Source organism: Monodelphis domestica, chromosome 2 (assembly GCF_027887165.1).
Source record: "Monodelphis domestica isolate mMonDom1 chromosome 2, mMonDom1.pri, whole genome shotgun sequence".
In the NCBI taxonomy this organism is placed as follows: Eukaryota; Metazoa; Chordata; class Mammalia; order Didelphimorphia; family Didelphidae; genus Monodelphis; species Monodelphis domestica.
The window spans coordinates 482,784,318-482,906,213 of record NC_077228.1 but is presented as its reverse complement, the minus strand read 5'-3'; the positions used below and the strand labels follow the sequence as shown (position 1 = coordinate 482,906,213).

The 121,896-nt window shown below is 39.2% G+C and overlaps 1 protein-coding gene, 2 long non-coding RNA genes and 1 other non-coding gene across 6 annotated transcripts in view; 3 read left to right on the top strand and 1 right to left on the bottom strand.

Annotated features, from left to right (window-relative positions):
* Positions 1–1,019: 1,019 nt before the first annotated feature.
* On the bottom strand, positions 1,020–75,303 carry CTTNBP2NL (CTTNBP2 N-terminal like). 3 transcript variants are annotated; one of them, XM_056819210.1, is made up of 5 exons: positions 75,156–75,303; positions 45,569–45,676; positions 14,176–14,406; positions 7,044–7,151; positions 1,020–5,426 (listed from the first exon to the last, which is right to left on the bottom strand). In XM_056819210.1, the coding sequence occupies exons 2-5, from the start codon at positions 45,665–45,667 to the stop codon at positions 4,041–4,043; spliced, it is 1,824 nt and encodes a 607-aa protein (XP_056675188.1). In that variant the 5' UTR covers positions 45,668–45,676; positions 75,156–75,303; the 3' UTR covers positions 1,020–4,040. The 3 variants fall into 3 exon arrangements, with proteins under 3 accessions (XP_056675188.1, XP_007485208.1, XP_001372953.1); XM_007485146.2 differs by having other exon boundaries at positions 75,027–75,176; XM_001372916.3 differs by having other exon boundaries at positions 75,087–75,167.
* On the top strand, positions 55,578–61,869 carry LOC130457510 (uncharacterized). Its single transcript, XR_008916773.1, has 2 exons — positions 55,578–55,708; positions 61,355–61,869. It is a non-coding gene; the product is annotated as an uncharacterized LOC130457510 (long non-coding RNA).
* Positions 75,304–110,538: 35,235 nt separating the features above from the next.
* On the top strand, positions 110,539–110,644 carry LOC130457687 (U6 spliceosomal RNA). Its single transcript, XR_008916979.1, has one exon. It is a non-coding gene; the product is annotated as a U6 spliceosomal RNA (small nuclear RNA).
* A 9,269-nt stretch (positions 110,645–119,913) lies between these two features.
* The window catches only part of LOC130457509 (uncharacterized), a 7,485-nt gene continuing 5,502 nt past the window's right edge, over positions 119,914–121,896 (top strand). The window contains exon 1 of the long non-coding RNA XR_008916772.1: positions 119,914–121,896. This exon is cut by the window's right edge and continues 1,239 nt beyond it. This is a non-coding gene — a long non-coding RNA (uncharacterized LOC130457509).

The following is a 121,896-nucleotide window of genomic DNA, read 5'->3' as shown; positions in this document are numbered from 1 at the left end:
CTAGGTTCAAAGAGGATATTCATCACATGTAGCTCTGTCACCAGAGAATCATTTTTTGTCTTAGTGGCCGTTGCAATTCATGAAATAAGCTTAGGCTCGAAGAGACTGGGATACGCCTTGGTGATGAAAATGGTCATATTCTCAATTCATGGATCCTTCCAGAATTGGAGAAGCACGTGATGTGTTTTCCACACTGGTTGGTCCTGACAACAGCACTCTCTGGGAACAGCTATGTTAGGGGTATACCTTGATTTAAAACAAAACAAACTCTCACCTTCTGTCTTAGAATAAATACTGCGCATCCATTCTGAGGCAGAATAGTAAGGGTTAGACAATGGGAGGGGTGTTAAGTGGCTTCCCCAGGGATACACAGTGAGGAAACATTTGAACCCAGGACTTCCTGTCTCTAGGCCTGGCTTTCGATCCACTGAATCTCTGAGCTGCCCCCTATTACCTTGACTTCTAATGACAGGTGTCTGGGTTAGGAGACAGCAACTTATTGAGCAAGAGAAGGTCAAAGCTAAGAGATTTGTGACTCTTGGGATGTGTTTAGGAGACTCGTAGGTCTATACTTTAAGAAGTCAATAATTAAGGATCTATAACTTTGTGCAATTTTTTGTACAAAATTGTATGATTTTGTGCAAAAATGGGCATTCCTTGCATTGATGGAGCCTATAACTGGTTTATGACTTAGCAGAGAACCCTGGGTCATCTGAAGCTCAGAGAGGTTGGATTATTTGTCCATAGTCATGAAGCTGGTATCATTAAGCGATGGATTTGAACCCAGGCCTTCTAGACTCCAAATCTTAATACTCTACTGTGCCATGTGGCCTTTACACACATGTTCATTAAAAAAAAAAAGTTCTATGCATGAATTGCTGATGAGAACAGGTGGATAATACACTCACAAATTCTGCTTGTTAGTTTTATGGCAATTAAATTAAAAATTGCTCCCATGGAACAACGTTCATTATCCACTACTGACTCATCTTTATGAAAACAGGATCATGTTTACAAGCCAGGGTTTCAAAAGACACTTGAAGTTGTTTAATTTGAAAGGATTAAGTATTCCAGGCACTCTTTACAAAAGTACATTTGAGGAGGGAGGGGAAGGGGGAAGAGACATGGGAACTGGGAAGGCCGGAGTATCAGGAACGCAAACTATGGCTGCAAATTGCATAATGATCCTCTGGGTTACCCAGCTCCAAGCTCTGGAAGGTGTGGGGCATCGGTGTCAGCCCTGCATACGTGCCATGTCCTGGAGGCCAGATGTGCCCCTCCTAGGGCCCTAGGATCCTAGACGTGGAAGGGGACTTGGAGGTTCTCTGCTTCAAGGCCCTCGTTGGTCTGAGAAGCCAGACAGCAGGATGGAAGAGCCACTGGACTTGGATTCGAGGGCTTTGAGGGATGGTTCTGCTAATACCCGGTCGTGAGGCTTTGTCTCTGGGGCTGTTTCCGCATCCGCAAAATGTTGATTTTTAAAGGCTTCTTCCAGATCTAATAGAATAAGGTTGCTGATTAAGCAATGCGTGACCATTCCAACTTCTCTTGGCATCAGAGTGAGTGTGTACGTGAATGCACACGGATGCACACACACCTCCGCTACAGTATTTTTTAAGCTAGAAGTGAAGGCTCTCTCTCGATTTCTTCTCTTTCCCTCCTGCCCTCCCCTTTGCCCCAAATAAAATACACCTTGTTGCACAACATTTTTCATTTAGTACAAGATAAGTTTTCTTGGCAATATGATTTTACATGTTTTAATGTTGTCTCTGCCATAAAAAAGGATGAATTCCCCATGAAACATTTGGCTTTACATGTGTTAATGAACAATGGATGCTACTGTTAAGTGTCTGGACCTCATAACCAGTGACAAAGCTTTGCAACAACTTGATTATAATAACCAACATGTGAATCATACTTTTTTTTTTTTACTTATCAACACACGATCTACAGCAAAACTTAAATACTAGACCTATAAAACCTAACTGGATTAGTTGGATCCATTGCAATATTTGTGCTTATTTGTCTCAGAAGATAGGCTACTTGCAAAAATACACATTTTCTTTTGCATTTCCCCACCCCATTTTACACTGTAGAAGAAATACATTATTCAGTGCATTTCCTAAGAAATAAACTTCATTATAGTATATATCTCTCTCTATATCTATGCCATAAAGTAAGAAAGAGCACAATGCAAACTTTAAGATTACCATTTAAAGAGAGGTAATAAACATAGAAGAGCTGCAGGCCCCCTCTCTAGTTGAGTCATATATTGTAGCCATTGGGAACGGGGGGTCAAGGATAAGGATGAAATTCAGTGCACAGTTCTGGTTTGGAACAATTTAAGGACCCCCATTTATCCTGGGACATTGCTGTTTCTCACCTGGTGACATATAGACCACCCCCCGATCAAACCATGAGCCCTGGGAATCAGTCTACCATTTATATTCTACTTGGTGTCTTGCTTTCCCCGTGAACTGATGCCAGAAAGGAGGGAACAGATTTAAAATTGCATGCAGGGACTCAAATTCACACACGTGAAAGACTTGTTAAATAGAGAATGGTGTCCCCAGAGAGGCGTGGGACTCCCATTCTCTGAAGCCATTTATGGAGGGCAAAAACATTCATCTGTCTGGGCTGGGTTTGGAGCAGTCCTGACTGCAGGGACGGATCGATCCTGCATTTTTGGGAGGCTTTGGCCGCCTTGACACGTTTACGCCAAGTTGAGAAATCGTCGGTTTTCCCTCTCCCGTGAAATGTTTGCACCGCGTATCTGTATCTCCTATAGACCGTCCAGGAAGGGGACAGAAACCTGACTCAGCGCCGAGTTGCGACATCTTCTGGGAACATTCCCCAGGATGAGAAGGGATTTGGACTGAGCTTTTGCCCGCCGCCCTGCGGGGACCATTCCTCCCGTTGCGCAGGTGGCGAGAGCAAGCTGGCTGCTTTGGTAGGTAATCTTAATGTGCATTTCTACTTTTTCTTTACGCAATACTGGAAACTCGGAGAATATAGTCACACTAAATTTATATTCTATATGCACGTGGTAGGTGTGTATGGTAACATGTACATGGAAGTGTTATCTATAGCGATGTAGGCAAATGTTAATTTGGTTCCCAAGTGACAGCCACCACGCACCGGCACACTGGTCAGCACGGGTGGCCGTTCGGTAAACCCTCTGTAATTTGGACTTAAAACATTACAAAATGAGTAACTTTTAAGTTATTGCTTTTTGATTACATAGTAAATAAGATCCCTTCATTCTGTCACAAGACATTTACACAGAATGTTTAACAATTTCCCTTTTCAAGTAATAGTCAGATTTTGGACTCAGCAGTTCTACACACGACAGTAGATGCTCGAAGAACCATTCTGGGGGGCCGGGCGGGGGAAGGGAGTGACCCTTCACAATCTCATTTCATCCAAGAATCGCCGCAGGGAGTTAGAAGAGGAGCACCTGGGCGGCAGCTGCGCAGGAGGCTGGGCGGGGGCTGGTTCCTCCTTCGAACGCAGCGGCCTTGTTTCGGAACAGTCTTGTGTATTAAAAACGCTCTACAAGGATTAAAAGTGGAGTAGATTTGGAACATTCTGGAGTCACGGAAGGTCTCGTTTTCTGCCCGGAGATGACCCCTTTCGTGTGTTTTAGTCCTATGGCGGGCAGTCTTATTTCAGGCACTTTTTATACACGTTCATCTGGAATAAAAATCTGCACGAATGGTTTCTGCATAATTTAAAGTGAATGTTTCCCGTCCCAGAATAGAGAGCATGTTGCCACCTGGTCCGTAAATAGCGCTTCTCCATCACGACACGATGGCGATTGTTCAGCCTGGAGACATCTCTGAGGTGCCTTTTCCAGCTTCGGTACAAAGATTGGAGACACAAAAGCCAAACTACTCAGTTTCTACTTAAAAAAATATAAAAAAGGTGAAAACACACTAGCATGTATCATAAAGGACATTTCCACCACTATGAAAATAAATAAGAGGACCCGAGCGGAGGTCTGCGTCTGAGCTCTGGAATGTCGGCCGGGGCCGCCCACACTAGCTGCTGGTGGGCAGGAGGATCTCAATCTCTTTGCCGTTGGCCACCACGGCGTTGGCGGAGCAGCTGCCGGGCAGGTCTTCCGCGGTGCTCAGGGAGGCTGCCTGGGAAGGGGTTTTGGTCAGGGGAGCGGTGGGGGATGGCGCCGGGGTGAGGCCCGGCTTTTTGGGGGGGATGGGTGGGGGGTTCCCCCTCTCGGCTCGGGGGATGGTGGGCGATTTGATCCCGGGAGAGAGGGGGCTCAGAGGGCTGGAGACCTTCCCGGGGGTGGGCGAGTGGCCGCTGTCGCCCCGCGGGCTGCCGCTGGTGGCCAGATTGCGATAGTCTGTGCCGAAGGGGGAGCTGTTGGGAGAGACGGGCTTGATGGGCCCTTGCTGGCTGGTGAACCTGGACAGCACCTGAGTGACCGTGTTGCGGGCCAGCTGCTTGGCAGCAGAGTTGTCCACGAGGGTGGGGGACAGGTCCCTGGAGGGGGGGCTCTGCAGGCCGCCGCTCTGTTGCTCCTGATCCGCCTGGACCTGGAATTTGTGCCGAGCCGCGTGAAACCGCTGGTTGATCCCCACTTGGTAGGACGACTGGTAGCCGGGGCTGCCGGCCGCCGGCCCCATCAAGCGCTTGGTCAGGACGGGCGAGGAGCACGGAGAGGAGGTCAGAGAGGAGGCAGCGGTGCCGCCGGGAGAGGGGGAGCTCTGAGAGGCGAGGGCCGCGGGGGGCTCGGGTCCCACGGGAGACCCCCCATTCTCCAGCACACTCTCTCGCGGGGGCACCGGGCTCTCTGCGCCCCCGCTCGGGAACACCTCCCCATCACAGTGGCCGTTGGCTTTGGCATAGGGGTGTGCGGGTGGGGACGGGGCCCCCGCGGTCGCCGCCTTGGCCGCCTTTTCCCCGGGACTCTCCGTCTGGCAGGACGTGGAGGCCAGCTGGGGGGGGTCGGTGGTGGTGCTCCGGGACACGGCCTCGCCGGCGCCACCGCCGCCTTGCTGAGAGGCCTCCAGGTCCCTCAAGGTCCTCCTCAGCGCCTCCATCTCCTCCTTGAGGGTTCGGGTGCGATTCTCCTCGCGCTTCAGCTTGGCCCGCAGCTGCTCCCTCTCGATGTCAAACTCGGACAGCTGCTTCTCCACCTGGGCCTCGGTGTGCAGGCCGCGCTTCCTCTCGGCCGCCAGCTCCTCCTCCAGCCGGCTGGCGCGGCTCCTCTCCTTCTCCAGCCGCAGGCTGAGCTCCCCGGCCTTCTGGCCCTCCTCGGCCGCCTTGCTGCTCGCCTTCTTGCACTCCATCACCAGCATGGACGAGAGCTGCTTGTGGCGCGAGCGCTCCTCCTCCAGCTGGCTGGACAGCTTCTTCTGCTCCTTCTCGAACTTCTTCACTTGGGACTTCTCAAACTCCAGCTGGAAAAACAAGAGCAGATGCCGTCCTCATTAGGGCAGGAAGGGCAGCGCGCTGACTTAGAGGTGCACAGAGCGGGCGTGACCCTTCTTTTCTCTCTAGACCCTCCCCTTCCCTCTTAGAACCAGTCCTCTATAATGGTTCCGAGGTCAAGGGACTTGCCCAGGGCCACACAGCGAGGCAGCGTCTGAGCCGCTTAGCAGCCCCCCAGGACAGCTTTCCAAATAGCTGATTTAAATACACGTCGCAGGAATTGTTAATGGAATGTAATTGAATGTTTCCTGATGATTCGGCAGGCATTTCTGGGTTCTGCATAAAGGTCACCATCAGGGGATTCAATTATCATTGTACTATCAATCTGTGACTCTACAGAGATCCCCGCTCAAAGCAGGGTATCCCCAAAGTGGAGTTTTAAGACCGAATCCACTAAGACACGTGGACTGCCCTGAAGAATAGTGACGGCACAGATCATACAGCTTAATGTGAGTGTGTGAGTGTGTGTGTGTGTGAATGAGTGTGTGTGTGAGTGAGTGTGTGAATGAGTGTGTGTGTGTGAGTGTGTGTGAATGAGTGTGTGTGTGAGTGAGTGTGTGTGTGTGTGTGTGTGTGTGTGTGTGTGTGTGTGTGTGCTCAGAGATCAGTCATTTAGCCTCACCATCCCATTTTACAGGTGGGGAAAGGGAGGCCTAGGGAGATGACCTTGTCCGAAGTCATAGTCTAAGTCTTCTGACTCCCATCCTCAAAGAAAAGGCCAGACCCTTGGTTTAGAGGGAACAATCGCTCGATTTACATTGTTCTTCCAAGTTTAGGAAGTGGTTTCTTTGCCACAACTGTGAGGCATGGAGTGAAAGTATCATGATCTCAACTTTACAGAAAAGGAAACTGAGGCACAGAGGTTAAGTGATTTGCCTAGGACCAGTAGTTTTCAAGTGTTGAAGCTAAGACTAAAACCCAGTTCTTGTGACTCTAAAGTCAGGTTTTTTTCCCATTATACGAGGATATAGAAAAAATGGAACAAATGATTTTTAAGACATGGTAATAAACATATCAGCTCTTAACCATAAGCTAAAAGAAAATGCATTAAATCAGATGGTAGCAGCACTGTACAAAGGTCTCTGGATTTAGAGTCAGAGGACATGGGTTGTAACAAAACGACTTATCTGTGTGACCTTAGGCAAGTCACTTATCCAATATAAATTTCAATTTCCTCATTACTTATATATATAAAAAAAAGTTGGACTAGATGACCTTTGAGGTCCCTTCCAAATTAACAAAATTAATTTAAACACAATTGGGACTATATCTCAGCAGGAAAAGTATAATGACAATTTTTAGAAATAAGAGAATGGGGGGCAGCTGGGTAGCTCAGTGGATTGAGAGCCAGGCCTAGAGATGGGAGGTCCTAGGTTCAAATCTGGCCTCAGCCACTTCCTAGCCGTGTGACCCTGGGCAAGTCACTTGACCCCCATTGCCTAGCCCTTACCACTCTTCTGCCTTGGAGCCAATACACAGTATTGGCTCCAAGACAGAAGGTAAGGGTTTAAAAAAAAAAGAAATAAGAGAATGAAGTGGGGAGGGGAATCCAAGGATGAAGCTGACACTCCCATAGCCTGACACACCTGTTGGGTCAGCCGCTCTCGCTCCTTCTCCAACATGTAGGTGATATTGTCTCCATCGGCAGTGTCTTGGGCGTGTCTCTGTCTTTCTTCCTCAAGATCTAGTATCACCTTCCGAGGACAAAAAAAATCACAACAAATCATCTCTAAGCAGCAAACATACATTATATTTTCTTATAATTTAATCAAGAACCAGTGGTCACCCAAGACAGGCCTGAAGGTTACATATTACATAGTACTGGACTTGAAAGAAACTTCAGAGATCATCGAGTTCTACCCATGTCTAACTGATGAACTTTTACTCTACTCAAAACCTAACAAGTGACCTTAAAATGTGAATTCAATAGCTTGGCCATCTCTCCAACATGTTTTCCTTGTTTAATCCAAGGGCCCTATCCCTGCTTTCACCCTCCTTTTTTCCTCATTATAACTAAAAATCTCTTTTTAGCGCCCCTTGTTGTATATATATTTAAAAATCCAATTCTGTCTCTCCAACATGGGTCTCCTCAGATCACTTCCCCCTCTTTTTTTTAGCTTTGTGTAATCAGAATTCCATTCACGAAGGATTTCTGTCTATCCTGTCGTGACTTCCACTGTAGAATTGTTGTCCATATTTTCCTAACTTTCCTTCACCTGAACCTTTTACTATTGGATGTTCCCAAATCCAAGGAGCATGCCGGAGTCAGGATGTTTAGCTTTCCTATTCTTTACCATAAAACATTCTAAAATGCAGTGGTTACAGTCTTTCAAGAGAGTGGACCCAAACTCAAGTCAATTCAACACAAAAAATGACAGAATGGACTATAGTAACTAAAACAGGTAGTCACCTTAGTGTACCCTGATTAGGGAAAATATGTTAAGAGTTCAATGGGAACATTGGGGCAGCTAGGTAGCACAGCAGATAGCCAGGCTGGGAGGCAGGTAAACTGGGTTCAAATATGGCCTTAAGACACATCCTAGCTGTGTGACTCTAGGCAGGTCACAACCCTGATTGCCTAAATCTTGCTGTTCTTTTGTCTTAGAATTGTTATTAAGACAAAGGGTAAGGGTTTAAAAAAATAAGAAAAGAAAGGGAACATAGATCTCATTCAATCTGATGTCCTCATTTTACACATGAGAAAAACAGTTAGACTTGCCCAAGGTCACACAGCCAGGAGGAAGCAGGGCTCTGATTCAAAACCAGATCTCCTGTCTCCAGGCTTACTTCATACCAGGCATGCAGTTTCTCAAATGCCACCCAAGTCCAACAGCCATATAATAAGAATGGAGGAGTTATAAATGAAACATTTTGCCTTAGAACCATGGATATTCTTAATGTAAAATGTAATCTGGATGCTACAAAATTATGATGAATGCTAAGGCTTGGCTCCCCAAAAGAAATATTCACTCAAAGCACTGAAAGAACTTCCTGGTAGCTCACTTACAAAAGCTAGCTTGGGAAGAACCAGGAGCTCCTCCTTTGCTTAACAACAGGAATCCAGGGAAAGTCTGCTGAACCAAGTTGACACTGTATCTTTACTCAATAGCTTTTCCATGCTATGGCGGCATAAACCTTCTTTTCTTAAATGTTTTATTTATTTGAATCAGCTAGATCTACTTTCTTATCCTCCCTCCTCCTAACCTCCCAGTTGAAAACACAGGAAAAACAAAACCCATCAACATATATAAAAACAAATCTTTACATTGGCTATATCCAAAAATAGTTGTCTCCTTCCACATTCTGAGTCCTTCATTTCTCTGTCAGGGGTAAAGAACATGTTCATTGATAGTCCTCTGGAATCTTGGTTGGTCATTATGCCAATTAGAGTCTAGCACATTTATATACCTTTACTTGCTCATCTACACTTCAATTTATGGTTCTCCCTCTGACTTCTTTGCCACCTCAGTATTTTTATATACACTGAAGAGTTTGTTTTGCTTAGGAACTAATCCTTTCCTTAATTTTAACCTCCTTTATTCCTATTGTCTAGCTGAGCAAAATGTAATTTTGTACTCAATTGTGTGTGTGTGTGTGTGTGTGTGTGTGTGTATTCTTTCTTTTGACAAGTTCAAAGAAGAGTGAAGTTCAAGCATCAACCAATTCCACTCCATCACTGATTATGTGAGAATTTTCTCTAACTTTCTTTTCCCTTTCCACCTGGTTTATACCCTCTTCCACAATCTCTCCATTCTTTTCTCAAGACCATCAAGACCCAACAAAATTATATTTAACTGGATTCCTTCTATGAACCATGATGATGATGGGGTTCCCAGGGGGCACACATGTTTAAATGTCAGCACTTAGTCCTTGTTGAGCTCTTTATGTTTACCTTTTTATGTTTCTCTTCAGTCTGTATGAACTTCAAAGTTTCTTCTATTTTCCTTTTTTATGGCTTTTTGATTTTGATTTAACATTTCCTGTTGCTTTTTAAGTCATTAACTTCTATTTGGTGCCATTTTCAAGATTGTTACTCAGGCAAGGTTTTGTATCTTTTGTGTCAACTGTTAATTCCTTTTCCAATTCTTTCTTCTATAGCTCTCATTTCTTTTACAGTTTTCCTCTTAAGTGCTCTCATTCCATTAAAAAAAATATTTTTAGCTCTAAAAAACAAACACCAAAACTCTTGCCTCTTCCAGGAATCCTAATTTAATTTGTGCTCATTCTGTCTTCTCTATGACTTTGCTTGTAGATGTTTGAGCTATTCTCTTCTTCTCTTTTTGTGTATTGAGTGCCCCTGTCAACCTACTAGCTCATTCTAGTGTTTTTTGTTTGCTCATTCTTCTAGCCTCCTTCCTGTCTTTGGAGTTGATCTTAGGGCTGGGAACTGCCATACCTCTGGAGGGAAGGTCTGGGCTAGTCCTGTTGCTGTTTTGTTTGGGTAGTGAGTGTTGTGTTATTCTAGGATCTCAGGGAGAGCCTGGGGTCCTGTAGAGTTCCCTGTTTCTAGATCAGTCTGATCTAGGGCAAAGTCTGATGGCTTCTCCCCTAATCTGAACGCTGAAAGTTCCTGACCTTGACCTGGGTTTGGGTCTGTGCAAGAGTAGACTGCTGCTGAACTCTCTCTATCAGCCATCTGGAAAGCTCTATTGGTTCAAAGCGGGAGAACTGTGGATTTCCATATAGTCTGGGATTCTGGCCTCAGTAGTTTTTCTGAAGGTGGGCTAGATGCTGGAAGAGAGACTCTACTATGAGCTTGGGGTCTGAATCACATTGCTGCTCCTGCTGACTTCTGAACCTTCTCATTCCTCTGTACACAACCCAAGCCCTTACTACCTGTGGAAGTCACTCCCCTACAAAAGTCCCCCTTCTTACACCACACTGGAACTGTGATCGGTAAATGAGCTGAAGGCAAGAAAGCTGCCAGTTGGCATCTGTCTCTGTCACAGTGCCCTAGTATGAGCCTGAGACCATCTTTTGTCAGGGCTCCACTCACCTAATCTGAACCCCATTGTTAGTGCCTGCAGACTTCCTTTCTGTCCTTCTATGCAAACCTAGACTAGACAAAGAACTGCTCTTGATTTCCCTATCAGAATCCTACTTGGTGTATTTTCTAAGTCTGTCTGGAGGAGCCTATGCTTGGGGGAGCACTGCTTTCCAATATTCCACCATTTTGGCTCTGCCCAAAACTTCTTTTCTAAATGGGCAGGTGGTCTATAGATGTCTCTTTTCATTTGAATCTGGAACTTCAAGCAGGAACCTTGAGTCAGGCCCAGGTCTTCTAGTAGGGAGTTATGGAAAACGCCAAAGAATAGCAGACTTTCTAATACAGTAGTACCTTGACACGAGTTTAATTTGTTCCATGGCCAAGCTCATAACTCAATTTGCTCATGTGTCAAATCGAATTTCCCCATTTAAATGAATGGAAATGCAATTAATCTGTTCTGGCCCCCCAAAATTTTTTGTTCTATATGCTTTTAGATACAAAAACATACTTATCAATAACAAATATATTTATAGATAATAAGAAAGACTGTAAAGAAATAAACTTGCTTATAAAATGTTATTTACCTTCAAGGTCAGATGAAGATGCTGGTGGAGAAGGTTTAAATTTTGTGCACTATTGCTTAACTTACTCTCTACACACATAATGCTACAATTAAATGCAAAATTGACCCCACACATTACTTAGGACATGTAACACTATTGCTAAGCTTAACTGCTATTTTTTTACTTTACTCATCATCATTTTCTTCACTGAATTTTGGCTGTTTTGCCACACCTTCCTTCATTTCACTTAGAGGCCATTTCACAAAAACCTTTCCATGGAAGTTTATTTCTTCCTCCCTTTCAGAACAGTTTGATAATGTGTGAAATTTGTGTCATTACATCACACAGCTCCAAAGCACAACCTGTTGCAACTTTTTCTGGGTGTATCTTTTTTTTTTTAATTGCCAAACTTTATTTGGGTTGTTACTGTTACATGAGCCTGCCAACTACTGTGTGACAACCCTCCCCGCCCCCTTCCTTTTCAGCTCCTGGAGAGGAGACTGAGCACTCTCTCTTCTGGCCTCATTTTTTGTCTTCCTCTTTCTTCTCCTTTTTTGCCATCCTTAGCAGCCTATGAGGCCCGTGAGCCCATGGCATTCTGGATGGCCTCATTGTTGGGGTCCACGCCTGGAAAATGTAACCTTTAATGACTCTGGATTCAAAACTGTACATGTTGTTGATAGACTATGATTGTATTCCTTCATCAAGTTGGAAACATGCACACCTTGCTCATGTTTTTTGATGATTTTTTGCTTTAATTTCATGGACATCACCCATCTCTTCTCAGCACTGCCCTTGGCACTCATTTTCTTAGAACCCATGGTTAAAAGTTAAGAAATTTGCCAAAAAAACCCAAAACCAAACCAAACCAAACCAAAAAACCAAAACACAAAACTGATAATAAAGACAAAAATAAAGACGAAAGCAAAAGCAATTCACTACAGATGCTCGCAGGGCCGGAGAAATACTGATCTAAACAAGACAGCCTCATGTAACTTGTGAAAGCGAATGTTCAGCAGGCTATCTGGTGGAGGGTGGTGGAAGCTTGTGATCCAAATATCCACTCGTGACTTAAAGCAAAAAATCCTGATTGCGACTGCTCATATCTCAAATTGTTTGTGACTTAAGGTGCTCATGCATCAAGGTACCACTGTATATTGGTCACTTTTGTTTACCTTTATTTCTTCCTCTTAAAAAAATTTTTTTCCCCTCCATTATAAAGGATGGCTTTTCTCAAGAGAAAATAGAGGAAGAGATGAAGTGGGAAATGGAGGGTATATCAACAGATATCAAATAAAAATTTATTTCTAAAAGCAAATGTCATAGGATTCCACCTAATTATAAAAAGAGAATGTAGGTTTAAAGAGAAATCCAGTTTTTACTATATAATTTTCTGACCAAAGAGGGGCCTCTCCAGAGCATTAAGTGTCCAGTATAGGTACACAGTCAGTGTTTCTGATGCCTCTCTGTATTCATGCTTTGTACAACCCATCCTATTTTCTCACTTTTATTTGCTAACAGTTCTCCTGATTGGAGAATTAAAAATTCCTTGCATGTGGATCCAAGGAGGGTTTAGGGCCTACTACAGCTGCTTTGGTGGCTAAACTATAACTAAAGTGTAGCTGAAAGAGCTTAAATTCTTCCACTTAACCAAGCCCAATACATGCCTTTAGATTTCAAGTGTCTTTTAAAAAACAGATTTAATCTTACATGGAAATATAATATTGTGGAATTTGTGTTAATTTTAACTCCCCTCTACCCCATGCCCAGCAACAGAAAAGGAGCAATAAATCTTTCTAGGACCACCTTCTCTCATAGATCTGTCAGCCTCTGCAGCAACTTGTTTTCCTTGGTGGTCAAATAAAGATGATACTGTCTGTTCTACCTTCTTCCCAGAGTTGTTGGGAGGGAAGGTCTTATTAAATAACTAAATAAAAACACTTTGGAAAGTATAAAGTTCTACAAAAGAACCCCCCGCCCAGTGCCACCCGCCACCCCATGCCTTCATGTTTTCTAATTTAACTCAGCAAAGGAATCAAGTTTAGTTAAGATGTGTGGCAGCTAAGGGGCTTAATTCAGGGGACCCTCCTGGTGACCCTGGGATTCCTGGGCTTTGAATCACTAGAGTAGTTTCTTCAGGTCCAATGGTTTCCCACTGAATGCCCCAATGCCTCCCTCTGTGTTGGCCCAAAGTCAGAATGATACTGAGGAAATGCCAATTCTTGCCAGTACCTTGTACGGGCCAGCTCTGAGCAGCCAATGACAACAGACCAGGAGTCAACCAACAGGCACCAGAATTCCAATGGGATGAGGTCAGGGAAAGCACAGGTCTGCTTTCATGACTAGCAGTCAAGTCTATACGACTTAGGAGAAAAAGTAATTTCTAGCAGGCTGGGATTGCCCGAAGGTAACCATTACTAGGCAGTGTTCATAGTTTTAGAAGCAGAAAAATACAATGAAATTCAAAATAGGGAATAAATGAAAACCTAGGAGGGAGTGTGTGCGTGTGCACAAACATGTATGTTTATATTTAGGTAACTGTACACAGGGACTTTATTGGCTATAACTTTCCCCAAATATCTGCTAACCATACAGAGTTATCATTTATGTAAGCAAACAGAGAACACTGCGTTCAATTATAAACTTTGTCCCGTCTCAGTGTGCTGCCAAAGCTCAGACAGCATCAAGAGCTGGACAAACAGCATTCTCGAGTGGTGTAAGCAGAAGGAATGTTATCTGAATGAACAGACCTAGTACACTCCCAAATTTCACATTTGGAATAAGAGAAGAAGAATGCAACCCCCAACTCCAAGTCCAGCCTCTAAAGAAGGGAGCCCTAACATAGGGTTCATAGACAGAGCTTCACGAATTGGGTTGGGGAAAAAAATTACATCTTTATTTTCACTAACCTCTAATTAAAAATTAGGATTTCCTTCAATTCTTTATGTAAGGCAACAAATATTATTCTAAGAAGAGGTCTGTCTTCTTCCCAGAATTGCCAAAGGGTCCACGGATACAAAGGAGGTTAAGGATCCCTACTCTAGGTACTCTGAAATTCTTCTAGCCACTTCTAAGGACAGTAAACAGCTGCCTCAAGAAAGCAAAAGGCAGTAGTGAGTGGGTCCCAGCCTGGATTTTGGCAACACCAGCGAAGCTGAGTGAACCCACCTTGCGGTGTCGACTCTCCGCAGCAGCCAGTTGGGACAGCATACGTTCTTGCATGTTTCTGCACTGCTTCATCACTGCCTTAAGAACAGACAGGGGGTGGGGGCTGACAGGTTGCTTATCTCCATGATTTTCCTCCTTGAGTGTTTCAAAGTCTCTCTGAAGAGCCATTAAAGGATCACTGATGTTATATTTTCCATAGCGCTCTTCAATGAAAGTATCTCGGTGTTGGGCCTGAGAAAAAATCAGAAACATACACACAAATCATCAAATGTTTGCTTAATAATATAAAGTGACAATCTAGTTGAAGAGGGAGGTTGAATAGCTGGAATATTAAAAAAAAAGGGCGCAGTGAAGAATCTGCTTAAGAATCAGAGCAAGCTATTTAAATATAGACACAGGTCTAGACCTGGGTTTGAATATAGATGTAGCTTCTTTCTCTCTCTATGGCTTTGGGCACAACTCTTCACCTCCCTGAACCTCAGTTTCTCCACATGTAAAATGGAGACGATAACATCTGACCAGCCTATCTTACACAGATGCTTTGTTAACTGCAGAAAGCTGTAAAAATAGGAGCTATTATTCATGAATAGGATGTTGCAGAGAACACTAGATTTGGAGTCCAAAACTCTGGGTTCAAATCCCAGCTCTCTTCAATTTACTGCTTGTGACTGTGGGCAATCAGATGTCTTTGAGCCTCGGTTTTTTTCATCTGCAAAATGAGGGGAGAGGATTAATCTCAAAGACTTTCTTACAGCATTTAGGTTCTGTTCTGTCTTCCAGTTACTTGTGCATTTGTGTGTAATGCCTGGGAAACTAGGAATATAATAAGCATTGGATGAATTGAATTGCCTCATCTTTACTAGGGACATTGGTTTTGTCCTTTTTTTAACAAGATGGCTTTGAGAGCAGGTACTTCTATTTATATGTAATTTCTTAAGGTATTTTACAAAAAGCACGAAAGTCAAAATATAGTTAAGGAAATACACAAAAAGCAGAACAATAAGCTTTGCTGTAGAAGGCAGAAATTGATGTTGAATTATAAAAATTCTCATCATTTATCCATTTCTCTTAACTATTTCAGCAGAACTTACCATATCTTTACACCACTGCCCACAAACAGGAAACCATTTGCAAGAAAGGGAAACCCACAACTAAAATAGCTATGAAGATGAGATTTTAATGAAAACCAATTCCTTTCCCTGACCTTGAAAATAAAACAAACATGGAGCTTATTTCTTTCAATGGATTCACAATTATTTTTGCAGCTCCTACCTACACATGAAAGTGCATTTGTATATTAATTACAAATAGATTTCCATCAGAATGTTACCTAAAAAAAAATTTCAGGCATTTTGCTATGTTTTAAATTTGCCCTTAAAGAAGATAACTTTTGACAATTATTAAGTATGCTATGACTAAGCTGGACTCCTGTATCAACTCTCCTTCCCCTAAAGGGCTAGTCATAGCATCTTTAAGAGCTATAAGAGGCTCCCCTCAGGGACTACATCTAATTCAAACCATGGCTGAACAAGAATCCGAACATCCCTAGAAAGTGGTCATCTAGATTCAGCTTTAAGGCTTCCAATGAAACGGGGCAAACCACCTCCTAAGGTATCTCATTCCATTTTTGGACCGTGCTAACTATCAGGATGTTTTTCTTTAAATCAAGCTTAAATTTATTTCTCTGCAGTTTTGACCTACTGCTACTAGTTCTGCCCTCTGAAACCAAACAGAACATTTTTACACCCTTTCTTCCATATGGGAGTGCTTTGAACACCTGAAGATAACTATCATGTCTACTCTAACTCTTTTCTGTGTTAAACAGCTTCAGTTCCTGCAACTAATCTTACTATGACCAAGTTGTCCAGTTCTCCCATCATCCTGGAAGCCCTATTTTAGATAAGCTCCTGCTGGTCTATGTATTTCCCAAAATATGATGCCTGTAAATGGAATACTTTACTCTAGGGTGACTTGATCTGAGCATAAAGAGGAATTATTACCTCCCTCATAATGGAAACTATGTTGCTCTTAATATAGCTTAGGACGGCATTTACTCTTTGGGCTGCCACACTGTTGATTCACAATGAGTTTGCTATAGTATGGCAAAAATCAATCAGAAAGGTCAGAGTCACACTGAAAAATCTGAGGTGATGTATCTAATGACCTGACCAAAGTTTGGGCTTAGGGACAATTTAATCACATTCTACCAATTTTAGATGATACTTGGCTGCCTAACCTTTAGAGTAGATTCATAGAACTCGGCTATTCTGACTTACAGCTGACTTTGCTCCGTGCTTATATGATCATGCTTACTGCATTGTTAGTCTTTGGATAATACAATTATCTCACTCATGCACTTTCTTCTACTCAAGATTTGGAGAATGGAATGTTAATCATCATCTTTTTAGCCTTAATTTAACTGGGTGTATTTTTAGAGGGAGAGAAAAGGGATCCTAGTGCTGTAAAGGATAAGACAGGATACTCTTTTCCAGCTCCAAATTATACAGGCAAGCTCTACCAGGGATCTACAATCAGTGGCAAGAGGGAGGATTGTCAAAGAAACAGATGCACATACATATATGGGGGTAGGGTAAGAGAAAGAGGGGGAAGAGGAAAGGGGGACGGAGGAAGAGCGGGGAGGAGAGGGAGGGAGAGAGAGAGAGAGAGAGAGAGAGAGAGAGAGAGAGAGAGAGAGAGAGAGAGAGAAAGACAGATAGAGAGACTAGACCTTTATGCAGCTACCAATAGTAATGTGTTTTCTGTTTATATAAAAGCAAGGTTCTATGTAAGTGACACAAGAACCTGATCATCTTAAAGGGCAGTTCTTAAGTCTTCTCATAGTTTGCTTACTGGTAAAGAACTTATTTCCCTCCAACACTGTCTTAGCTCTTTTGGATATGGCACAAAAATACTAGATCAATACCCCACCCCCCATGGGACAAATGGAAGCTTGCAAGCATATAAACTGCTCCAAGTGAATGTAAGTGTCCCTGCAGGCAGAAGCAAGGCCACTTTCTCAGTGTGTCATCTATTCTGACTCATGGGAGATTTTCCCTTGAAGCCAGTGGTTCTGAAAGCAGTTTCAGTTCTGAGAACAGTGATTTGCTCTGTAGGAGGCTTTTGGCTCTTTGATGAGATTTAATGTTGAAGGGCCATTAAGGATGATCTGATTCAATGGCTTCATTTTACAGATGGGGAAACTGAGACTTAGAGAACAGTAGAGAAGATAGGGATTCAAATCTAGATCCCTCACTCTAAATCAGTCCAACATTCCTTCCATTTTTGTCATGCAAGTATACTATTCTGGAGTGCCAATGACACCCCTGTCCTGTGGAACTTCTTTCCATGTCTTCTTGTAGAGTATAAGGGCCACTTCTTGGTTGTCCCTTGCTCTCAGAACATAACTGCCACAGTCACTGAGAGTCAGTGGTCCACCTCCATGGCCTCAAGGAGATATTGAAGACAAGGAAAGAAATTAAATAAAAAGAAGCATCTAACCAATTCATTTTTCCATCCTGAGAAAAAGTTACTCTTTGTCTCTTCTTTGGGATACCATATTGGGATGAATTGGCATGGATAATAGGCTGTGGATGTTCTTCTGATGCTGGATCCACTGAGAAGCTGTTTCTCAGCTTTGAGTGTATATACTTTTTAATCTTAAATAATACAACTTCTTTAAACACCAACTCTGTGATTATCTTGTATAATTTAATAAGTATCATGGAGTTACCAGCAAGGTCTCAGTAGTTAGGTTGTCTGTTTTCTCTTAAGAGTACTTGCACAGTAATTAGATAAATCACTTGCACAGTAATTACAAGTTACATGAAATTGGTGGCTTTGCATATAAATGAAAAAGAACCTGTGGAAAGAATCTAAAAAAAATACTTGTAGGATTTTTATCCTTGTGGTCTTATCTTGTAAAAAACTCAATCATTTTGGCTCCATCCTCAAATGTGATCAAGACTAGAAAGGTGGACTCAAAACACTGGATTAGACATAGATTGAATATAGATGGAATTTGGGGGCAATTTTTATAAGACAGATCAATTTCAGAGCTGGCAGACTTTACTGAGTAAAAATAAGTCAAATTGGTTGGAAATGATCAGCTTAGCAGCAGGATATGGCCAAATCTTGATAAGGAAGTATAATATAGTGGGAAGAACCCTGGATTATGATTCAGAAATCCTGGCTCTATCACCTACTGGTTTTTGATGCTGAAGAAGTAACTTTACAGCTCTGAACTTCGGTATTTGCATTAAAAAATCATTAGACTATATAAATCTTTATATTTTTTCTAGCTTTAATATTCTATAAAATTAGGATAATAACACTAATTTTATAGAGTTGCTATGAAGATCAAATGAGACAATAAATTTGAAGTGCATTGCCAAATTAAAAAGCATTCTATAAATTGTTTGTTATTATTATTCCGTGGTTAATGCTATCCACCACTATCATTATCTTCTTGAGTTGAATATAATCTTATACTCAAGGCTGCAAGTTCCAAGTTTTAATGCTTTAAAGATATTTTTAGCTTTTTTGTTAATAGGAAGTATTTTTGATGGCCTCGTATTTTTTTATAATATAGTTAAATGCTACAGTTTTTATGTGATACATTATACTTTTCAGTTCAATGCTAATTTACAATACAACTGAACAGAAAATATACAACTTGTCAGAAAACACAATAATCTTTACTCTCAAACAACAGAAAACTAATTGGCTGGTTAGACAGTTTCAATAAGAGTGAATATTATCATGGCTGACAACACAAACTAATCATCTATTACTCATTTTTGTTACTGTCAAAAGCTGGATGAAACACTACTGATGGAAGCATTAATAAAAATCATTCTACATCCTACCTAATGAAATTATATAAATTCTGCATCTAGAACACCAGATTTCTAGCAGTTTCTATTATTATTACTATTATTACTGACTGTAGAAGGAAGTCTGAAGGATAGTCATACCATATAATATCATAGTCATACCATATAATATCATACAAAGAGTGGGTATTCCAATCTTAAAGCAAGAAATCAACCTCTTTATCTTTAAAGTAAACCAAGAAAAAAATGTGTGTATATATGATTTTAAATTAAAAGAGGTACAGCCAACATTTATTCTACTGGGGAAACACATTCAATTAAAGATGACAGGTCACACAATTTTCATTTTTAGGAAATAAGGCTATCATAAATATGCTTAGTGTGGAGCCTTGCTATTTATGAAATGATTCTAAGATGAAATCACCTATGAAAATATCATATGAACAAAATAAATACTGAGTCCTTTTTTAAAACTTGAGCGCCTTTATTCTAGTGCCCCCCAAATAATTGTACATTAACCCAAGATTGTTTTTGTTTTGGTACCACAGGCTATCAAACCACAGATAACTTATTCATTGCAGTAGTTAAATAATTCACTCACTGGTGTCTCTGATAAGAGACTACCTCAAAAATATAAAATATATAGCTACATATAAAACTATCTCAAAAAATGAATAAAACAATTACGCCGAATAAAAATGGTAATAATATCATGAAAATAATATTTGTTCTAGAAAGCCTTTTATTACTAAAAAAATTAGTGAGTTTTTATATTTGATAATGATGATGACCAACTGAGAAAGTCAGTTTTTACTGTACCCTCTTCCTCATGCCCACCAAATTGAACTTACAGAAAAGGTATAAGAATAGTGTGAAGCTAAAAAGTGGAAAAATGTTTTAATAGGATTTAAAAAATAGGTTTAGAAAATCTTAAGTATTTCATTGGATCTATAATTTCTTCAGTGTGAATATTCCTTCTAATTATTCAAATTTTCCTTTACTTCTATCAATCAAGACATATATTTATGGATCAACTGCATGCCTAGATAGAATGATTGCTAAATATTTAATGCTTGTTCTGTTATTCTAAGAGGTTTTTATTCTTTATCAGCTGAGTATAAAATCATAAATGATTTTTAATGAGTGGTTCTTAAAACCTACTTTGTTCAAGTAATTTCAAGCTCAAATAATTTTCTATGTTGAGTCTCATGGATTTTCTATGTGAACAACCATGATATCTACAAGTAATAGTAATTTGACCTCTTTACTTCCAAGGTCAATTCCTCTCATTTCTTTGTTTTACCTTATTACAACTGTTAGTATTTCTAATACTGTGGCAAATAGATGTAGGATTTGTTTGTTTTTAATGAATTTGATTCTAAATAATTCTCTATTATATATAATATTAGCTCTTAGGGCCAGGTTGGTGTTATTTTTCAAGTTGAGGGCTTCTGAATCTATTGAACATAATCAGATGGTTTTTATATATAATTTTAATTATTTTTCCAATAATAATACCCTTGTCTCTTAGGTTTAAATCCCACTTGATCCTGAGTAATTTTTTTAGTGTGCAGTTGTACTCACTATATATTTTAGGCATATATATTGAAACGGTCCCTTTAAGCACAGAGAAACCTTTCTCTATTGTTAATAATAATGTATAATTTGAAACTGATCCAAAGTCACACAACCAGTAAGAGTCAGGATTTGAATCAAGTTTCTAACTATATATATATATATAGGGTTTTTTTTTTGTTGTTGTTGTTGGAAAAATAACCTTGAGTTATCAAGTCTAGAAATGTTTTGTTGGGTAATTTATTGATATTTTTATTTATTTCCTACTCTGACTTATTTCTGGTTGAGTCAGATTTGTTATTTTGTGTTATTATGACCATTTAAACTATTTCGCTTTATTGGTAAAAAACTGTATACAGTAAACCTTGATGGTGTGTTATTTTATTAATTTTGAAAATGTGATTTCTTTTTCTTTTATGATTTTAGTATGAGTTTTTTTTAATCTTTTTTTGACTATATGCTAATAGTTTGTAAATTTTAGGGTTTTTTTTTAACTCATTCCCCCTCCTTTTTCCATTTACTTATTTCTATTCCAAATCTTGATGTTTCTGTTTTTCTTCTTTCCTTCTGGACTATTTCTTTATTTATTTTTTGGTATCTTTGGGAGTCGAATTGTTTATTTTCTCTTTTTCTCTTACACAGGCACTTAAAACTATAAATTTGCCTCTGAGAACTTGCTTTGACTATATTTCGTAGATTCTGATAGTTATGTTTTATCATTTCTTCATTATTTAATCATACATTCCTATTTTGTTGTTTATTTTGAATTGTACCATATTGTTGTCCAAGCATATGGTATTTTCTGACTGTGGGGTGTTTAATAAGATTTTCTATTGTTATTACATTTATCTATTTTTTAGCTTTTCTTTATATATATATATATATATATATATATATTTTTTTTTTAATTAAAAACCCTTACCTTCTGCCTTGGAGTCAATACTGTGTATTGGCTCCAAGGCAGAAGAGTGGTAAGGGCTAGGCAATGGGGGGTCAAGTGACTTGCCCAGGGTCACACAGCTGGGAAGTGTCTGAGGCCAAATTTGAACCTAGGACCTCCCGTCTCTAGGCCTATCTCCCAATCCACTGAGCTACCCAGCTGCCCCTATATATATATATATTTATAAATGTAAATGTCATGCTTTTTTGGTCAATCTGTGGTTAAAATAGCTAAGTATTTCCCCCTTATGAGGGATCTATTCATTCTATACCTCATTGTGGCATAGAATGAATCTGGTTTCCTAAAGGCTGTCCCACAGGGGTGCAAATGCTGGCAGGTCCTATAAAATTAGAGAAGCACAGTCTGGATGTCTATCATCTGAGGACCAGCCTAGTTAAGTATGGAAAGCTTCATCACCAGAAGTTGCCTGGACACCACAGTATATTTTCTATGCATAATAACTTAGAAAGATCATGGTCAACAAAGACAGAGGGCTATCATGGGCATCAGTGGAGGGCATACTCAAAATAATGAAATTACATATTTCTGAAGTAATGAAGATATCTGTTGTTTTTCCTTTCATTATAAGAATAACACACTGTATCTTTTTAAATGTTTTAGCTTATAGTCATCTTTATGTGAAATAATTCATGTTAAGTCTTATTTTTTTTTTACCATGAAGTTACACAATCCATTTTAGAACAACTTTACAGAGTGAAGTAGGAGGAAGGAAGAAGAGAAGAGGGCCAGCAGAAAGGGAAAGACGAAAAAATAAGTGAGAGTGGGGATGACAGAAAAGCCAATCTATTGGTAGACAGGTTGAAATGGAATCACTTAAACTAGTAGAGGAATTAGTTTTCATAAAGCTAGTCATCATATGAAACAGGTGAAGGAGGAGATAGTGGCAGGAGGCATCTGAGTGATAAGAGCTGAAGAAGAGGGGGTTCGTGAAGAATGGCTTTATTTTTTCCTGTTAAATATGAAGCTTTCTTAGCTAAGTGGATAGAAGGAGGAGCCACAGGAAGTTTAAGGAGGGATGAAAAGGTTTAGAAAAATTGCTGTAAAGAATGGAATAGTGAATTGATAAGACAAATATAATAGGATTGCTTAGCAGCAGTGAGGGCCCAGTTGAGATTACATAACATAAATCTGTAGTGAACCTAATCAGACTGATTGTGATTTTTCTCTGTGTTTGTTCAGGAACAGACGAGTAGGCGTGAAAGTGATAAAAGATAGAAGTGATCCAAGCTTGAGACTTGGCTGGGAATAATCACTGATATGATAAGTGGTGAGGGATTTAAGAGAGGAAGACACTATAGGGCTGAATTGGTTCATCAAAGAGTCAAGATGAGGAAGAGAGGAAAGAGTGGCTAGTGTAAGGGAGATGGCCTGGGAGAGAATTGAGGGCTCAAAGGATTGGAGGTCATTGTGAGGATGAAGAAAAGGGTTACATAAAGGAAGGCAGAGGGAGAAGTGAAAAGCCAATAGATTATGGTTGGATAAAGGGATTTCAAAATTCTTGAACATGGACATGGTACATTTATAGAGATGGCAAGATCAAGGGGATGTTTATCTTTGCATGTGACTGAGGTTGGATGGATAGATGTAGGAGTAAGTTGAGGAACTGAGTGGTTAGGGTAGTGATGGCAAATTTTTTAGAGACTGATGCCCAAACTTCACTCTCATGTGGCAAAGGGAGGGAAGAAGTGCTCTCAATGGGCAGAGGAGTAGCTGTGGAGAGGGGGAGGGGAGCAGTTCCTCTGGCATGGATGCCATAGGTTTGCCAACACAGGGTTAAGGTATTGGAGAGAGAATCAATAGCTATGTGAAGTCCCCTAGTATGAGGGCAGAATTAAGGGGGTAGAGGAAAGGTATTGAACTCATTAAGAAAGGTAGGGGAGTGTCCTGGAGGTCTCTAGACAACAGCCACCAGGGTTTTGCCTGGGTGGTAGATGTGAACAGCATGAATCTCAAAGGAAGAGAAGTTACTCAGTGAAGGGTAAAGGGGGAGAACCTGGAAGTGGAAATGTGGATCAAAGACTATTCCAACTCATCCACTTCTACCAGTGAGCTGAGGAGAATGAATGAAATTACACTGAAAGTGAAGGGCATGGAAAGGATGTCCAGGGAGGCTGTGTCATAAGGGGGAAATGATATTTCAATAGGAACTACTAGGGAAGAAGGAGAGGAAACAATTTAAGATGAAGGGAAGTTTGTTGCCTATGAAACTGGCAATCTAGGGGCCACAGTGAAAAGGCTTTTGGAGTTATATCGAAACTTTGGGGATTGAATGGTTAGGTTGGCAGGATGGGAATGATGAATCAGGTGGTGGGGGTATGGAGTAGGGCTTGGATGATGATCTACAAATATGAACTTTTAAAATGCTTATTCTATGCTATCCACATTGAGAGAAAGAATGATGAGAGTAAAACATATGACATCACTTATCACATGTATATGTGGATATATGATTTGGGGTTTTGGCTTTAAAAATCATTCTATTGCAAAAATGAATAATATGGAAATAGGTATCAAGTGATAACATTTTTACAATCCAGTGGAATTGCTTGTTGGCTCTGGGAGAGGGAAAGAAAACGAATCATGTAAACATGGAAAATATTTTAAAATAAAAAAAAAAAGCTTCTTCTAGCTGGTATGGTTTGTGCCATTCATTTGGTAATTGATAATATACTGCCTTGGGATATTTCTTCTACTACTATATTGCACAATTGCATACTTTTTGTATCATTAACTTCTCTGATATTTACAGGATCTTATCTAGATTCTAAGCTTCCTAGGTCAGATCCTGTTTCAGTCTATTAAGTATCTTTTCTAACAATTTAGCTTAGGATTTATATGCAGTAGGTACTCTTTGTGAATGAATGGCTGTTAATTGATCCCCCCCCCTTCCCAAATTCTTATGCCAGGACAGCACGCTGTACATTTTGATAGTCGTAATTATCAACAAGTATTTACTTTAATGTTGGTAATTTACAATTCATTTGGCAAATATATCTGGAGCAGTTTTACTTTACATGCTTAATTAAAGAGAGACTAAAAGTAAAGCATACTTCAAAAACCACCCTTTGGGGTCAGTCTGCTACAGCAGATGTATCTAAGCCATTGTTTACTTAGGGACAAAAGGATAATAGGCTTGAATAACATTTAAATCCCAATAACAACAGAGTCTTCTGAATGAGGTTGTAGAGCACTGATGGGCAACCTTTTGAGCTTGGTGTGTCAAAATTCGCCCAAAACCCAAGCATAACTGTGGTATGTCACTTTGAGAAAAAACCATAATTTTGCGGTATTTATAGTTTAAATAACAAAAAAGTATAATTGTAATATATAACTATTTAATAAACCAAAAACTAATTATTTAACTTACTTGCTTAGTGACTTCTTTGTTCATCTGTCAGTCAGTTTCTTTTGTTGGTCTTGATATTATTTAACTTGTGTGGGGTTCCATGAACTAAGATAAGTGAGAGGGAGGGGGAATTCTTCAACTAACCTGTCTATTAGTGACGTTTTTTGTTGTTGCTGAATTTCAGTGGCTAAATCTTTAATTAAAGGTTGGTATTTTGTACCTTCAAGTCCAAGCAAGCACTACTAAACAACTAAAGTTTCTTTAGTTGGTTTTGATATTATTTAATGCTTAGAATAAGGTCTCACAAAAGTACATAGAGGGAAAAAAATTGTGAGTAAAACCATTGCTATATTTTTCAGGGTGCTAAAAGTGTCTGGTAATTGGTTCCAGGCACTCCTGCATTGCACATGGGCTGGAGCTCCACCCTGCCAGTCCTGGCCCCTCTCTGTCCCTCTCCAGCCAGATGTGTGTGTGTGTGTGTGTGTGTGTGTGTGTGTGTGTGAGAGAGAGAGAGAGAGAGAGAGAGAGAGAGAGAGAGAGAGAGAGAGAGAGAGAGAGAGAGAGAGATACCGGGAGCAGCAGCTGCCACACCACAGGTCAGCCTGCCTGCCCGTGTGGGTGCTCTTTCTCCCCGCCCTTGGAGCCCCACATGTCCCAGCCACTTGGCATGTTCTGCCCAACACTTGCTTCCCCCTATCCTCCACAGCCCCTGTGGCCAGCACGTGGAGTAGCAGGCTGGGCAGCTCCCAGGTCCCAAGGCACTCTGAGTCTGCACAAGGCAGCATGTCATGGAAAATGGCTACGTGTGTCAGTGCTGACACACGTGTCATAGATTCGCCATCACAGTTATAGAGCATATGATAAATGAGCACGATATGGTGCTTTCTGGGACCTCTGAACTGGTAAATTCAACCCAAATTTCTTCTTGTAACTGTTCTGGCTAATGATTGGAAACAACCAGTCTGGTTGCCAAAGACAAGGCAGCTACATGGTGCAGTGAACAGCATACTAGATCTGAGTTTAGGAGAACTTCAGTTCAAATTTTGCCTCTGATTCTCACTAATTTTGGACAAGTCACTGAATTAATTTTAATCTGCACTTTTAAAATTGGGATAATAATAGCACTTCCCTTACAGGACTGTCAGCAGGATCCAATGAAGTAACATAGATAATAAAATGCTTCATAATCTTAAAGCTCTGTCTATAGCTAGCTCTAATGTTAGCTAGCTATTATTGTTGTTGTTATTATTAAACATTTGTAGTTCATGGAATCAGTAAGAACATCCAACAGAATGGAAATGATTTATTTTGAGTATGTGAACATATGTATATGTGCTATTAATAAATCAGAATCATAGGACTTAGAGCTAGAGTTCTCTTAACGACCATCTAGCTGAACTTTCTCTTATCATGAAGTTGTCTACTCTTCTTTCAGGTGAGTCTGGTGAATAAAACAAAGGCAGAAATCTCCCTTTAAGGAGAAGTTGGGATTTGTAAAAAATTCTCCTGGCACAATGAGAAGTCAATGGGGAATTTACATTTTGGTTATTTGATATTGATCTAGCATATAACTTTTTAGAAACACTCATAAAATAAAATAAATCTGATAGACAAGCAGATTCTTTGAGAGAGGGGAGGTAATCATCACTAATACTTCTTTCAAAAGTGAAATAAGTGACTAATGTCTCAGACAGAGTTGGTCAAAAGTCAAATACCCTACAATTTAAAACAGGAAACTCACCCACAACATTTGAAGAGCAAAACAAATTCTGTAGAGTTTTGGAAGAGAGTATTTTGGGTACCAATGAGTTATTGGGGCACCGTTTTTGATATCATCCTTATTGCAAAGAATGAAAAAATAGCCGATGGTTATATAACAGTTTTCTAAATAACACTATCAAAGATCAGGGCAAAACTAAACACAGCTTACTTGATCAGAAATTTCAAAGCCTTGTTCCTTACATATATAAGGAAAAGGAAGGAAAAGGCCAACCCTGGAAGTGGGTGGGTTGTGGTGAATAAATAAGATTATCAGCAGTTTAATGAATCACAGGAAGCACCACAGAGTTGATTGTAGGTGCAGATATAAGAGGGGAAAAACAACCAAATAACTTAAAAGAATCAAGTTTTGGATTAAACAATATGAGTACGAGCCCACTAATTTGTAAAGTATCTAATATTTGGAGTAATTTTTGAAAAGTCTCTTCATTAGAGATCTACTCAAGCTGGTTCATTTAAATAGTACAGAAAACATAACAGCTATGGAAAGTAATGAATGCTGGAGGGGATGTGGCAAAGTAGGGACACTAATTCATTGCTGGTGGAGTTGTGAATTAATCCAACCATTCTGGAGGGCAATTTGGAACTATGCCCAAAGGGCGATAAAAGACTGTCTGCCCTTTGATCCAGCCATAGCACTACTGGGCTTGTACCCCAAAGAAATAATAAGGAAAAAGACTTGTACAAGAATATTCATAGCTGCACTCTTTGTGGTGGCCAAAAATTGGAAAATGAGGGGATGCCCTTCAATTGGGGAATGGCTGAACAAATTGTGGTATATGTTGGTGATGGAATACTATTGTGCTAAAAGGAATAATAAAGTGGAGGAATTCCATGGAGACTGGAACAACCTCCAGGAAGTGATGCAGAGCGAAAGGAGCAGAACCAGGAAAACATTGTACACAGATACTGATACACTGTGGCACAATCGAAGGTGATGGACTTCTCCATTAGTGGCAATGCAGTGTCCCTGAACAATCTGCAGGGATCTAAAAAACACTATCCACAAGCAGAAGATAAACTGTGGGAGTAAAAATACTGATGAAAAGTAACTGCTTGACTATAGGGGTGGAGGGGATATGACTGAAGAGAGACTCTAAATGAACACTCTAATGCAAATACCAACAACATGGAAATGGATTTGAATCAAGAACACATTTGATACCCAGTGGAATTGCGCGTGGGCTATGGGAGAGGTGGTGAGAGGGAGGGGAGGGAAGAAAAGAAAATGATATTTGTTTCCAATGAATAATGTTTGGAAATGACCAAATAAAAATAAAATAAAACAAAATAAAGGACAAACAACAAAAAAAATAGTACAGAAACCAGTCTCTTTGGAGGAATATCCAACCTGTAACAAAACAAGAATCTTCTCTATGTTGTGCCCAACAAATGGTCACACAGATTTTTCTTGGAAAACCTACACTTGGGGAAGCCCAGGATTTCCGTAAACATTTCATTCAACTTTTGGATAGTCAAAGACTAAAACCCTATATTCAGTCAACTCCAGTGGCTCTCTATCATCCTCAGGAACAAATATAAAATTCTTTGGCATCCAAAGCCCTTTAAGCATGGCTACCTCCTCCTTTCCCAGTCTTCTCTCCCCATGTACTCTGAGATCCATTGACACTGGCCTCCTTGCTGTCACTTACAAGATACTCCATTCTCTAGACTCTTGAGCCTTTTCACTATCCCCTATGCGTAGAGTACTCTCTCCCCTAATTTTTGCCTCCTGACCTCCTTCAATTCCTAGCTAACATTCTACTTTCTGCAAAAAGCCTTTCCTGATCCTCCTTAATTCTAGTGTTCTCTCTGCTGATATCTCCAGCTTGTCCTGTATAAATCTTGTTTGTCCATATTTGTTTGGATGGGATCTCCTTGATTTGACTGAACTCCAAGAGCATGAGGTCTTCCATTTGCATTTCTTTGTGTGTTTTTTTAAATTAAAGTTTAAACCCATATCCCTCAGTCTTAGAAGCAATCCCAATATTAATCAGTTCCAAGGCAAGAGAGTGGCAAGGGTGAAAGCATTGGGGTTTAAGTGACTTGCTCAGGTTCACATAGCTAGGAAGCATCTGAGGTCATATTTGAACCCAGGACCTCCTGCCTCTAGGACTAGCTCTCTAGCCACCTCTCTGACCAGTTTGCCTTTCTCTGTAATCCCAATGCTTCTCACATAGTAGGCACTTAATAAAAGTTGACTATTGACTAGTATCTTCACAGCCTTTCCAACAACTATCATTTCCATCTTTTGTCTTCATTATGAACTTGTTGGATGTGAGATGAAACAATCTTTCATATGGTTAATAGTTTGTAACTCTTTATTTGAGAGCTGCATAGCTATAGGAAATAGCCTTATATGTTTGTTAATTCTTTATCTATCTTGGATATAAGATACTTATCAGGGATATTATATACATTTTTATTCCCTCCAATGAATGTTCCCTCTTATCCTTGGTCACATCTTTTCTTTGTGCAAAAGCTTTTCAACTTCATGTCACCAAAACTATTTATTATGTCTTTTGTTATGTCTATCGCATTTGGAGATTTTCCCCTAACCATAGTTATAAAAGATATCTGATCTCCAAATGTAATTTTTTTTTTGACGTGGCCTTTTATATCTACTTGGAGCTTATAGTAGTTTAAGATCTTGGTCTAAACCCAATTTTTGCCAAATTACTTGTTTTTCCCATCAGTTCTTGTAAAATAAGGAGTTCTTTCCAAAAAGCTTCTCAGGTTCATCAAGCATTAGTTTATTGAGTCTAATTCTTTCTGATTACTGCTTAGTCTGTTCCATGGATCAACTCTCCCTACAAATTTTTTTTCTATTTTAATTGATATATTTTGTATTTACAACTTTGACTTGCTCATATGCCAACTTTTTCCCTATCCAAGGAACCAACCCTTGTAACAAAGAATGAAAAAGAAAAAAGAAAAAAGAAATTCTCTGAAGCTAACCGAGCCATCAAACTAAGACAGAAAAACTATGCAATATTCTAAACCCACAGCTTCCCACCTGTCCAATGGAGGGAGGGAAGTTCATTTTATCATCTCTTCTTCAGGGATGATCTTGGTTATTAGATAGTAGCATTATTTTTATTATATTGGCTCAGCCCAAAAGTAAGCATAAAACAAATACCATTCTAGCTGTCTCAACACTCTGAACTTGATTAATGTCAACATTAACAGTAATCACAATAATAGTGATAATAACACCAACTACTGGCATTTATATAGTGCTTTAAAGTTTACAAGACACTTAACATACATTATTTAATTCAATGATTGCATTAGATGGTTCTCTGGGTTCTCTTCCAGCTGTTGGTTTATGAATCTTATGAGGTAGTTAAGTTACTATGAGTATTATCATCCCCTCGATGAGCAAACAGATTCAGAGATGAAGGAAGTTCAACAGCTACTGAGTGTTGCAGGCAAGAACTCTGATTTTCCTGATTCTCAAGTCACTCTGTTAAGCCAATAATCCCTTGCATTTCTCTCACCCTTATAACAAAAAAGAGAGTCAATTTACTCATGAATATGTGCTGGTCATCAGATGAGGATAAAGAAGAGAGGTTATGGGTGGAATAGAAGAGGAAGTGGGAAACTCTGGAGCTCTCTTCTTTCCATGAAGTAGCCACAACACGATTAGGAAAGCCTAGTTTCAGCATGGACAAGAATAAGAACTCTAGGGCAGAGAGCAGTTCTCTAAACAGTTGATTCTTAACTTTGAAAGACTTAAGAGCCTTGATCAATGTAATGACTAACTGTGATTCCAGAGGATCAATGATGAATAGTGTTGCTTACCTCCTAAGAGAGAGGTGATAGACTCTATGCAGTATGAGACAAACATTTTTGGCCACTACCAGTGCAGGAATGCTTTTCTTGATTATGCATGGGGTATTTTTATCCTGAGGTGTTTTTGGGGGGGGATAGGAGGGTGGAGGAGGCCTGCAAGGCACAGGGGTATAGGAGAAACAAAGGTATGTTTATTTAAAACATTTTAATTAAAAAAACTCAAGTTAATTCTTGTCCAGCCATTTGTGTCATCAGTCATCATGCAAAATATTTGCATTAATGTCTGAGGGTGTGGTATGTAGCTTTCTCTTATACATCTTTAATGGTTCATATAGGAGTTAAAATTACAGAAGATAGAGACAGAAGAAGATGCTAGAAGAGAAGAGATCAGGAACTGGCAGGGAAATTTCTGCAAGAAAAAGAACTCATAGTTATCTTTTTGGGAAGCATCCAAGGGGGGAAAATAGAGCTTGAAAGATTATGGGAAAGTAAAAAATCACTGCATACAAGGTCCAAAAGGTTAAAAAAATTAGATAATGGAGATATAAAAATTGAGTCAGATGCTAACAGAATCCTTTCACTAAAAAGTCTGGGAAGCAATAAACCTACTGTTTGAAATCCAGATGAAGAGAAACAAAGTAATAAATAAAAAATAATATTTTCATCTGAAGATCATAAATCAATCTTCACAAGTGATCTGGTAATTAGGGGGATGACTACATCTCAATTTGATCGAAAGAACCACTGAGGTAAATAAGTAAAAGGTCATCATTTGCAAGGCAAACAGTATGGTCTTTGATTCTGTGCATGAATGCAGATACAGAGCAGACAAAGTCACATATCCCAGCTCTCTGGCATCAGCACACTACAAATGTTGAAACAAAGACAAAACAGCAATTTCCTGCCTGAAGAACAAATTGTTCTTCCCTGGGCTTGGTAAAAAGTGTCATCCCGGATTCATAATGATCAACAGTAAAAGAAATAGAGCCATCAAGTACATAAGAGGAAAGAGTATTGGATCTGGAATCCCTGCTCTCCTAGATATGACTTGTGTGACCTTCTGCAAATCCCTGAAATCAATCTGTGTCTCAGTTTCCACATTCATAAAAAAGAAGGGATTGTACCCCAACACCTCTAAGGTCCTGTCCAGCTCTAAATCTACAATCTCCATCTATTTGCCATCTCCATGACATTAAAGCTTAACCATATTCGAGTTCTAGACACCAAGAACTTTACAAAAGGAAGAGGAAAAGCAAATAAACTGTGAAGCTGCAAATCTTTATGAAGGGTTGCAACTCCTTTAGGAAGATTTTCAATTTATACCATCATCAATCAAGGAAACATAAGTAATATATATTGAATATGATTAGTTTGTAGTGCTTACTGTCAATAAAAATTCACTTCTGGCATAAATAAAAGTAGAAGGGAAATCTGCAGAAACATACTAATTTGTGCTAATAGCTTTTGCCCTTTAATCAAGCAACTATTATTGTGTCTAGGGGAGGCAGACAGATGCAGTGGGTAGAAGTCTCCTACTTCTGACTCATGGACTGTGCAACTATGGGCAAAATTACTTCTCAATATTCTGGGCAACTTTCTAAGACTGTTACAGATAAGCTAATATGAATTGTTGGAGGAGTTCCTAACGTTGATGACATCAAAGGTCTAGAGAAAAAAAAGGCATGTGTTACTTCAGTGATGAACAAGCCAGGACCAGAATAACTGATTCCCGGAATTAGAAAGAAACTCACGAGGGCACTAATGTTAACTCCTACCTAGAGAATATGCCTACAATATAGGTTCTTAACTTGGCATCCATGAATCTGATTCTCTGAAAATATTTTTATATTCAGTATAATTTGTAATCTGATATATTTCATTTCTGCATTTAAAAACATTCTTCTGAGAAGAGGTTCAGAAGCTTTTCTAGACTGCCAAAGAGGTCTAAGACTCCAAAAGAGCATAAGAACTTCTAGAGGGGGTAGCTATCTGTCTCAGTGGATTGAGAGTCAGGTCTAGAGATGGAAGGTCCTGGGTCCAAATCTGGCCTCAAACACTAGCTGTGTGATTCTGGGCAAGTCACTTAACCCCCATTGCCTAGCCTCACTGCTCTTCTGCCTTGGAGCCAAGATACAGTATTGATTCTAAGACATAAGGTTAAAAAAAAAAACAACCAAAAAACTTCTAGACTCCAATCTCTCCAATTAAGAGTGATCCACACATTTTAGTGACAGGATAGTCAATAATTCCCTAATGAGTCAGCACAGTCCATTGTTGGACAGGTCTAATTGTTGGGACGTACTCTTCCACAATAAACTAAAATTTGCTTCGCTATGCTTTTACCCATTAGTCTTAGTTTTCTCCTATGCAAAACAAGTGAAATCTATCTGCTCTCATTTGAAGTCATCTATCATTTCCCCCCATCCCCTCATTTCTACTGGCTAAACCTCCCCAATTCTTTTAATCAACACTTGGATAAATAGCACAAATAGCTTCACTATTGCTGTAGTCTTTTTTTTTTAACCTTTACATTCTGTCTTAGAATCGTAACCCTAACCCTAAAAAGCGATTCTAAGGTAGAAGAGCAGTAAGGGCTAGGCAATGGGGGTTAAGTGACTTGTTCAGAATCACATAGCTAGGAAGTGTCTGAGCTCAGATTTGAACCCAGGACCTCCCATCTCTAAGCCTGGCTCTCAACCACTGAGCCACCCAGCTGTCCCTGCTGTAGTCTTTTAAATGTGTGCCCAGAATAGAATAGAATATTCCAAATAGAATCTTACTAACAGAATAGTATGGGATGATCAACTCCTTTATTTTAAACATTACACTTCTAGTAATTGTGGTTTAATATCACAATAACCTTTTTGGCAGTCACAGCATACTCTTGACTCATACTGAGTTTCAGTCAGCTCCAGATATATTCTCCCCTCACTCCACCCCAGGATGATTCACATGAAACACTGTCTAACCACATCTTCCCCATTCTATACTCAATTAAGTTTTAAAAACTTAAAAGACAGGCCTTCCTTAAGATTTTTACCTTTTAATGTTCATTAGAAGGAGATGATTTTATGAGGCAGAAAAGTACATTCAAGATGAAGGAAATTCTGGAAAGGGAAGCCAAATGGACAATAGGAGAAATATGGAGAAGGGTTGTCAGCCTGCGTGGTAATAAAAACCTCTTTATTTTCTATTTAACAGTTGTTCAAGCATATAGTCTAACTGGCTTGCTTTGTTCAATCTGTATCAGTGATGACTGAAAGTCTGTTTTGAAAGAGAATAATTTAGGTTTTCTGTATGGAAGTTTCTACTGGGGAAGTTGTGAGACATTTAGCTATTGGGGTAGGGAAGAATAAAGATAAGCAGACAAAGTGCCTCTCTGCTAGGGAAAAGCTCGTGTTTTCCCTTGGGATTGCTAAGCAAGGCCTTTTCTATGCTGAAGATTTCCCACACATGAACTCTCCGGCTTACTTTTCTAAATGCCCTCTTTCACTGAAGGGTTTAGGCAATAACATAAGGCATTTCCTCCTGTCCTCCGAATCATCCCCAACAACTGGCTTTCCTGAAATACTCTGAAAAGTTAGGAGCAACCCTAGCCTTACTTCCTGTATGGGCTGGGGGAGACAGAGATTTGGAAGAAAGCTCTGATTAAGCCCAAATCACAAGATGGAAACATGTCAGGAAGATACAAGTCACAAGAGGAAATGAAAAGAAGAGGAATAAGCCATTTCCCTTTTTAAACTGTTTTAGTTTCCAACTGAATAAATGAAACAAAATTCCCCACCAGCTTCTCTTCAGTTTTTGGAGAACTATATGTTCTTTAAATAGTTATCATTCTGCGAATTAAGCTTCTCTTTTCTTTCCCAACAGACATTAGAAAAACAGAACTGACAGGCAGATATCAGTTCAATGAAGGATTTACTTACCCTCTTGGCAGCTTCATTCTTTACCACCCTGACTATAGCAATTTGTGATATGAATAAAGAAATAGTTGGAAGGAAGTCAGCTGACAGATATATCATCTAACTGATTATTTTTAGGAAATAGCTGTCATATGTGGGGTCCATTGCTTTTCTGTATTCAAAAGAGGTTTGTTTAATCCTTGAATAAGTCAAATCAACAAACAGCACTTCTTATGTCCCAGACACTGAATTAAGCTCTGGGGCTACAAGGAAAAGTAAAAACCATGCTCTGTTCGCAGGGCACATACGGTATAGACACAAAATTCTTATGCTATAAAGTATGGATGTTAAAAACCTGGCCTGTTAGCAGCCTTCTTGTATCCAGGCACAAGTAAATTACTTAAACACAAGGAAAATTACATTAAGCAGCCCCTTATTTAAGCACCTGATTGACAAGTAACTTGTACATTTCAGAGTTGTTGTTTACTTCTTTGATGTCCCTGGTCTCTTTTGCCCCAAAGTCTTTCCATTTTCCATGGGTGCTGGTGCCTTCAAAGAGGCCAGACCATACTCCAAACTTGACTTTTTGGGCCTCCCATCTCTTCCTACAACCTCCTTTAATCTCTGGGAAGCTGCCTGCTGCCGTTCTCAATTCTCACAGTGAGAGTTCTCTTAACCAAAGTCCCCTCACCCGAAGGAAACCAGACCAGTCTGAGAAAGATGGAAGAAAATGGTAGCCATGTCCATTGGAACCCAGAATGCATTTCCCTATAGGTTCTACAGTTGTGCTATGCTGTTGGTTAAACAGATTCATTTGGTTTGGTCTGCTCTGAAAACTTAACCTTTATACAACTGTTTGTATAGGAAAAAATAAGTTCCCAACAACCAACTTTCAAAGGAACTTCTAAGGATTCCCTGCAACTCGACCCAGCATTAAAACTGCTTTGTTGTAAGGTGATTTGGTTACATTGATTAATTACCCTAATGGAAATCATATTTCCAGACTGTAGGATCTGGAGAAATCAAGCTTAGATCCTGTGTCTACAGTAATATTAACATCTGGAAAAACAAAGAGTTGGATGGGAGTTAGAGGATGCTGGTTCAAATCTTTCTTTTTTAAACCCTTATCTTTAGTCTTAGAATTAATACCAAGGGTTGGTTTCCAAGGCAGAAAGTGGTATGGGCTAAGTTTTGGGGTTAAGTGACTTGCTCAGGTCATCCGGCTAGGAAGTATCTGAGATCAGATTTGCACCCAGACCTGGTTCTCATCCACTGAGCCACTTGGCTGCCCTGGTTCAAATCTTAATGCTACTCCTCTCTACCTGGGTGACCTTGGGCAAGTTCCACAGGGCCTCAGCTTTTCAGTTGCAAACGATGGGCTTGGACCAGAGGACCTCTCAGGTTCCTTTGGGCACTAATTTTATGATCTCATGACTTCTCTCCTTTCATCCAAACCCCCTGATCTCCTGATGTGTTATTCCGCTTGCTAGTTCAGGTAAATTTGGGTGAAATTTTCAGGATGGAGTTTAGTTGTCTGAGAAGGAAATGATACTTTCAACTTGGTAGCAGAAAAAAACCACACCATGAAGCGCTCAGCTGTAGCTCAGCTTAGCTTTACTTTCCCTCCCATGATAGAAATATCACATAATTGGACCTGAAAAACCATTGCTGTACAATGTTATTTCTCTGACAGGATTTGCTATAATCAGATGAATAACTGTGTAACTAAAGACCATACCCTGGAAAATGGAAATAGGTCTGTTATACAGAAAACCTTCATTGTAATGGGATTTTGTCTGTATCTTATATAAGCAATGACAAGCTCCAGTCACTCACTCTTTCTTCAATAAAAGATTTCTAAGGGAAGAACAAGTTCAGTAAAAAAATATATACCATAAAGCATTTTCTTCATTGTACTAAACTCCAACCCTTTCCAGTCTTCCTGTGCACACACAACACTACCATCATCACCACATACTAGGTACAGGCTGTTTCTAAAATTTAGGTTTCCTGTTTGTTGTTTTTAGAGGCAAATAAATTCAGTTTTAAATTTTTAAAGAAAATATTATTTTAACATTTTGGATTCCAGGGTCTTGTTTTTAGAATGGGAATGGTGAATAGTTGAAGAACACTGATGTTTCAGCCTCTATAGGGTAAAAATAGTTTTAGTTTATTTTGAAGACTTTTAGTCAAATCGTCTTTCAAAGCATCACATGAAGACCAAACATCCAATTTAGTTAAATTGTATAAACAATACTAAACATCGCTTGTGCTTGACAGGAAAAAAGAGCACCAAAATGCTTTAGAAACCCACTGTTAAAAGGTGTTCTGCCTCTCATTTTTTTTTAATACAACAATTTTACTTCTAGAAGGGCTCTGAATAGAATTTTTTATGTAAAGTTAGAAACAAGACAAATGTCTTCCACAAACATATAACAACTTGCTTAAATAATGTTTTATGATTTAGAAAGTATTTTCCCTGCAACTCTGTGAGGAACACGGTTTACAGTAATAAATACAAAAGTGTAAAAAAATTACAGATCTTTATATTTTCAACACGGGAAAGCAAGATTCAAAGTGGAGATTTATATAACTATTAAAATGTCAGTAGGTTCTCTTGAATTCTAAGGATTCAACATTCTTTTGACCATACCACTTTTCCATGCCTTCCTTGTATTTAGGAAGCTCAGATTAAGAAACCGAAAAATATTTTCCAAGCAAGAAGTCAGTATATTTTGACTAATAATGTTTGATTATCAAAAGGTTATAAGATAATCATTATTAAGAGTTCTGGGTTGGATAGAATCTTAGAGGTCATTTTAGCTAATTTACTACTCAATGTAAAAATTCTTTTTACAGTCTCTCTAAAGAGAGGATTCTGACACAAGCCCACTGTGGGACTTTAGGCAACAAAGACAATAATTTATTAAACTACTACTTTAAGTTTTACCAAGTATTTTCACCACAGCATATCTCGGAGATACAAGATAGTAATGTCATCTCCATTTATCAGATGATGAAACTAATTTAGAAAGTTGATTTGCTTATAGTCACACTATTTCACAATGGTCTTATTCTATAGACATACAATGTTCCGTTTTTAAGTATGAAACCATTTAGTCTCCAATAAAATGTCAGCACCTCAGAGGAAGGACACTTAGTTTTTGTCTTTTGTCTCCTCAGCAGAATACCTGGCACTTAGTAGGCACTTAGTAAATGCTTGTTGATTAAGTTAATGATTAAATAAGTAATAATTACTAAATTGACTAACAAGTAATTAATAAAATTAAATAAACTGGGCCTTGAACTCATATCTTTGACTCAAGCCCTAGATTCTTTTTTATTATATTCAATTCCTATTATTATCCCTAAAACTAAGGTTTCTTATCTGAAAATTGGAGGAGTGGACTAATGATCACTAAAGTCCTCTCTTCTGATGCTAATGTTCTGTGATTCCACATATATTTATTAAAAAATTTTTAAATGATTTTATTCTTTCAATATAAAAACCAATTCTTTGTATTATTCTTCATGGATAGATCACTTTTTAGAGATATAATAGTATTTTAACAAAAAAGACAAAGATATAATGCCTGTTTTTTTTTCTGATGGAAACTATACATCATAAAAGAATGGAATAGGGATACTAAAAGTGCTGAAAACTTCTTGAAAGCAAACCAGGACTTGTAATTTTTTTTTTCACATTTTCATGTTTGTAACAAGATATTTTAGCAAATTTAACAGTGGAAAAATATTTTAAAATTATTAAAATTAAATATCTACTTGTTCAGTAAGACCAACTCAAATAACTGGAATTAAGGAATATCCAAAATAAAGAATAAGAAGAAAATCAAAAAGTATTACTTGAAAGCTTTTCTGCTTAATATCCAAATGGCTGCTTCACTTTCAGTGAGAATTTTTTTGCTTCTCAAATACTTTCCAACTCTTAAACTAAGCTACTTTGTACATTTTTTCTTCTAGCAAGGATAACAGCATTCATAAGAGGTTTGCTTGTCTGCCAACATGAAGGCCAAATGTACCATGTAATGTAGTCACTCTTCTAGGAACAAGCAGCAAAATGCAGCTGGAAGACCTACTATATTTTGTCACCTGCTCTTGGAAGAGTCATTTGGGAGAGGAAAGGGGTTCAAGTTCTTTTCTAGGCAATACAAGGTCAGGAAACAAAATTCTACTGAAAAAGCTTTTCCACTGTCCTCAGAATTTCCTGTTTTTTAAGAAATCTATTGTAACATCTGTTCCATGGTTGCAGACTGTACCCTTAACCCTAATCCAGCTGTCACATCAGACATACACTCGTGTGCACACAAACTTACACACTATATATGCATATGTATACATGTTTCTATGCTTTTAGTCACAAAGACTGGAGAAGGAGTATAGGTGGATGGACTTGAATTGATTTTAACTAAGATAACTCAAACGATAAGTTTTCCTAATGAACAATAGTGTATTATGTTGCTTTATGCAATTGCTAGTTTTTAAAAAAAGTTACTTGTAATCAAAGTTTCATAGATCAAAAAATTTTGTGACAGATGATCTCTAAATCCCTTTTCAAGTTTAAAATTGTCTATTACTATCATTTTAAGTCCACTTGGGAATTTGATCTAGAGCAAATCCTTCAGTGTGTGTGTGTGTGTGTGTGTGTGTGTGTGTGTGTGTGTGTGTGTGTGTGTGTGTGTGTATGTGTGTGTGTGTACATAATTTAAAAAAATTTTTTTGGTCTAGTCCTGTGATTTCATCTATGATGAGAACTCCCAGGCATGCAAACTCCTACCACCACTGCAGATCAACAACTCATTTGTACCTTCACCAAGTATGTGTGTCAGAGACAGGACCTGAACTCAGATTTCTTGATTCCAAAGCTGGTCCTTTAGCCATCACACCAGAGATTCTCAAAAGAAAACTCTCCCCATAAAATTCAAATTTAAAAAATAAATACAAATTGGAATATATCAGCTTTACTTAGAGAAGGCAGAGTGATAAATGCCACATTCAGTAAATCCCTCGGAGCCACTGTGAAAGCTTTCTGACACCACCAGCAATTACCTAACTGTTCAAAAATTCTTTAATAATGAAGCAGGGTCTTGCATTGCTTCACAGAGTAGACAATTTGGGTAGAAGAATGACATCACCAGATCTCTGACTGAGGACTCTGCTAATGAATATAAAAGAACCTATCTCTGATTCTTCTATTCCAATGGCTAGACTTGTAGAGTTCCTGAATGAATGTTTCTGGAACCATTCCTGGAATTTCTGATGTGCTTATCATGCAGAGAACACGAAGTTTGGGGCAGAAATCCTGGGTTCACATCTTAGACATTTACTACACATGTGACATTAGGCAAGGCATTTACTTTCTTTGCGTCTTAGTTCCCTCATTTGTAAAATGTAGGTGATATTACTTGTACTGCCTGTAATGTACATCTCAAACCATAAAAGATCAGCCAACACCATTATTAGGAAAGGTACAGAAGAGTGAATTGTCACTAGTGCTCAATTGAGAACTGCCCCAAAGAGAAGTTTCTGACTGCCAGACACAGAAGAGCATGACATTTTTAGTTTTTACTTTTCTCACTTTCAAAAATCTGAATTAAAGTTATTTTAGACTCTACAATGAAACACACAGAATGGGGATATTATTTTAATGACTGATTTTTAGAATTTAATTCTGAACTGTTAAAACATATTCATATTCAGATATCATTCTTAAAAAACTTTACCTTCCATCTAAGAATCAATACTGTGTATTGGTTCCAAGGCAAAAGAGTGGTAAGGGCTAGGCAATGGGGGTTAAGTGACTTCCCCTGGGTCACACAGCTGGGAAGTGTATGAGGCCAGATTTGAACCTGGGACTTCCTATCTCTCAATCCACTGAGCCACTAAGCTATCCTATGATGTGATTTTTATAAACTTGTCAAATTCATTTACTTCTCCTTATTTTAAAATAACTGAAGATTTCTCTGAAAAAATTTTCACCTCTCTGTGAAGCATGTGTCATAGACTATGGTGGAAAATAATTTATTGGATGTAGCAAGTTTTAACACAGCAAGTTAAGTGCATCTCCCCCCCCCCCCAATTTCTGCTCCAGTATAATTTCTTATGGTGGGAAATTCTACAGTGGGAGACCTAAACTAAAAGAAAAATATGAACTTTTGCAAAATGGAATAACACTTCTTTTCAAGAAAAATCCCAAACAGTTCAATTATGGATAGAAAATCCATGGCCAATGGATCAATTAAGACTTGAATGCTGAGAAAGCCTGAATGCTATGGGATTTTCTCTCTCCTCCCTAAGTTTCATGAAAAGAAAGCTGCCAAAGCAGTAGATTGCAAAAGAAGAGTAAGGACATTTCTGTTATATGTTGAGGAGAAAAAGAACACAGTTGTAGGGGTTAGAGGAGGGTGGATGAGATCTGGCAGTGCCCAGGAATCTGGGGAAATGAATGAAGCCATTTTACAAATGGAACTTTGTAGCCAGGTCTCTACTTGCACACTGTGGTAACTTTGCAGACTGCCTCTGGTTAAGTTCAAGCCTTCCCAATGTGGCCCATTATTCATCTAGAATCAACAGAAGAGTCTAGTCTCTAACAGTAGTTTTGTTCAGAGTTGGAAGACAACTGGGGAATAGATTCCACACTTGGAAAAAATCAGGTAGAAGGTGAGGAGGAAAAAATAAATTTCAAGGTTTCCTTAAAGAAAAAGAAGTAGTACATATGCAGGATAAAGAAAAGTTTTAGGCAAGCAATATAACAAATTGCATGTAATAACCAATTTCCACCCTCCTTCCCTCCTCTTCCCCTTCCTGGTACTGGAAGGTGATTCGATCCGGGTTACACATGTATTATCATGCAAAACATATTTCTATATTGTTTGTTTTTGTGAGTAGTCTTAAAAAACCCAAACCCCCAAACACAGACCCAAATAAACAATTGAAAAGTTGTCTGCTTTCATCTGCATTATGACTCCAAAAAAGACTCTTTCCCTGCAGGTGGATAGCATTGTTTGATAGAAGTCTCTCAGAATTGTCCTGGATCATTGTATTAGCTAGAATTAAAAAGAATGCCAAGAAAGAAAGAAAACAGTAAAGAACTACCAAGATTCTGAGAATGTCTACATAAACAGTATAAATGGACTGGAGAATAAATGTGGCAAAAAATGAAGTCAGATCTCATTTCAACTCAAAGAATCTGGCATGGCAGTTGTCTTTCTGCTGGGATTGGAACTTTGAATCCAGTTGTTCCTTGTTTTATCTAATAATAGTGTTTCAAGATGGGCCCCTTCTGGTAAAGCTATTCATTCTCCCTATAGTGAATACAATTTAAGCCTGGGAAGATAAAGTTATCACCTCCAGGGGGCACGCACAGAGTACACCATTTGTGTATGCTATTGAATGGGATCTTGGAGCGAAATGCTCCCTTAATTATAGCTGTGGCTTCTCTAGTAGTTCTTTCTACGTGTCAGAAGTTGGTTATGGTAAATAAAACTGGATTCATGTATTGCATCCCCCCCCCAACCTCCATCCCAAAATCTTTTGGAAAAATATTTGCAATAAGCAATTGAGCATCTGTTCACATCAGAACCAGAAGACAGGGAAGAGCACAACATAGAAGAGGCTGTAAAACTTAATACTCCATAAGCTTCAAAGTACTCTGGCAGCCACTGAATGCAGACAAACATACTTGGTGATGTAAAACGGGAGAGTCCACAGGGGCAGCTTTAACAGAAGCAAACACATCCTTTCTACTTCCCAAGGGAAGGCAGGTCACAACTTAAGGAGGCTGCCCTGGAAAAATTCCCTTCCCATTTAGTTGTTGGAAGTAAGATTTGGGTGTTGCAACAGAAAGACTGGTATAAATGGTGGTTAGGGTGCCAGGCCAGGCTACAAAAAACCTACTTAACATGGACCTGAAGCCACCCACTTCTATAACAGTGTATTTTAAGGGAAAATACAGCAATAAGCCCCAGTTTAGCCTGTGTGTGTGTGTGTGGGCACGCGCGCAGATCACAGATGGAGCAGAACCTCTGCTGGAGGGCTCCTAGCGGTGGCTCCCGTAGAGACGGGCTCATGAGATAAAACCTTAGCCCTCTCGGTCACTGCCACTCTCACGATCTCCCTTGTTCCCATGGAGGTGGGGGGAGCCGGAGAGTGGGGCCAGAAAGGAATGGGACAGCGCCTAGTGACTGTGGAAGGGAAGCTGGCCCAGGGAAGCGGGGCAGGGCAGGCGAATCTGGAGCCGTCTTTCTAAATACAGCTGCGGCCAGGTATCAGTAAATCAGAGATGGACATTAAGGGCCCTCTGGTACAGCCTCTTTGCCAGGCAGCATGTGAGGAGGGAGGGAGAGAAGGGGAGGAAAGAGACGAGACAAGATCAGGCTGGGAGCTTCCTCTAATCGAGTTCACTTTACAAATGAAGAAAGTTATCAACATAATCCAAAGTGGAGTCATGGGAAACATGACAAAGTATATGGAGGAAGAGAAGAAGGAAAAGAAACAGGACAGTTTTCTAAAACGGAAGAACTACTCTACAAAAGTGTCATCAATTAAGACATTATTGAATTTGTACAGAAATGAAACTAAGATGAATCACTATAAAACACAATTATACAAATAAATGTAAAAATAAAGAGGAAGCAATATTTTGCAATAATTAACAACACTGAAAGACATTTAATTGCATTGAAATTACTCACAGGACCACTATTAAGCTTTTAGACTTGCAATAATAACTGCCTATAGGCATTTCCATCCAGCTTCAAAAGTCATAAATTACCAACTCACTTCAAATATGTCAGAAGAAGAAATACAGAACAGGATTTTATTTTTATCAGGTTCACAATTTTCGTGTAACCCAAGAAAGGTTTATACAACCACAGCTAAACTATCCCACTTAATCCTAAAAAGTACCCAGTGCAGGAGGGGACTGAAGGGGAAGAGGTTAAGAAAAAGAAATGGTCTCATACTGAGTGGCCAGTGTTTCTTACTCAGACAAGAAACCACTAATTCACTAACCTTGTTGCCATAAAGAATTTTTAAAAGGATAGTGAGATGTGAATATATGTGAAAAACTGACATAAATATACCTTTCACTTAATAAGAAATGGAAGAGAATTGTCAATATTGAAAACGACTAGAACACTTTGGTAACCTGATTTTCATGGTTTTTTTTTAAATGATGTAAAGACCTAAGTCAATACAAATTCCACATAATTTAGAATTTGAAGTGAATGATAGATTTTGAGTTAGAGATCCTGAATTCAAATTCTAGCTCTGTCACTTATATCTAGGGGACCTTGCCTCCAATTTTTTGCTCTTTTAAAATGAGGACATTGGACCAGATGGTTCCTTCCAGATCTTAATCTGTGATAATTATTAGGTACTCAAGATGAAAGTCAAGAGAGGAGAAGGAAGTGACTTGCTCAAGGTCATAGTTAGGAAAGGGCAAATCTGGAATCTAAACCTTGGAATCTGTAGCTCATACTATAAATTTAGATTTCTTTCTCATAAGTGTTGAATGGAATTAAATTTCTACTAAACAGTGCTACAAAATAGCAGATATGGGCTTCAGACCCAGGTTCTTAGACTCTGTAACTAGTGCTTCTGCTACTTAAGAAGACTAAAACTGGCTGAAATGACAACAAAGTAGTAAATATTGGCAGGGATGTGGCAAAATTGGGACACTAATGCATTGCTGGTGTAATTGTGAATGGATCTAACCATTCTAGGGGGCAATGCCCAAAGGGCTTAAAACAATGTATACCCTTTGACCACTACTAGGTCTGTATCCAAAAGAGATTTTTAAAAGTGGGGGGAGGGGAACAACCTACTTGTACAAAAATTTTATAGTTTTTCTTTTTGTGGTGGCAAAGAATTGGAAATTAAGAGGATGTCCATCAATTGGAGAATGGCTAAACAAATTGTAGTATATGATGGTGATGGAATACTGTTGTGCTATAAGAAATGATAAGCAGGATGATTTCAGAAAGAGCTGGAAACACCTTAATGAACTGATGCAAAGTGAAATAAGCAGAACCAGAAAAACATTGTACACAGTGAAAGCAATCCACTGTGATTGACTCAGCAACACAATGATCCAGAATAATTCTGAGGGACTTATGACAAAGAATGCTTTCCACCTCCAGAGAAAGAATTGTTGGAGTCAGAATGCAGATCAAAGCATGTGATTTTTTATTTTAGCTTATTTGTGTTTTAACTTGAGGATTTGGGTTTTATATTATATATCTTTAAAAAATGAACAATATGGAAATACGTTTTATATGATAATACATCCATAGCCCAGATCAAATTGGCTACCAGATTCAGGAAGGGGGAAGAGTGAGGCAATTTGGATCATAGAACATCAGAAAACTTGTGTGGAAATTGTTATTACACTTAATTGGTAAAATAAAATATTTTTACCAAAAATATCAACGAGGCAGCTGGTGGAGCAATGGATTAAATGCTGGGCCCGGCCTGATTTTGTGTATTCTTAGACAAGTCACTCAACCTCTATTTGCCTCAATTTCCTGCACTGTAAAATGGGAATAAGAAGAACACTTACCTACCAGGGTTGTGAGGATCAAATGAGGCAATATTTATAAAGTGCTTAGCACACTGCCTGGCACATAGCAGGGATTTAATATTTATTTCTTCTTTCCCTCCCCCTGTAAAGGTAGGGAGGGCTAAGCAAAACTTTGAGTGGAAAGTTTTTGTCTTTAGTACCCCTAGCTTATTTCCCTTTCTAGATTCCTTTTTCCCTGATTTGTTGCTTCCCCCCTTTACCCTTAAGTAATTCCATTCACTCAATTATTATTAATACTCACCATTATTAAAATGTGGGCTAAGAAAATATCTAAAATTCACTAACAAGGTATAAATTACTAGTAACAGACTGAAGCATTGTTCCCTTCTAGATAAAAAGATGTTTTTAGTAGGGAGCAAATCAAAGTAAAGGAATGAAATTATAGGGTAGAATTTCGGAAATTAGGATCAAGTTGGAAAAGAAATGGGTGGGGTTATGGGGCCTCTCTTGTGATTTTGCAATCACATCCAGAGAGATTTCCATGTATTCCACCAGCTTCACTGGGGGCTGTACAGAATACAAATGCTTAAGCAGATCACTAGTGCTGAACTCGCTGGGAAGAATTATGCCCTCCCCTGTGAACATGATATGTTCACATCATACCTTTAAAGCTTCGATGACAAGATCCCTTGCTTCTAGCTCTCCTTCCAGAATGCTGAAGAGGGTCAAGAGCTCTGGCTTGCTGAGTTTTTCCAGATTCATCCTGAATGCCTGAAATAAGAATAACCATTAGGGTAATCAACCACATAGTTGAAAAAACTAAAAGAACAACAGTGATGCTATAAAAATGCTTTAAGGAGGGGAAATGGTACATTTAGTTTGGACATAGCAATGAAGAGTTTCTGGTTTTAATCAAAGACTGTATAGTAATAGAGAAGGAAATGTACTTCCAGATTCTAAAACTGTTTAAATCACAATAATTTTTTTTTCCCTCTCTAAGAGATATACAGTTATACATGTTGGAGGGGCTGGAGGAAACAAAAGGGAGGAGAAAATCTCTTTCTAAAGATTATTTTTAAGCTCCAGGTAATAGTCTATTAATTTTAAGCAGTGTCTGGATATGATGAAACTATAGTGATCGAATTTGAGTGATGTTAATTGGAGCCAAATACCCTAACAAAAACCACACAAAAATAATTATTTCTTTTCAAACAATCAATCAGAAAGCATTTAAAAACTCTTTATTATGTGCCTTAGTGCTATTAAGTGGTAGGCAAACAAAAAAATGCAAAAATAAAACAAAATCCCTTCCTTAAGACACTTACATTATAATGAAGATAATATATATATAAGGGAACATGAAAGATACATACAAGGTAGATGAAAGGCAACCTTTAAAAAGGTGGTGGTGGAGCTAAATCTTGAAGGAAGCCAGGATTCTAAGAGATAGAGGTGAGAAAGTAAAGCATCCCAAAACATGGGGCAAAACAGGTACAAATACATGGAAATGAAAAATGGAGGTAAGTCAGTAAGGCTAGATCATAGAGTGCCTCGAGGGCAGCAGAATGTAAGAAGACTGCAAAAGAAGGATAAGTTCAGATTGTGAAGACTGGCTTTCCATTTGGTTTTGGGAGTAAAGGGAGCCATGGAAATTTAGTGAGAAGGGTAAGATCTATGCTTTGGGAAAATCATTGTGGTAGCTATGAACTATTGTTTGGAACTGGGAGAGCCTTAGACAAGAAGATGAATGCTACTGCCATAGCATAAGACTAAAGACTACCTGAATAAGAGTGGTATCTGTGTGAATGAAGAGACGGGAATGAAGGTGTTCAAGAAGAAATGACAAGATCTGGCAAATGATTGGCTATATGGGGTGAATGAGGAGTTGAGATAATACTGAAGTTGCGAGTCTGGGTAACTAGGAGATGGAATTGGGAGGTTAATGAAGTCAGTTTTGTCCATGCTGCATTTGAGATGCCTATGGGCATCACATTTTGAAATGTTTAATAAATGACTATTAAGTCATCATTTGATAAATGATATTGGAGCTAAGGGGAGAGACTAGGGCTGGAGATGTAGATCTGCGATTCATCTGCATAGAAACAGTGCGCAATGGAAGCTGATGAGATTGCCAAGTGAGAGATCACAAAAAGGAAAGAGATGAGGAACCAAGGCAGAGCCTTACAGACACCCAAAGTTAGTGAGCATGATACAGATGAATATCCAGCAAAGAGGACTATGAAAGAATGAGACAGCATGGAGGAAAATGAATAGACAGCAGTGTTAAAGAAAAAGAGTATTCCAGAGAAAGTAATCAAAAGGGTCAATGGCTTCAGAGAGGTCAAGAAAGATAAGAATTGTGAAAGGTTCTTTAGATTTATTGATTAAGAGATCAATCCTTTGGAGAGAGCAGATTCAATTGAATGAGGTTATCAGAACCCAAATTACAAAGGGTTAGAATAGAGTGAGAGGAGAAGAAATTAAGGCACCAAGTCTAGAAAGCGTTTTCAAGGAGTTTAGCCAAGAAGTGAAGGAGAGATATAAGACAACTGCTAGGAGGGATGGTAGGCTCAAGTGAGGGATTTTTTTTTTTAAAAGAATGAGAGAAAGCCTGGGCATATTTGTAGGCAGCAGGGAAAGACTCAGCAGTTGAGGAAACACTAGTTATTAAAGAGTGAGGAGAAAATAAGAAGGATTGGCCATGGTAAGGAAAAGGTTTTATATCCACCCTCCCAAACAGTCTACCTATGAACTTGGGGTGGCTGCCATATTACATAGTAAAATTTGATATAATAACAGACTTAATCATAGGCATAAATAAATACACAACTTTATGCTTTCAAGTGACTTTCTAAGACCAATACCATTTATTTGACTTAACAGTTTCACATTCCCATGCTACCTTTTGAAATGTGCTGAATGGCATCTGTATGGCAGAAGTTCAACACTTTCTGCAGGATTAATTTCCCATAAGCTGTACAAAGATGCCTATACGCACTTTGAAGGGCCTTCTTTAGGCATGATAGTATACTTTATGCAGAAGTGTAAATTCTCTTTCCTCCCCTCCCCCTTTTCAGTTCTTAATTATCTTTCTGAAACTGCAATACAACCTTTATTTCTTCACATACTCTTAACTAATACACAAAGAGCAGCATTTTGATATGTCTTTTAAAAGATTCAGGGGGCAGCTGGGTGGCTCAGTGGCTTGAGAGCCAGGCTGAGAGATGGGAGGTCCTAGGTTCAAATCTGGCCTCAGATACTTCCCAGCTGTGTGACCCTGGGCAAGTCACTTGACCCCCATTGCCTAGCCCTTACCACTCTTCTGCCTTAGAGCCAATACACAGTATTGACTCCAAGATGGAAGGTAAGGGTTATAAAAAAAAAAAGATTCATAAAAGATTATGACTTCTTACTATGACTTTTGACATTAGGTCCATGAGAATATGAATGAATAGAGCATCAATTCTATAAAGAATTTGTAAGAAATGCCAAACTTATTATATGCTATAAGATTATAGTAGAGGATGCAGTTCATCATGAGAAGTTTGACCACAGGTGCAGACTCCACCAAGTTGAGAGCAATGGAATCAAAAGGTCTAAGTCAAGTGCTCTCTGCTGTCATTACCTATGTGGTATTGGACAAGTCATTGATGCCTCTCAGAGCTTCTCATCTATAAACTAAGGGTTTAAAAAATAATTTCAATTTAATAGATGATGATGCTGAGATTCAGATGGATGGTCAAATGACTAGTCCGCAGTTACACAGCTAGTGTGAATCAGAGCTAGGGTGGGAGTCCAGTTCATCTAGCTCTTTATAGGGCATCATGCTGACTCCTAAGGAAAGCATTAGAAGACTGAGGGAGATGAGATCTTTGACCCTAAAAATCTTTGGGTTTTAAAAACCACACAGGGAGAGAACTGGAAACAATCTACATTGAAAACACAGTAAAATAGTAATGTAGACCTGGACCCACCAAAATGTTAGATATGTTGTCTAATGTTAGCTTATGTGGATATGCCTTATTTCACTAACTATTATAACCTTGGAACTGATAATTAGTATCAATTCTAAGATTGGAGGTAAGGGTTAAAAAAAAAAGAGAAGACACTTAGCTCACTAGTACTTGTTCAATGGAACTAATCACCAATTGGCTATACAAGTCTTAAGTCAGAAAGAACATGTCTGATAATCACTGATTTCTACATGAATCAACCATTATCAAATGAGTACTGAACTTAGGAGAAAAATTTATGTTTGAACTTCTGTGACTACAAACTCTTTAGATTTAATGTTCTAATCTTTAAAATGAAGATAACAACATCCACTTAACTCCCAGAGTCGTTGGGAGGAAAGAGCTTTGTAAAATGTGAAGGACTATATAGTGTAGGTTATTATTGTATCTTCTATAAACACCTTCACCTGGAAGGTGGCAGTCAATGGACTAGGAATTGGGGAATCTGAGTAGTAGTCCAGGTTGTTTCTAAACTGGGCATGTCACACAATCCTTTGGTACCTCAATTTTCCTTATCTGTAAAATTAGGATTATGATGAACTTTATGGTCTTTTCTAGCTCTAAAATCTATTATTCAATTGCATAATATGATTTGTCAGAGTCCAGATTTATAAAGAACTCAGATCATAAAAGCATCAAAGCTGTTTAATTTTTACTTTTATAAGAGGAAGAAATACATTTGTTACTGTCTCTAGGGTCACTTAGTCATAAAGAAAGAATAATAAATTTGGTTGAAAGACAAGAACAGCAGTCTTCTTTGCTATTTGTGAGCCAGGTTTCAACATCTGGACCACTTTGCTACAATTTAAAGTGATCACAAAAATTCTACATTAGGAAGAACTTTTGAGGCAATGCATACCTTCACAAGAATTCCCTCTGTAACAGCTGCCAAGTGATCCTTTAGTCTTTGCAAGAAGATCTTCAATGAGGAGGTACACACTATCTGTCTGCCTAGTCCATTCATTATTGGACAGTTCTAACTGTTAAGAAACAAACCTCTTAAAGAAATATTGTGTAAACTAAAGAATCATCAAACCTGTACTGAACTTTTATAATGCCTCTCCCTTTTTAAAAAGTGAAACTAAGAATTTCATTTCAAAAGTATAGATTTTGCATTTTACATCATACTATATATTTGAATCTAATGTGAACATATTATAACTGCATTAATATTTATATTCTGCTTAAACATAAATGAAAAAGGGTAAAGATGATAAAAATAAATTTCAGGATTGCAGTTATATTCTTGGATTGGTATTGGATCCAATAACCGATAAAACCTTATAGTTAAAAAAAAAAAGACAAAACTCCCAAAGGGGAAGTGTAAGCTCATGTGGTTTTGGTGAATTCAAATGAAAGGAAAATGGATTTTTTATAAATTGCTCCCAGTGTGGTATAAGAATGTTCAACATTTCAAATAATTTTATTGTTCACATAACTATACCAACAAAATTTGCCCCATCTGATAAATATCAGGTTTCACTTATTTTAATCAGTTGGGAAAACTATAGTTTTGTACTGACAAGAAACAAGAGATCAACCAGATCTCTAAATTGAAATGTAATGAGGTTAAATATGTTTCTCCCACACCAACTAATTAATGATCTTCTATCTTTTCTATCCTTTGTGACCAAACTCCATGAAAAAGCACCTATGATAGGTGTTTCTACTTAATTCCAGTGCCTTGCCTCCATTAATTATTTACTATTCATCCTGTATATAATATGTTGGTATATATTTGTCTTCTACTCTCCCCCCCCCCCCCATTGGATTATAATCTCATGGAGGGCAGAAACTATCTCTTTTTTTGATATCCTCAGTTACATAATACCCGGTGATTAGTATGTATTTAGTAAATGTTTAATGATGGACTGACTGAAATACCTGAAAGATTATTTCTCCTTTTACAGTTATTGTCAGGTAGTAAGTTGTTAAAACCATTCTGATTTGAAGATAACCATTGCCATTAAAAAAAACCTGACTTTAAAATTGAAATTAAAATTCACCAACCAGGGCAGACTTTATATACTGAATTAAACAAATGTACTTTTGTTTGGCCACATTTGGCCACGAGTCTGTGCGATGTACTCAGGAAGAAAAACATCATAGCTATAAGGGAACTTTTGAGACTGTGAGACTGCCAAATTAGTGTATGGAAAAAAAAAATCACCCTCAGCTTCTCAGTTCTGACTGATGCAGATGAGTCACTGACTTCCCCCCCAGTTATTTATTTTCAAATGTTAAATGCTAAATTCGATAGTTTTATTTTTCTATACTTTGTTATGAAAAAAAGGTATCTTAATAAAGTTTAAAAAAAATCTAATCCTTTTTAACCTACAAACTGGAATTTTAATTTCATCAACCTAAAATAATATACACTGGATGGTGCATATCTAATAAGTTAGATAAAAAGAATGTCAAAAGGAAAAAGAAAACAGACCTGCCATCAAAGCTTGTTTGACTAAGCTAAGAATCAGTCACTTCTCTTAGTCATAATTTAATCTATGAACATGTAATTTTATTGCCCTCTCAGGGGAATAGAAGCTCCTAGAAGGAAGGGACTAGTTTTTTGCTCTGTATCCCCGGTGTCTGGCATATGCTTAATGCAGCTAGGGCCTGAAAAGGAAATGAGCATCACAGTCTGCTATTCAGAGAGTAGTTTTTAAGAATTCAGGAATTACACTGGTAGGATCATACATCCTGAGATACAAAAGGAGCTGACTCAAGGGGGAAGGAAGGCTCTCTGGATGAGAATACAAGGAGAAAAGTTTAAGTTGTCTAAAAAAGAATGAAGTGGTCAAAGAGGAGGCTCACTGGCAAATTCTGATTTTAGAAAGATTAGTCTAGTAGAAGAGATACAAAAGAGGGCAGGTTACTGAAGATGAAAACAAGAGTGCTAAGGTCCCATAAGAAATACCAGAAAGGCTAAAATTCTGGGTGAGGAAACCCTGGAATGAAAACTGCCTCTACTGATAAAGACTGAATACCACCTCCATCTTAGTGGGTAAGTCCTAAGGGGTTGTCTGAGGTATATAGCATTTAAGTGACTTGCTCAGGGACAAAAATCCAGTAAGTTTCAAGGATCTGAACTCAGGATTTCCTGAATCCAGTGCCAGTATTCTATCTATTATCATGCTGCATTGATAGATACTAAGACAATGAAAAAGTTTTTCTTTTAAAGCTATATTGAGGTCAAAAGGAATAATGATGATGAGAGTTCATACTCGTAGCTTTTAGCCAGTTTAAAGAATCTTGTTTGATGCAAATAGAAAAGTAACAAAGGAAAGAAGGTAGAATTCTTTAACTCTATCCGGTTTATACTTTCTTTCAAGGAGAATATTCCTCAGACTAAGGACAGAACAAAAAATGATTAGCAGGAAGAGGACACAATTTTCTTTGAATATTGGTTACCTGGCCTGGATGGATTTCTGAACTGGTATTTCTGAATTCAAAGAATCTGGGGTGACTAAAAGACATGCTCAGGAATGGAGTAAGAAAAAGATTCCAATTTCCAAAAAAGGGAAGATGGTAGAAATGCCCAAGCTAAAGAACCAAACAATTATTTCTGACAAAATTTTAGATGACCTTTCTGCAGTATTTGATGTTGTGGTTCACTGTCATTATTCTAGATTTTTATATCTTTGGCTTAACAAACATTGTGATCTCCTGGTTTTCCAACCTCCTCTCCCCAATTTCTCTAATGACTTCTCAATCTCTTTCATTGGGTCCTTATCTTTAGAGGTATTCCCTAAACTTCTCTTCTTTGCATTCTTTTTTCCATAGACTTCCTTGCTCGTAAATTTCACTTATTCCCATGATTTCAATTATTAACTCTACACTGATAAGTCTTAAATCTAGCCCTGTTATCAAGCTTCAGAACTATATCTAGGATTATCTTCCAGAAATTCTACCAAACTAAGCATGTCCCAAATTAAATTTATCATCATTCCCATCAAATATGCTCCTTCTGACTAAAACTGCTTTTTCTGACTTCACTACTTTAGTCAGTGAAATCATTGTTCACTCAGAATGGGGGATAGGCTTAATCATCTCAAGTGCTCGTGGAACAACTTTGGTGATATAATATTTGCCCTAGAAGAATGGTATCTAACTCAAATAGTAATGAATCCCTGTGGGTCACATAATGAATTGGAAAACCATATTTATCATTATCTATGTTGTATTTTTATTTTGTTAAGTATTTCTCAATTACACTTTAATCTGGTTCTAACAGTACCCAGGAGCTTTCTAAGGTGGGAGTTTGACACCCCTACTACTCTAGAATAAAGCCAGACAAATCAGAAACAGAGCTTCTGGTAAAAAGGAAGAAACACAATATAAAGAACCCAGGACTATTAAAATTAGGGGTTGGAAGGGTTCTGCTAATAGCTGGCTGTGTGATCTTGGACAAGTCTCCTCACTTTTCTGGGACTTTCCTCACTTCGTGGGGTGGATGAAGTGACAGTGACAAATGAAAGGGGCAAGGTAGAAGACTTCTGGCTAAGATGGCTACTGAATAGTCCCAACACCCTTGTTCTAGCAACCTAAAAAGACAATGGATGGAATGATTAAGAAATTCAATAAGCAATTTCAGTAGGAGATTGAACTACAGATTGAACCCAGAACTACACAAAAGTTAGATGGAAGTCCACGAGCATTAGGAAACAGTACCTTACAGAAAAGCCAAGAGCTCTGTTTAAGCAAACAAGCTGGAATCTTTCCAGTGTGTGGACCAGCTAAACTTTGTAGCCTCCAAGGTTCGATTATTGAAAGGCAAAAAGAATGGGACCTCCATAAGACAGGGAATGGGAGCAGTTTCAGGAATGTCTGCACTCTTGGCAGTGCTCACACTGGGACACTTCAAGCACATGCTTACTGAGATCCCTAGAGCTGACATTCTAATGGGGGAGAAGAAACAAGGATATTGGTCTTTTGAGAACCTTTATGTCTTCAAAAGGTATTGAGGGAGATATAAATAAGGAAACCAGAGCTCTGGGATGGGAATTGGTTCTATTGTTGGGATGTTAGGAATTTACAAGAAATATGCTTGTGTAGAATGGAAGGAGTTGGAACTTATTGCTTTTTCTCCCTTGTGGGAAGATATGGAAGAAGAGGTGTGGCACCAGGTGAACTTTATTCTTTATCTGAACCAAACAAAGGAAGGTTGAACAGGGAGGTTGAGTGAGGTGTGGAAACATACCAAATTCATCATGAAAATAGGGCAGGAATAGAGAATATGGGGGTCAATAAAAGAAGGGAGCAGTCATAAACAAAACAAACTTCCTGATCCTGAAAGGGATATTAAAAGGAGAAAAGAAAATAGATGGAAATTTAGAGTGTTCCCCATCAACTAGGAAATAGTTGAACAAATTGTGGGCTGCGCACATAATGTAATAAAGTATTACAGTGCTTTAGGAATATGAAAGAGAACCCAAGGGAGTATGATCCAGTGATGAAAGAGTGAAGTGAATGAAACTTGGAGAACAATTTCTACAATAGCAATAGCACTGTAAAGAAAAACAGCTTTCAAAGACTTAGCTATGATCAAAACAATGAATGATAAGCCACATCTCCAGAATACCTCTGATTGATAAAGCATGTTACCTTTCTGCTAACAGAGTACTAACAGTCAAGGTGTGGAGGGAGACATACATTTTGGATATGATGAGGCTTGGATTTGTTTTGCTTGGCCATGATTATTTGTTTTAAGGGTTTTCTACCTTCTTTCTGTTTTTAATTGGTTGGGGTGAAGAACAAAGAATACTAGTAATGGTGATGCCCACTCTTCCTCCCCAAAAAAGAAAAAAAAACTGAAGGCCACTGAAATATTTTTTTTAATTTCATAAATCCATTGAAGAGGAGAGGAAGTTCAGAAGGAAGAACAAACAAGGATGGTTTTGACAGTAACAAGTTGAATCTATTATATATTAAAAAAACAAACAAACACAAAAGGCACAAGAAAAAAGATATTCATGAATTCATAAGCCTCTTTGAATTGTATTCTGTATATAGAAATGCTCATTTTTTAGAGTTAAGTTCAGAATTTTAAAAAAAGTAAATAAAAAAGAAAAGAAAAGGTATTCAAGTCGTATTTTCCTTTTTTTACTACCAAGGAGAGAAAAGGTTTTTGAATTTGCAAGAAAAAATGAACAGGGAATTAAAACCCAAGATAAGTGAGGAGAGCACCTATAAAACAGAATGTTCAATCAACAGCTTTGGTTGGATATATCCCTAGAGTACTGAGAGAACTGACAGGTAATTGCTGAGCCATAGTCAGTGATCTTAGAAAGACTGGGCAAGCCATCTGACCTCTTAGCCTCAGTTTCTTTATCTATAAAATGAAGATAATAACATTTACCTTACAGAGTTGTGAGGATTGAATGAGATAACAAGTTGTAAAGTGCTTCACAAACTTTTGCACAATATAAAAATGCAGCTGGGGAGAAGTATAAATATTCTCCTGATTTTCAAGAGGAAAAAGAAAGTACATTTTCAGGGTATAGGCTAGTGGTCTGGATTTCATTTTCTAATCAAATTATTAAAGGGGTAGTTTTAGAGCACTTAGAAAAGGTAGGGGAGATTACTTTTAGCCAGTGTGGGTTCATTAAGCACAAGTCATGCCTTTCAATTTCTTTCTTTTTTTTTCTTGTCAAGGCTCCTAGATCTGGGGAATGTTTTAGACTCAGCAGTTCTGGATTTCAGCATAGTATATGATAAAGTCTGGCATACTATGGACTCTTTGTGGGACAGTATTTGGAAAAGGATGAAAGACTAGCTTCAGAGAATGGTGGTAAGTCAATTGATGTCAGTCTCAAAGACCTCTGTCCTTGGTCCTTCTCTAATCAACTTTTAAAAATTAATGACTTGGATGGAGGCACAGAGCAAATTTGCAGATGTCATAAACTTGGGAATTGTGACAAGGAAATCACTTTTAAAAGACTGATATATATTAATTTAAGGTCGCCAAGGAATTCAGCTATGTAATTCCTAAATGAAAACTCAAGTCAGCAGTCAACCTTTTTTGGAGTTTAATTACAATAGGAGTAAGAAAGGAATTAGAGAGAGAGAGAGAGAGAAAAAGGGAGAGAAGGGAATAGGGCTTAAATACCCCTTCTGTTTAGGCTGGGCCAAAAGGCCCAAGCCCTTAGATAGCTGGGGCAAAGAAAAGAGATCAGTCCCTATTACTCACGTGAACAAAATGGAGAAACAGTCTCAGAGGCCCCCCACCTTCAGCTTCCTCCAGAGCAAGCTTCTCAGAGCACACTGCCATCACTCCGACCAACTCCTCAACCCCCCCCTCGAGTCTTCAGACCCCCCTATCCTTAAGGAAACCATCCAAGTTCCCTCCCCTCAGTCCTCACATCTACCAATCACCTGTCCATCAATTTCCCTGTGCCAATGGAGGCTCTAGCTTAACCCAGGACCGCCCAGAGGTCTCTGGCTTTTGCACATGTCTGTTGAAGGTCATATTTTCAAATAATTAAATCTTTGCTCCTTTGCTACAGCCCTTTCTAAATCCTGTTAACCTGAGTAGGGTAGAGATTGGAATAATTAAATTTTGATCTAGGCTGCAGCCCTTACTCAATCCTGTTAGGACTGAATAGGGTGGAGATTGATTCCAAGTATCTCCATTGTATCAATTCTAAAATCAATCATGACTCAAAGAAATTCCTGTTCTATGCTTAAGCATAGGTCAAAGTCCTTTCCATTGTTCAGCAAAAGGTTTCTGTCCTAAAGTAATCTTAAGAAGGGTAGAGAAGGAACCTCCCATGCCAATGGGGTTCACATTCCAATAGTCAAGACCCACTATCAATAGGAAATTTTTCAAGTATGAAATTTCCCAATGGTGAAATTTCCAACATTTATAAGTCTAAGAAATTTTGAGGTTTACAGAATGGTAACTAATATTTTGAATGGCAGAATTGTGGTCCAGAGAAAGTAATAAGCCATAACAACAGACTGAATCTAAGAAGATGAAATTTAATGGGAATAAGTACAAAATCTTAATCTTGTGATAGAGGTCTAATTCAAGGACTTGAATGACAGTCTGGAAAGTTGCAGAGGAGTCTCATCCACAATGGGGGAGGGGTTCAAAGGATTAGAATCTGGAGGGAGGAAGAGATACTAAGAGTGGAAACCATTTCTCTCTCTCTCTCTCTCTCTCTCTCTCTCTCTCTCTCTCTCTCTCTCTCTCTCTCTCTCTCTCTCTCTCTCTCTCTCTCTCTCTCTCTCTTTGAAACAAGATCTCTCACAGCTCATTGACACCCTGGGTCTGGACATTGCTCTGCTGTGACAAGACCAGAGGCCAGGCTGGCAGACATGGGTCTTTCAACTTTATTGGGAGAGAAGGAAAATTTAGAAAGACAGGGACCTCCTTTCTCCTCTTTCCTCTAGAGTCTGGACCCTAACCCTTCAGACATTTTCCTGTTTTACTCCTGACAATAATTGTTAGAATAAAGATTGTCATTTATCCTCAAAAGACTTCAGTGTGAGTGAAGAAACAGTCACAGTGGAAGAGGGAGAGAGCTGATTTCTCTCTTTCCCCAAGGGAAGAAGTTCATCTACAAGACAGTTAATAGAGGGGAGTAAAAAGCAGGTTTAGTGAGGAGACTCCATTCTTTCTCTCTTCCACCATAAACACCCAAACCAACCCTTTAATACAATCTTAATTTAAAAAGCAAACAAAAGGATCTTGAGGTTTTGGAGGAGAGAAGTTCAATATGAATCAAAAGTGTTGCATGGCAGCCAAGAAAACTAACGTGATCTTAGATTGCTTTTATTTATTTTAATTTTTATTATAGTTTTATTTTCAAGATTACAGGTATCTACAATTTTAAAAATCATTTCTGACATTTTGAAATCCATGTTCACTCTTTCCTTCCCTATTCTTGCCCTTCCCTGAAATAGCAGATAATATGATATAGGTTATACATGTGCTATCATGCAATACATATTTCTATATTCAACAGATTGCTTTTTAAAGAACAGCATTCAGAAAGAGGGAGGGGCTAGTCCACTTGTGCTCTTCCCTAGCTAACTCACATATGGAATACTGCATTACATTTGATTTATGTTTATTAAGAATATATTTTGTGGAAGGTGCTGTGCAAGGTATGAGGGACAAAGACACAAACAATAACAGTGTGTAACACCCCCCACCTGGAATTTATTTATTGGGGAGATGACAAAATGTGAAAAATGTGGGCGGAAAAGTATAATACAAGAAAAATTGAGGGCCTTGGGTGAAGGGAAGGAATCAGAAAAAGCTTCAAAGAGTTGGTGGTACCTAAGTTGACCCTTGAAAAAAGACAAGGGAAAATGCTCTAAATCATGAGTACTTAAGAAAAATGTAAATTAAAACAATTCTGAGGTCTCACTTCATATCTTGGCAAAATTTATAAAAAAGGAAACCAACAAATGCTAGACAGGCTATGGGGAAACAGATACTTTAATACATCACTGATGGAGTGGTGAACTCATCCAACTAGTCTGGAAACCAATGTGGGACATTTCCCCAAAAGCTATTAAAACTTTGCAAACAATCCAGCAATGTCACTATTATGTCTAGACCCCACAGAGATCAAAGCAAGAGGAAAAAGAATCATATATACACACACATATATACATACACATATATATGTAAGCAGCTCTTTTTATGGTGGTAAAGAACTAGAATCCAAAGTGGGGGTGGGGTACAATAATTGGGAAATAGCTGAACAAGTTGTGGCAAATGAATATGATACAATACTATTATGTTGTAAGAAAAGATGAAAGGGTATGATTTCAGAGAAATCTGGGAAAATGTATATGGAATGATGCAGACTGAAGTAAGAAGAAACTAAATACTCTCTATAATAGCAATAACACTGTAAAGACAAACAACTTTGAATCACTTAAGAACACAGATCAACACAATCACCAACCATTATTCCAGAGTTCTCAGGATGAAACATACCACCCACATGTCCTGATAGATTCAGTATAGATTAAGACATTTTTTTGGACATGGCTAAGGTTGAGTATACATATCTATAACAGAGGTTCTATTTTTCTTGTTTTCTCAATGGGGAAAGCAAGGGAAAAGAAAGTCTGAAAGAGAGAGAAGAATTTTTGTTTGGAAAAAATGTATATGTATATATGAAATCTAAATAAAAAAAGAAGACAAGGATCTTGAAAAGTAAGATAAAGTCTATTTTTAAGCATGGGGAGTATCTTGTGTGAATGTGTAAGGGCAAGAGGTGGAATACTGAATTCAAGAACAATTAGCACACTAGTTTGGCTGTAACAGAATTTTGAAGAATAGTAAGAAGTAAGGATGGAAAGGAAGATGGAAGCCTGATTATGGAGGGTCTTAAATTCTGGGCTAAGTTAATTAAAATTTTATTCTCTAGGCCATAGGGAGATCCTGAAAATTGTTGAGCAGGGGAGTGATATAATCAAGCCTATGTGGTAGGAAGATTATTTTGGCTACTGTCAGCCACAGTCTCAAATGAGGTAATATTTATAAATCACTTAGGGTAGGGCCTTGTACCTAATGGTTGTTCTTCCTACTCAAAGAGGACCAAAATGACATTAGCGGAGCATAAATTGGATTTCAGCAAGGCAGAGTTGCACAAAGTTGTCAGCCTCTCTTCCAAAGTCATCCAAGTCTGATGGCAAGACAAAAGTGAAGACAACTGACCATGGTGCGGGATACAGTGGATGATCTTGGCATCTAATCAATACACAGCACTGGCTTCTATCACCTTCGTGGCTGTGGGAACAAACTATTCTCATCTATCCCTCCCACTAGGGGAAATCTTCACATGCCTGGGGAAGACACCCCACTAACTTGAGGCCTGTCAGAGACCCTCAATGCATTCTAGCCCACCTGACAAGCTGTGTGGCCACTGCATATGCTACAGCTTCTCGGAGCCACAGGGGAAAGCTGAGAGGCAGGTGGACCCTAAAGAGGGTTCGACAAACCCTCATCCCATAGGTGCTAGTCTTCCCTGAACACCTCATACATCCATGTAGCCAGCGCTTAATAAATGCTTGTTCCCTTCTCTCTCCTGCCTCTATGTGGAAGAAAGACTGGAGAAAGGAGATTGGAGGCAGAGAAATTGCTTACAAGGACATCCTAGTGTGTCAGTGGAAGATGAGGATGGTTTGAATGAGACAGAAGCTGTGTGAGTGCAACCAAGGGAACGGGTAGGAGAGGTGTTATATAAGAAGATTTGACAAATGTTAGATACATGTTAGCAGTGAGTGATACGTTAATGAAAAGTTAAAGTGATGTTGGGCTTATTTAGTTGTAGCAAAATTTCCAAAGTGAAGGAGGTACAATACGCTTGTATTCTGTTCTAGTATCTGAAATAATACATGCAGCCAGTTCGCTGAATAACTGGAAGATGTCCAGAGGACGGTAGGATGGTAAGCAGGAGAGTGAAGGGACTCAAAACCTACATGAGCTAGAGCTGGAAGTACCTGGTTCAAACTGGCCTTAGACACTTCCTAGCTCTGTGATTGTTCTTCTGTTGTGGAACCAATACTTAGTATACGTTCTAAGAAGGAAGATAAGGTTTTTAAAAAAACAAAATATTACATGAGTACTTGATGAAAGAACTGTGTATTTTTAGCCTGAAGAAGAGTAGACCAGGGAAAGAGCATACACGATCAGAGTTGTCAAAGGGATAAAGATTAAGACTTCTGCTGCTTTCATCTAAAGATCAGAAATAAAATCAGTGAGTGGAAAAAATAAGAATACAGATTTTGATTCAACAATTAGAACTGTCCAGGGGGCAGCTGGGTGAATTGAGCTCAGTGAATTGAGAGTCAGGCATAGAGATGGGAGGTCCTAGGTTCAAATGTGGTCTCAGATATTTCCTAGATGGGTGACCCTGGGCAAGTCACTTAACTTGGATTGCCTAACCCGTACCACTCTTCTGCCTTGGAGCCAATATACAGTATTGATTCTAAGACGGAAGGTAAGGGTTAAAAAAAAAAAAGAATTGTCTACAATGGTGATGGTTTAGTGCAGGGTAGTGACTTACCTGTCCCCTGATTCTTTAATTCAAGACTATATAAGTACCTGTTAAGGGTGCTATAGAAAGGATGCATAGTTTGTACTACATGGCTCCTTATGTCTTGTAGAGTTGTAAGATTTGATGAAGAAATAGTTTATAATTCTAAAGGCTAATAATCATCTCATGAATTTGTTGCCTGAATGCATTGCCCTAGTCTATGGTATGTTTGTAATATAGCTATAGCTATACTTGTCCTCATATATTTCCATAATAAAACTACCTACATAAATAAAAAAAAAGAAGTAACTCTATTTCAATACCTCACGATATTATATCCAATTATGGGCTAAGTATGAAAACCTCAGTTTGAGTTCTCTACAAGCAGTTTCTAAAAATGAGCTTTAATAGCATGCCATTCTTTCTACTTACAGGCCTACCTCCCACCAAGCCAGGGCCAACAGCTAGACTGTAGAAGTATCTTCTAAAGTATGTCTCAAGCTGGGGGTTGTGACATCTTGAGGATTGTCGAGTCCTACACACCAGGAGGAATAGCACTACGGTACTCCGAGAACTACAACAGCTGCCTTCATTGTGGACAATTCTGCTATGATAATTCCTCTCTTCAGCCTTTTGTATTTTCTCATTCATTCATTCATTCAACAAACATTGACTAAAGTGCCTTTAGTGTGTATCAAGCAAGTACTAAGCCAGCGGGGAAGCTAACAGATTTTAAAATAGATTTAATTTAATTCAAGAAATACTTATCAAGCAAGGTTGTGTGAGCAAGCCACTGTGTTAGGCCTTAGGGATACAAGTACCAAAAGGAAACAGTCCCAGCCTGAAGAGATTCTTCAGTGGGAATGGGAAGGAGACAATACAACCTAGACATAAGTAAATAGAAAGTGCATCCAAGTCAATAAAAACAAAGCCATTTCATGAAAATAAAGTACTAGTAACTTTTGGGGGTGGGGAGGTGGTCCAGGAAGAGATACCACCTGAGTTGTGTCTCTGAAGTAGAGAAAGGAAAGGAATGGATTTTAGACATGAACCATTTAAGTAAAGGTACAGAGATCAGAGCTGAATGTCATGGGGGTGTTCACAGCTGGGAGGACAGAGAAATGTGTGAAGAGAAGCAAAAAGAAATAAGATTGGAAAGGTGGGTGGAATCCAGACTGGGGAAAGCTCTAAATGGCAGGCGGGGTATTTTATATTTTATCCTAGAGGCAACAGAGAGCCATTGTAGATCATTTAAATGGATAATGAAATGTCTGCAGGAAGGAAGAGAGGGACAGAGAGGCTCAGACTTCTCTGATTGTTAGTTTTCTTATCTATAAAATAAAGGGGTTGGATTAGATGACCACTGAGATTCCTTCCAGCTCTAAGTCTAGAATCCCGTGATCTGTCTCTTTAGGAATATCCATTTAACAGCTCTATGGAAGTTGGATCAGAAAGGGAGGACGGAGACTGGAAGCAGGGAGAGCAATGAGAAGACTATCTCAATAGTCCAAAGGAAACACATGACAAAAGTAGAGGCTCTAAGAGTATAAAGAAGGGGATGGATGTGAGAGATGTGGTAGAGAGAGAATAGGCAAACATTTATTAAGTAACTCTGTCCCATGCACTGGGCTAAATGCTGAGGATACAAAGACATAAACAAAGTAGTTTCTGTCCCCAAGGAGTTTTTAACCTATAGGGAACACAATACATATGTATCTGTGCACATACACATGTCTATTCAAAATGAATACAAGTTTATTTTTGTGAGGAAGGTTCTAGAAATTTCAGAGTGGAAAAGGGGAAGATGGGTGGACAGTGGGTCAGGAGAGGGGGCTAAGTTTAGTCTTGAAAGAAAACAGGTATTTTAAGAGGTGGAGATAAAGAGGGAGTACATTCCAGGCATAGGGGATAGTCTCTGCAAAGGCTAAGAGATGAGAGATTAAATGCTGTGTTAGGAACTGCAAAGAGTCCCATTTGTCTGGGCTGTAGAATTTATGAAGGGGTGTAAGATATAGTAAGAAAGCCTGGAAAGATAAGTTGGAGCCAGAATGCAAAGTAAATGCTAAACACAGAAGTATGTATTTGCTTCTCGGGCAACAAGGTGGTCACCCACTGGTATTGATTGGGTAGGGGAATTACATGGGCAGTAAGGTCTGTGCTTTAGAGAAATCACTTTGAGGAAACTGGAGATGAGGCTAGGAAAATGGAAGAGTAAAAAATGATGGTGTCCTGAGAAGAAAATTGGAAACTTTAAAAAGTGATAGAAGTGATAAGAAACATCATGGGCCTTGCTTTGATCATTCTAAGTTCGAGATGCCTAGGGGATACGCAGCCAGAGATGTCCAGCAGGAAGTTGGGAATATGGGACTGAAGTGCAAGAAACACTTTATGCCTGGATAGATAGATTTGGGGGTCACTGGCACAGAGAGAATCCTTGGGCGATGATGAAATCCCCAAGGTAGAGCATGTAGAGAGGGAAGTAAATCAAGTTTAGAGGGATAACAAGCTCTCCATGCTCCTCTGACATGTCATCACAGACATTTTAGTTCTTCCTCCCTGAATGGCACTTTGACTACATTCATTCTATTATTGGCTTGTTCCTTTTATGTTCCATAGGAGATAATATGAAGGCCTAGCTCTGAGTGAGGTGTTGACTTCCCATGACAGGCTTACTGATCTGCTCTGTTTCAGATGGAGTTTGGGCAGCAAAAAAGGAAACACCCCAAACAACTGCAATGGTTAGGTACAGGAGGGTGTGACAGGGTGGAGAACAGGTAAGATTATATGTCTGTGTGTAGTATCTGGGTGTGTATGTCTAGAGAAACACAGGGTTTCCCTCCCTACCTTCTTCTCCCCATGTCTCTCCACTAACTAGTGGCTAGTGAGAAGAAAAAGCTTTGAGAGCTATCCTAGAAGGAATTATAGATTTTACAAAGTTTAAAAGTAACTCAGGAAAACCTACAAAGATCTAGAAATAATTTTTCTCTAATTTAGATCTTTCAAAAGCATAATTGCCTCTTGTTATTATAGAGACTAAATCAGATAATTAATAGATTTCTCCTTCCAGAATAGTTCAGTTCAATCCTTAGCACATTCATATAAACTTAGGAAAGTCATTCTTGGGTTATAATTGCCTAAGTTGAGACCAAGAACATATAATAAGTATTTATCATTAGTGATTGAAAAGGGTGCAAGATGTAGGAAAAGCCAATTCACTCAAAAACTAAACATTTTCCCAGGACGCAGGAAAAACTGTCACAGCCTCTTTAATGAACAACTCCAAACAATGAATGCTTCTAAAAATCTGAAACAGTCATTATCTGCCTATTTATTATAAAACATAAATTTTAGCAGTTAAATTTTTTTCTACTTGAAAACTAGGATAACAAAAAGAAAAGGGTAATCTTATTAATTTGTGAACAGTATGAAACCTTAGACATCATGAACGCTGACCCAAGTAGTATATTGCTCTGCTTAATAATTGGTTAGAGCTGGTTGTTTTAAGTACTAACAACAATCTCAGAGTAGAGAGGGGTAATCCCTATGCAGGAGACTAAAATCTCAAAACCTCTCTAAACTGATGACTAACTGACACCAATTGGACCTCCAGTTCAATCAAAGGAAATACTCCTTGGGGAAAAAGGACCACTTGTCACCTATAGACTAGGAAAGCTGGCAAGTGAAGCATCGATGCACCTTGGTTGAGGTTGGGAATGGAGACACAAGGGGCAGCATATGACAATAAAGCCAAATTATTATGACTATCTCCACCACTACCTTTCCTTGGAACCCACAGGGAGATAGCCAAGTGCCTTGGGAACAGCAGTGACCCCAAAACCATGGGTCTAGCTTCCAGGCCCAGCCCTGAGGCCATCATTTGGGTGAAACAATCACTGTAGAGAAGCTGCCTTGACATCCACTAATACCAACTGCTGACCAACTTTCCTCTGTTGGGCACATAAACCCAGGAGCACTGGGAGAGGCACCATCCCTTAAATCACTGGTCTTGTTACCAGCCCAGGTCCTACAGCCATCATCCTGGGAAGTGGCACTCACTGAACTGCTGTCTGGTATCTGCTTACATAGTGATGCAGCCATACCTACTTAAGACTCAGAAAAGGAAAGTCCTTGCCACCAAAATCCTTGGCACTGTGAAATGGTTTAATATCAGAAACTGATATGATTTTAACAGCTGGAATGGTACTAAGGAAGAGGTTGCAATCTGCTTTGCTGTTGTCCCCTTAAGTCTGCTGAATCTTTCTTTCCATGTTATTGGCAGTAGCTGTGTCTTCTTCCTCCAAAGAATGTTTTATCTTTTAGAGCAGGGACTGACTTACTTTTCTGTTTGAATCCCTAGCATTTAGCCCAGTACTTTCTTTGCACATAAGTGCTTTTTCATTCACATATTCATTTGTGCTGTTGAGACAATTAGATAAAATGCCATATAAATAATTTTTATCCTATTTATTTTAATATTTATTATCATTTATTATTTTATATTTATAAATATTATTATATTTATTATCATAATCATCACTACTACACTCAAAAGGTCTGAGATATTTTGCCTATTTAACATTTCCTGGATCTTGATATGGGTTATTTGGATATTTATGGGCAAGACATCATATTACTCCCCAAATGGCACCCCTTACCTCCCTTTCTGATTCAACCCCAAGTCACCCCTTAAGTTCTGCTTTGAAGATATCTACTTAGCTATCTGTTTACCCTTGAAAGAGACCACAGTAGAGGAATACCAATAGTTAAATTGTAGGAATGGTTGTTAATGATCATAGTATTTAGGATAATAAGCAACAATCCTAGTTTTTTTAAAAAATAACTATTCTTTGATTCTTAACATAATGCCATGAGGAAGAGTTGACGATTTTCCACAGGTGACAAAGCTTATAAAAGCTACAGTAAAAGAACTGAAACCCAGGCCTCTTGACTCTAAAGCCAAATTCTTTTCACCACTAGGTGTTGTTTCGCCAGTTCTGATTACCTTCATAAAGTTTCATTTGTCTTTATCCAGTTCAAATTAAATCAGCCATATACAACTAGACCAATTTGTTATAAAAATTCAACTGGACTTCTGTTTCCTGAATTTAAGACTTTCTTAAATAAAGGTGCTGTGATTTGTGAAACATCCTGTAAGCACAATAAGTAAATAAAATAGAACATATAAAATGATTTTAGATGCTTTTTATTTCCAGTATTTATTTCCAGATCCATGATCCATGATTCTAAAGGCAGTTTGGAATACAAAAGACCTTCCAATCCTAATATAGCATGAAGTCACTGTTTCTACCAAGATCTTTATAATAAGGTCTAAGATCCTTATAAGGATCAATATTCAAACTGTGAAGACTCACCTCATAACTATTCAGGAAGTCTAAAAAGTGGTCAAGTATGGAATGAGAAGATCATTCCTTCCCCCACCCCACCCCCTTGGCAACCTAAGACAAAGGGAAACTTTGTGGCATGGTGTGGTAGTGTTACCTTATAATCTGGTTACAGGGCACTAAAGGTAACAAATTCATATTCCTCTTTGTGTAAATGACCAGCATTAAAACTTCTATTTACTGAAATAACCAAGACTTCTCCTGAAGACTACTCTGACCTTTAGTTTTAGCTTGGTTGTTTTGGGAAGCTTCAGAACTTTGAAAAGAGAAGGGGAAAGAACAGGATAAAGGAAAGGAGGAAAGAAGTCAGGTTTTTAAGAAAGATAGTTGGGAAAAGCTTTACCAAATGGTAAAACTTTTCAGTGGACTGGTGTTAGCTAGCATTTAGCAAACACTAATCTAGTCTAAACCCAATCTAAAATACAAGTTCCTTTGCCAATATCCCCAAAGTGGTACCTTCTACCTTCTGCTTGAAGAACGCTGGTGGTAGGAACTGAAGGTCTACTAAGGCAACCCATTCCATTTTTTGGCCTACTTTGATTGTTAGGAAGTTCCTCCTTATATTAATTTTTTTCTCTCCATGTAACTGCCACCCATGTGGTTTTAAGGGAAAGAACCTAGTACATTCCTGGAAAAAGACTTGAAAAAATTTAGGGATGTTGCCAAACACAGTGACTGTATTTTCAAATCCTGGACACAGGAGTTACAAAAGGATTTTCCTTTTTTGGGTAACACCATATCCAATCTACCTTAAAAAAAAAAAAGGGAGGGGGGCAATTGTTCAGGTTTATATTAGTATACAGAAATGTAGTCTTTCTGAGCTCTTAAAAACTGAATGTTGCCAATGATCACACAACTGGACTTTATATGCATATAAAACTAGACAAACAAAATGGTGCTTTTAAAAAATGTAAGTATTTTTGTAATCATAACCATTTCAATCTGTGATTCTCTATATTTTAGTTTAATTTTTTTATCTGTATATTTTTAGCTCATGATGACTAGATTCAGTTAGTTACTATTTGCCAAAATATTGGAACTTTTAGGAGTATTTCCATGGTTTAGTAAAGAATATTTGAAACCAGCACTATCCCAGGAAATCCAGGCAGTATGTTCACACAATCATATACACAGATCACCAATGGTTTAAATATTTTACAAGATATTAGAGAAGAGAAATGGCTCTTTTCTATGTCAGCCTTCTGTTTCTTTTGCACACAATGACAAGTCTGTCTTTCAGATGAATTTGTATGATTTTTAAATCAAGTCATAAATAATGACTGAGAAAGAGCTGAGATAATCCTGGAAAATCTATTTTACAATATACCAAGTGTATAATAAATGTAAGAAGAAAAGTTTACTTTTTCTTAACTGTTAACATCTCAAAATTCAATTCAATAAACATTTATTAAGTATCTACTGTGTACAGGCACAGTGCTAAGTCTTGAGGATACAAAAAGAAGCAAAAGACAGCCCCTGCCCTCAAGGAGTTTAGAGTCTAATGGGGGAAACAACATCCAAACAAATGTATACAAATCAAGTTATGTAAAAACAGCAAATATTTAACAGAAGGATGGCTCTGGAATTAAGAATGGTTGGAGGTTTCTTGTAAAAAGTGGGATTTTAGTTGTAAGACTCTCCCTCCCCATAATCTGAACTGATGCTCTAAATGGGAAATGATGATTATCTGATCATTAAAAATGAACAAATATTTCTTGAGTATCTACTATGCTGAAGACAATGTGCTAAGAATTTTGGGAGATGCAAATATGTATAAGGCAATACTTGTCTCAGAATGTTTACTATAAGACAAGGCATATTCAAATCAATTCAATAAAGATTTATTTTATTAAATGATTACCAAATGCAAGGCTCTATGCTGGGTATTGAAGACACAAAAATTAGAACCCACACAACCCAGCTGCTTCTCTCATGAGGTTCTGTGTAGTCTTCCCTGATTCCCTCAGTTGAAAGTATTTCCTCTTGGATGTCCATCAACTGGGGAATGGCTAAACAAGTTGTGGTATATATTGGTGATGGAATACTATTGTGCTCTAAGAAATGATAAGCAGGATGATTTCAAAAAAGCCGGAAATATCTGCAGGAACTGATGAGTGAAATGAGCAGAATTGGGAGAACATTATATACAGTAACAGCAATATTGTATGATGATCCACTATGAAAACTTTGCTACTCTTAGCAATGAATTATCTGGGATAATCCTAATAGACTTGTGACAGGGAATGCTATCCACCTCCAGAGAAAGAACTGTTGGGAGTCAGATGGATGTGGATCAAAGAATATTATCTTTTACATTAGTGTATTTATGGTTTTATTTGGAGGGTTTGGTAATGTAAGAATGTGCTCTTATAACCAATATGGAAGTGTTTTGCATGATAATTAAATGTGTTCCCTCTTTTGTCCCAATTCAATAAAAAAAAAAACCCAACCACTTACTAGGTAAATACAGGTATTTCTTCCACAAGTTAGGGACCCGGCACCCCAGTGACTGGAAAATCTGCATAAAATTTTTTGGTCTTCCATTTGTACAGAGAAGTCTGAATTTTTCTTTTTCTCTTATAGGATGTTTATAGAAAAGAAATTTTGTATATTTATGGTATTAAAAAATAAAATATATTGATATTGTTCAATACCATACATATTTTTAATACATTTCTGAGTTACAAATTTTTTCTGTGTTGTTGGCTAGGTTTTGTATGTGGCCTATGGCTGCTTCCACAACACTTGCCCCCAAATTCCCATTTAATTTCTCATGATGACCTGAGAGATATTGAAAACTCAAAAAGGAAAGTAGTGATATGGAAGGGATACTTGTACTATGTAGAAAATCTTGTACTTACTGTCTTGTAGTGTCAACACCCCAACTCTCCCAATAAGTCTTTTTTCATTCTTATATTTCTGGAACCTAGCAACATTTCTTACACATCACTGATATATAATAAACATGTGTGTGTACACATGTGTATGAAAGGGAAAATAGGTACACGAGTAATAGTAATACAAGTTAAAATTATTACATACATGGGAATATTCATATGTATTGGCATGAAAGATACATGTAGCATAGGTGGAAAGATGAGCTTGTTGGTCAAACAAGGCTTCATGGTGAAGTTGGGGAAAGATCCCTGTCCATGGAGTTGTTGGACAGGCAGAGCAAAAGTACATTGGCAGAAGCAAGGACAAGATAAAGGAATTCAATTCAATAAGCATGTATTAACCCTCTTCCCTAAGTGAGGGTCACAGTGCTAGCCTCTGGAAATGCCTACCTAGGAAAAAAATAAACAAAACCCCCAAACAAGTCCATGTCCTTGAGGCACCTATTTAAGGGGGGGGGAGGGAAGGGGAGGAAAAGCGTCAAAAAGGACAAAAATGTAATATCAAGTACACTGAGGAGGGAGGGTATATTCTTCAGGTGGGCTGAATCACTACATAAAAACTGCTATTATAAAGCCAGGATACATGCTAAGTGTCAGGTAGAGAGAACAAGCAAAGAGAAGTAAATGGGATTGAGAGAAAACATTGGAAATATAGTTGTGGCTGGATTGTGGGGGGTCCTGAATGCCAGAGTAAAGCGTTTAGACTTTATCCTGTGGGCAATGAGGCGCCACAGAAGGTGTTTTGAGCAAAGGAATGAAATGATGAAAGCAGGGTTTTAGACTGATTAGTCTGGCAGCTTCCCGGTGTGTGTGTATGTTGGGCAAAGGGGTATGTGTGTGTGTGAGTGAGTGGGGGCAGACCTGATAGAGCAAGAGAGGCCACTGAAATAGTTCTCCAATGAGATGATAAGGCCCTGAACTAGTTCACCTCGTTCCCCTCCCATTCATTAGCTCCCTCTCTACTATATCCACAGGAGAACCTAAGGGCACCAGCAATCAACCTGGGCATACTCAAGGTTAAGAAGATTTTGCTTTGTACTTTGAATCTGAAAAACCAAGCTGGCCATCCATTCATAAAGATCATATAGTTTTCATTCTGTTCCTTGAACTGTTTCTCTCATCTCACATACTCCAACCAACAGTGCCTTTCTGAGTATTGGCAACTCCCAAGCCCCTAGTTTAGGATGAAGGTGCTAGGCTCAGGACCAAAGTCTGGAACTGGAAGAATTGCCTTGAAGATAACCCTCTTCTCAAGCAAAAACATGGACTGTCAATCAGACTGTATTTGCTTTAGATTTAGCAGAAAAGGAGACTGGGAAAGGACTTGAATTTACTATAAAGCTCAAGTGGCTTACCAAGTGGGGCTTAGTCAAGCCTGACTGCTCTGGGTTTCTAACCAAAGAATTAGATAATTAAAGCCTAGTTATAAAACTAAGATGTGGGAGTTTGGGAGGTACAAGTGGGAGAAAAAAGATAAGAACAGCAGGCCAAGATTCCTTCTTCCACAATAGAAAAGAATTTATTTTTAAAAAGTCCTCAAGCCAAAATTAATTACAAAACCCCAAAACAAACCTAATAAAACTTCTCAGAATCAAATATTTTACAGCTGATTGTCTTCTAAGGTCCTAATAGAATGTAATAGACTAGACTAGACTAGACACACATATGGAAGATGTTGTTTTTAGTTATCTCCCCTTTGTCATCTTGGCTTATAATCACTGATATATGTAAAAAAGCAAGTTAATCATTTTTCCTTCTAGGTTTTTAACTCCTCTTTTCTAAGTGTCTAAAGACAAAGACTGGAATATTTATAGTTAAGCCCTCCATTACCAAGCCTTAATTCATATGCAAACTGACAAATAAGCCAATTTTAAAATGGGATACTTTTGAACTGGAACCTATCCAGTCAGCATCAAATCTTCAGGAAACAGGAACAAATGTGCTTTTAAAACAGGCTGACAAGGCATTTCTGGGGTCAGCTTTCATAGATAGCTCTACTTTCCTTTAGAAAGAAATCTGTGCTCCTTGTGTCATGCTATGATCACCAATCAGTCCAATGGCAATGCCTAGATGTGTTACTCTGCTCAATCAGAAAAGCCAGGATTTTCACAAAATGAATTCCAATTCTGCTCTGCAAATTAACTGGCAGTACTACAAACTTGATTCAGCCAAGCTTATTGCAAGCTGAGCATGTCCGAACCTCTGCAGATTAGCCTGTGTGTGAACGAGAATCTATTCTAGTCAGAAATTCAACTATTCTTCTACGAAAACCCTTCAATCATGAGGGCTATTATGAAAGTTTGAGAACCAATTCGAAGATCCATTAAAACAAAACAAAAAACCCAGTAACCTGTTAAAAGCAGAATATCCAGGACCATTCTTGAGTAATAAAATAAGCAAAGACATTCAATTTCTGAAGTACTTTTCTAAATTCACATTCACATCAGATTCTTAGAAAGTGAAAGGAAACTGAAATGTACTGACTACAATTTGTTAAATCTGGTCCAGGTCCTGAAAGGTGCAATTACATTCAGTTTTTTTTAAAAAATGAGAAAAATGAAAAAAATTCTTGTGGAAACATCTATCACAGGGAGTTGAACAAGTTCCTTCAGGCAGACCAGATAAAGAAAGTAAAGGTAAATGTGGTTAAAAAAGAGGTGTGGATTATTTATAGTACCATGATAAGCCTGGTCTTATCAAAGAATTATCTTTGTTAAGTCTACACTAGGGTGACAGCTTCACAATCTTGCTCTGAGATCCAAAAAACACAAAATGCCTGTTTTTTAATTATTCTGTCAAAAAATACGATAGCATGATAGGCATGTTAATTAATTTCTTTGATTTTATGTCTCCTCTGAACTTTATTTTCTATTCTGCATCTTGAGAAGCCTGACCATTCCCTTTTAGTTTCTGGAGCTCTGGTTGAGGCACCCATGTGTTAGTTCTCCAAATACTTTGCTGTGTACATGGTAAACTCTCCAGAATGCTTCCAACCCGCCTCAGTTCTTTTTGGTCTTCCAAATGACGTCTGGAAATGTTCTTTTTTAAATCCTTACCTTCTGTTTTAGAATCAATACAGTGTTTTGGTTCTAAGGCAGAAGAATGGTAAGGGCTAGGCAATGAGGATTAAGTGACTTGTCCAGGGTCACCCAACTAGTAAGTGTCTGAGGCTAAATTTGAACTTTAGGACCTCCCATCTCTAGGCTTGGCTTTCAATCCACTGAGCTACCCAGCTGCCCCCTCCAATTTGCCTTTTATGTAACATGTGTGTACCTAGTTCTTTGCATGATATCTTCCCCTTAGATTGTGAGTGCTAGTAGAAACTTTCTTCCATCTTAGAATCAATACTATGTGTTGGTTCCAAGGCAGAAGAGCTGCTAGCCAATGGTGGTTAAGTGACTTGCCCAGGGTCACACAGCTGGGAAGTGTCTGAGGCCAGATTTGAACCTAGGACCTCCTGTCTCCAGGCCTGGCTCACAATCCACTGATCCACCCAGCTATCCCCGAAATGATCTTTTAAAAGATCTATTGTGGATGACTTGAAGGCTCCAGATGTACAATTCACAAATCATTACCCTAAAGGAAGTTTGAAATATACTTTGCAATTGGAATTACCTTCCTTTATATCTTGGACTTTGCACTAGTACCTAGTTGTGTAACATGAGGCAAGTTACTTAACTTCTCTGTGCCTCAGTTTCCTCATCATTAAAATGGAGATAATAATTGCACCTACTCCACCAGGTTGTAAAGTGGGTCAAATGAGATAAGATCAGCAGAGTCCCTTGCAAGTCTTAAGGCACCATATAATTGCTAGCTATTATTATTAGCACATAGTAGGTACTTAATAATGTTTATTGACGTGACCTGGAAGAAAAGCAAATAGTTAATATCCACTGCAAATATACAGCTTCTGAGATGGTCATTCTAAGCATTCTGTTATACTTAATACTGCTTACTCCAACAGTACACCAGCATTAAAGGTGTCTTACAAGTGAGAATTAAGGAAGTAATATTAAAATGTATGATGAACTTTTATGTATGCTAAGTATAACCTCACTGAATGTTCATTCACAATCCTATGGCATTCATGCTGAGCCAAATTCCAAAATATCATATAATTTAGATAAATTTGAGTGAGTGGAAAGCAGTGGATTTGTAGTCTGAAGGTTGAGTCTTGACTCTACCACTCATCAACTATGTTAGTTTATAGGGAGGTCACTGCAGCATACTGACCCTCAAATTTCCTCATCTGTTGTACTACATGATCTCTAAGGATCCTCCCACCACTAAGAGGAAAGGAAATAAGGGTTGGCTGGGTGGCACAGTGCAGAACTTGAAGTCAAGAAGACAAATACAGAAAACATTCCTCCAGACACTAGATGTGTGACCCTGAGCAAATCTCATCTCTGTCTGCCTCAGCTTCCTCAATTGTAACTTAGGGATAATAATAATAATAATAATAATAATAATAATAATACCTTTCTTCCAGATTGTTGTGGGGAATCAAATGAGATATTTGCAAATTGCTTAGCAGGGTGCCTGGCACTGAGTAGGCGCTTAATAAATAAAAACGTGTTTCCTTTATGAATGTATACTCAGAACGTCCTTTAGCTTAGTTACGGCTGTGGCTTCAGCAGGTTACCTTGCCATTACAATCTTGGTCAGCAATTGCTATTCCGGTAACAACCAAACTACAAATTGCCTATCTACTAATATTTTCAACTATAGAAAAGACCTACAGCACATAATAGGGGGTGTGGACTGGGAAGAAAAGAACCAAAGGCCATTAAATCAGATTAATCATAAACTCACAGACAACTGGACCAGGATTTTCTAGAAACACTTCCTGCCTTTTGTTTCAAGATTTACACCTTCAAGGTTATTCAAGTCTCCCGTAGCAACCCACAAACCTTCGGTCTCACGACTAATGGTTCTTATTTACATTTCTATAGAGCATCATTACGATTATTCATTGCCTGTTTATACCCAACACACACAGTCAAGTTCATCAATTAGCCAACTCAAGCAGCAACAGAACTCTAGAAATAGAGGTAGTCTCGAGTTCCCAAGGGAAATTCATGGAGGGAGCAGGGGTCGGGTTGGAAGACAGAAGCAAACCATACAAACCCAGACCCAAAGGACCAACTTGGGTTCCCTCAAAAGACAGAATGGAGGAAAACAGCTCTAAAGCTTGGGAGACCCCATTTGGACAATACATCTAGATGGGATTCCCCCAGTGTTCAGCTTCTGCCAGCTGAGAGAGAAGGAAACCGAGGGCTTTCGCCTCGTGTTAGAAGAGAAAGGTTCAGGGGGCAGGTTCTATGGGGGAGTGGGCAAGGGCAGGGGATGGGAAATGGGCTGGAATGGAGACGGGGAGGCTTTTTCCATTTAAGGATGCAGGTGGGTGTGAGGGAACGGCTGTAAATGGGGAGGGGGGCAGGCAGAGAAGCATTAGGAGGAGCTCGGAGGGTGGGACTCGAGCTCCCCTCCCAGTCCAGGCGAGCTGGGGCAGGTGGCCCAGAGGGGGGAGGGGGCTGTCCGGCCCGAAGGGGGCGGGGGCGACATGGGTAAAGGGGGAGCCCCTCTCCAAAGGGAGGGATTGAAGGGAGGGGTCCCTGCAGAAGATGGGGGGCACGGAGAAATGGGTCCATTGCTGAACAAGAGCTGGGGCGGACCCGGGGATCCCCTCAAGGGTTGGGGCGCCGCCTCCTCCGGGAATGGGGGGCGCGGGCAGAGGAGGAGGGGCCCCGCCCCCTCGGGGGCTGGAGCGATGGGGGCTGGGGAGGGGGCGGCAGTCGCACCCTCACCTTTCTCTGGAGACCCCGGTCTCCCCGCAGTCCCTGAGCGCCCGGCCCAGCGGCTCCTACCTCTCCCCGGCGCTCCGGGCTCCACTCCCCGCCGCCTCCGCCTCCCGCTCCCCATCCACAGTCCCTCACCTCCCCTCCTACTCTCCTGCCGGTCCGCGCCTTGACAGCCGTCTGAGCCAATCGTCACCTCAAACTCTCAGCTCGTAGACCAATCCACGCCGGAGGGAGGCGGGGCTTCTCCAATGTCATTCAGGCTCCTCCCGGGGCCCCAAGATCCCTTTTGTTTGGGGAGAGCCGGGTTGGGATTGAGTTTGCGTCACTTCCTGCGGGAAGAACCCTCCTCCCTGCCTGGCGCGCGAGTCTGTGCTCGCGCCCCGATATGCCTGGCCTCTGTCCCTGCTCTCCCGCTCGCACTGCCCGCTGTCAGGCGTGCATCCTCTTTCCTGGTGCTCGTCCGAGTTGCACTTTTGCTCCGTGTTATTTAGGTTTTAGAATTTGTATTCCATCATCCGATTCGCTAACATCTTCTCTGATTTGTAACCTCGTTCTAGCACCCGTTTTAAAACTGGGAAAATCCCTCTTTGACCTTGGCTGCCCCAACGGAGGGTGTTTCGGGAATGGGAACCGGGAAATTACGGAGTTATGTCTTGTCTGGGACGCGACTCCGCATGTAGCAATGGGATAGTGATGGAAACAGGTCTCTGGGATAATCTTGCGGCGCTGTCTTCCATAATCTAGTAGAACGCAAAATCCTTGAGGGCAAAGAAAATGTTTTTTTTTTTTTGGGGGGGGGAAGTCTTCTCAGGGCCTAGCACACAATAGTTATTGATCAGAAGCCTATTATATCCTGGCACTGTGCTAATTACTGGGGATGCAAAGAAAGTTTTTAAAAAAAGACTCTCCTTGCCCCCTAGGAGCCCACAATCTAAGGGGATCGCGTAGAAAACATGCAAATAGTTATGCGAACCAATATGCCTATATGTATATATACATATCCTATGATAAACGGGAGATAATCAACAGAGGAAAGATCTTAGAATTAAGAGCAATTGGGTAAGGCTTCTTGTAAGAAGGTGGCATTTTAGCTGGAACTTGAAGGAAGCCAGGGAAGCCCAAGAGGCATAGATGAGGAGGAAGAGCATTCTAGGGATATGAGACAGTCTGGGAAAACGCTTAGAGCTAAGGGATGGAGTGTCTTGGAAGAACCAGAGAACAGTCGCTAGGTTGAAAAGTACAAGGAAGGATCACAATGTATTAGAAGACCAGCGGAACAGCTAGGTGGTTCGATGAATAGGGAGCCAGACATGGAGACAGAAGGTTCTGGGTTCAAATATGACTTCCTAGTTAGTTGTGTGACCCTGGGCAAGTCACTTAACCCCAATTGCCTAGCCCTTGCTGAACTTCTGCTTTATATAGAGTGATGATAAGACAAAAAGTAAGGGTGTGTTTTTTTTTAAATACTAGAAAAGTTTTTTTTTTGTTTGTTTGTGGGTATGTGTATGGGGAATGGATTATAAAGATTATAAAGAGCTCTGAATATCAGAGAATTTATATTTGTTCCTCGAAGTGATCTGGAGCCCTAGGAGTTAATTGAGCAGGGGTATGACTTGATTGGACTTGTGTTTAAGAAAAATCCCTTTAGTGGCTGAATGGAGGATGGATTGGATTGAGGAGAGCCTAAAGAGATGGGAACAGATTTGAGAGTTGTTGCAAAGGTAAAATTGATGAGCTTTGGCAACTGATTGGATTGGGGTGGGAGAAATAGTGAGGAATCCTGACTGATACCTAGTTTTTTCACTTTTAAAATGAGAGAATTGGGCTACATAGTCTATAGGGTCCCTTCCAGGTCTAATCTATATAGATTAGATACATTCTAATCTATTAGAATATCTATTCCTCAATATATCTAATATGTATTACATAGGTTCTATGCCTTGAAATCTGCCTCTCTGAAACGTATACCACCCTTACTCTTGCCCCCTGAGGCCAATCATAAGGGATCTGTAGATCCTTAGATATACTCTAACATCCATTCCTTCTTGCATTGTATCAGTACTTAAGACCTGGTAGGAAGCTTTTCTTTCTCCCTTTTTTTAATGGACTGTTGGAGTATACTCCTAGTTGGTGCTTGGAAAACTAACACTAAGTGATGGAAGATGTCTTGACTGAGGTTGCTTTTATGAGCATGGTGCAATGGAGGTCAGTCTCTGGATTCCATGGTCACAGATTGCACCATGGAACCTGTTTCACCAGTCTATACTATTGCTCACTGGAGGGACAGGAGGAAAGTGCAAACCTAACACCAATAAACAGAAAAACTATCCATCATTACAGCTAATTTGTTTATGGTGGACTAGTCACCTTTGTATATGAAGGACAGCAAATTCACTCATCCATTTACTGACCATTTCTTGGATGCTTCTGAGTGGGACACCATTGGTAAGGAAAGAATGACAGAATGAAACAGAGACCGCCCTTCACTATAGCACTTATTGCATGCTGGACCTAGAGTCCAAAGAGGAGTCTGGGAACTTCAGATACCAAGCAGGGTAAGGACACAAGAGGGAAATAAAAGTGAATGTTATGGGTTTTGCCTTCAGGGAGCTTAGAGTTTAGTAGGAGAAGAGGGAAGCAAATGATTGAATTGTTCAAATATATATTGTTCCAAAAGTTTTAAGCTTTTACAACTTAAACGACTTTGGGACCAACTTGAATAAGGCAAGGCTAGGTGTTGATATAGATATAGGTCAGAAATAGTCTCATTTCCGTCTCCTCCCATTTGCTCTCCAATGCAATGAGGAAATACCTCATTCCTTGACAATGAAGGCATCTGGGAGAAGCCTTGGCTATTTTCTGCCTAGTCCTGAATCACCAGGAGATCAGCCCTGGTAAATCAGTCTTTCCTCCCCATACTTATTGCTGTTGACCTCTCCACCCAACCTCTACTCCCTTGCAGGGGTGGATGGGAGTTCTATTCTGTGACTTGCTTCCTTTGCAGCAATGGGCAAAATCTTCCCAGACTTCCAATGAGTTCCTTTCCTGTCTCCTACTGGATTTGTGTGGGAGAACCCAACATGAATGATATCACCTCTGCTTGAGGTTTTATGATTACTTCTACTTTTAATTTATCACTCCAGGGAATAGTGAGTGGGTAGAGTTAATGCACCCTATCTTGTAACCAGTCTACCATTGGCAAAGCCCAGATTTTAATGCTTTGGGGGGAATAAAAAGGAAGCAGAAAGCAATTGGGCATTTAAGTAGTACCTAGTCTTATGGGAGTAATATAATGCCCACTAAAGAACTTTGTAAAGAAATTTAAAAACAAACCCAAATGAGCACATGTAGTATAAACACATGGCATGATAATACCTTAAGGCTGGAGATTTACCTTTTCAAGGTACTTTCACATCTCTTCTTCCAGATATGCAAATTCACAAAACTTTAAAAAAATCTTCATGTATTAACTTCTTTAACCCTCATCTTGGTAGAGTAGGAAACAAATATCCTTTATGAAGGTTCAATACTGACTTTTCTATGTACTTACCTTGGGCAAGTCACTTGCCTTTTTTTGGACACAATGTCCTTTTCTGTATATATATATATTTAAAAAAAAATTTTTTTTTTTTAAGGAGTGAAGAGGGAGCAGCTAGGTGGTTCAGTGGACCTAGAGACCTGGCCTAGAGAAAGGAGGTCCTGGGCTCAAATGACCTCAGGCACCTTCTAGTTGTATGACCCTGAACAAGTCACTTAACCCCCATTGCCTGGCCCTTATTGCTCTTTTGCCTTGGAACCAATACACAATATTGATTCTAAAATGAAAGGTAGGGGCAAAAAAATAAAGAGAGAAGAATCTCTAAGGGTCTTTCTAGCTCTAAATCTATTATCAATCCACAAACATTTAAGTGCTAATTGTGTATCAGACACTATGCTGATGCTTTCCTTCTCTTGACTATCTCCAATTAATCCTGTATACATCTTGTTTCTATATGGTCATTTTCATGTTGTCACCCCAATTGGACTGTGAACTCCTTGAGAACAGGGATGCTTGCCTTTCTGGTTATCATCAGTGTTTTTAGCACAGTGCTTGGCACATAATAGGTGCATTTAAATAAACCTCTTCCCTCTTGTCTTAGAATTGATCTGTTCTAAGACAGAAGTAAGGGTTAGGCAACTGGTATCTGAGGTCATATTTGAACCCAGGATACCTCCTGTCTCCAGGTCTGGCTCTCTATCCATTAAGCCATCTAACTGCCCCTTAATAGGCTATTAATAAATATTTATTGACTGGCTTATGAACAATCTCAAAAAATGAGCAGGAATGGCATTATTATTATTATTTTGACTTGCATTCTTTTATTTAATATTAGATTACTCTAATTGATTCTCTTTTTCCCCATCTTTTTCCATTTTTCTGGATTATTCATGTATTATTATACAGAACATTTCCATAATTTTCATTTTTAAGTGAATAATCTTACAAAACCAAAATTCCCAAACATAAAACTCAAATAAACAAATGAAAAAACCATATGCTTTGGTCTGTACCTTATTCCAACAGGTCTTTCTGGGGAGGTGGAGAGCATTCCTTATCCTAAGTCCCACAGAATTGTCCTGGATTGTTGTATTGCTGATATTAGCTAAATCTATCATATTTACTCATTCCACAATATTGCTGTTATAATGTACAATGTTCTCCTGGTTCTGCTTAATTTCACTCCACATCAGTTCATGAAGGTCTTTCTGGTTTTTATAGAAATCAAGCAGTTCATCTTTCCTTATAGCACAATGGTATTCCACCACCATCACATAACACAATTTGTTCAGCCAAGGAATGGCATCATTATTATTACCATTTCATAGACAAGAAACCAAAAGCCAGAGAGGCTAATTCACTTGATTAAGGTCCGAAAGCTGATAGGAATAAGGATGCAAACTCAGCTCTTTTAGTTCCATGTCTAGAGAGTTCTGGTCTACCATGGAGCTCAGAGAATCACTGTACTTTCAATCTATCAGTCAATTAGCATTGAGTAAATACCAACCCTGTGCCAGACTCTGTAATGAAAAAAAGTGAAGGTCCCTATCCTCAGGGAATTTACATTCTGATAGGATGGGGGAGGGGGATAACCTCTTATAATTGGTAGTATATACAAAAGGTAGCCTAAAAGTAGTTTGGAGAGAGAGAGCTCCTTAAAGCTGGGGGAATCTGCAAAAGCTTCTAGTAGAACAAAGAGGGTCATGGAGCTGAGTTGTGAAGGATACTAGGAATTCAAGGAAGCAGAAAGGAGTATATTCAAGGCTTGTCCAATATATCAGGTTTTCCCACTAGAAGAGTAAATGACAAGTTCCTCGTAAGTAGGCTATTGTCTTGGGGAGGCAGCAAGGCATATAGTTGTTAGGATGCTGCTGCTACCTACTATTTTTGGTGTTGTTCAGTTATTTCAGCTGAGTCCAACACTTTGTGGCCACATGTGGGGTCATAGGTTAGACATGTGTTATTGTACAATGCATATTTCCATGTTCATGCTGTTGTGAAACAAGACACATATTGTTTACACTAGAGAAACATCAATGGACGAAATGTAGTAAAGAATGGCATGCTTCAATTTGCATTCAAATTCTGTCAGTTCCCTTTATATAAAGTGCATAGCCCTTTTTGGGGGAGTTCTCCTAGATCCTTGCATTGCTAATACTAGTTAAGTAATTCTCAGTTGATCATTGATCTTTTTTTTTTCATCTGTTAATTTAATTGTTCAACCAGCAAGTATTCATTAAGTGCCTACTATGTGTCAGGCACTGTGCTAGGAACTAGGAACAGGAAGCATAAATAAACAATCCTACAAAGAAGGAACTTATATTTTAGGGAAGGAGATCCTATGTATATGTGAATATACATAAATCATATAAGAAATAAATCCCTGGTGCTGTTTAGGGAGGGCACTAGGTGCTAGGGTAGAATATGATGGGAAAGAATTAGAAAATCCTCTTTATTTTAGAGGTAGCTTTTGAACTGAGCTTCAGAGGAGATTAGAGGTAAGAAGGACACACATTCCATATAGGAGATGCAAAGGCCCAGAGATAGAGATGTAATGATTTGTGTGAAGAACAGCAAAAAGGCAAATTTGGCTGGATCATAGAAATGGAAAGGGGAGTAATGCCGGATAAGCCTGGAAAGATTGTATTAAAGTCAGGATGTGAAGGGCGCTAAGCAACAAACAGGGGAACCCAGAGATAAAAGGGAACTGCTTGAGTTTATTGGGCAGGGGAGTAAAACAGATAAACCTATGCTTTTATCACTGACAAAAGAAGGAACTATTGGAATCTGATTACAAATCAAAGGAACCCATCTTTCATTTCCTTCATGAGGTTTTTTTATTGCATATGTGATATGTGTCTTCAGTCACGACATGGGGAGTATGAAAATATATGTTGCATGAAAGCACTGGCTTAACCTATTTCAGACTATTTATGTATGGCCTTAGGAAGGTGGGACAGGAAGGGAAGAAGAGAATCTGAATGGGAAAATGTCAGAAAACAAGGTCAAAAATTGTTTCTACATATAAATTAAAAATAAAATTGAATAGTAATAAAAAAGAAATATCACTGGCAGCTGTATGGATGATGAAGAATTGGAGACAGGAGAGACTTGAAGAAGGAGACCAATTAGGAATCTAACTGAAATCCAGATAGGATCTTGTTCAGTCATTTCAGTCACATCTGACTCTTTCTGACCCCATTTAGGGTTTTCTTGGCAAAGATACTCAAGTGGTTTGCCATTGTTTTCTTTAGCTCATTTGACAGATGAAATAAATAGGGCAAATAATCTTAAATGACTTTTTCAGAGACATATTGCTAGTAAGTATCTGAAGTTAGATTTGAATTCAGTTCTTTCTAACTTCTCACCTGGGGCTCTCTTCCTTGCACCACCTCCCTGCCCCTTTCCATTATCCTTTGCTATAGGCTGCCTCTCTTCCCCACAATATGTAGGCATGTAATTAGTGCTCAATTAATATTTGTACATTGATTAATTGAGGAATCAGAGCTGCGGGAGAGGCAAATTCTTGGTGTAGGTGTGAGATTTGAACTAGATTTAGAGCAAAAGGAAGAGTCTAATTAAAGGTCTAGAAAGGAAAGAGGATCTGGCCTGAAAGGCTAGGAGACTGAGAGATGGGTAAGGGAATTAGACTAATTTCACCATGAACTTCTAGGGAGAAGCTAGGGGAGAGAGGGAGAGGGAGAGGGAGAGGGAGAGGGAGAGGGAGAGGGAGAGAGAGAGAGAGAGAGAGAGAGAGAGAGAGAGAGAGAGAGAGAGAGAGAGAGAGAGAGAGAGAGAGAGAGAGAATCTCAATCTTGTAACTTAATCTGGAGTGGATGTTAGATGCCTTTTCTTGGTTGCTCCCACATTTTTCTTCAGTCATTTCCACTCACAGAAGTACCATTTGCCTGCAGGGAGATCCTGCAGAGCCCTAGCAGTCAACCTATCGGGCTCCTCTAGTCTTGGGTTCGGTTGCCCAATGCTCCAATTCGGGATGCTGCATCTTTGGTTGCCCCAGGTAACTTAACTCTGTGCATTTCTCTGGGTGTGTCTGAGGATCATCTCGAAGTGTTTTCTGCACGTGCCTCCTACGCCCCCTTGTGTTAAATTGTGAACACTGCAGCTTCTCACCTCCAGTCTTCCCTTAGCTCTCTCCACTTTGAAGGCTGTGCTCTAACATGTTTCATATCTCCTTTCTGTGGTCTCTGGGACCGCTGGGAATAGGACCATTCTACGGGCGTCATAGGCTCACAACCCAACCAAGATGACCCGAGGCTCTGTTCCCTTGGTCCCTTTCTGCTGTTCTGGGATGACTAAAAGGCATGTGGTCAGGAAGGGCTCTGTGTGGGAGGAAGATAGTCTTTTGTCTGGTTCAAGGGATTATGAAACCAAAGGGCAAGTTCTTCTCTCTCATTAAGCCTTAAATAGGATTTAGAAAAAAAACATTTTTTTTTGAGGGAGGAGAGAAGAGTGGAAAGAGAGAAAGGGAATGTCTGTGGAAGGAGGGAAGGGCTTGAGACTGAGACTAAGAACCTAGATCCAGTAATGAGAATAGGCTCTTGGATTCAGAAAATTTGGCTTTGACCCTGATTCTGACACTTAGTAGCTATGTGGCCAATTTAGCCTGTCTTGGTCTTAGTTTCTTCATCTATAAAATGGGGGTTAACATAGCTAGCTGTATTGCTTAATTCCCAAGGTTGTTATGGGGAAAGCCTAAAGTGTTGAGGGCAGAGGAGGCACACCTCAGAAGTATTTCAGAATCATAATTAGGAATTTTAGTACCTGGAGCTAATTCAGAAGTTGAAGATAAAGTCCTCCAAGCCTAGGAGTGTGTGTGTGTGGGTCTCACTGAAGTTTCTGATGCACTCTACCTGTCATTCAAATTTTTTATTTTTCTTCCCTCCCTCCCTTCCTTCCTTCCTTCCTTCCTTCCTTCCTTCCTTCCTTCCTTCCTTCCTTCCTTCCTTCCTTCCTTCCTTCCTTCCTTCCTTCCTTCCTTCCTTCCTTCCTTCCTTCCTTCCTTCCTTCCTTCCTTCCTTCCTTCCTTCCTTCCTTCCCAATAAAAGAGCAATAAGGGACTAGGCAATAGAAGTTAAATGACTTTCCCAGGGTCTCACAGCTAGGCGGTATCTGAGGCTAACTTTGAACCTATGTCCTCTGGATAGCAGGCCTGGTGCTCTGTCCACTGTACTGCCTAACTATCTTTGAGCCCATTACTTCTTTAGGCAAGCCTACCTCACTTTTTGGATAATTTTTAGGCAGTTCCTTCCATCAAACCTAAATCTGTCTCTTCTCAGCATTCATATTGTTTCATGTTCTGCCTTTGGGCCAAACAAAACAAGTCTTATCCCCATTTCACATGACAACCCTCCAGGTATCAGGTTTCCCACCACAAATATGCTCCTCCCTAAGCTAAATTTCCTCAGTTTCTCTAGTTGATCATTATATGGCATGGACTCAAGGTTATTCGTCAATCTGGTCACCCTCCCTTAGACATTCTCTTACTTATTAAAGTCCTTTGGAAGTGTGATGACCAGTCCTAAACAGAGCATACAGCTGGGATCTGATCAGGGGTGAGTGCTGGGATGATAATTTCCTTGTTCCTGGAAGCTGTGCCTTAAAAAAAAAAAAAAGTGAATTAGCATTTTGACAGCCAAATTACACTCTTGACTCATATTGAGGCCAAAGATTTGAGCCACCAAAGCTTCCTTCCCACAGTTGGAAAAGTACCTATTATACCCCAGGACCTTCATGGTCCATGGCCAGTGGTGGGGAAGAGTTGACCTTTTCAGTGCAGTCTTGGGAATAGCTAGGGTAAACACCTTCTGGTGTAAAATTTAGGTGCGTTGGTTAGTCAGTGAAATTATTGCTGTCATCCACGTTAATCTCAAATGTAGCCAATCCAGCTAGGTGGTGCAGTGGAGAGAATGTCAAGCCTGGAGTCAGGAAGACTCATCTTTCTGAGTTCAAACTGAGTCTCAGACATTTACTAGTTGTATCACTGGGCAAGTCACTTAAGCTCGTTTGCCTCAGTTTCTTCATCTATCAATTGACCTGGAAATGGTTAACCACTCTATTATCTGCCAAGAAAACTCCAAATGGGGTCATGAAAAGTCAGAAACAACTGAACAATAATAAACCAATTTCTATGGTGACTGAGAAGCTAGGAAAGGGTGCATGTGAACTGCTAACAATTTTGTATTTATTTGCAAGGGGTCCGAAGGTCCACTTCTTGCTTCTCTTTTCTCCATTCATTCCTTTGGTTGCCTTTATTCTCAGTTGGCCTTCTTTGAGCTGGTAAAGCATCAAAGCCAGCTGGCCTCACGCTTACTAGCTGGGTGACTATGGACAAATAACTTAACCTCAAGTAACCTTAATCTGTTTCTTCATCTCTAAAATGGGCACAATAATACTTGTAAAACCAACGTCATGGATTGTTGTTCAGCTCAAATGAGATAATATATGAAAAAGGTCCAGCAAAACCTTACACCACTATATTAAAATCAATGATAGTTATTAATATTATCACTGTCAAGAGGGCAGCCCCTGAAGGTAGATTCTTTTCCTTCCCCCACTCCCACCTCAATCTGACCGTGCAGAGCAAACAATGGGCAGGTGATGGTGCCAGAGACTGAATTCTTGCTCTGCCAGTCTCTCCCACAGTCTGGAGTTGATGAAAGCCAATTATATGTTTCTCCTGCTCTGTTATTACAGCTGAAGTAGCCACACAGTTTGCTGAATGGATCATTGTTGCTCACAAAAGAAGTGAAATATTTGTAGGGAAAGATAATGACCCGATTATAGCCACACTGTCATTTCTAGGCAGTTTCCCTGTAAATGGCCCTTTGGAGGAGACTGATATTGGCAGCTTTCCTCTTCTCCATATAAAACGCTGTGGCCGCCTGATCTGACTAGAATGACCTCCTGGCATGATTAACGAAGCAAGACATTGATGTTCCCAGATTTTGAGCTGCCTGTAAGGGACATCAGTTGTGAACTTTTACCCCTAGCCTCAAAGCCTAATGGTCATGTTTAACATTGTTCATTGCTGTGGGGAGAAGCCTATGCCTCAATTTACCCAATTATGAAGTGGGAAAGGTGTGGTCTACTCCAGAGCTTAAGGAAGTCCTGGTGCCAAGAAAAGCACATGATGATAAAGCTACTTTCCTCAACCTCTTCCCCAAACCCCAGCACCTGGGTCATGGACCCCCTGAGGAATCCCTTTGAAGCTATCTCTTATCATGTGGCTTTATCTGGAAAATAGTATCTGGTTTGGAGAGAGACTTCAAAATACATGTATGAAAGGCACTTGATAGGGGCAACTAGGTGGCACAGTCAACAGGGTATCAGGCTTAGAGTCCAGAGGACCTGGGTTCACATCTTGTCTCAGACAGTTCCCAACTGTGTTACCCTGGGCAAGTCACTTAATCCCATTTACCTTAGCCCTTCCCCTGTTTTCTTAGAGTTGTTACTAAGACAGAAAGTAAGGGTTAAAAAAGAAGTGCTTGTTGATCTCTAGGCTAACACAGAGAGGGAGCATGGGGCATCTCCCTTAAATCATAACTCTGGTTCTTTCTCCACTCACCCCAAATTCCCTTTGGGACATCTCAGCATATAATAAAAATATAACTCATGTCTAGCTCGCCACGGAAATAAAAGGCTCTAAAGCTCCTATATAAATACACAAGGTCATAGTGACAACATATATTAAGTACTGGAAAGCCTTTAATTTGCCCCAAGGAAAATGCATAATGGTCTCACAGTAGCCTCTAAATAGTTGGTATGTGTTCTTTCTCTCTGGTGAATACTCCTTTCCCCTGGAGCCCTATATAGTCCTGTGCTCTCATGTGGCACCTTCCTGGACTTGGATTCCCCTGGGAAGGCAAAATGAACTTGGGATTCCCCGGAGGGGAAAGTCCCACTTTTCACCCTAGAGACTCACCATATTAGCATTTACTTTTATGGTACTTCCCTGAGGGCTTGGAAGCCTTCAGAAAGAAAATTCATTTGGTGCTGCTAGAAGGAATTCCCTCTTGCCATTTGGACTTACATTGTATAAATAATTCATGCTAATAGTAGAGTGAAAAGTCTAGGTCTTTGGCTTCCTGTCCTCTGCCTTAGTCCTAGTTGATTATTCAACTCTAAGGGCTACCTGCAGGAGCTTCTGTCCAAGAGGATGATGCTGCCAAAAAGACTTTATCTTTTCACTGTAGAGGTATGGATTATAGAACTCAAGAATTGGGGGTGGGGAGGGGTAGTGGTTTGTAGAGGCATCCTCAAGGCTAGCATTGCCTAGTAACTCCTGTGAAGAGTGAATCAAACTCTCTTTGTCTATCAATCAGCAACTTTTAAGTTAATCAATCAAAAACTTCAGTCCCCCTACTTAGTACCATACCGGTCACTAAGTATGAGAGTTCATAAGTCACTTGCTAAAGTGGGTGACAACACTGTCCACCCTCTGGGCAGTGCTAGGCAAATTGAAAGACTACGATTGATTCCCATAAAGTGGGGGAGCACCAGGAAATGACATAGAGAAAATTAATTTAAAAAGGCCAACTTGAAAATTCAGTCTCAAACTCTGCATCCGTGAGCAGGACTGGAAGAGAAGACTCTTTCCTTGGATTCTGAGGTGGTGAGTGGAGTGATTCCTTCCTTGGTTCTTTGGTAAGGAGACCTTTTCTGCTTGTTGGTGCTCTGGTGGGACATTCCCTTCAGTGTGAGTTCTGGTGAGATTCTTGGCGGTCTTAGCCTTGTGTGCACTGAAGGTTCTTGGTGGATTCTTCAGCATCTCCTGGTTCTTTAGATTTCAGCTTCCTAATTAGGACTTTAGATTCTGGTAAGATTCACTTTCCTATTTGCAGTCTGGAGACATTAGGATTAAATTTAGGGTATTTGTAGCTAGGCAGTACTTTCTCTTTATCTACATTTTTCCACTTTTACTCCTTCCACCTCTGTGTAAATAAAGCTGATAAAAGTAATTTTGACTCAAGCTATAATATTTTTTAATTGGCAACTACAATATTACTTTAGAATTCTCATATTTCGCCTAAAACCTAAATTTAAAATTTAAATTCTTATACTCCCCTTTATCTTTCTGGAAAGCCATATTCCAGAATTTGGCATCTAGGTACTATACCCTTAGGTCACATGGTTGAGGACATGCAATTCCCATGTGCCTTTCAAGGCTATCATAAGCATCTCTGTTGGGTGGGCTGATCTTCAAGAATAGTTTTCAGCTGCTCCTTTGGGGCCCAGGTTGTTGCTTCTTCTTTTTAAAAATCCATATTATCTGTCTTAGAATTGATGCTAGGTATTAATTCTAAGGCAGAAGGGAAATAAGAGCTAGGCACTTGGGGTTAAGTGACTTGCCCAGGGTCACACAGCTAAGAAGTTTCTGAGTCCAGATTTGAACCCAGTAACTCCTGCCTCTAGGACTGGTTTTCTATCCACCTAACACCTAGCTGCCCCAGACTCAGCTTGCTTCTTAACTGCTCTTTTAGCTCTCCTTCAAAATGGAGGAGGGAAGAGCTTGAAGGGCTAACTCTGTACAACTTTATTATAGGTCATCTTCAGTAATCTGAGCCAACCAATTCATGTCCAATTGATCCAAAACAGCCCAAGCCAGCCAAATCATTCCTAAAGGATAAGGTACAACGAATGACCTAAACAAAAATTTGCCACTATATAAGCTTTATAAGTTGATCAGGAAACTCCCCTGATTATCCTACAAGGAAATTGAGATAACTTAAGTGTCCCAAAGGTAATAAGCAGCAGAGCTAAGAGTTAAAGCCATGTCCACTGCCTCCAAATCTAAGACTTATATAAGGGTTTTCTTTTTAGAAATGCTTATGTATACTGGGGTATGTACCTAGGTCTATATATGCTACTTCCTTTGCTTTGAGATCACATTCCATTTATACATTGTATGTCAATCCACCGAGCTACCCAGCTGCCCCCTAAAAATCTATTTATTAAGCTGCCTGACCCAATTCAGATCATCCCTGGTCATGAGATACAACCATGGACTTTATTAGTTATGATGCTGGCCTAACCAATAACCTGATATAATAATAAACTTATATTCTTACCCCCAAATCAGTCTTTCAAGTTATTCTTATTGTAATAGTCCCCAGGAAGAGTGCCTGGATCATAATAAGCCTTTATTTATTTATTTTAAAAAATTAAAAACAAACAAACAAAGAAAAAAAAAACCTTACCTTCCATTTTAGAATTAATACTGTGTGTTGGTTCCAAGGCAGAAGAATGGTCAGGGCTAGGCAATGGGGGTCAAGTGACTTACCCAGGGTCACACAGCTAGGAAGTGTCTGAGGCCAAATTTGAACCCAGGACCTCCTGTCTCTGGGCCTGGCTCTCCATCCACTGAGCTCCCAAGCTGCCCCCTTAGGGTTGTTTAAATAAAAAATTAAATCAATCAATCAATGTTTGTTAACTGATTGTCATTTGTACCTATATCTATCTCTTTTTGCACTACACTACTCCTTTGCTCGGCTACTCTCCGCTTTGATTTTGCCACTTTCTCTCAAATGGACCTAGAAGCAAGTGGTTTCCATTTGCTTCCCCACCAGGGAGTGTTTCTTCATTACTTCAAATAGGGAGAATAAACACTTGGTGGGCAGGAGCTCTCTCTCAGGGCCATTCCAATCTGAATTCCATTATTTCCTCCTGCTAACCTGGGGAGGGGAAAAGAAGCCTCCCCAAACCTAGCTTCCCTTCTGCGCTGGCTGCCGCTTCCTTCCTTCTGCAGGCTCCACCATCAGATAACAGTCATTTTACAGCTGGCTGCATCTGCTTCGAATACCAATTGCAGGCTGCTGCTTAGAGTAGTGGCCAGAGGCCTGGGGGGGGGGGGGGGGGAGGAGACAGAAGGCTGCTTTTAATTAGAGGAGCTGACATTTATAGAGCCCAGTATGCACTGCAATGTACTTTACGCGGGTTACCTCCCCCGAGTCCCCAGAGGTAGGGAGTGCAAATATTATGCCTAGTTTATAGATGGGACTCTTTGGTTCCCAAAGGTTAAGGAACTTTCCCAAGGTTTCACATCCAGGAAAGATGGAATTTGAATCTAGGCTTTTGGACTTCAATCCAGTGTGCATTTCACTATCCCGTCCTGCTGTGTCTCTAAAATTGTATTCTAGGGAGAAGTAAGTGGTTCCGTAGATTGAGAGCCAGACCTAGAGATGAAAGATCCTGGGTTCAAATCTGGCCTCAGACACTTCCTAGTTGTGTGACCCTGTGACCATTATTGATTCTAAGTTGAAAGAAAGTTTCTACCAGCACTCACAATCTAAGAGGAAGACATCATGGTAAGAACTAGGTACACCCATGTTACATAAAAGATAAATTGGAGAGGGCAGCTGGGTAGCTCAGTGGATTGAGAGCCTGGCCTAGAGATGGGAGGTCCTGGGTTCAAATGTGACCTCAGACACTTCCCAGCTGTGTGACCCTGGGCAAGTCACTTGACCCCCATTGCCTAGCCCTGACCACTCTTCTGCCTTGGAACCAATACACAGTATTGATGTCAAGACAGAAGGTAAGGGTTAAAATTAAAATCAAATCATGTTCTTGAAATTTTGAAAACTAGAGTTGCTAGAATTGAAGCCAATGGAGATTTACTAAGAGCTTACTATATGCAAGTCATTATTATTGGGTCATAGAGCTAGAGCTGAAAGGGACCTCCAAGGTCATCTAATCTAAATCCCCTCATTGTGTGGATGAAGAAATGGCGGATAAGGGAGATTAAGGGAATTACCCAAAATCGCAGAAGGGTAATAAACACTAGAGGAGGAATGTGAAGTCAAGTCCTCTGACCCCAACCAATGATCTTTCTCTCATGCTACTGGCCCCATGGGGATATAAGCATAAAATCCATAGTCCCAGTTGTTATTCAGTCCTGTCCTACTCTTCATGAGCTCACTTGGGGTTTTCTTCGTCCATGGCAAAGATATTGGAGTGGTTTGCCATTTCCTTCTCCAGCTCATTTTACAGATGAGGAAACTGAGGCAAACAGGGATAAGTGATTTGCCCAGGGTCACACAGCTAGTATTTTCAATTTCCCTTTCCAACTCCTTTTACAGATGAGGAAACTGAGGCAAACAGGGTTAAGTTACTTGCCCAGGGTCACACAGCTAATATTTTTCCATTTCCTTCTCCAGCTCCTTTTATAGATGAGGAAACTGAGGCAAACAGGGTTAAGTGACTTGCCCAGGGTCACATGGCTAGTAAGTGTCACAGGCTAGGTTTGAACTTGAGAAGATGAGTCTTCTTAACTCCAAACCTGGCAACTCTATCCACTTCACCATCTAGCTGCCCCATAATAGAACTTACATTCTATTATTGTGAGTCAGATATGTGCATTGCCTGTGTCCAGCACTTTCCTGTTTGTCCTTACAGCAGGAGCAGAAGGACCAGACCTGATTAATCAATAACAACTTGGTTTCCAGGTCCCTGAGGAAAGTATTTGGATGCTCTAGACTCAACTATTCTCCTCTCCACTCTTCCTATCTTGAAAAAAATGCATAAAGTAAAGGTTGTTCTACAGACTTCATGAAAACCTTAGTTCTACTCTGGGGAATCTCCACTGAGGGTGGGATTTCCCTTTGTCTTAGGTGATTTAACTGGAGTTCCTTCTTCCTAATGGAAAACTTATTGACTAGAATGGGGAAGCAGGGTCAAGAATCTTGAGGTCTTGGTCTCAGACAATTCCTAGCTGTGTGACCCTGGGCAAGTCACTTAACCCCCATTGCCTCCACTCTTCTGACTTGGAACAAATACATATTATTTATTCTAAGGCAGAAGATAAGAATTTGAAAAAAGAAAAAAGAATCTTGAGTTCTATTCTATCCTTTGCTGTTGGCCAGCTCTGCCATCTTAGGTAAGTCATTTATCTTTTTAAAATATGTCAGTTGATTAAAAAAAAAAAGGATGGAGCAGTTAGGTGGCTCAGTGAATTGAGAGTCAGGTCCAGAGACCGCAGGTCCTGGGTTCAAATTTGGCCTCAGACACTTCCCAGCTGTATGACCCTGTGCAAGTCACTTAACCCCCATGACCAAGTCCTTACCAGTCTTCTGTCTTAGAACCAATACACAGTACTGATTCTAAGGTGAAAGGTAAGGATTTAAAAATCAAAATAAAATTTGTCAGTTGAGGCATGATTAACTTGGAGAAAAGGAAGGGAGGGCTATCATGTAGAGATGGGATTAGACAATTCTATTAGAATCTAGAGGGCTTGACCAGGAGGAATGGGTAGGAATTGCAAAAAAGGAAATTTCATTTTGATGTCAGAAAAAACTTCCCAAAGTGGAATGGGCCTTGCGGAGGAGTGGTAGGTTGCTTTTCCTTAGAGATATTCAAGCAAAGGCTGGATGGTCTTTTGTTGGGTGTCTTTTAGTAGCTATTTCATTTATATATAGGTTGGAATAGATAATTCCTGAAGATCCATCTCTTAAAAGTCTGTGATCCTTGGCTTTACTTTCACCAAAAATAAAAAAAAATCTCTCTTCTCTTCTCCCTCTACCCATCCCTCCCACCTGGCAGGCTTGTTTTGAGGCTCAGATAAGAACTTACAGAATCTTGATTCGAAGAGGCCCTTGGAGACCATCTCATCCAAATGCTTCAGAATTGAGAATCTTCCCTAGCATTCAGCAATCAATCACTAAGCATTTTCCTAAGGTAGGTTACACTTTAGAGCAACTATATACATATAAGTATATACAAAATATATATAAGTAAATACAAAATATTTTCCCGGGGAGGCACTAGTAGCTGAAAGGGAAACAAATGATTTATGTAGAATGTAGCACCTGGGCTGAGTTTTGAAGGAAACGAAGCTGTCCCCCCATGCCTGGAATTTATTCTCTCCTCTCTCCCAGCTCCTAGACCCCCTGCTTTCTCTGAAGACTTCCTTTCCTTCAAGGGCTATCTTCTACATGAACCCCTTCTTGATCTCCCCAAATGGTAGCACCTTCCCCACCCCCTGCCCTAAATGATTCTGGATTTTTTATTTTTTGCTTTCTCAGACAGAATACAGTTATTCATTTTCATTTTTATTTATTTTGATTTTTAAAGTTTATTTTCCAGAATATATTTTGATACCATTTTTGATAATTGTTTTCTGCCATTTCATTTTGTGATCCACATCCTCTCCCATCCTCCCACTCCTTCCCCTTCCCCAAGATGGTGGGCAATATTGATATAGGTTGTACATGTGCCTCACTTAAATTCAATTCACTCTGGATCTTTTTAATATAGGTCGATGGGGAAAGTTAGGGAGGACCCCCCCCTCTGTTCAGTTAATTTCCTCTTTAACCCAGTAAATGAATTCACAGAGGGGACAGATAGAAACGATAAGCATTGAAAGCCCCTTTAGGAAGAGTGAAGAAGTTTTTCCTGTGGAACTAGAGGGCAACTTGCTATTGGCCAGAGGAAGCTTGATGGCATCCCTGGTGTCAGTGGAGATAGTAACGCAATGTGGAATCGCTAGCTGCAGAAAAGAGACAACTCTGGATTCAAGAGCGAATTAGTCCTGGTAGCAGGAAGCTCTGGTTACTGGCTTGCCCAGTAGAGATGCTGCTCCCAAGGAGAAGCAAGATGAGGACACTCAGAGAAGAGAAAGGACATTTGAACCCTGTGGGACTAGGCTGGGGAGGTGTGAATTGCCTTGTCCACTTGATTTCCCTCCATAAATGCCTCACAAGGACTGTAGTCTGTAGCAGAGTGTCTACTCTTCCCACTCATGCTGTGTGTTTGTGGGACAGCGCAGCCCAGATTTGAGGCAAGGGAAGCAGGGGAATGTTGTAGAGATACCATTCTTACTATGACAGCTTAGTTTTTACTATGAAAGCTCCAGCTATTGTTTGAGGATCAGCAGTGGGAGAAGGTGACAGGAAGGCAATAGACATTTAGTTGGAGCCTGCTAGGTGCCAGACACTGTACTAAGCACTTCATAATATTTAAATAATAAAATTATTTCATTTGATCTTCACAAAAACTCTGGGAGAAAGGTCCTGTTATTATCTCCCATATTACAATAGGGGAAACTGAGGCAAGTAGCATTAAAGAAACTTTCCAAGAGTCACACAGTTAGCAAGTGGCTGAGTCTTGATCTGAAATCAAGTCTTCCTGACTCTAGATCCAGCACTCTATCCACTATGCCTCCTAGAGATCCAGCTACCTCCTAAGCTACTCTTTTTTTTTTTTTTAAACCCTTACCTTTCGTCTTGGAGTCAATATTGTGTATTGGCTCCAAGGCAGAAGAGTGGTAAGGGCTAGGCAATGGGGGTCAAGTGACTTGCCCAGGGTCACACAGCTAGGAAGTGGCTGAGGCCAGATTTGAACCTAGGACCTCCCATCTCTAGGCCTGGTTCTCAGTCCACTGAGCTACCCAGCTGCCCCCCTAAGCTACTCTTAACTGTTAGGAAGTCTTTCCTTTCATCAAGTCTAAATCTGACCCTCTGGAACTTCCTTGAATTATGCTTAGTTCTGCCCACATGGGGCCAAGCAGAATAATTCTTCTCTCTCTTTCCCAAGACAGCCCTCCACATACTTAGAGACCACAATCACGTCTGCTTTTACCTCCAAACTTTTTCTTCCTTTGCCTCAAAATATCCATTTCTTCACCTGATCCCCATATGCCTGGAACTCAAGGTGCCTGCACATCTTAGTCACTCTCCTCTGGATACTTTACCACTGATTAACTTCCTTCCTAAAATGGGATGCCCAGAGCTAAACACAACACTCCAGTACTGGCTGGCCAGGGAGGATTTCCTAGTCATGGACACTGAGCCCTTCTCCATGCAGCTTAAAATCATTTTTTTCTTTTGTTGGAAAGTTAAATATCTTGGACAATATGGGACAAAGATAAGTTGAATTCTATCCCATAGCCGATGGGCAATTCCACTGGGTTTTACATGTGTCAGTGATCGAGATCTATTTTGTTTGGTCATTGTGGACATGAATATATCCATCAAATACTCTGATTTTATTTCATAAAAAAATAAATTGAATCCTAGTTTTTATGGTTCCATTGACTTCATATTACTGGCCCCAGGTAGGTCAGGACCCTTGTCTTTTAAGACACGGAGGCTACTTCTTTTTGAATCAGATGTGCTACAAATATGATGATCCAGATAGTTGAAAACTCAGAAGAGAATAACAAAGTCAAACAATAATGAATGCCCTGTAAACTGAGACTCCACTTGGACAGCATTCAATAACGTGTGAAGGGCTCTGGGATTGTAAATCTTTGTCTGGAATACAGGGTGGGGTTGTCTCAGACTCTTTTGATCTTTTTTTTCTTCCCCCCTGAAGATGAAGAGTGGCTTCACAGCCTGAGAAACTCTTATGGTATTTTAATGAAAATATTTAAGAAGAAAACCATCTCATTTCTCATTCCTCCCCCAGCTTTTCCTATCCCAACCTTTCTTGTCCTGCTTGCCCCCCTTCTCTTTTCTTAATCCTGTTTTTCATTTTTTATTGGTTTGTTTTCTCCCACCAACTACTTTGACAGCTGGACTAGTATAATGATTCCTTTCTTTTCTCCCTAACCAGATCCAACAAGAAGAAAATGACAAAATTCTCCCCTGTTTTTTTCAGGATAGAATTTGAGAACTGGAAAGGATCCCAGAGATCCTCTGGTTCCGGGGTTCTTAACATTTTGTGTGTCATGCACCCCTCTGACCACGTAGTGAAGCTTATTAACCTCTTCTGTAAAGAATGTTTTAAAATGCATGTAAAATACAAAGGAAACCAATTATAAAGAAACATAATTATCAAAATATTAAAAGAAGAAACAATTTCATGGTCATCAGGTTAAGAATCTCTGTTGTAGTCCAGCGTCTTTATTCAACAGATAAGGAAATTGCCCTTCAGTTGTATCCTACTCTTCCTAACCCCATTTGGGGTTTTCTTAGCAAAGGTCCTGGAGTAGTTTGCTATTTCCTTCTCCAGCTCATTTTACAGGTGTGGAAAGGTCAACAGGATTAAGTGACTTGCCCAGGGTCACCCAGCTAGTAAATGTCTGAGGTCATATTTGAATTCAGGAAAATGAGTTTTCCTGACTTCAGACCTGGTATCTCCTGATAAGGAGATGGATCCAGATAAGGGAATTTTGTCTCTTGTCTAAGGTCATACTGGTAGAGTTAAGATTTAAAACCAGGTCTTGTAATTCTAAGGCCAATTTTATTTCCACTCCACTATTCTTCTTTAGCCTTTGTGTCAGGGACGCCCTTACACAAAACACTTTAGGGGATTTTTCTCACTCACTTGAATCATAACCTTTTACCTAGGAAACCCAGGAGGCTTGCATGGCACTCCCCCCCCCCCCCCATATTAAGTCTAACTCCTTTCTTGTAAGCATGCATTTTACAAAATCACTGTGAAAGGTAAGAAGGAGAGAAAGAAAATAGAAATCACAGGCCAAGTGATGATCAGTCCCAAAGAAATCTGTAAATTCTCCATCACTTACAATCACTAGAATGAGTATTTTTTTTTGGAAGAGTTCCTTTCCGTACAAGTAATGACTTGGTTGAGTGCTCCTTGCTCCTTGAAGGAGTAAAATGGGAGAGAAGAGGAACAATTCCTTTTTTCCCCACTCTTCAAGTCTCTGAGCACATCAGGTAGGAGGGGGAGGGTGTAACAAAAGCCTTCAGATTCAGTTTTTGTTGCAAGATGAGTACAGAAAAGCTTTGGGGTTCTTCACTCTTCTCCTTAGAGCTACAATGGGTGTCTTCCATAAAATTCTTCCCTGTCTACCTTCCTCATTTCCTCTCTCCCTTCATGCTTTACCAATCTTCATGAGATCCTTTGGGGACAGTGCTTTATTTCTCTCAGTTTTTCAAGGGGGAAAGAAGAAGAAGGGCAAAAATCCCATCATTTGATACCCTACAAATTAAAAAAATCAGTAATGGTTGGTGAACCAGGAATCTCTTATATTTTGACTCACCATTCTTTCCTGTATGGCTTATTCTAAATCTAAATACATTCTAAAATCCATCACCTGGACCCAAATCCTAGAATGAACAACTTAGAATGAAGAAGACCTCTTGCTACTAGTGGGGAGAAATCATCATCCTTGATAAAAACCTCTGTGTCCTCTTTTCTCTGGGGCCTCAGTTTTCCCTATCTGTTGAGTGGGGTTGCTGCTGTTGCTAATTTTCGAGGCTTGCCATAAATACCTATCGCCAAAGCTGTAATTCTTCAGTCTAATGGATCCTCTTTGTCCCTGGGAGCAACACAACATAGTTGGTGTTTTAAAATATTTTAAAAATTATTAAAAAACATAAAAACTCTCATCTTTCATCTTAGAATCAATACTGTATATTGGTTCCAAGACAGAAGAGTGGGAAGGATTAGGAAATGGGGGTTAAGTGACTTGCCCAGGATCACATAGCTAGGAAGTGTCTGAGGTCAGATTTGAACTCTGGCCTGGCTCTCTATTCACTGAGCCACCTAGCTGTTCCCTCTTGGAGTGTTTTAATTTAACTCTTCACCCAGGAAGGCAGGATTCATTCTCTTAATCATGATGTGATGGAAATAGTACCTAATTGGGAGTCATAATTGAGTTCTAGTCCTGGTTCTGCTGCTCCCTATAACCTTTGGCAAATCACTTTTTCTGAGAACTCTGTCTTCATCTGGCAAACAACATGCATCATACTATACATATTAAAAATACTAATAATAACTGAGCCACCTAGCTGTTCCACATTACATTTTGAGAGAGGTTTACCCTAGTCCTAGAGAAAGGGAGTAACAGCAATAACAATAGCTATCATACTTTTTCATTTTTAGTTTTTTTTAGTTGGGTGTATAAACAGTTTTTGGCAATTGTTTTCTGACATTTTAGGATTCAGATTTTTCTCCCTCTTTCTCTCCCGCCCCCAGGGTAAATGCTTTCATATAGATTGTGTCAGTCCTTTTATGCAATACATTTTTTCTATATTGCTCATATCCTAATAGCTATCATTTAGAAAGACTACTGGACTGAGAATCAGAATACCTCTGCTTAAACCTCACCTATGTGACTTTGGACAAATTATTTCCTTCTCTGGATCCCCTCTTGTCATTTGTAAAATACAAAGATTAAATTAGGCAGTCTCTTAAATTCTTCCCATTTCAAATATAACAAGATTTATTTTATGTTTCAAGAAGGGAGAAATGGAGGCTTGGAGAGGGTCACGGAGGTTACCCGGGCCATAATCACATAGCAAATGCATAGATAAAACTGTAACGTATTAATCCTCTGTCCAGAAGCATCATTAGAGTGGTCCAAGCAGGAAAGTATCAGCAGCCCAGGTTTAGGACTAGTCAGTTTCAGGAGCAGAGAAACTTCCAGCAGGTGGCAGTGTAGAGCTATAGAACGTTGGCTGTCTTTGTCATTCAACTTTTCTCTGGCTTCAGCTCCTAAGAAATTAGAGGCAGCATCTGGACAGGTCCCGGGTGAAGCGTGGATGTCTTCTCCCAAGGATGTTAGGCTCTCCAAATTGAACCAAGCCAAAGGTCAGAATGTCCAGGGGTTCAGGTGTCAATTGCTCCCTCCTTACTCTGGACAAGGATACAGAGTACAAAGTATAGGGTCCTCTAATAATCTCTATTACATTTCTTTCTTTTACCTTCTGCCTTAGAACCAATACTCCATGGTGGTTCTATAAGGGCTAGGCAATTGGAGTTAAGTCATATACCCATAGCTGTCCCACATTACATTTTGAGAGATATTTACCCTGGTCCAAGAGAAAGGAAGTAACAGGAGACTTGGCATTCTCTAGTTCTTTTTTTAATTAAAATTGTAAATTAATAAGCATTTATTTATTTATTTATTCATTCATTCATTCGTTTGTTTGTTTGTTTGTTTGTTTATTTATTTATTTATTCATTCATTCATTCATTCATTCATTCATTCATTCATTCATTTATTTATTCATTCATTCATTCATTCATTCATTCATTCATTTATTTATTTATTTATTTATTTATTTGTCTCTGAGCACCCCACCAAAACAAAATAAATTCCCACTTTGCTCATTTCTCCTTTTAGGTTTGGATCCCTGGGTTCTAATGTTCAGCCAAAAGCAAGCCATGGCTCCTCCTGGGGGTTCTGGAGTGGGCTGCAGAGGCTCCTGAAATACAAACCAAGGACAATATTCTTTGTGTGAGAATTGGAGAGATCATACCTTCCTGGTTAGATGTTAAAGACTCCCTGAGGGCAGGGGCCATGCCATACTTCAACTTGTCTCTTCGATAGTATACAGTACAGGCTCTGCAAATAGACTGTGCTTAATAAATTTTTATTTTGAAGCGATGGGGAGATAGAAAACTTATATCACAGATTTTGCCTGTGTCTTCATGGAGGAGGAGCACATAACACATGCAAATAACAAATACACAATAATAAAAGGTGAATCCATCAATCCTCCAGTGATTCCTTTGTGTCAGGCACTGTGCTAAGCCCTGGAGACAGAAAGATAAAAATCAAAATGGGAACTTGTCTTGAAGAACCAGACTTAAAAAAATTCTGAACTTAAAAACAAATAAAATGCGCATTTCCATATACAAAGTAGAACAGAAAAAGAAGAAATAGAAAATTGTGAATCTCTGTTATGTAAGCTTTCTTTTTCTCAGAGGTATATAATGAATTCAACATGTAACTTTTTTTTTCAGCTGCCCTGATTTTTCTTTTCTTTTTTCCTCTTTTTTCTTTTATTGAAAAATTTTATTTAATGAATTAATTTAGAATACTTTTCCATGGTTACAAGATTCATGTTCTTTCCCTCCCCTGCCCCCCTAGCCCCCTCCCATAGCCAACGAGCAATTCCACTGGGTTTTACATGTGTCATTGATCAAGACCTATTTCCATATTATTAATATTTGCATTAGGGTGATCACTTAGAGTCTACGTCCCCAATCATATCCCCATTGACCCATCAACATGCAACTTTCAAAGCTTAAGGAACTTACGTTCTAACAGAGGAGACAATATCTTTATGTCCCTGGCATCTAGCACAATGCTTGGTACATATAGGCACTCAATATAGGTGTTGTTGATTTATATTCATGTATAGACATCCTGAGACAGCTGAATAAGACTGTTCCCAGAATTGTGAAGTCAGCAAGTTACATATGAAGTAGGAAGGGAATCGTCTGAAAGGGGAAGACACAAGCAGCTGAAAAAAACCTAGAAAGGCTTTTTGGAGAAGGTAGTGCTTGAGCTGAGTCTTTTAAAGAAATTTTAAACCTCTACCTTTATCTTGCCTTGGTTCCAAGATAGAAGAGTGGTAAGGGCTAGGCAATGGGTTTAAGTGACTTATTCAGAGTTCCACAGTAAGGAAATGTCTAAGACTAGGTTTGAACCTAGGACATCCTTTCTCTAGGCCTGACTCTATTGACAAGGTCATCCAGGTTCTCCCTTGAGCTGAATCTTGAAGGGAACCAAGGATTCTAAGAGGTGGAGGTGAGGAGGAAGAATATTCTAGACATGGGGGATGACCAGTGCAGTAAAGCTCAAGGATAGCATGCCATGTGGGTAGAATGGAAAGTAAGTATAATTAGACTATAGGGTGAATGAAGAGTAATTTGTAAGAGGACTAGAGAAGATGGAAAGGGTCAGACTGAGAAGATACACACACACACACACACACACACACACACATATAACAATCAAATAAAGCCAATTATGTAAAAGGAAACAATACAATGTAAAGCAATCTGATTTCAACTTGGATAAAAGATTAGGGACTCTTTAAATTAGGCAGGGGAGAATGAGAAGGTACAATTCTGTGAATTCAGGAAAAGTTACCCCATTCCTCTCCAAGTATCTCTAAACAATTGAAAGGATATGGCAGCAATAACTGATTGACAAGTATGGTGCCAGTTTTCAGATAAGAAATATAAGTTGCTTCAGATGTACAATTATGAGAAAACTCCTTATGTCAATCTTAGCATCTGACTGCATTTCTGGTTAATAAAACCTAGGTCCATGGTGAAGGGTCTCTAAAAAGCAGGTACAGGTGGTCAGTTTCTCTCTCAATTTCCACAACTGAATATATTTTTCTCATAAGACAGAATTGGGACTAAACCAATAATTGAATAGAAAGGGAACTGAACTAGCTCCAAAACTGAGTCACAAGATGGAGTCAGACCTACATATTAGGAAATTTATTTTGGCTACTGAATGGAGGATGAACTGGAATGGAGAGAGGAGACAAGTGTGAAGACCAACTGGAATGCTAGGCATGATGTAATGAGGACCTACACCAGGACGGCTTGTAGAAGAATTGAGAGTGTGTGTATCACATACCCAAGAGGAATCGATATAGGAGGAGAGATTGTCAGATGCTGAAGACAAGTCAAGAAGGATGAGAAGGATCTTTAGATCTGGCAATTTAGGAGATTCTTGGTAACTTTGGAGAAATGGGTTCCATTGAATAAAGAATTCAGAAGCCATATTGCAGAGGGTTTAGAAAAGAGTGAGAGGAGAGAAATCATAGATGACTTTTTACAAGATTTTCTAAGAAAGGGAAGAGAGAGATAAAATAGGTAGCTGGGATGGTAGGAGCTAGAGTTTTTTTTTGTTTGCTTTTTTACAGAATGGAGGAAACTTGGGTATATTTATAAGTTGAAAGGAAGGAACCCAGTATACAGGGAGGGATGGGAAATTAGAGAGAACAGAAATGTTAGTGGGAACAATCTTTTGGAAAAGACAAGATGGGTTATCCCTTCTATCTAGGATCAAGGGTACATGTGGATGGATTGGCCACTACTTCCTCAAAGACTTTAGTAAAGGAGAAGATAGCATGAGATGATATAAGTGGAATGTTAATAAAGAAGAACAAATGGTTCTCAGAGGAGAGAAGTTGTTGAGGACTGAGGAGAAAAAAGATGGAGCAGTCAATACAGAGAGTGAGTTAGAAGGAGGGAATAATCTAAGGTTGGGAATTGGCAAATGGTGATATGGTCAATGAAGCAAGAGATTTAAGAGTAGAATAGTGTACAAATGAAATGGTTCATTAAGAGGTCAAGACTTGTAAGGGAGAAGTGTATAGTGAACATAAGGGTAATAACCTACAAAAGTATTAAGAGATAGAGGGATTAGAGGCTACACTTAAGATGAAGAATAGGTTTAGGAGTAGAAAGCAATAGGAAAATATAAAATGATGTAAGGTTGTAATTAGAGAAATTTGGTAGTTCTTGAACATGAATATGAACAAATACTTATGGGGAATGACAAGATTAGAGGTATGAACATATCTCTGTACAATTTCAGTGGAATAGAGGAATAGGTGATAGGAATAGAACAGACGGTGGAGATTGAAATTTAGGGTATTTTATAATCATGTATGTTGAGGTCTCCTAGTATGAAGACAAGAGTACGACGGAGTGTGAGACTGCAAATCAAACCCTGAACTCATGGAGATAGGAAGGAAATGCATTCGGACTTTGGTAGAAAATAGCCTTTAGGATCTCAATTAGGTGTCAATTTTTGAATAGAGTGAACCTGAAAAGAGGAGGGATGCTGAGTGATGTCAGTAAAGAAAGAGTTTGGAAATGGCAGTAGGGAGCAAAGAGTATCAGGGCAGTGAGTATTATGGGCATCACGGATGAAGTGGCATTTCATCTGTACTTTAAAGAAAGAAAAGGTAAAGAGGGAGTCCATTCTAGATAAAGGGAACAATGTGAGTGAGTGTATGAAAGCAGAAAAGCAGAGAACTCAAAGAATAGTCTAGTTCATGAGGAGTGTAGAGAGCTAGGCAAGAAATGATATGAAACAAACCTGGCAAGATAGGGTGGCGCCTGACCATGGAGGGTATCACTGGCAGCAGGTCCTCTTTAAAGGTTTTCTTCCTCCCTTTCCCTTCTCCATCCTTTAGCTTCCTCTTTTTCTCTTCTCTCCTGTTGCTTCCCAGGGCACAGTAAGCACTACTTCTGTTGTCTCTTGAACACTTAATTACACCTTTCCCTGAAAACACTGGCAAATGCAAATTAGTTTTGTCAAACCAGAGGGCCCTGAGCTCCCCAAACAGAAAGAATGTTACACATTCAGCTGTTCTTGCTTGTTCGACAAGCTTTTCCTGTTTCTATATATTTTTTCCTCCTGCAGAGAACTGGGGTCCTGGGCAGGGTCTTTTCTTAGGGATCAAACCACAGAAAGTTCTTTTTGTACTAGGGCATTCATTCTGACATGCCAGAGATGAAACCCTCCCTTCCATTCCCCATCCTGCCTGTTGAAAAGAAGACGAATACTTTTCCCATCCTCCCAGTTCCAGCTTGCCACCTCTCTGGCCTCAGGCAAATGCTGCTGGAATTTGCAATAGGGCTAAAATAGCAAGCTTGAGTTTATCAGGATAAGCTGAAAGGAGATTTGCATAATTTCTAATTTACACAGTGTCCTTATTTAGATTAATCTAGACCAAGAGAGACAAGGGCCTTTGGATATGAAAATAGAGATATGTAGATGGGGCCCAGTATTCCATCCTTGCCAATTCCCCCTATCAAACCCTTTGGTATAGATTAATGGGAGTTGTAGCAATCCTTCCTTTTCCCTTCCTTCCTTCCTTCCTTCCTTCCTTCCTTCCTTCCTTCCTTCCTTCCTTCCTTCCTTCCTTCCTTCCTTCCTTCCTTCCTTCCTTCCTTCCTTCCTTCCTTCCTTCCTTCCTTCCTTCCTTCCTTCCTTCCTTCCTTCCTTCCTCTCCTCTCTCTCTCTCTCTCTCTCTCTTTCTTTCTCTCTTTCTCTCTCTCTTTCTCTCTTTCTTTCTCTCTTTCTTTCTCTCTTTCTCTCTCTTTCTCTCTCTCTTTCTCTCTCTCTTTCTCTCTCTCTTTCTCTCTCTCTTTCTTTCTCTCTTTCTTTCTCTCTCTCTTTCTCTCTCTCTTCTTTCTTTCTTTCTTTCTTTCTTTCTTTCTTTCTTTCTTTCTTTCTTTCTTTCTTTCTTTCTTTCTTTCTTTCTTTCTTTCTTTCTTTCTTTCTTTCTTTCTTTCTTTCTTTCTTTCTTTCTTTCTTTCTTTCTTTCTTTCTTTCTTTCTTTCTTTCTTTCTTTCTTTCTTTCTTTCTTTCTTTCTTTCTTTCTTTCATAGGCAATTGAGGTTAATTGATTTATCCAGGGTCACATAGCTAGGAAATGTCTAAAGTCAAAATTGAACCCATGACCTCCCATCTCTAAGCCTGGCTCCCAATCCATTGAACCATCTGGTTGCCTCCACCTTATATGTGTTTTTCTAAGTTTAGACTTTCCTAAGGGGTTATTTCTCAGGCTGTACTAACTTCCTACGAATCCAGATCCTTGGGCAGTGTTTAGGATCTAGAAATTTTACTAGCCTTGGGCAGAGCAGATCATGGTGGCCAAGATGAGGCAGTGGGATCTTGGAGGCTGCCCTGTCTATCTAGTCATTTACCAGCTGTTTCTGCTTTACTTGCAGGACTTGTAATAATCACTTTGAACTGGGAAGCTCATCATTCACAAGTTCTAAAAGGAGACATGATCGTCTCATAAAACGAACCATATTGATTATCCTGGATAAGGACATGACCCCAAGTGGCCCTGGATCCTTTATTGCTTTTGTGGTCAAATCTAGACACACTGCTTGGTCTGGACACTGATTTAGGAGCAAGGCAGAGTGAATACAGAGAGCTCTGGGACCCTTGCCCAATAGCCAAAGCCCCTTCCCCAAAGGATATTTCCATTTTCCTGTTGGCACCCTAGCTCCTCAAAGGTAATGGATGTCCCACTCTGACTTGCTAGATGGCAAGCCTTCATTCATTTGAGACACTATGGGAGATAAAAAATGACAACAATGATGAAATTTTAATGAAGAATTTAAGGCAAGAAACAGCTTGGTGTCTCAATGGATTGAGAGCCAGACCTAGAGATAGGAGGTCCTGGGTTAAAATCTGACCTCAAACCCTTCCTAGCTGTGTGACCCTGGGCAAGTCACTTAACCCCCCATTGCCTGTCTCTTACCACTGTTCTGCCTTGGAACAGATACCTAATATTGAAAGAAGATAAGGGTTAAACAAAAAATTAAGGCAAAAGTAAAAATAAAGTAATGTATATAACTGCCCAGCTATGAAGGTTTAGAGATCTTTTTCAGTTCAATTCTGTCTGACCTTACTTAGTACCAAGTCTTGAATGGTCTAGTATATTCCCTGAATATTACCTTAGGCATCATAATGATAGCTGCTATTTTTATTGTAGGATTTGCAAAACACTTTGTATATATTATTCCATTTGATCCTTACAGCAAGCTTGTGAAGTAGATGATGTTTTTAATCCACATTTTACAGATATGGAAACTGAGGCTGAGAGAGTTTAAGGGCCTTTCCCAGAGTCACACAGCTAGTAAGGGTCTCAGATAGGACTGAAACTCAGATCTCCCTGAGTTCAGGTCTAGCTAGCTCTCTACCCACAGCATTATCTAGATGTAGTTCCAGTCTCCCTCAGCATCTCTAACTGGGTCTGAGTCAAATTTAGTCCCTGTCCATGTGCCTTTAGATGGTGATGGCCAGTGTGCCATACAGGCCAGAGCCAGAACCTTATGTCATTTCTAAGCAAGACTCAGAACTGACTGTTTTCTTTTCAGGAAACTCATCTTTGGTGCTTTCCACTAAATTCCAATTTCCCATTGAGCTTTCTCCCCATCTGGAAGAGCAGGAGACATGGATATCAGATTGTTCTTGCTATGGACCAACATTGGGTTGCAATCCTAGACAGACATATAAGTCTTTTTTTTTAATTATTTTTTTCCAATTACATGTAGAATTTTTTTTGACAATCTGACAATTTCATTTTGTGATTTAGATTCTCTCCCTTCCTTTTTTCCTCTTGCTTCTCCTCAAAGTGGTAAATAGTTTGATATAGGTTATACCAGTCCTTTCATGCAATATGGATTTCCATATTCCCCAGATCATGACTGAAGACACATATGACATATACAATAAGAAATTCATGAAGGAAATAAAGTGAAGGATTGCACAGTTTGTGATCTACAATCAGATTACAACAGTTCCATCCTTGGCTATGGATAGAATTTTAAAACTAATTAATACATTTTAAATTAAAATTTTTAATTTAAATTAAATTTAAATTGAAAATAAATTAAAAATTAAATTAAATGTAAATTTTAGCATGAGTCCCTTGAGGTTATCTTGGAACCTTGTTTGGCTGATAATAATTTAGTCCTTTACAGTGGATCATTTTACAATTTCTGTGACTATACGCTGTTCTGGTTCTTCTCACTTCACTTTGTATCAGTTCATATAAGTCTTTCAGGTTTTCCTAAACACATCTTGTTCATTTCTTAAGGTGCAATAGTTTTTTCATTACAATCATATACAAATATATATGTAATCATATTACAGCCATATAGCTTGTGCAGCCATTCCCCAATTGATGGACACCCCCTAAATTTCCAATTCTTTGTCACTACAAAAAGAATTGCTAAAAATATTTTCTCTTTGGGATACAGATTCAGTGGTGGTATCACTGGGTCAAAGGGTAGGCATAGTTTTATGGCCTTTTGGACATGGTTCCATAGTATTCTTAGGAATGGTTGTAAGTTCACAGTTCCACCAACACTGAATTATATGCCTCTATTTTCCCACATCCCTTCCAACATTTATCATTTTTCTTTTTGGGCATATTAGTCACTCTGATAGGTGTGAGGTGGTATCTTAGAGTTGTTTTGATTTGCATTTCTCTAATCAATAGTAATTTGGAGCATATCCTTTTATGACCATGGATACAGACACATAAATCTTAATGGTTGGCACAAGGGTTCACCTAGGGGCTAATTTCTCATAGGCTTGGGTCCTTGAAGCAAAAGTGTCAAGGGTGATTTAAAGGCAAAAGATTTGTGGATAATCAAGAGGGAAGCAACTAAAGAGGTAAAATGACAAGATTTGTTTGCTTGAATTGGTGCTTATAGCCACTAATAACCACACCTGCCCACTGAGAGGCAGTGTGGTGCAGTTAAAAAAACCAAAACTATGAGATTTATGAGAGTAAGGAGACCTGAGTTTGATTCTTTGTTCACAGAGGATATGATATAGATATGAGAGGAGGAAGAGCTTGTAGAAATTGTCTAGTCCACGGTTTCTCAACCTTATTTGTGACTTGAACCTGTTGACAGTCTGGTAGAAACCTTATAGGCTCTTTCTCAGAATCATGCTTTTACATGCATAAAATAAAGTGGTGCTGATGGTGGTGGTTGTCTGTCATACTTGAAGGACCAAAATGACAGAACTGGGGATATCTTTTGACTCATGAATAAACGGGAGTTAAGCGAAGCAGAATTGTACAAAATTGTCAGCCCCACTCTCTCTTCTAGTCATTGAAGTCTAGTGGCAAGACAAAATCAGTATGATTGGCAATAGCCTTGGTTGCAGTGGACGATCTTGGCTTCTTCAGTGTCTAACCAAACTCTATGTTCTCCACAGTGCCTACTTCAGCTTCCTTTATGGTCATTACAACAAATTGCTCTTACCCATCTACCAGGGGAAGTCTTCACATGCCTAGGGTTCACATCCACCAGCTCACAAAAGGGTTTGAAACCCATTGGTTACCCTCAACCTGGGTTAGCCCTTCTGTTGAGATGGTTTACTGAGGTATGACTGCTGTGCGTGCTACAGCTTCTTGGAGCCATATTTAAGAGCTGGGTGGCAGGTAGATATCAAAGGTGGTTGAGCAGCCCAAAAAGGGCTCAGCAAGCTCTCCCACCAGAGGTGCTAGTCTTCCCTGAACACCCTATATACCCTATAAAAATAAAATAAAATACATAGGATGCCAAAGGAAATCAGCTATATTGGAATATAGCAATCTATCTATCTATCTATCTATCTATCTATCTATCTATCTATCTATCTATCTATCTATCTATTTGTCTATCTACCTCTCTCTCTCTGTCTCTCTGTCTCTCTCTATCTGTCTGTCTGTCTGTCTACCTCTCTCTCTCTCTCTCTCTCTCTCTTTCTATTTACCTCTCTCTCTGTATCTATCTCTCCCTGTATCTGTCTATCTATCTATCTATCTATCTATCTATCTATCTATCTATCTATCTATCTATCTATCTATCTATCTAATCTATCTTTCTATCTATCTAAAGTTCATGGAACCACTGCAGCCTTGTCTAACTGCCTCATTTTACAGATGAGGAAACTGAGATTCAGATGTGTTAGGTTACTTGCTCTAAGGCACACAGACATCAAACTCAGATCTCAATTTCCACTTCAAAACTCTCTCTCTCACTGACTATGGGCAAGCCATCTAACTGCTTTAGGCCTTGGTTTTCTCATTTTTAAAATGAGTTAGATAATCCTTGCCTTTCCTATCTCATTACTATTGTTGCAGTTCTAATGAATATTTCCTACCAGTTTTGATGCACTTCACTACTCTTGCTTCTTCTCTGCCTTCCCTAGGGATTGAAACCTCTAGATATTTGGAAAATGGTAGTTGGGGTAGTTGATGGATCAGGGTTGGTGTGTAGAAGATCATGGTTTGGAATCTTGCCTTTTATATTTATTAACCAAGTGACCTGGGGAAGTTCCTTAACTTGCCCAGTTTACTAGTCTTAATTTTTTCATTTAAATAAAATGAAGATAATAAAATCTAGTTAAAAATGTTCAATAAATTAATCAGTCCACTCACAAGAATTTACTTTTCCAATATATTTTTAATAATTTTGTTAAATATTTCCAATTGCATGTAAAATAAAAAACAACTTTAATATTCATTCAAAAGAAAATTGAGTCCCAAATTTTCTCTCTTCTTCCTGTACCTCCCACCTTCTTAAGAAGGCATGCAATTTTACATTGATTGTATACCACAAGTATTTATTAAGTGGATACTATGTACCAGAGGGACAATGGTGAAATACTTCCTACGCTCACATTTACAGTTGGCTAAAATTAATGTTGAATTGTAATAATAATAATAATTTCTATGTGAAACCTTGGTTCCAAGGACAGCCAGCTCCGAAACCAAAGTACTTTAATAGTAATCCTAGATTTCAAGGCATCTTACTAGTCTGGTTTTTGTTAGAGGTGTGGATATATATATATATATATATATATATATATATATACATATATATATATATATATATGTAAACTGAGCTTTAAAAGAAATCAGAGGTCATAAGAGATAGCAATGAGAGGGAATGCATTCCAGATATGGGAGACAGCCAGTGCCATGATACAGAGGGCTATGTATGAAGGATAATAAATTTGTCAGTTTTTCTGAACTGGAAGTTATATATATATATATATATATATATATATATATATATGAAAATACATATATATGTATATCTATCTATAAAATAAGGGCTGAAAAGTATGAGAATCAAATAAATTCTGGCACTTAAAATGCCTTATAAGACATATATATATATATATAAATATATATATATACTATATAAATACCAGTGTTATTACTCTCATTAGAATCCTATCTTACCAGTCTATAATATCTCAATATAGTACACATCCAGTAATAACATAGTTTGTATTGTCAATAAAGTACTCCTTTCATCAAGGAAGGGAACTTGAAAATTCTACAACATGTTCTGATATTCAGGACTACTTTGGGAAAGTTGTGCCAACTTCTCCCTTTCTTCTCCTCACTTCTTTTCTTGGCTGAGCCCTAAAGTCATCAATTCCAGCTCTAAAGCCAATGATCCCGTGTATCCTTTTGTTGTTTTTCCAGTAACCTCCAAGCCTCCCCCAGGGATGCTGAAAATCAGGTAGATTTAAGATGTTATTCAGTGTGGTGGACTGCGCATCAGCTTTGGGGTCAAGGAAGACCTAGGTTCAAATCTCATCTTAGAGATTGCTATTGATATGTGACATAGGCAAATCCTTTACCTTTTCTGGGCCTCAGTTTCACTATCTATAAAATGAAAGGGTTTGACTTGATATTTTTAAATGTCCTGTCTGGTTTTAAATCTACAATGTCTTATAAGGTTTCTTGAAATATACCAGAAGGAAATGAAGGACACTCTGTTTTGGCATCCTAGAAATGCCTTCTAACTCAGATTCCTACAAACTAATTGCCTGAGTGCCTCCCTTTGCAAGCCCATGGACAGATTTTCCTAATTTCCCTGCTACTGTCTATTCTGAGAATGGGCGGTGAAAGAGCACTTTTGAATTAGGAAGAATTCCTTGTTATTCTTCTGCTCTTGGTACTCCCCAAACACAGAAATATATCTCCGTGGCTTAGTTTCTTGTGTGCCTGGTAGGAAGGTGAGTGTAAGTGTTAGGACCACACAGAAACTTGATGCCATCATTCCAGATCATCTGGTTCTCTTCCTCTCCTTTAAAACCCTGTTTGAAATACTCCAGAAAGCCTTTCCTGATAAAGTCCAACCTTACCTTTCCCCGGCATCCTCAGCTGTACTTACTATTAGTCTGCACATACAATTTCTTTGGCTTATGTGGTCTTAGTAATTTTGACTTCTGTGTCTGGTGTCTTCCATTAGGGAACTCTTTCATGGTAGCAGACATCTAGAAGCACATTTGAACTAGAAAAATTATCTGGACTGTTTCAGCAGAATCTGATACACAATGTGCTTTTATGAGATCAGAGCAGGTCTAGAGAAACCATTGGTGCCCTTTGAATGGCCAGCCATGAATTCATGGACAGCTCATTCAGAAAATTAATATTATCACAGCCAAGTCAATAGGAAAAATCCTGAAGCCTACAATTTGGCTTCAAATATTAAAAAAAATCTCTTACTTTCTGTCTTAGAATCAATACTGAATCAACACTTAATATCAATTCCAATGTAGAAGATAGTAAAGGCTAGGCAATTGGGGTTAAGTGACTTGCTCAGGGGCCACACAGCTAGGAAGTGTCTTACCTGGCTGGCCCTCAAGTGCTTTTCCTAACATTTCTAGATTATCTGTATTCAGGAAGGCCTGCATCCTGTCCATTTCTTGTTTGTACTAATGTCTGGTCCCTGAGGCTGTAATTAAAAGAGAAGCCGGTGCTCACTTTGACAGCACATATACTAAAAATGGAATGATCAGAGAGGATTAGCATGGTCCCTGCGCAAAGATGACACACAAAGACATGAAGTGTTCCATTTAAAAACAAAAAAGAGAAGCCAGTTATGAAATCAACAAATATTAAGTGTTTACAATATTCCAGGCACAGGAAGTAAACTCTTAAGGAATACCCATAGATTCACAAAATCTTCAAGTTTGAATGGCTATAAATTTAGAAGTGAATGAAACTCTAGAGATCATTAAATTCAAGCCTTTAATTTAATTTAATTTAATTTAATTATCTATTTCTTAAAACCTTTTACCTTCCATCTTAGAACCAAGGCAGAAGAATGGTAAAGGTTAGGCAATAGGAGTTAAGTGACTTGCCCAGGGTCACATAGCTAGGAAGTGTCTGAGGCCAGATTTGGACCTAGGACCTTCCATCTCTAGGCTTGGTTCTCAGTCCACTGAGCCACCCAGATCTTCCCATCCTAAGCCTTTAATTTTACATGTAAGTATGGTCACCCTATACTTGGCCCTCCAAATGCACTTGCTGGTCAGAGTAGAGGGACTTTGGGCCAAGGAACAAAACAGAAAGGTATCTGATGAATCTTGGAGAGAGGGTCAAGGTCAGAGAAGGATTCTGGAGAAACAAAACGAGGCTTCTTTGCTCCAGTTGGCCATTAGGTCCATTTGCTTTGCTCCATATGAATACTCTATCCTGAACAAGAAGTAGATGGAGGTCCTGGCCAACAGCAAGGCTTCCAAGACTAAGATAAGCACTGTCATTAAGACCATCTGTCTACCTCATTCCCTCGTGGTGGGTTCTAGGTTAGGAGTTTCTGTAGCACCCTCTAAAGACAAGCCCTATTGGAATTGTGATTCAAACACTGAATGGGCACCCCTTTGATTGTTTACAGAAGAGTGGTCATGAGGAACTAAATAAATGAAGTATTCTTGTTCTGCAACTCTTGGGTTTGGTGGATTCTCCATAATATCTGGGGTCTAGGAGAGTGCTGGCTAAGTAGAGGTAGTTAGGTAGCACAGTAACTAGAATGTAGGGTCTGGACTTAAGAATTTGGTGGTGTTGTTTAGTTGTGTCCAACTCCTTATTACCCCATGGACCATGGAATTTTCTTGAAAAAGATACAAGATAGGTTTGCCATTTCCTTTTCTAGTGGATAAAGGCAAATAGTTTAAACGACCTGACCACATAGTTAGTGTCTAAAGCCAGATTTGGAATCAGGTCTTCTTGACTCCAAGCTCAGCACTCTATCCACTGAGCCATCCAGCTACTCCTATCATAAGATCTAAATAAAAATCCCACTTCATTATTTACTAGCTGTGTGTCCCTGGATAAGCCACTTAACTTCTCTTTGCCTTAGTTTTCTGAAGAGTAGAATGAAGATAAAAACAAAGGCTTCCTCACATAGTTGTTATGAAGATCAAATGTGATAATAATTGTAAAACACAGCATGGTACCTGACATGTAGTAGAAAATTAAATAAATGCTTATTTCCTTCCCTTCTCCTTCTCTCCTTTTCTCTCCCCTCCTTTCCCTTTTCTTTTCTTTTCTTTTCTTTTCTTTTCTTTTCTTTTCTTTTCTTTTCTTTTCTTTTCTTTTCTTTTCTTTTCTTTTCTTTTCTTGTCTTGTCTTGTCTTGTCTTGTCTTGTCTTGTCTTGTCTTGTCTTGTCTTGTCTTGTCTTGTCTTGTCTTGTCTTGTCTTGTCTTGTCTTGTCTTGTCTTGTCTTGTCTTGCCTTCCCTTGCCTTGGTTTGATTTGTCTTCCTTTGCTTTGCCTTGCTTTCCCTTGCTTTGGCTTGCCTTCCTTTGCCTTCCTTTGTCTTGACTTGCCTTCCCTTCCCTTGCCTTGGCTTGTTTTGCCTTGCCTTGCCTTCTCTCCTCCCCTTTCCTTCCCTTGCTTTGGCTTCCCTTCTCTTCTCTTTGCCTTAGTGGAGAGCCTTTTTATCATGAGTCCTTTGGATTTGTCTTGGATCCTTGCATTGTTGATAATAATTGCCAATCACAGTTGATTATCATACATTATTGCTATTACAGTGCACATTGTTTTCCTGGTTCTGCTAACTTCACTTTTTTTCATTTCATATAAATCTTTCTAAAAATTTTTTTGTGGTCATCCTGTTCACCATTTATTATGGCACAATAGTGCTCCATTACCATTATATACTACTGTTTGCTCAGCCATTCTCCAATTGATGGACACTCTCAGTTTTCAATTCTTTGCTGCTACAAAAAGAGCTGCTATTAAAATTTTTGTACAGGTGGCACTTTCCCCTTATCCTTGATATCTTTAGTTCACAGACCTAGTAGTAATATTACTGGGTCAAAGGGTTTCATGGCTCACTGGCCATGGTTCCAAATTGCTCTCCAGAATGGTTGTGCCAGTCCAATAGCATATTAGTGTTTTAATTTTCCTAAATTCTCTCCAACAGTTATCCTTTTCTCCTTTTTCTCATATTAACCAATCTGATAGGTGTGAGGTAGTATCTCAGAGTTGTTTTTATTTGCATTTCTCTGATTAATAGTGATTTGAAACTTTTTTTTTTCACATGACTAGAGATAGTTTTAATTTCAACTGAGAACTGCTTGCTCATATCCTTTATCATTTATCAACTGGAGCTGTTCTAATTGGGCAAATCCACAAATTCACATACTCCTAGATAACATAATAGCATTGTCCTCCAGAGAGTTGGAGATGAGATCACATAGTCTGTGAAAACAACAGGATGCTCAGGGCTTCTTCAATATTTCTAGATCATATAATCACTAGGGTAAGGGTGGAGGGATGCTCCAATGATAGGAATTTTTGCTGAATTGGTTCAGGAGGATGGCTAGCAGTACTATCTATCATAGGTGAGGAAACCAAAGCTCAGAGAAGTAAATTTACCTATGGGTCAAAAAGGTAGTAAGTAGAGGAGGGAAGATGTGAACACAGGCCCTCCTGGTCTGAATCCAGTGTTCTTTCCATCATATCATTAGATCATGCTGCTTCAGAGATAGTTTAATTCATCCCATACTTGAAGAAGAATCTGCTCTACAAAATTCCTGACAAGGTGTTATCTAGCTTTAACTTGAAAACTCCAGATATGATCATCAAGTTTTCTTTTCAGCTCTGGTCTTTTTGCTTGGCAAGCCTGTGAGTCCTCTATTTTATTCAATGATCATTTCTTTCCTTGGAGTATTATTGCTCAGTTTTGCCAAGTAGATGATTGTGGATTGTAATCCTAGATCCTTTAAGTTATGAAATATATTCCTTGTCTTCTGGTCCTTTCATATAGAAGCTACTAGATCCTGTGCAATCCTGACTGTGGCTCCATGATATTTGAATATTTTTCTGGCTGCCTGCAGTATTTCTCATTGGTCTAGTTCTAGAATTTGGCTATAATAATCCTGGAAGTTTTAAATTTGAAATCTCTTTCAGGAAGTAATCTATGGATTCTTTCAATGTCTATTTCCCTTCTTGTTTGAGAACATTAGGGCAGTTTCCCCTAATAATTTCTTGCAAAATTCCAGGCTCTTTTTTTTCAAGTCATGGATTTCAGACAATCTAGTGATTCTTAGGTTCTCTCTCCTGGATCTATTTTCAGTGAGGTATTTGAGATTTTCTTCTATTTTTTCACTCTTTTGAATTTCTTTTATGATTTTTCTGATGTTTTGTGGAGTCTAATTTTTAGGGAGTAATTTTCTTTCTTGAGCTTTTGTATTTACTTTTTAGGTTGATGCCCAGTAGATTCCACTACAGTCCCTTACTTTTACTCTGTATGTGTCTACCTACCTTAAATGTGTTTCTTGTAAACAACACGATAGGATTCTGATCCTATCTAATCCAGAAACTAATGACTTCTAATTAATAAGTCATCCTTCATAATGAGTCAATAAATCATAAGTCACTAATGAATGTCATTAGCTTCTATTTTGCTACCCACTCCCATTTTATGGGTGAGTTCATCCCATTTACATTCACAGTTATGATTACTATCTATGTATTCCCTTCCATCTTGTTTTCCTCTTTTAATCCTGCCCTTTCTCCTTTCACTCTTTCCCTTTACACCAATGTTTTGCTTTTAATCACTACCCCATCTCCCCTCCCTTATATTATTCCCCTTCCCACTACCAATATTCTTATTCCTCTCCTACTTCTCTATAGTTTTTTAATCACCCCCTAACTTCTCCCTCTCTTATATTACTTCCCTCCCTCCTGCCTCCTTTCTTATTTACCTTCTACTTCACTATAGAGTAAGATAGGATTATATACCCCAATGAATATTGCTTTTCTTCCTATCTGAGCCAATTCCAGTGAGAATAAAGTTTACATATTACTCGTCACCACCCTCATCCTTTTCTCCACTGCACCTCTTTATGTGATATGTTTATTTACCTCATTTTATTTCTCTCTCCCTATTTCTCTTAGTACAAATATCTCTTTCATCCCTAGATTTTTTTTGCATATCACCATAAACAGCTTATAACCATATCCTCTGTCTAGGTATACTTCTAACTATTGTGATAATGATAAAAAAAATTTTAAGACTTAAAAATATTATCTTTTCATATAGGAATATAAGTATTCAACTTTATTGAGGCCCTTACATTTTTTCTTTTTCTTATTTATCTTTTTATGCTTTTCTTGAATTTTGTAATTGGACATCAAATATTCTGTTTAAGTCTGGTATTTTCTTTAGGAATGCTTGAAAACCTTCTATTTTATTAAATGACCATATTTTCCCTTATTAGAATATAGTCAGTTTTGATGGATAGGTAATTTTTAGTTGTAAATCCAGTTTCCTTATGTTCCAGAATATCATATTCCAAGCCTTCTAATCCTTTAATGTGGAAGCTGCTAGATCCTGTATAATCCTGACTGAGGCTCCATTATACTTGAATTGTTTCCTTCTGGCTATTTGCAGTATTTTCTTATTGGCCTGGGAACTCTTGAACTTGACTATAACATTCCTGGGAGTTGTCATTTGGAGATTTATTGTAGGAGGTGATCTGTGGATTTTTAAAATTTCTATTTTACTCTCTTATTCAAGAATATCAGGCAGTTTTCTTTCATAATTTCTTGTAATATGATGTCTAAGCTCTTTCTTTCTTTCTTTCTTTCTTTCTTTCTTTCTTTCTTTCTTTCTTTCTTTCTTTCTTTCTTTCTTTCTTTCTTTCTTTCTTTCTTTCTTTCTTTCTTTCTTTCTTTCTTTCTTTCTTTCTTTCTTTCTTTCTTTCTTCCTTTCTTCCTTTCTTCCTTTCTTCCTTTCTTCCTTTCTTCCTTCCTTCCTTCCTTCCTTCCTTCCTTCCTTCCTTCCTTCCTTCCTTCCTTCCTTCCTTCCTTCCTTCCTTCCTTCCTTCCTTCCTTCCTTCCTTCCTTCCTTCCTTCCTTCCTTCCTTCCTTCCTTCCTTCCTTCCTTCCTTCCTTCCTTCCTTCCTTCCTTTCTTTCTTTCTTTCTTTCTTCCTTTCTTCCTTTCTTTCTTTCTTTCTTTCTTTCTTTCTTTCTTTCTTTCTTTCTTTCTTTCTTTCTTTCTTTCTTTCTTTCTTTCTTTCTTTCTTTCTTTCTTTCTTTCTTTCTTTCTTTCTTTCTTTCTTTCTTTCTTTCTTTCTTTCTTTCTTTCTTTCTTTCTTTCTTTCTTTCATTTTAAAATTGTCTCTCCTAGATCAATTTTCTAAGTAAGCTTTTTAAAATGAGATATTTTATATTTTCTTCTACTTTTTCATTCTTTTGATTTTGTTTTATTGTTTCTTGATGTCTTGTGAAGTCATTAGCTTCTATTTGCCCAATTCTAATTTTTAAAGAATGAATTTCTTCCATAAACTTTTGAATCTCCTTTTCCTTTTGGTCCATTTTAATTTTCTTGGAACTCTTTTCTTCATTGGATTTTTTTGCCTTTGTTTATACCTGACCAATTTTGCTTTTTAAGTTGTTATTTTCTTTTTGCATTACTTTGATTTCTTTTCCCCATTTTTCTTCCACCCTGATTTTGAATTTCTTTTTTGAGTTCTTCCAATGGCTGAAACCAATTCCCATTTTTCTTTGAAGTTTTGCATGTGGTTGCTTGGATCTTACTATCTCATATTGACTCTGTACCTTGCTCTTTGTCTCACTTTTCTATAGACTGTGCTATTTTGATATTCATGACAGTAGCACAAGGTTGAAAGGGTCAAGCACTATGGACTTCCAGGTCCACTGTGAGCTGGTGCCAGGGCCTGGGACTTCCAAGAGTGGGTGTGGGTTCTCTGTTGTTGGTTTAGGCAGACTCCTGGCATCCTGAAGTTGACCTGTACTTGGGCTCGGAATCTGACCCAGTAGGTTGTGGGGGTAGTGGTGGTGGTTGTGGTTGACAAGTACTCCTCTGTGTGAAGTTTTGCTTCTGGTTCTCCCTTATCCTGTAAATATCAATTTTCTTTGACACCCTTTCAAGTTGTGTTCAGAGGGAGAGCCCCCTCACTCCATTTTACTGTTGGTTTTTTACTTGTCATTTTGAGGCACTTAAAGATTGGCTTAGAAGGAGTCTCAGAGCAGTTTCAACTTTCATTGCTACTAAGTCACCATCTTAGTTCTGTCCTCTCCTGTATTTTCTTTTTAGGGAGTTCTTTTCTTTCTTGAATTTGAGGGAATGTCCATTAATTGGGGAATGGCTAAACAAGTTGCGGTATATAATTGTAATGGAACACTCTTGTGCCATAAGAAATGATGAAGAGGACAATCCCCACCAAAACCTGGAAAGACATATGAAGTGATACAAAGTGAAGTGAGCCAAACCAGGAGAATGTTGCACACTTCATTTCCTTCATCATATTCTTTCTTATATAAGTTATATGTGTCTTCTTTCATGATGAATGTGGAAATATGTATTGTGTTATAGCATATTTATAACCTATATCCTATTACCTACTATTGTGTAGAGGAGGGAAGGAGAGAAGTAGGGAGGGAGAAAACATGGATTGCAAAATATCAGAAAATGATTATTAAAAATTGTTTCTATATGAAATTGAGAAAAAAATAGTAAAGAAAACTCCAGATATTGGGAACTTCCCAAGTCTTCCCATTTCCACTTTGGGACAGCTTGCAAATAAAATGAAATTTGTCTTTATATTAAGCTGAGATTTGTCTCTTTTCTATTTAAATCTGCTACTCCTACATCTTGCCTCTGGGGCCAAGCAGAACAAGTCAAATTCATCTTCTATGTGATAGGCCTTCAGAGAACTGACAGTTATCATATCCTCCCCCAGTATTTTTTCCTTCCAGCTGTATATCCCAGTCTGATCATTGATCTTTGAATGGCACAGTCTTGAGAATCCTTACAATACTAGTCACTTTTCTCTAGATTGTGATGTTTTGATCAACTCTCTAAAGCTTTTCAATGTTCTTCCCAACATGTAACTCCTGAAAATGAACACAGCATTCTGGATATAATTTTATTTGGGTAGCTACCTAGATGCAGCAGTTCTAGAATGGATTGAATTCAATGCAAATATGACCTCTGATAATTATTTTCTTTTTTTTTTCTTTAAAACTCTTTTCTTCTATCTTAGAATTGATACTAAGTATAAGTTATAATGTCAATGAACAGTAAGGGGTAAGCAATTGGGCTTAAGTGGCTTGCCCAGGATCACATAGCTAGGAAGTGTCTGAGGTCACACTTGAACCCAGGACTTCTCTTCTCCAGGCCTGGCCCTCTTACCACTGAACTCCCTAAATGCCACCTGATAATTATTAGCTGTGGGATCCTAGACAAGCCATTTAAAATCTTTAAATGCTTCACATATTTCTTCAAATATAAAATGGGGACAATAATAGCACCAATTCCCCAGGGTTGTTGCGAGGATCCAATGAGGTGATATTTGTAAAGGACTTATCACAGTGCCTGGCAAATAGTAAGAGCTTAACAAATGTTCGTTTCCTTCCTTCCAGGACCAAGTGCAGAAATGTGACCATTTCTCTTTTCCTCATTATTATGCTGCTATTAATGGAGTCCAAGATTTTCTAGCTCTAGATTTTTAGGCTGTGGCATTTTACCATTGATCCAAATTGTGTTTGTAACCCACTAACACCCCCCCCCCCCATCCTTTTCACTCAGTTACCACACTCACATTCTTTATTTAGGCAGTTGACTTTTGAAAACATGGACAACTTTGTATTTATCTCAATTAAATTTCATGTTATTTGATTCTGCTCCCCCCTAGTGTTAAACCTGTGAAATTCGTTGTGTCTACATATAATACAAGGTATCTAGACAATCTTTTTAGAAAGGCACTCTCCCAATATCTCTGTCTGTTTCCAATACTCTTGGCTTCCAACTGGTTCCTTTGTTGGACAGTTCCCAATAAAGGGAAACCTGAATGGTTCCCTTCTTTGCTCCTCACCTTTTCTCTACCCTGGCCCTATCCTTTCCCTTTTTCCCTTGAACTCCTTCATAGCTTAACCCTCTATCCCTTTCCAGATTTCTTCACCTGTTCCAGGGTTCTGGAAGAGAAAAAAGGTGTGTGTGTGTGTGGGAAAGAGAATAAGGAGAAAAATATCTAAACCTTTTCAACCAGATTTCTGCCAGTGAACCTTCAAGGTGGTTGGTGAGAATATTTTCTGCCTTCATCAACTTGGTCATGACCAGTGTTATTTATTGTCAGATAAATGTATATTCAAATAAAACAGAAAATGAACAAATAAACATGGCGACAGAGCTGTAAAAATCCTGCCGGCTCATTCACTTGAAGAAAAGCTTGTGCGACTAATTAACCCGGGCAGGCCTCCGTAGTGTTTAGAAACAAGCTTGGAATTATTATCACCCTTCTCAGTCTGTGGCGCCAGCCTCTAAATCTTTATCAGGAAGGACCAAGAAAGAGACAGATAGGGATAGAAACAGTTATAGAGATCCAGGAGGTAGACACAGAGAAAGGCAGAGACATAAATGTAAATATATCTACATCTATGTCTATCTAGAGAGATGACAATATTTCCTCTTAAGAGCAAGAGGTAGAGGAGAAAATATAGAGCTAGTTTTGTTCCGGTACATTCTATAACTGCAGTATTGAAATCAGAATGTTACAGACAACGAATTGTAAGGGACTTTTGAGAGGTGATCTAGTTGATTCTTTCTCTTTTTTTCTCTATACAAATCTCAGTGACCCAAGGCTTTCCTAAATCCTTCATAAAATCCAATTTAGTTTATCTTGGAGAGGATAGCTCATTTGGGGGGAGAATATGGTAGGACCATAGGTGAGAGACCAGGAACATGACCTGAGAGAAGTGATCTGAAGGAAGTGACTTCTCTTTTTCTTCCTCTTTTTGTTGCCTCCAGTATTAGTGCTCCATCCTTTTCTGCATCCTCTCACCTTCATGACACTGACCTAGTTACTTTTGGTGACTGTAGCAGTCAGATTGCCTTTAAAGAGAACATGCTCAGTCTTGAGCATGCTCAGTATTGCTCATGGCTGGGAAGGCCTCTGACCCTTGACCCCAGCTTCTCCCAGGTTAGGCGGGAAAACAGGTTTCTTTGTTCTCACCTGGTTAAGAGAAACCACACCTATGCCTTGTCATTGACCAATGAGGGTCATCCCTATGTACTGTGTATATTTGCATATCAAAAACTATATCTAGCCCAGCAGGCTCCGCCTTCCCGCTCTCTGCTCTCTGCCCTCTGCTCTCTGCGCTCCTTCTCTTTCAGGCTAGCTGATGGCTGTCCTTGCAGGAGCTTGGCCTCTGGCCAAGCTCCATCTTTAATCTTTCTCTATTCATCTCTCTGACCTGTATTGTACTGGTAAAAGCCTTTGGAATAGTCCTTTGATCAGAGTTTGGCTGTGGCTCATTGATAATTAATAAAGACTCATTCTGACCACCTCATATCTCTAATTTGACTCTAAACTTCTATCCTGTCTCCATCTTCCTACCTTGTGGCTTCTCTCCCCTCTGAGAGAGACTACAAATGGCGCCCAACGTGAACAGGGACCCTGCACCTGGCACTTTCTCGTGGCATTCAACCCTTTTATTTCACACAGCCGAGGGAAAACAGTAGGCGGGTGCCGGAGTTCGGGGAATTCTGCTGATCCTCTGGCCAAGAACGGTAAGTCTTCCTCTGCTCGAGGTGGGTCACTCCTCTGAACCCTGCTCGACTCTTAATGTCGTTGTTGATGGGGGAGGAAGGGAAGTATTGGAAAATATATCAGGATGAGGAAAGCACACGGTCCCTCAGAGCATGATTCTTAAACTATCTCTGTGGGGGGGAGTGCTGTTTCCCTCCCCCACCTGGGCCTGCTAGCACAATCCCCGGACCTGGATCTCCGGAGGTTAAGAAACACCTGAGGAGCGGTCTGAGGGGGAGGGGAAGGAAAAAGAAAATTTGACCTAGCAAAACCCTCACTAGGGGCCATTGAGAACTTGAGAAATCTCAGTCTGAAACAAACAGTTGCTAGAGCATAGTGGATTTCGAAAGGAGCAACTGGGAAAAGAAAAAGCAGGAGTTAAGATTTCATCAGGAAAGTCCAAAGTCAAATTTTTGGCCTCCTAAAACAAAAGCTCAGAGAGCCAGGCTGCTATTCACCCAGTGGGAAAGGCTAGAAGACCAGAAGCAAGGAGCAAGCTAATCTTCACAGGCACATTCCTGGGATGCTTTTAAAAGGCTTATCAAGAAGTAATTGCTTTGACTCAAGCAGGGCACTTAAAGGGTCAGAATTACTTGGAAAAAGGGATCTAATAAAACCACAGGTCTCAGCAAAATTAATGAATCAAGGTAATAGTCCTGAATTAGGTTAAATTCAGAACAGCCTAAGTTGTAAAAAGATATTGCCATCCTGTAACCAAAGGCAGAAGATTAAAAAAAAAAAAAAAAAAGCCTCTACACTCATTTAGCATTTGAAAAAGGTCCTAGGAACTCTTTTGTTTGAGGTCCTGCCAGGTAAAGGCAGGCTTTACCTGGGTGATTGCAAATGATAAAAAGCACAGAGAAGTGAGATCTGGGAATTTGAATCGTTTTAATTTAGGTTGGATATAGGCAAAATTATAAAGGAATGTCTGCTTATATTTTTTGATAAAGGAAGTTAAAAAAGAGAATTAAAATATCTTTCTCTGACTTTTGTTATATGCCACAGAATATCAGGACTAGAAATGTTTTATCTGTAGAGAAATTTTGGTATAAATCACAAGGTAATTAAAGTGCAAACAGAAAACTTTTAAGGTTTGGGTTTAAATCTGAAGCAGCTTGAATTTTTTTTCTCTACTGGCCACATGGCTTGAGCCACGTGGAAGATAGCATCAGAGCAACTGAGGTTCCAAGTTTTTTTATTACAAACGCTGTATTTGGCTAGAAGAAAAATTTAATCCTAAGATATAATAAGCATGAATTGGACTATG

Coding starts and splice junctions, on each gene's coding strand:
- CTTNBP2NL (XM_056819210.1), bottom strand. CDS start 45,667: ATGAATCTGGAAAAACTCAGCAAGCCAGAGCTCTTGACCCTCTTCAGC. Junction 7,152..14,175: donor CGGAGAGTCGACACCGCAAG/GTGGGTTCACTC, acceptor TGTCCTCGGAAG/GTGATACTAGATCTTGAGGA. Junction 5,427..7,043: donor GAGAGCGGCTGACCCAACAG/GTGTGTCAGGCT, acceptor TTGTTTTTCCAG/CTGGAGTTTGAGAAGTCCCA.